This window comes from Tachypleus tridentatus, chromosome 6 (genome assembly GCF_004210375.1).
Source record: "Tachypleus tridentatus isolate NWPU-2018 chromosome 6, ASM421037v1, whole genome shotgun sequence".
Taxonomy (NCBI): Eukaryota; Metazoa; Arthropoda; class Merostomata; order Xiphosura; family Limulidae; genus Tachypleus; species Tachypleus tridentatus.
In genome coordinates this window covers 51,665,759-51,768,566 of record NC_134830.1, presented here as the reverse complement: position 1 = coordinate 51,768,566, position 102,808 = coordinate 51,665,759, and the positions used below count along the sequence as shown (strand labels likewise).

The 102,808-nt window shown below is 31.8% G+C and overlaps 1 protein-coding gene and 1 non-coding gene across 8 annotated transcripts; one reads left to right on the top strand and one right to left on the bottom strand.

The window, feature by feature from the left end:
- The first annotated feature begins 384 nt into the window (after positions 1-384).
- Positions 385-457, top strand: TRNAV-UAC (transfer RNA valine (anticodon UAC)). The gene has a single exon. It is a non-coding gene; the product is annotated as a tRNA-Val (tRNA).
- A 4,844-nt stretch (positions 458-5,301) lies between these two features.
- Ubr3 (Ubr3 ubiquitin ligase) lies at positions 5,302-99,990 on the bottom strand. Of its 7 annotated transcripts, none has more exons than XM_076504706.1 (36): positions 99,732-99,990; positions 83,495-83,708; positions 81,262-81,401; positions 79,250-79,390; positions 75,692-75,805; positions 72,095-72,228; positions 71,209-71,437; positions 69,458-69,637; positions 68,916-69,049; positions 66,799-66,891; positions 64,352-64,507; positions 63,790-63,971; positions 57,674-57,807; positions 57,031-57,176; positions 55,341-55,507; positions 54,657-54,804; positions 51,520-51,618; positions 47,902-48,127; positions 47,263-47,415; positions 45,545-46,199; positions 44,866-44,954; positions 40,090-40,242; positions 39,028-39,170; positions 37,774-37,884; positions 37,222-37,413; positions 30,622-30,752; positions 29,627-29,703; positions 20,071-20,179; positions 19,281-19,378; positions 17,620-17,744; positions 16,938-17,036; positions 14,056-14,178; positions 13,612-13,782; positions 13,106-13,315; positions 12,326-12,465; positions 5,302-7,209 (listed from the first exon to the last, which is right to left on the bottom strand). In XM_076504706.1, exons 1-36 carry the CDS (start codon positions 99,949-99,951, stop codon positions 7,092-7,094), a joined length of 5,754 nt encoding a protein of 1,917 aa, XP_076360821.1. In that variant the 5' UTR covers positions 99,952-99,990; the 3' UTR covers positions 5,302-7,091. The 7 variants fall into 7 exon arrangements, 6 of the variants coding, with proteins under 6 accessions (XP_076360821.1, XP_076360826.1, XP_076360820.1 ...); XM_076504711.1 differs by having other exon boundaries at positions 47,263-47,364; XM_076504705.1 differs by having other exon boundaries at positions 37,222-37,416; positions 99,732-99,989.
- Between the last annotated feature and the right edge of the window lie 2,818 nt (positions 99,991-102,808).

Genomic DNA, 102,808 nt, shown 5'->3' with positions numbered 1-102,808 from the left:
TAAAAGAAAACACACACACACTCAATTAAGACGCGACTAGTGACACATTACACCTCCACCCCCACAACTTTTATTGAGATATAACCTAATAATAAATAGATGGATAAATTTTAGCTCTAACAGTAAGACAACATTTAATGTGTCAACTACAAATCTGACGAGCTTAGCGATTTAGTAAACTATGGGATAACGATTATTCTTTCATCTAGCGATAAGCGAATACAAAATATTATTGTTATCATATACAAAGATTGTTGGTATTACTGCTTATGTGAATATTATTATATAATAAACATAATCAATAATAATCCACTAGAAAACATAAATAGGATACGAACCTCTTAAAATATTAGAAATAAAAAGGTATAAGAAATTAACTAACGTGGTTCCGTAGTGTAGTGGTTATCACGTTTGCTTTACACGCAAAAGGTCCCCGGTTCGATCCCGGGCGGAACCAACTTTTTTTTTTTTTTCCTTATAAAAATGTTTCATTAATCTATAACTTCAGGATTAGAACCTCCTTATTCAGAAGCACTTTATTAATTCACTGCTTGTCTCATTTACATGTTTATAACCGTAGTTGTTTTTCACAAGTTATTCAAAGCTTTCCGATTGCTTGCGTCGTCTTTAGGTTCCTATTGCAAAGAGCTAAATTAAATCATTAAAATAACTTACAACAACACTAATTACATAAGTCAACTGCTGTTTTTAATGACAGTATTTCAACCATCTAATCGTTATGCGTGTTTTGAAATGTTAATGTGTTGATGCAAGGATGACACAGAAGTTTAATTGTCCTGCCAACTTCCGTTACTAGCAGGTTATACGACGTGAATTAACAATATATGGGATAGTTTATTATTGTTATTTAACTACAATTAACAGTTTCATTTTGTCAGTATCCTCGTGTGTTTTTCGCACCTTAATATAAACATGCTAAATCAACTGATTATAAAGTCTGATGTTTCGTGTTTTCTAATCTAGAATATCTTGAATTCGTTGTGGTCAGTTCACATCAGGCCAACTAAAAATGACAGCAACTCATTCACGTGTAATTAGTGCGTGCATGTACACGTTCAAACACAAACAGACAGTATGACTACAAATCACTATGATCATTCAATTATCAATAACCCTAGTGAAGTTAAACCAGTTAGACAGAGTGATCCAGTATCTCCAAAACTGTTTACAGCAACTTTGTTTACAGAAATATATCAGACAAACCGAGTTAGAGAATGTAGGTATAAAAATATAAGGTGAAACATTAACAAATCTAAGGTTTACAAGTTCAACAAAACAGATGGAAGCCATATCAAATAATTTGAATGCCAGTAGTAAGAAAGCAGGATTAAAAATACATGACCAACTATCATGACACACGTGTCATCAAAATTGAGAATGAAGAAATGGAGGTAGTGTCAGAGTACAAACATTTAAGAGGAAACCTTAAAATGGAAAGCACAACAAGGAAAGAAATTTTGGTAAGAATAAAGACAACATGGCGATGTTTTGGAAGGTATAAATAATTTATAGAGGATCAATATATTTACATTATTTTGAAGTAAAAGATCATGGATCGCTGTGTACTGCCATCTTTAACATATTGTGGCCAAATATGGGCACTAACAAAAGAGTTAAGAAGGAAAAAGACAAAAACCACACAAAGAGTCATGAAGGGAGAAATACTTCATATAACACTAGACGACAGATGAAGAAATGACAGAATAAGAAAAACAACAAATATAATAGATGCAGTAAGGCTCATTCTAAGAACTAAGTGAAAATTATTTGGGCATGTATCAATGTATTTCGACAATAGGGGGACGTTAAGAACAATGGAATGACAATTTAGAATAAGGAAAAAACCTAAGGGAAGGCAAAAGAGAAAATAAAAGGACAGTAGAGTGCGTGTTTTATTACAGCAAAGTAAAGTTCAGCGCTGGGAATCGAACCGCTGATTTAAGTGTTGTAAATCCGTAGATTTACCGTAGTACCAGGGGAAACGGGTATAGTATAGCGGTGGAAGCAGACATAATATGGACACAGTATAACAATAACGGGACATACTGGAACGGTTTCACAGAGGACAACATCCAAAGAGGGATGGCTGCAACAAATACAAATAGTTACACATTATTACTTTTTAAAATAATATTCTTCTAAAGTTTTAGGCGTCATAGTGATTGTGGGTCCACGACGTTGTTAGTTACGAGACACCTCGGTAATAATACACGAGTTACAAAAAACAAAGCTAAAGTTAAATATCAGCGACGTCTGTTAATATTGCCTGTTATTATGGCTGTCAAAAACTTTCAACACGTCAGAAAATACCGTAAAATTTACAATTTCAACAGAATAGAGCAAGCAGGTCAGCCCTAAGGCCCCCCCCAAACTTTCTGCATGTGGTTAACATATTCCCAACTTTGAGAGAGAGACTTACTATGTTGCAAATAAATATGCAAAAAGAAATTAAGTTATGCTTCCCCCACAGTTACAAGCACTCCCCTAAAATACATATCATCATATAATTTGTAACGCAAATAAAAGCACACAGAACAACCACATAGCGGGCCGAGCATAGCCAGGTGGTTAAGGCACTCGACTTCAAGGGTTGCGGGTTCGAACCTCCATCGCACCCAACATGCTTGCTCTTTCAGCCGTGGCAGGACAGCTATATTAATGTCATTTTTAACTCAGATTACATTCTGAACATTTTAAAATTTCATTCATTACAGTCCAAATACCATCTCCCTCCTTCACTGCTGGATGAAAGACCACTGTTTCTGTTATTTACTACAAGCTTATAATGCCAGACTTTTCTCTTATCCTTTGGGAACAGCAAGAATTATCTGATACAGGAAGCAACAAAGCAAATTCATCCAGATGACAATCAAGATGAAAATAAAAACGATTTATTGGAGCTTTGATCAATAAAAGCATCATACTGAACTACATACATTAAGAACTTTTGTGCAAGTTTTATTTTGAGGTTTGGTTTGTCTTGAATTTCGCGCAAAGCTACACGAGGGCTGTCTGCACTAGCCGTCCCTAATTTAGCAGTGTAAGACTAGAGGGAAGGCAGCTGGTCATCACCACCCACCGTCAACTCTTTAACCAATGAACAGTGGGATTGACCGTTACATTATGACGCCCCCACGGCTGAAAGGGCGAACATGTTTGGAATGACAGGGATTCGAATCCGTGACCCTAGGATTACGAGTCGAGCGCCTCAAAAGCAGGGCCCGGCATGGTCAGGTGGTTGAAGTAGAATCAAACAAACAAACTATTATGATGCTAATCGTTTGTGTGTATGTGGACAACGTGGAATCTTCAATGATCGCAGCACTTAAAATTATTTTAAGCAGAATTAGAGTAAATGAATTTACGAGACCATTTTCACCAGCTATATTTTTGGGCGGTAGCAATACCAAGCGTAGAGAGCTCGCATACCTGATTCGATTTCATAACTCATCAGGATCTCTACCAACCTACCCTCAAATTAAAATTCCTTAAGGCACGATTAGAGTAAATAAATATATTATATCTTTGGCGTGATTAAATACATAAATCAAAAGGGATTGACCTCCTAAGACCAAAACTATAATTTGATTTCAAATCGGTCAACAGATGAAGCTGTGAACTAATAGTTTGACTCTAAATTTTTCAAGAACATGTCGCAGTTAAAAACCACTGTGTAAACATCTTTCTACGCGTTTGTAAGTGGAAGGAGTAAAAACTGCTACAAGTGGTATTCCAATGGCAGTTTCTTTAAATAACGCCATCTGGTGGCTGTTAGACATTGTTTACCAAGGTATCTCTCGACTTGTATTCAAGAGAATGTCTGAAAGTACTTAAATCAACCCTCAAAACACGTTTTGCTAAAATACTTAGAGGGTTGCAGGAAAATATTCCTATTTGTTCTAAATTGAAATTTTTAAATTTAAGGATAAGATTTTTGAACAATTTCTTAAGTGGTTTTGGAGTCTCAGTAGATCTGGTTGTGCTGCATTTGAAGAACAGCCATCTCGACAATAGCTCTGCTGTGCTCCCACAGCAAAAAGTCATGAACAAAGCATATCACTCCTCTTTGAATGCTTTGCAGAATCCAACTTGTGTATCAGGACGACGGTTTTCAGTCTGTTTCAATGGTCTAATTACACATATACCAGGGTCTATGGATTTATTGTTGATTGAAATAACAAACTCTTCACTCTTCTACTACCACTTGAGGTATGACTGGAAACCTAACCTCGATGAACCCATATCATGTTGATTCTGTTTCTGTACAAATCAAGTGAACATGTAGCAGAAAGGGTCCAAAACACTGATCTTAATCGGAGTTCCCCCTTGACCTTTGTGTATAGATTCCTAAATTGCCGCTAGCACAGAAACAAATTCCTTTGAAAATGTTTTATGACATGATGTGCTACAGTTATCAAAGAATACATATAACCATTGTCAAATATTACCAGATATTGCCATTTCTCCCAGGCTAGCCACAGTTCATACAATTTTCTGGGGTTAGTCTTCCTTTCTTGGGAATGTTATGGAAGGAAATACTTTGTGTTGAATTCTGTTGCCTAAAGTGTGCAAATAACTTTAGCCACTGATCTTTGTATTTGTGTGTGTTTTCTTATAGCAAAGCCACTTTGGGGGCTATCTGCTGATCCCACCTTGTGTTTTTGAGTTCTCAACTGTTACAAAAAGCTAGTATTTGCTTATCACAGGTCTTGTTACGGACAGTCCTGGTTCTTCAAGATGATCTACATTTTGTTTTCCAATGTCATTAAGCACGAGAGATATCATTGTCTTAGATTTAACTTTAAATTCCCAATATGAATACATCTGTATGATCTGAGTATATACGCATTTTGTATTGGAATGAAATGTTACATGCTCATCCCAAAAGTGGTCATTATTTGGTGGAATTATATTAACTACAAAATACTAAACAATACCAAATCATAGTTCTGATATATGCCATTCCACCACAAATTTATATAGCTATGGTTGTTATGTGACTTACTGACTTGCATATTCTAAATTGTACTCACCACTCTATTTATTATGTATTCTTACAAATTTCTTTCTTTCAGTGTCTTAAATTGACTTCATCTTATATTAACTTCCTCGTGATAAATTTAGGTTTTTACAATTCAGACAGGTCTTATAATCTACAAACTAACAGTTGTAGATCTGTAAAAATAAAATAAAAAATATATTGTTCCCTGGTGAATAAAAATGCTGATATTTTTAGTATACATTATTGAAGAAATATCAAACACCAGAGGAAGGGACATATTTTCAATTTCTTTATTCCTTATTACTAAGCAAAATTATTAAAACTCATCAGTAACCGAGCTGCTTAGCGTTAATGTTTTTGCATTTTTTTCCGAAACATTCATACACAGTATTATTAAATCACTAGCTCTTCAAAAGGTCAAGTCTGTAGGTAAAAAGAACATTCCTGAACTTTAGATAAGAAACTTTAAGTAAATGAATCTTGTCTTCTGTTAAATGCACTGAAACTTCAAGACAGAAGAGCTTATGAAATAGAGTAACTTGCTGAAAAGAAACCGATATATTTATCAGTGCAACTGAAGCAGTCAGATGAAAACAATATGAACAAAAACCACAAGTTTACCATTTTTTGAAAACCATTCGAAAAAGTTATATTTCTTCATCACAAAACAGTATAAAGTTTTTTAAAAAGACAAAATGTATTATGTATGTAACCTCGATAAAAAAAAGTGTTGATACAACCAGTCGTCAACAGCATAATAATGTTTTTTTGCTAATATTGTTATGGTCAGACATCAGAATTTCACCTATGGTCATATGTACATTTCTAACTGAAAACAAACTCAGAGATTTTTAATGACGTTAAATATTTATTCTTGCTACGTTAATATTGATTTTGAAAAACAAAACCAATGAGTTTCTAATCTCATTTATAAATTCAAATAAAATAAACATTCCCTAAACTGAGAATGCATACCTGTTACTGAAATTACAACAGTTTTTTAAATGCAATAGAATGCACAATCATCAGAATACACACATTCTCTTAAATAACAGTGCAAGCAATTTAAACAATACTTGTTGTAACAACATATATAATAATGTATACGTGATTTTTTTTTTACCAGTATAAAACTGCACGTAAAACATTCCCATAATTAGCATGGCATAAGGATAGCCATGATCAGAGACGTACAGAGAAATGAGAAAAAACATGGTAACAAGATAAGAGAATAGCTATAATTAAAGAAAAAGAGATAGAAAAAAAACAACAAAAACAACTAACATGGTAAAATGACTTGGGGATAGCTATGGTTGAAGAGAGAATTAACTGCCTTATTTGAAAGAAAAAATATAGGGAACCATAATCGTTAAAAATGATGGTTGTGACTGTTTACATAATTTATTTGGTCTGCCATCTAGTGCTAAGAATCTCAATTATTATTATTTTCAGATCACTGCTTTAAAAGAAATTAACTGAACAAAGACAATTCCAAATGAATTAACCAGTGCTTGAGAATCTTTGTGTCTTTTAACTATACCAATATATACTTTACAATACAATTCATAGAGAGTGGGTAAACTAGTTTAACAAATCAATTTATTTATTTTTCTTTAATTCAATAAGAAACAAAAAAGAATGTTACATTAATGCCTGCCTTTTATTTCTAATAGTTATTACTGTGGTGTCTTTTTAATACTTTATATAATAGTTAACTTTCTGTACAAATTCTAGTTCTTTACACAGAAGTCCATGAAATATCTCATTACTTCTTATTACACACTACAATCAGCCATTATCTTTAAGGCTTTGCTTCATTTATTTATATATTTGTCACCTGTTAATATTAAAATTTTGAAAGATATGTTACATCATCATAACAGAATATTTTTATATACAGAAGCAAAATTCATAAATAAAATCATTTTAAAAACTGGGAAAGGCACCCTCTCAACTGAAATACCATCATCCCCAAGCCTTACTTCTCTTTGTCTACACTTCCATGTTAAATGTCCTTTCACTGAGAACTTGACTACCCAATGATATAAGATTTATAACATAGGTGACATCAAAGATTGTCTTTGTGCCAAACCCATCGTTTGTTGGTGTGGTCAAACCGATGGCCGAGCCACTGCTTCTGAAGCAAGTTATACCTTTCCTGACTCAGGAACAATGGTTTGCCCCGTCTATGTAAGAAACAAAATAAATTTTTATTGTTACTTTTACATGTGTAGGAAAATCTTATTTTTAGAGTACAAATACAAGTCAATATTTTTACTGTTATAAAATAACATGTAAACACAAAACCTCAATAAAAATATTATACACTAGTTTTCTGACACCCGATTAAAAATTCTTCTAGTATGGATGAAAAACAACAAATAGTCCTTTTCTAAGATATGACATAAAATACTATAACCTTAGTATCTAAGTACTATAACCTTTGTCTAAACACCATAAACTTAATTTCTAAATACCATAACCTCAATGAGTCATTCCATGTCAAATCATCCAGGGGACTGCAGGTGACTCCCATAGAATGCCTTGAAAAAATTCACATGTGCTCATCTACTCATATAATGAAAAATTGCCAAAGATTAGATTAATATCTTTAATAGTTTCTGATTTACAGCCCTGTAAAATTTAGTTCATTTTTTTTTATTTTTGGAGAATTAATTTTCAGGCAACTTTGGCTGCTTAAAGCTGCAAGAGTAATGGTGGTAGAAGGCTGAAATCTGCTACACGACTGAATTAATCTCACAGAATTTAAAAATGGTCTCAAACCAAGTTTATCTCTCTTACGATTTTCATAGTGAGGCTGTAAAATCACCTGAAAACCAAAAATTGTATAAAACATTGGTTTATGTAATAATCCCATAGATCTAAGACTTAATATGATACAAAGCTGATTTTTTTTCTTCTAATATCCTATAACATATCAGTTGATAAATAAGCAATTGTTGTAATTAAAAATCTATTAGATCTCCTGTAAAAATATTTAGTTGCATGCAATTTTTTTATGATTTAGCTAAAAATAGCCCTACTTCAGGCCACAGTTTGACCATGTCACTAATTATTCAGCCTTTTCAGGTTTTTACCATATATTCCTAAATCTCTGAGTATGATCCACAAAAAAATCAGTATGGTGTTCAACCTACATTTAAAGTTATAATTTTTTAAAGTATCCTATGACCATACTTTGTTTACTTGACAAAAAAAAACTTCAATTCAGATGTGTTACTATGTGCAAATATATCCATACAATTTTGAAAAATACCTGTCAGAATATTATGAAAGTCACTAAAATATTCTAACCAGCCTTTCACAATGTTAAATAATGAAGTTGTAAGAAACAAGAAAGAATTAATTCATTTCTGAACAAGTTTATTGGCATAACTAGTTAGATCACATGGCAATGCAAATATATTGTGTATGCATTACAGTTATGCAGATATGGCTGAGTTTAAGATTCATAATATAATAAATACAAAGGTAAATCAGACACAAAAAGCACAGTGCTACAACAGGGGATAACTGAAAAAGATTATAGTCACACCAAACTGCAATAATCGTGACAATGAAATGTTTCAAAAACTGCTTTGGTGATAAATTAGCCTCAACAACATCAAATAAACATTGCTTTGTTCAGACAGCTTGAATAAATTTCTGAAATTTGAGTTTGATTATGTTGAAATCACTTTGACTTGGAACATAGTGGCGAGCACTACCGCCTTGCACAGTAGGTGCACTTAAAGAATATGTTGGAAAGGAATCCAGCTTTCATCTTTACATGACCTTGCAGGCCATGAGAACAGTTCGTTTCTTGATTTCTTCATGAATGACACCAACACATCGAAATGTTCATCTGATCTATCTTTTATGTTTCCCACATACCATTCATGATTGTATAAGCATGCCACATATTTCCCTGGCTGATAATTGTCAGTGTTATCATTAGACCCTATTTGAGCTGCTGCAGCATCACTTTCACTGCTACTACCAACAGTTACAACTGTGTACACATCATCATTTGATAGCCTTCTCATATACAATTTGTTGGTAGAATAAAGTTATGATGTGACCTAATACCTGCCACAGTTTTGCATTTTCTGTAGCGCTCAAGTAGATCAAACTTTACACAATTCTGAAAGACTTATTCCTGATTGACAAGAAAGAACTGAATACCCTGAATGTGGTCCTTTGCCCAATGGTACATATCAGAGACACTTAAAATTTGATAATTTATTATTTTTCACAACTTTGATTTCTTAAGATCATGTTCAGAGATGTAAGAATATATGGTAAAAATCTGAAAAGGCTGAATAACTGGTGACATGGTCAAACTGTGGCCTGAAGTAGGGCTATTTTTAGTTAAATCATAAAAAGTTGCATGCAACTACATTTTTTTTACAGGAGATCTAATAGATTTTTAATTACAACAATTGCTGATTTATCAACTGATATGTTATAGGATATTAAAAAAAAATCAGCTTTGTATCATATTAAGTCTTAGAGCTATGGCTTATTACATAAACCAATGTTTTATGCAATTTTGGGTTTTCAGGTGATTTTACAGCCTCACTATGCAAATCCTAAGAGAGATAAACTTGATTTGAGACCATTTTTTAATTCTGTGAGATTAATTCAGTTGTGTAGCAAATTTCAGCCTTCTACCACCATTACTCTTGCAGCTTTAAGCAGCCAAAGTTGCCCGAAAATGAATTTGCAAAAAAAACCAAAAAAAAACTAAATTTTACAGGGCTGTAAATCAGAAACTTTTAGAGATATTGATGTAATCTTTGGCAATTTTTCGTATATGGGTAGATGAGCACATGTGAATGTTTTCAAGGCATTCTGAGGGGGTCACCTAGGAAATTTTCCAAAATCTGGATGATTTGACATGGAATGACCCTAATGTATCCACACTATAACCTTGATGTATTAATACCAAAACTTTTATGTATTAATACTATAACCTTAATGTATTAAGGTTACTTGGTTTGCAGACTTGTAAACTTGCAAATATATTGTTGTGCCATTGGAGGGTTAACCTTAATGTTTAGAGTTGTTGCATAACCACATGACGTTCTGGAATCAGTGAAAAATATCTTTTTTTTTTGTTTTAAACCAAAAGTCACATTGGATTATCTGCTATGTCCACCACAGAGAACTAAACCTTGGATAACAGACTTATTGCTCTGGCCCAGTGGGAGATATCAATAAGAGAATAATAAAATCAAATAAAAGCTCTTTAAAAGTACAATTTAAAATAAATACAAAACGTTTTCAAGGTAAATCATTATTTCTAAGAAAGAGAAAGAAATTATTTATCTCTAAATATACAATTACATTTTTAACCCAAATGTTAGATTTAAAATTGAATTTCTTGAGCCGAATGTAAGCTATGCTAATTGAGCAACTGCACAGAAAGTGCCATCTAAGACTAATCTAAGGCTTCTTCATACAAAGCAGTAACAGAGATTGTTACAATGTGATATAAATCTGGCACCAGGTTCTCACATGACAGCTTGAAGTTTATATTTAAAAAATATTGTACAAAACTTGAAAATGTTTGTTTTTCACAAAACTAATTTCACTTTTTGTTAGACAATTATAAGTATTATATACTGATGGTGCATCTCTTTGTAATTTATACTGAATGAAGTTTGAATAATAAAAAAATGTAATTAAATATACAAAAAAGATGGTCTGTATATTATAGACACTTGAATTTAAATGATTTGAAAATGATGACATTCAAAATAATTTAAATTTGAAAAATAAAAAACAATAACAAAAATCTATTGAAAAATGAAACAATGGATTTAGCAATTTTTAAATAATCTCTTACAAGATTAACTTTTTCTTTTTTTCTTTTTACTTACATAAGAGTAACTTATTTCTTGGAGCTCAAAAATTTAAATTACCTCCCAAAGTGGTACATAGAAAGATTAAACAACTGAGTAACATATAGTAAGTACCATTAATGTTCAGCAACTTTATAGTACCACAGAGTATATGGGAACAGGCTATCAACAATAACGCTTGATATGTAGGGTTAGGCTGAGAAAAAAAAAATTCTGTTTACAGTCTATTACTCTATGATACTTATACATAACTGCTAAAGTTGAGTTACAGCCTTATCTGAGAACCAAGTTGCTACAATTGAGTGTTTGAAAGCTTGTATAGCAGTTATATTATTCTGTTCTTCTACCACATGTATTTTTGTATATAAGTAATAAAAAAGGAATACTACTACTTAGCAGTGATTTCAGTTTATAAGCATATGTTATTTCCATGTTTCATAAACAGCTTTAATGTTTAGTCGTTAGATGGCAGCACAATGTTCTTATATAACCATTTATGACTTTTCATTCCACAAACATAACATGTGCCAAAACAATGTCAGTAAAAATAAATAAATATGGAATAATCTAAATGAATATTCAAGGTATAAAGAAGACTAAATGTTTATGCAACTGAAAAAATTGTTTGAATGTTATTTGTGTGTGAATTCATAAACGTCATTTTCTTAACTTTCAAAACAGTATAACTATGTGTGCATTTGAGTGGTGTCATAATTCGTAACCTGGGATCTGTATGACACCCCATTGATCAACATTATCCTAGCATGTGGTGGAGTCGAATATATGCACACACAGTGAATTGGTGTGAAGTTAGAGGGTGTGGGTTCTGTAAATATCCCTTTAACATTAATCTAGCATTCTGGTATACTTGTACCACCCTGAAGGAATTATTTCAGCTTCACTGACAAAATGGATATGATGTGAACAATATATATTAACACTGAATTATAGAAACTATATAAGCGTTCACTTATTAACCTTTTTCAATGAAACTGTTAAAAACAAAAAAAGAGAAAACATGTAATAACATAAGTAGCCAGTAATTACTGAGTCAATCACACAAGTTTAAGAGCACTGGATACTGTCAGACTTCATAGAACTATTTAGTTTAAAAGCTTTTATTGAAACCTGAATTCATGCAAATGAAAAGAAGTTAACAGTTGCAGATAATTTTCTATTGGAAATATTTGGCTAGTACATAGATTTCTCTATGGTTTTGTGTATTAATTCCTATCTTGTCTCTGAGGTTTAGCAATACGAACCACACATTATACTGAATTTAATTTTAAGAGAAAAAATTATATACTTGTTATACATTTGGATACCATAGATGTTCACCAAGTTAGTAACACATGTGAAGGTTACCATCAACGTTCATCAAGATATTGTGCTACACACCAAATACGGTTACGATTCAGTTTCGTGAACAACTCACTTTAGGTCTCGGTCTTCTTCCCCATAGCTATCAAGGTAGACAGAACCCCATAAACATGCTCTTTTTCCTCTAATAACGATGATCAGAGAAGAACTAACTGCTAAGTACATAGCTGTCCCTGCACCACAGCTGATAGAATGCTGGAGAAACAGAGAGAGAAAAATAATAGTGGGGATGTTTCACAACATTTAACATTCCTAATGCATAGCAAAGAAAACATTTATGAATCTAACAATGTAACCGTGATATGTTACTATATGGTATGCTAAGAAACAAAATGCATCTAGACGAGATGATTTTATGAAGCGCAACCAGAAGATGAAATATACAAACTAAATTCATTTTGTTTGTTTTTCATATAATTTTAATGTTTTCTTTTACAGAAAATAATAATAACAAAAAAATGTTTGACCCCATGATAACAATGCTCAATTATTCTCGAAATGTTACAGGAGAAATGCTGATTTTTGTCTGCATTATATTTATTTTCAGTATAACAATTTGAGACACAGAAAGTTCATATTGAAATACAACAAAGATATTAATAAAAAAGATTAAAAGTTTTCATATTTTGTGTGAATTACTTTATAATACTAAGTAATTCTAGGAAACAATAACTGTAAAACTCATCTACAATCTGCCAATTTTAATATCATTACTTTATTTCTTTACAATATTATGTACTTTAACTGGTCACTCTGCTAAGTCAGTTTTACTTGTTTAATTCTAAGTGTAGTTAAACACTATCCATGTGCAGTGTACAACACTGTATAGCCTTACACTGCTAGCTTCACAAAGAGACTGTTTCTGGCAGCAGTTTCCTCTCAGACACACTAAACTTCCACACACTAGACACAAAGATGGATCTTTAGGGACACTGTGACAAACAGAACAAGCCCTCTGGTGGTAGAACTGGAAGATTCTGGAGTACTCATAAGGAAGTTGAAGAAGAGCAGGCTGATGCCAAATAAGGGGCTGGTCCAGCAAATTCTGCAAGAAAGAAATAAAATCAAATACAAGAATATGAAAGGTCTAAACTATTTATTTAGAAGACATCATTTAAAAATAAAATCTAATCAAGTTTAAGCTTTGAACTTTCAAGACTTTTGGACTTTTTGTTATAACATAATTTTAAAAACCTTAGTCTAAAACCAAAAGTACAAAAAATATCTCATGAACAGAAATTTGTTTTGATCTGATAAGAAAATTCATATAAGTGTAAACTTCTCCAAGACAAATCTATAGTGATTCATTTAATGTGATAATGAAAAATCAATGTGACTTACCCTTGCAGAAATTACAGCTTTGTTTACAAAGTTAATGTATTCTTGACACCAGGTCCTGATGAGAACCAAAGGTTCTGGAGTAGCCCAATTTAAACACTGAACACTGGACAATGGACTAGAGGAAAAGAGCCCCAAATAAGAGCACAAGGAGGAAAATTCCTGACCACTATTCTGTATAGCAATAAACAAGGACAGATATCAGAAGTTTCAAACAAACATATATATATGGATTCATAGTTCAAGTTACATAACCTATTAATGTTATATATCAAAATATTAGTCCTTTATTAAATTACTATAATTAGTTTTCTACAGAGAAATGTACCTCTTACTTTTTCAGTTTAGGATCCTGTAAATGTTTAAATAATTATTTTTACAATAGTTATATAGCACAGAATTTCATATTGGTTTTTATAATTATTTAAAGACACCTGTAAAACCAACCTGTATTTCTGGCAAGTTTTCATTGTAAAGGTGGTGTTGGAGTAATGATGCAATTTGAACGTAGGGAAGACACAGCTGTGTAACATGAGATTCTATATCCTGAAGACTCCAGTCTGTGAACCTCTGTAACAGAATTTCATTTTGTAAAACCTTGGATTCAATGATGCTTCTAAAGAAAGTTCATCAAATATCACAAAGAAACCACAAACTGGGAATCTAAATAAAACTGAAATAACCTTTGGTTACAATTATTATTGAATCAACTATTTACTGGTCAAATCTTTGCACAAACTGTAGATTTTCTTTATCTGATTAAAAAAAACTTTACAAATGTCCAATCCCTATAGCAAAAAAAGGGCAATCATATGATTTATCTAATAATAGTTGGTTAGGTGAATGGAAACAGACATGCAACTTCACTGACCTAGGCTCTAAGCTTATGGAACAAGAAACATTACATAAAAGAGTTGGATTATTTTAAATTCAGCTACCTTTACAAGACCATGATGGTAGAAGCTCTAACACTGAAGAAAGAATTGGTTGATAACACACTTGACAAACACAGCTCTGATGGTCACATTGTCTAGTCTTGATGTTGGATAACAAACTATTAAGGTGTATTTCAGAATTCTAACACAGGACAAATCAATTATTATGAAAACAACCAATAGATCAACCTAAAAAATACAAAGTGACATGTCTTGCAACAACTGGGCATCCCTGGAACAAGATCCACCTGAGTGCAGATGTATACACAAAGCAACATCATCATAACAACTGGAAGTTCTTAGTCCAAGATCCACTTGAGTGCGGGTGTATACACAAAGTAACATCCTCACAACTGGAAGTTTCTGGTCCAAGATCCACCTGAGTGCAGGTGTGTATCTTTAAATAGAATCACAATTGTTGAAAGAATATTCATCCAGGAAATTTTCAAAGTGGTAAGTTCTCACAGATCAAACTTACCCATCTGGATCAGTTTGTCATGAAAGTAATTGCACCTTCCAATTCCATCTTGAACTATTTAAGCATTACAGAATCAAATACAAATAATCAGTGACTTCTTTTACTATGACAACATGCATCTATTTCACCATTGTCATTTGGAAACATCGTATTCATCATAAAAGCTACAACATCACAGAAAAGTTTCAACAGATTAATTACTTTATACATTTATTTTATCTTTGAATAAAATTTCATAATAAATAAAAACCCTCTGAATAATTGATTTGAGGGTTCCGAACTACTTAGGACCCAGAGGCTGGAGAACTACAAATATTCATCTTTCTTGAGATGCATCCATGGATCCAAAGTCTGAATTACATGTTTAAGGTAATGAAGCATGAATGACAAACCCTTAACATCACAGTCCAGATGTACAAACACTAGGTAACACCCAGATAAAAAAAATTATCATAACTTCTTTAAGATTAAAAGTTTGTTTCTTTTAATGTTCAAGCATTATAAATTATAAGTACTTCCTTCAAACAGCTTCAGGTGATTATCTGTAACATCTTTGTTAACATCATTTATTTCACTCTTACCTCAGTGGTCAATATCATCAAATTTTGACTTCGTAACCTCGTGTGCAACTTGGTAACCGTGTTTATGATGCACTGACTTGACATGACAACTATATATATGGCTTTATTACCTTGTATATGACATGGTAACTGGACTTGGAAACCATTTTATAGCATAATAGCTTTGTGACATGGTTATATTATGTATGACTTAATAACTTGGCACATAACTTATTAACCTTGTATTTGACATGGTGATTTGACTTGGTAACCACATATATGGTTTGGTAATCTTGTATACGATGTGATAACTTGCATGGTGCAAACCAGGCACCACAAACATTAAAACATTTATGTAAATAGTGATAAATTAACTAGATGTTGTAAAACTAACAGTTGTTATTGCAGATAAACTGTTCTAATCAAATCATGTCCTCAATTTTCCTAATGTACAAAATCATTGTTTTTCAGCTGTGTTTGTTTCTTAATGCCCTTAGCAACCACATGGAATTTAAACAAAACAAACATTTTTCACCAGGTTTAAAATGACCTTAAATAATGTCCTAGTGACCTCACCAAAAAACAATAAATGTATAGATTTTCTAAAAATTCTTATCCATGAAAAACTTTGGCCACTATCTCGAAACTGACAAAGCCTTAGCTACGCTTATATTAAAAGTCTGTCATAAAAAAACTAATGAAATAATGAGTGTTTATTATATATATAAACAAAGGTTAAAAGCAGTAAAAACTTAGGTAAACAGCCTCCATTCTAGTGTCATTACAACAATATTTTGAAGTTCTGACCTTGTAAAAAACACTGAATTAAAAAATTGAACATTCTACCTACATCTACAGTCAAACATATTTAAAGATATAAAAAATAGTGTTTACCTAAGAACATTAAACCTGTCACTGAACAACAAAAATCTTATTTTCAGTTGCAAAAATAAAAGCCGATAATGATTTTTTTATTGAGCATCAAAAAAACAAATCAAAATTTAAGATTCTGAAATTAATTTCTTTTGAGTTGTAAAAAAAAGTAACAGAATTTTTTTATTGTACGCTAACCAAAAACTGCAGGGTTCTGAAACATTACAAACCTGTAGAATGGATGGCAACTGACTGTTGTGGAGACACAAGCGTAGAGGACAACGTTTTGAAAGTCTTCCGCCTGAAGACGAAAGGCAGAAGACTTTCGAAACGTCATCCTCTACACTTGTGTCTCCACGACAGGCAGTTACCATTCATTCTACAAAGTTTCATCATGTACCCAGTTTAAAAATCCATCAGCCGGAAAGAATAAAACTATAATAACGTATAAGAATAATTATAAACATTAATATAACTACTTACCATTGCAACATCCATATCTTCATCATCTATATAAAGAGGACTATGCTCTAGGTGATCTATTACTAGTCCTAAGATTGAACCAAGGCTGTTAAGACAACCCTGAAAAATTCAGCGAGAAAATACTGTACATATTTTGTTGCTACAGAAACATTCCATAATAATCAAGAAACAATTGTTGATGGGAAAAAAAAAGATAAACACCTTTAATTTGTTTTTTTGAGAATCAGCTATTGTTTTTATCATTTGTTTCTGAAGAAAGCTTAAAACTATGGCATACTGTAGTTTAAAGTCAATGATAAAAAAATTACAGTCTCTGACTGAACATTTTTCTCTGACACAAGTTAAAATATGTTCACTTTCACCTCATATTCAAACTAGTGCATAAAAGGTAGTTGTAAGATGCATGTTATGGGACTTGCAGTTTAAACTGTAACAAACATATCTGCTCTAATAAGTAATTCCTGTTAAAGTAGCTTCTCAGGTGAAATGCTAGTGCATGGGAGGTAACTATGAGCTGCATGTCATGGGTCTCACAGCCTAACTTTACACTTCCACCTCATGTTACATACTAGTGCTTGGGAGATAACCATGAATTACATGTCAGGGGTCTCATATGTTGCTTCAAACAGACACTTTGTTTTTTCATTTCTAAATATACAAGAAGAAATAACCTTAAATGTACCTGAGATTCTGCATACTTCTGTTTCCACCTTCTTCTTTGTTCTTGTGTTAGATAACAAGACACCTGTGCAAGACCTCGAACAAAAGTCAAGTTATAGAGCCCTTGAACCACACATCCATAGTATGCTGAAAACAAAATGTTAAACTCTTTAGTACCATCTAAGGTAGACCATAAAACAGCAGTTACCTTGCTTTAACTTCTGTAGTATGTTGTTAAAGGGATAACTGCTGCTGTTGGTAACATCTGAGGTAGAAACTGTCACCAGTTTCAACGGCAGTACACTGTAACAGAATTATCTGCTGTTGTTAGTTACATCTCTTATAGTAACCATTACAGTTTAAACTGTAGTACATTGTAACAAACATATGTTTTTATTAGTAGTTTCTGTTATAGTAACTGTTACAGTATACAACATTTGAAACACTGACAGAGATAGCTGCACTTTAGTTACATCTAAGTTATAAACTAAAAAAGCAAAACATTATAAGTAACTTGAAAACAAAATATTATTATGAATATTTCTATTGTTCCACCTGAACACGTAATACTGACAATAACTGATCAAGAGCTACAAATAAAGATCTTTATAAATTATAATATCCAATGTAACGATGGGAGAAATAACACATTTGACTGGATATGGGAGTTTGAATATCCGATTCCTTGCATCTGGTTAGAATTTGGTATTTTTGGACTGGCTATACAAAATAAAAATTCATTGGAACTTTGAGTTTTAATATAGTATAACAGTGTTAATTACTTACTTTTCTTAGTTTTTTCCAAAAAGTGAATAATGATATTTTATATGAATGTACAATTCCATATAAACAAGAACATGGCACACAGTGACATGAGAATGCTACACATCCCCAATCCCCCAGCTGAAATTATTTGTTGGTTTGTGCTTGGTATTCTTTTCATTTTCACTCTTGCAGAGGTGACTACCTGCAACATACAGTGGGGATGGTGTTTGTTTAAACTACAGAGGACCGTTTGCATTACAACTGGTACGAATACCAGTGCTCCCATTCTTTAATAATAGAAAAAATTTTATTACTTTTAAAAATTAGTAGAAAGCACAGTGGGATACATGATGCAATATCCATTTTGTGTAACACTCATACAAGTAGTAACATGTGTGTCTTTCAATATATATATTGAAAGAAATACTATCTTGTTTGATTAATCACAAAATGAGTATCCAATTGGCTCAGATTTTATCAGATTTAGTAATATCAGACCCAATTACAAATCTTGTTCATCCCTAATATGTAGCTAATAAACAACCTGCATGACACAGTGTGTTATTAACAGGAGTTACAGTTTAGTAATTTTTTATATTTGTAGTTCAGACTGTGGTAACCCAAAGTACCACACATTTTCAGTGGATGTTTTCTACTGGACACCTATTTCACACATTAAATTTCAAAGCAATTCATTAAGAAATAAGAGATATAAGATATCTAATTTTGATTGGAGTATAACTGTTTATGGGAGAAAGTAATGTAGATATTCAAAATCTATTAAAAAAGAAAAAAAGGGCAAAAATATACTACAGCTTTTCATCAGTATTATCACTTGGAGAATGAAAGTTTCTACTACATATTCCATTCTGCCTTAATAGATACCTAACACTAGCTATGAAAAACAGAACTACTCACCTTTGTCCACATTAACAGGTAAAGTAAGAATAACATGTAGAAGAATAGCAGTAGTATCTCTGAAGAACAAAGGAACTTCCCTTTCCATGGGGGCAAGACTAGAAGAGAAGCTAATATTAAAAACTGTTCAATGCTGAATCACTGATGGCAAACAAGGAATATGGTACAGTACCAAAGTAACTAATAATGTATTACCTAACACTCACAGTTCCATTATACTACAGTACATGTCCACATACAAAAAATTACTTTACATTAGTGGATATTAATTCTAGGCAAAGTGGTTATTAACTTCTAACTAAAACAACTACTTGAACTGATTAGAACAAAACTAAAAATTAAAAAGTATGGCAAACTGAATACTCTTCATACATGTTTTATTTATAAAAAATAGAATGTATTGTTTAATCAGTTGCATACGCTCTCCGTTAATGGTATTTTTGGCTGTATGTTAGTCACAGTTAACTGAAGAAGTATCATAAAAAAAAACCAAGTTAATGTTTTCGTCTGACAGTGTTACATACTTTCACAAGGTGTTAACCTTTAAGTAATAATATCAAAGATAGAGAAGTGTCACAATTCAACACCTCAGATTATCATTTTGTTAATACTTCTTGTGTCATTCAGTCACTGGCCTTCAATGTATGGTTTTCATGTTGCAACATGAACATTTTTGATATTACAGTACAAAAATAAGTAGTTTTATGTTACAATAGGAAGTAAAAACAAATTTACGTCTGTTTATTGCAACAAAAATGTCTAACTCATGAGTTTTCACAGCTGCAATTACCTTGAAAAATGATCCTCAATTGACAACCCTGTCACTTGCGACCACACCTGGGCATATGGCAGTGGAGTAGACATTTTGGCATTAAGGGCCAGCACATGGAAAAGAGGAACTGCAACCAAAACACAAAATATTTAATGTCTATTTAGTTCAAATAGGCTTGTCTTGTGTCTGTACTTTAATAAGGAATTACCAAGAACACAAGACTATAGAACATGATAACAGGGTGTCTGTAAAATTTGTATACTTACAAAATATGGTTAAAGTTAGGAAAGTATCATTGGTCCATAGAGAACTTAACTTTCACACAAATTTAATATTTGTTCATATATTTATGATGCTGTTGTATGAATTTTTGTTTAGAATTAAGCACAAAGCTACACAATGGGCTATCTGTGCTCTGCCAGCTACAAGTATTGAAACCAGGGATCTGGTACGAAACTAAACAATATATATTGATACATATTACTGAATACAGGAAATAATTACAGATACAAAACATACTGACAGATATAAAAAATTTCTAAGCTCATAAGTGTTAAAAACCAGTAACACTTAAGCAGTATTAGTTATCATTACAATAGGTGCCAACACTATGTATGCAGAACTATTGAGAAAATATGTAAATTAATAACACATTTTTAATATTACAACTTTAAAACAAAGTTTGAAATTTTCACAGAGAGATATATTGAATGCAAACCTGGATACACACAGACAATTTGAAAGGTAGTAGAAGTCATCTAACAATATCTGAGAAAGTACAAAGAATGGTAACTGTTATCTGTTAATTCATACACACTACAAGCTCAGTTAATTCAACCCAAACATTTATCTTTAGAGTTTCCACAGTATAACTTCCAATATGTTTCATGTGTCTTCATAAAACTTTGAAAGCTGTCAGCAAACATTAAAAATCATTTGTAGACAAAAACAAACATTTTTAATTGAGTACTTTCACTAAAGATTTATCCACAAATATATGGAGTCAGTGTTCACAGCTACAAGGGAGAAGTAAATTTTGTATTAAGGTTAAAAATACTTTACTGCACCTGAAAAATCTGAAACTTCATTTTTGTTTTCCCTAAAATCTCTTAAATAAATTCCAATATTTTTTATTAACTTTATATTGTATCTGCTATTTTCTTGACTAAGTCTAAATTATACTTTTTTCATTGAAAAATGACTTCAAATTATAAAATGAAACCAATCAGTTTATCCTAAATAGCTTTAAACTTAAAGCAGTATACATCTATTTATACTTAAAATTTATTAATTTACTGGTCTTTGAACTCTGTTCCATCTACTATTTATAGCATAAAACTTACAAATCAATTGGCAATGTGTAGCTCACCTTACCTCCCAAATTACAACACATGGGCTAATGGTGAGCATACCTTGTGAAAGTTATTATTTTATCTGATTAATCTAACAAACAAATTCTTATTTTTACATTTTACTTACCTTTATAATAATAAGTAAAGAATACACATGACAAACAAGAAATACAGTACTTCCCCCCTTTTTCCTTTTTGCTGTTGACTTTTGATGAAATTTAACCCTACTTTTTTATACTAGTGGTATTACTGTACTAAATAATTAAACAACACAAAATATTAAATATACAAAAAGCAGACAATGTTCTATAAATATCACAGTTTTTCTAGTTTTCTAATTACCTGACAACAGACATTTAATATTCACCTAAATTCACTGATGTGTTCCAATGGGAATAAAGTTTGAACTGGAAGCAAAATGGATATTCTTTGAACAAAAAAAAAAAAGTAATATGATAATAATTTGATAGACTTTTCTATTAATTATAAATAAATGCCAGAGAGAATGTGAAAGATGGGCCTGATTTTCTTTTTAATGGCTTTGTAACCAAATAAGACTGAAGACTGTAAAAATTATGCTTTGTCCATTATAATGAATAATTTACCTTACATATTGTACTTCCAGGACAGGTGGTAAATAAAGTAGAGAAAAGTTAATACCTAAAGAGCAAAATGTTACAATTCTCTCACTATGGCAAATTTAGAAATTTTCTAAAATAATGTTTCATAAAAATAACACTTAAATTTATATAGCATTAAAACTGTGATTATTAGCCATGTTTTCATTCCAAGTTTACTTGTATACCATATTAAGAAAGTACTGAGTTACATTCAAAATGTAATTAAACTAAAACCTTGTAACATTCACAAGAAAGGATATCTGTAGTAGGTAGGTTAAACTTAATAACAACAGATATGTTGAAAGCATAAAACTCCTTAGTAACCACTGGAATTTACTTGATAAATTAAGAGAGCTTATGAAAGAAAAGTTAACTTGGAAACTCTCATAACTAAATAACATGGAAAAAATAATTAAATAGTATATACTTGTATTGCTAATGTTTAACTGTTGGTTCTTACATAAGATATTATAAATAAACCCTGGACTTAATATTCTACTTAGTAATGTTTAACTCTTGTTTTAGAAATAATATTTGTAATATAGACTACTTCACAAAATCATATAGATGTTTTTATGTAGTTTACACAACTGTAGTTCTTAGTTTAATTCTCATTTTTTAATCCACTTCACATAGTCATGTATGTCCTTGTAACTGATATTCAGCTCTTGTTTTGTCCATGTAGCACAACAGTACAAGTCCATGTAGTTCATTTTCAACTCTGTGGTTGATGGTTAGGTCTTAGTTTTACCCATGACACACAATCACACTTACTACTGCCTGAGAAGGTACTGAACAAAGGTTTTACACATGCATACAAATCACAATATCAAAACACTAGAAAAGCAACCATTTTCATGTCAAGAAAACCTTGAACATAAAAATTGTCAAAAAATTCATCTGAAGTGTTCTATTTTACTTACAAAATCAATCCCACCCAATATCCTAGTTAGCTGGTTACTGTTTAATGTCACTATCATATTTTTTTGTAAATTAATTCTTTCAAACAGCCTAACTCAGTTAATTACTGTTTAATGTCACTATCATATATTCTGTTCATAAATTAATTCTTCCAAACCGCCTTAGTTAAAACCAATTTTTACATCTAGTCTACAGCAGTAAGAGAAAAACTACGGTAATTCAAGTTGTAAAGGACTTTCTGTAGCATAATTGTAATTATCATAACCCACAAGGAAAACTAACAGGTAAGTTCAAAAACCACCGTTAGTCACCTAATGACTCTTAGGCTATTCTAATCCCAGTTCTGAGCTACTTGATGCTATGAAAGTAAAGAAATAAAAGCTCTGAAAACCTTGTAGCACAATTTTAATTACAACTCGCCAGAATGACTAATGGGTAATTCAAACAGCAGCGTTAGTCACCTGATGTTGACCTTTCCAGTTCTGGTTCCAAGTTATTTGATGTTACAGCCATTTTCTAATTTCAAATCTAACCAGATGTACTTGGATTCTTAAAAGGGAGTCACATTAAGAAAGGTCTAATATATAAATTTAAAAACTTAAATAGCATTTAAAAGATTAATGGTCTTTGAAAAACTAAATATATTTCCAAGGTGCACAGCATCACCATCACCAATAACATTGTCTAATATTGTGGACAAACCTTGGGACAGAACATATTTAAAATGGTGCCATCCTTGAGAGTCATAATGGCAGTAAGACAGTAAAATCTGACTTATTGTGATCTGAGTGTTACACAGATAATACACTGGTGCATCAGTCCCAAGTAAAAGAAAACAAAGAGTTAAAAAACTGTGACCAATGAGTAGTCTAGTTAGAACACCTTCCTCTTTCATATCCTTATGGTAGAGCTTGACAGCCAAAGTCCAATACAGGGCTTTATTTGGAAAAGCTTTTTTTCACGTTGCTCACTCCAAGTCAACTGCCAACTGGCACAGAGCTAAGCCTTGAATACAAGACCATAGTCTATGTATGGAACAGTCACAGCAGTGATAGTGCCAGAGCAGATAGATTTAGCTGTGGTGTCGGTGAGCTCGTTCCCATGAATACCAACGTGGCCTAGTATCCAGAACACTGGATAGAAGTAGACGTTAAAGAAAAATAGGCCAGACAGTTTTGAATATCAGTGAAAATGGGGTGTGAACTAACAGGAAGTGATTCCAGGGCCAGTAGAGAATTAAGCAAGTTTGTATAAATAGTGCAATTTGAGTACTGCTTAGCTTCTATGTGATCCAGGACAAGAGAAAGTGTGTACAGTTCAGCAGTGAACACAGAAGCTGTCAATGGGATTCTGTGCGTAACCACCAATCCACAACAAACCATGGCAGAGCCCACACAGTCACTTGATTTTGAACCATCCGTATAAATAGGAATAGAAGGATGGTTCTAAAGATGTTCAGCAAATAATAGACAGTATTTCCAATTGGGAGTGTCTGCTTTTCAGAGATTATCTAAAGAAAGGTCAAATTTGGGGACTGTGAGAAGCCATGGTGGGATAGGCTAACCAGTGGATACGGCAATGTTATCCAAGGATGCACAGACCCAATTCATCCAACTGCACCTGGATGCAAAGGCCAAAAGAGACAATGGCAGACTGTCTGTTCTGAAAACATATGGGCCACTGAGGAAGGAATACACAATCCCAGGTGAAATGCTTTGGTAAGGAATGATGTTTCAAAGCATATAATAAAGACAGTTACAAATGGCAGAGATACAAAGAAGGTTCATGAGACTATGTATAAGCTCTGAACTGGGGAAGTGTGGAAAGCCCAAGTTCAGAGCCAAAGTCCTTGATAATGAATGAAGTACATCATCTTTAAGTCCAAGGTCCTGGCAGAGCCATATACCAGTGATACATAGTCAAATTTCAATCTAACAAGAGCACAGTATATCTTCAGCATAGAACACTGACCTGCTCCCCAAGTGGTGGGAAAGGACACAGAGGATGTTCAGTGCTCTTGTACATTTGACCCATAGCTGCTTGATGTGTGGTATAAAGGTCAGCTTACAGTCAAAGATAAGCCCCAAGAACTTTGTCTCGGGAACCACAGGCAGCACAACTTCACCAATATGTAGCTCAGGATCAAGGTGAATACCTTGTTGACAGCAAAATGCATGAAAATGGTTTTAGAGGGAAAGAAGTTAAAAGTCATTTGCTGTGGTCCACTTCAGTAAATGATTGATTGCAGTCTGTAGGTGCCACTCAACATACCTCATTTTCGGCAATTGACATGAAATGTGAAAGTCATCGACATGGAGCCCGTTTGCAACAGTAAGAGGGAGTTGTTCAGTTATGGCATTAATCTTTATACTGAAGAGTGTGACACTCAAGACACAGCCCTGAGGGATTCCAAGTTCCTGTAAAATAGAATGGCAAAGTGTCGAACCCACACAAACTTGGAATTGCCTGTCCATTAAAAAAGTTTTAATAAAAATGAGCAAACAGCCATGTAACCCATATATAGAGGTCTCGCAAAATGCTATACCTCCATGTTAAATCATAAGCCTTCTCAATCTCAAAGAATATTGATACAAGATATTGTCATTTGAGAAAGACTTCTCTGACTGACATTTCAAATCAAATCAGATGGTCCATGGTGGAGTGCTGTTGTTGGTACCCACACTGGGTGGGCGAGAGGAGGTTATTTCATTTGAGGAACCAAACAAGATGAGCATAAACCATCCTCTCCAAGGTCTTAGAGAGACAAATTGTCAAAGCAATTGGATGGTAGTTTCAAGGAATCTTGGGATCCTTCCAAGGCTTAGAGAAGGTAAGACAACAGCCTAGCACCAGGCATCAGAAAAACATTCTCCTGCCAGATCCAATTAAAAACAATCAGAAGATCAGCAAGAAAAGCAGGAGATAGATGGTGCAGCCTTTCATAATGCACATTATCAGGTCCAACCAATGTACTGCCAGACCAATAAAGGGCCAGTTTGAGTTCCACTAGTGCTAAGTGACGATTATAGTCACAGAGACAATCAGCTCAAAATGAAAGAGATGATCACTCTGCCCGAGTCTTGATGGCCAAGATGGTGAAGGAAGAAGCAGAAGTGTTAGATACCCAGCAAAAGCTTTCACCTAGAGTATTGGCGATGCACCGGGTATCAGCTACTTTCTGACCAGAGAGCAAGATCAAGAGGGGGACAGAATTATATTGCTCACTGACCTTTCATATCCTGTCTCATATGACTTTGGAACTGGTAGTAGAAGATATGTTTGTTGTGAACTTAATCCAAGATTCCTTCTGGCTTTGACGTCTTACCTACAGAGCATGTACCTGCTGGAAAGCGATGTAGTGTGAGAGTGTGGGATTACTTAAAAAGTATCCCAGGCCCATTTTTGAGCCTTCCATGCCATGTGGCAGGCAGGATTCCACCATGGATGAGGATATCATGGAAAATGTGTCGAGGTTGTAGGAATACATTGAGCAGCTGCCTGTATAATACAGTCAGTTACTGCTGCCACACAGTTGCCTATTAATGGCTTCCAGACGATGGCAGGATAAAGTTCTATGAGAGAAGTAAAAGAGGACCAGTTTGCTTGATACAGTTTCCATGGAGGGCACACAGGTCGGGGGGCATCAACCATGGCCAGTCTCTCTTAAAATTATAGTTAAATTATCACTGCCTTGTGGATCATCATCAACCCTCCATGAAAAGTGGGAGAATAGTGAAGGGGAGCAAATTGAGAGATCAACAGCGGTAAAGGACTGACTTGGTGCATGAAAATAAATATACATTAGGGACAGAGATGGGTGTTAAATGATTCATCAACTTTTTTTAACCATAGAGGTCAAAAGACTTTTCATTTGGTTTGAGAATGATTCTTTTGGAGGCACAGAAAGATCTGTCTGCACTCCCACTGTAATAGTGGAATAAAGTGCAGCAGCATATATTCAAGATGTAGTGGTGGACAGCAACTTTTGAACCTCAGGGTAAGTAGTGTTTTGAATCGTTTTCAAACACTGCACCTCTATTTCTTCCAATCATTTAAGGCAAAAATGAAAGTAGGACAGGTGACAGCCATTGCAATTGATGCTAGAAGGGTCTGTTTCACACTCATAGGCATCATGGTCCTTGCCACCGCCAACGAGCACGACATAATGTCTTTGAGTGACAAAACTGTTGACACAAGAAACATCTGAGAGGATTTGGAATGAATGGCTGTACCCTGCAATTAAGATAACCTGCCTTCAAGATGGCAGGTGGACATAGTGATGTAAATGTCAGAATAAGGACATTGGTTGGCATCATAATTCCACCTTTGCGAGTGGAAATATGTCTCACTGCAGAAACTCCTTCAGTGGAGAAACCAGAGAGAATCTCTGACTCTAGGATGTTCTTCAAATCCCTCTCAACAATAACACTTCATGATGAATTTAAAGTAGCATGACTTGTAACCTCAATAGGTATATCCCCAATTGCCTTTGAATGCAAGAGGAGTTCTATGTGTTGATATGTGGATGTTTCCACCAACATGTCACCAGAGCGAAACTTCTTTACTGACTTTGGAGAGCCAGCAAGTCCCTCAAGTCCCTTCTGAATGAAAAAGGGAGACATCTGCCCTAAAGGTTTTTTCTGAAAGAGAATGTAGTATAAGAAAATGAGGTACATCAGGTGTTACAGATATTGAAGATTGCTGCTCAGAATCTTCAAGAGGTGGTCGTTCACCTATGGACTGATTTTTCATTATTTTATTTAAGTTTTTACTTGAAGGATCCATAATAAAAAAAAAGGAATATTCTGGTGCCCACTGACCTCACCCACCATCATTAAGCCCTACAAGAGAACACACTACAATGCCAAACATGGACATTGCAGCAATGCCAGGGTTTCATGAGTACTATACCCAAACACCAGCATCAGATACAATGTCCACAGCACCTGCTGAGAATATTCAACACTGGTACTTGGTTGACCTTAGCCCAAGTGGACCAGCCGATTGACCCAAGGGGGGCCACCCCAAGGCCAACCGTCTACATGAATTCAAGGCCAAAGTGGTGTATCAGGGTTGGACCCCTCAACTACCAGGATCCTCTCCTCCCCTTCACGAGTCACCATGCACGGCAAACATGTGGATGGATGTTCAGATCCCAGAGGCGGTAAGCTGAAAGAACAGAACCTTCCCTGGGAGGTCCCCTCACCATGTACAGGAATCCACACCAAGGGGTACTGTTTAATGTTGCTATCATACATTCTGTTCATAAATTAATACTTTCAAAGAGCCTAACTTAGTTAATTACTGTTTAATGTCATATACTCTGTTCATAAATTAATTCTTTCAAACAGCCTACCTTAGTTAATTACTGTTTAATGTTGCTATCATATATTTCGTTCATAAATTAATTCTTTCAAACAGTCTAACTTAGTTAATTACTACTCAATGTCACAATCTTGTATTCCATTTATAAACCAATCTTATCAAACAGCCTATCATGTTTCTGTTTATTTAATTAACACTGTAAAATAACATAATGGATAGTTAATGGCATGCTACAATAGTCAATAAAGCAATTTCCAGAAACAAGTGCTCAAATACAATTAATATGCAATAGATAATTTTAAAACTCTTTTTCAAGACAGTAAAGTATGGTCAGTCTGAAAGACAAAGTTCTAACATTAATTAAGCACAAATTCAAAACATTTCCTATCACAGTGAAATGGTATGGTAGTCATATGCCAGCAGTAAAATGCATTGTGAGTCGTTTACTATGGCACTAAAATGTTACGGCACTTGTATGTCAGCAGTAAAATGCATTGTGAGTCATTTACTATGGCACTAAAATGTTACGGCACTTGTATGTTAGCAGTAAAATGCATTGTGAGTCATTTACTATGGCACTAAAATGTTACAGAACTCATATGTCAGCAGTAAAATGCATCGGGAGACATTTAGTATGGTAGTAAAATGTCACAGCAGTCACACATCAGCAGTAAACTGTCGTGATATTCTTAGCCTCATGGACGAGGTTAAAACCTTGGTTTTATTTACAGTTGCAACTACAAACACTTCTGTAGAAGTTTAACTTTTTTGCTTTAGTTGTTTCATACAATTATATACACTTTTTGTTGACATTAAGCTACACAAGTAATATATAATCTTGTTCTTCATCCATTACTAAATGAAAACAAATGAATGCATTTTTACAATATTACAGTGGTGAAGACAATAGTTGATCTTATTAGATATTCACATAAAAGCTACAAAAGGACTATCTGCACTAGTCATCCTTGACTTAAAATGGTACAGTTGAGGGAAGGTAGCTAGTTAACAGCACCTACAACCATCGCTTTACTAATTAAATGATGACATTTGATAGTAACTCATAATCACAAACTCAGCTTATGTATTGCGATTTTGCAGTAATGGGACAGTAACAGTGAATCCACAGATTGTTAAACTAATTTCTAGTTTATACTTAGTGAAATATTAAATATTAGGTAAAAACAGCAAAATCAAATTGATCAGTTACAAAATTTGAGTCATCACAAATGATAAGTGTAATAGCAGTTCTTATTTGCTGACTGTTTACAGCAACAGCAGTTTTAACTTTGTTTTTAATGCTGAGGAATAATACATTATATTTAGTTGAGCACATCTACATGGTGTGAAACTCACCAAAACACGATTTTTTTGGAGGCTGAATGGATGACAGAGTACCTCCTCGGTAAACCAGTTCACATTCAAGATTGGTTCTGCAATAAAAATAACATTGCACAAAATTAATACAAAAGGTGGAAGGTCAAAGATAATTAGTTGTTTAATAAATAACAAAATAAATAATCTCAGATAGAGCAGAAACACTAAGTTTAAATGTTCCCAATGGTGAACTAATGAGATCTTGAAAAACATTGTAAAAGGTTGTAGTCTAAAACTAATAACTGTCAGAAAAGATAGAAATATAAAGTAACATTCTGTAATTGATCCCACAACAGCATGTGTGTGAACATCAGTTATGTTTTTAAGGTGATAAGCTGTGATAACAGAGCCACCTGATGTCAGTTTAAGTACCTCTTCACCAGTTAAGAGTCTGTGTAGCTTTTAATAATGTTCCAGTCATTCTCAATAATACTTTCTTTAATAAACAGTTTTTGTAACAAATTTATCTCAACTACAAATACTGATGGCAACATACAATAGCTGTCACCATCTTGAAAAGCAGGGCCACTAATAAATCAGATTATGGTTAAATGAACCTCATAAAGAAGTACTAAAATAAACTTAACGATGAATATGAAAGAAAAGAAAATTGACTGGACATATAAGATGGAACTTTCTAATCAGTAATAAATAAAATAAAAAAAGAAGAAACTAAAATAAAAGCATCTTCATTTCTTTGAATCATTATTCCACAATAAATAATACAATTTTATAAATTTCACAACCTATTTAAATAAATATTAAATAAAAATTGATTACATTTTTCATGCTGAAACTAGGCTCTATTTAGCTTATTGATTGTAGCTGCCTTAAACACGAGTAAATTTTTTTTTCAAGTCATACAATGTATACAGCACATGCATTCAACTGTTTGTTCAAAGTTGTTTGCAACTTTTAGTATTTCCACTGCATCATAATTTTCAATGGATAAGACAAATATAAAGGTAACTTACCGAGCAATAGAGCAAATAAACAGGAAGAGGCTATGCGAGTTAGGAGAAGAATATTTGGATCTAAATTGTGCATACGTGCTGTTTGTTAGGTCTTCCACAATATTGGCCATTGCTTTCCTAATAGATGAAACCTGTGGAAAGAGCATGTGAGACATTAGTTTCTCAGAAAAAATTCAGGGGCTTACCCAAATAAATTAACTTATCCAGGAAAATGTCACATTATAACTTGATTAGAGGAAATGGCAAGGCATAAAAATAACAGTAAATTAACTGCTGTGAATTGAGCCTTTTCTTTTGAATGAACACTAACTTGTTATCACTCAAGTATTAGTGTGACTAAAAGACAGTTATTTTTTCTTAGTAATTTACTATTATAATGTGATTTACCTTAATAAAACTATAATCTGAAATCAAGTTAAAACTGTGATAAAAATAACTATAAATGTTGGCAGTTAAGATATTTTGACCAATCAAAACCTTGCAACACATTCATCCTGTTAGTAAGTTTGAAAATACATACAGTAATAATGTGCAGTCTTAATAAACAATCACTTGGAAGGAAGATGTTCACATAGGATAATGAAATTTTTAACTCCACAACTCAGTTGCTAAAGTTCAAGTTTTATTTTACCTCTGAATCAGCAACTTTATCCACAAAGTTAAATTCTTAACTGCCACTATTATTAACTGGATATCTGAATAAATAGTAAATGTCTAAGAAATCCACAACATTATTTATTTATCCATACACAAATTAAGGAGTTCAGTTGACTAGCATACTGCATAAACTATTTTGTTTGAAGCAGTCAATTAGTGATATTTGCTATTTTCAATTAAATAGCTCCATTAATTGATTAGTAGTGCTTCTCCAATGTTACGTATAAGAAAAGCAAATCAAGAGGCAATATTTAGTTTACTGTTACAGTAGCTGAAAGCAGTAACAGGAAACACTGATTTCAATTAATCTTTATCACAGCACACAGATAACTTATTGAATTGCCCTGATCAATCTATAACGTTTTATTGTTGAAGTCTTTCGTAAGTCCAATAGTGTTATCTTGCATACCTGATAGCTGTCCATTTCATTAGAAAATAAAGACAGCAGAAATATGTGTTTGTGTTGCTAGTTACAGCTCCTGAGTAAGAATGTAAACCAAGCAAATGTCGTAACAGAAGTTCCATTTATTCACCCATACCATCTAATCTCCACATGTTTAATACATTATTATAACATAATCCTCCTCCATAACCAACAGACAAAGCAGAAAATCTGATTCCAAACAACTTATGAATAGATACTTCAGAGCAAAAACAGTATTTTGGACTTGTATCTCTTGTTCAGATACTAAGCACCTGCTTCCCACAAAATAGCATCAATAAGAATGTAAATGCATCTACCATTGTCAGAGCAGATCTGTAAACAATCCATGTTTGTGAACAACATAATTTAATATTGTGATCTTTGTAAGATAACTCTCTTTACCCTAAAATATGCTTACGTTTAACTGTTTTAGCAAGATATGTTACCACTTCGATTAGTCATAAAAGTAAACTTCACACACATACAACTACTTAGCATCTATCATCAAAATTTCTCCTACGATGCTTAGTTTCTCTACCTGGAAGAAAGTGTGACATTAATTTAATAACAAAGAAAAAGGCTGTTCTAGTCATCAAAAATTAGCCTGGCAGAGAACAGTAAATTTCATTAAAATCTTACACTTATTAGCATCACAAGTTTCTAGTATACAAACTTCTAGATATTTTTTTTGTGCCTCCTTTGATAGGAACAAAGAACATTAGTAACTGTCAATCCCTTGTGTTCAGAGCTCTTTAATCCTGTCACAATATTCAAAAGTATAATTCTAAGAACCTCCATGGAAGGTCTTAGAAAAGAAAAAGTCATTAGAAACATAATGCAATAATTTACAAATATCTTTAATGACTTAATGTATGACCTTGTCAGCACTCTTCAACTATATCAACACAGAATAAAAAATATGTTTCACAATATTGTGATATGAAAAAAAAAATTGCTTAATTTTCTTAAGATTTCTTTACGTTGTTAATTTTTTTTTCTCTAATAGCCAAACCTGGTCAAATTTATTCATTACTGTATGTGTATTTTCAACACTCAACTTTGTTATGTTTTTCTAGTATGATCCCCCAATAAAATGATTGATATAACTTATGGTTTTCACTGGCAAAATAAAGTAATTGAATAATGATAATTAAAATCCAAACAGAAGTACACAAATACCACAAAGCAACAAGTTGTAGTTGTTTAAAATAAAATACATTTCCCTTTCAACATGTGTGCATTTGAACTAACAAATGTAAACACAGGTCTTATACTTTAAAATAGCATTCAGTACCTCAGTCACTGGCAACAAGAACGAAACTCTGACGGAGAAACTTGCTATTAGATTAAAATGTCTGTTCTGGACTTTTCCAAGTTCTGAAAATCTTCCATAACACTCTTTTTCCATTGGCTGTTGGAATACTTTAGTGGTACTATTCATGAAAAAGTAAATATAAGTATTGTAGGGATATACAATACTTAATTTTAAGATTGTTTGGTATTTGTGCCAGACCTCAAGTAGTTTGAAATATTTATATTGCATTATTTTTAACAAAAAATCCCACAAAAACGTCACACCATTATCTTTACAGAAGACTTCATATTTGTAAGACAAATATAATAAGTTTTCCTACCGATATCTATAGGTACAACTAGTTGTCGCCACATGAATATAATACTCAAATAAAGCCAAAATTGAGCTCTAAGCTATTCAATGACCCAGTAGTAATGTAACTACACACATTTCTACAACAAGTAAGACTATTAATGAATGTTATATTGAATAATTGTCTTCAATGAAACACAGACACATTAAACTTGAGAGGTATCATCAAACTATTTGGTTCCCATATCATACTTCAGCTGTCTGACGACTGATTCTTTAACTACAATGTTTAACCTTATGCACGTGGGAATTTTTAAAGTGCATGTGTCACAACCTTTGGACGGAGTAACTTACATTCAAAATTCAACTACACTAATGCATCATCAAGGTACATTGATACATGTGGCATCAAAATGTAATATTAAAATTTATATTTTCACAGTACCTAAGTTTTAATACTTTGATTTCAAAAGAATATACCTAAATAAATTTTCAACATGTGCCTTCAGGCTACAGTGGCACCCAGAATTCGTATTTATAGATTTTTTTGCTATTTCTTTAAAAGGAATTTAGATTGTTCAACCAAGTAGGAACATATAGATGCTGACATGCTAAAATACAAAATTTCAATCTCTTATATTATTGTTTTACCTAGATATCACTATATTTGCTCAACCCACACGACAGGTCCCTCCTGTATACTCAATTTTGTTAAATTACTATAATTTTCTCTCACACTACTAGTGAACATATTTATAACTTATGGAAATAACTTCTTCTGAGTCACATAAATCATATGATATCTGTAAAATCTTATCTGTAAAAGTCAACAGAATGTAAGGAGAAATTGTTGCAGTTAGGCTAAAAATTCTGCTGTGAGCAGTAACAGCATTTTAAACCTGTTTATAGGTTAAGTAAAAAGCCAAATATTTGTAGTAGTTTTGGTACTTTGTAATCTAGTGCCTTAAACATTTTGTGTTTTAAAGTAGATATCTGAAAGTTACATAAGTTATATTTGGATAACAAATACAGTGAGAAAAAAACAGGTTTTCTCAACCAAGTACTCTACAACAAAAGGCTTAAGGATAAACCAAATATTAAATTCCTGGTTTTTCATCTGTTATTTTTTTATTATTAAATATGTTTTAACAAATTAATTAAAATGTAAAACTTTGACACCTGTTATTTCTTATAAAAACTTAAAATTAAAAAAAATATTCTTACAACCTCTCTTCAAGGAATGGATGCAGCCTGATGTCTTGTATTACACATATCTTGATAGTTAAGCTTGCACCAGCTAATTTAAAGCTTTGTTATGCTAGATATAAGTGGTTCAAGAAACAATAACACAAGGAAATTAAATAAAAGCAGCTGTAAAAAGGTTAGAAGCCTAACAAGTCAAAACAGATAACTGTGACAAAACATCAGAATCTGCAGCCATTCTACTAAAAGAAAGAAAATGAAATGTATCAATTTTTCCTTCACTGTACATTGACAATATTGCTATAGTCATTGTTAGGATAAATAAAATAATAAAGTTTTACTGAAAAAAAATTAATATTCACTTAGGAAAGTCTAGAAGTTATACAAATGAAATATGAAAAAATTAAGATGAAAATAAATATTCTAATTCTTAGCATTAAAATCACCTTTAGCTCACAATAAGTTAACAAAGGCCTTCTCTCTCTCCCTCTCTCTCATACAAATATATATATATTAGACTTGTAAAGTTTATTAAACTCTTGCAAATTTCATGAAGATGGAAATAGTACACCCACACTTATATGGACAATTTCAGAATCATATGGTTGTTACAAGATTGGTCAAACTGTCAAAGCCTATCTATATCTATAGTTAAAGATGTTGAATATAACACTAGTACTGATAAAAATAATCACACAATGTCACAGAACTTTGTAACCTACCTGATAGTATGTTCACATGACACCAACACACACTACATTAGACCATGATGGTGTTGTTGTTAGTGTATTTAGGTAAAGAAACCTGACCAGTTGTCACTTTAATTCTTTCAGGATAATATACTATTTAAACTCCTTTCTACTCACATTACTGAGTAGCATTCAAAATTTAATTACACCACTTTGTTATCTATCTATTTTAATGAAAATATTATTATAATGCATGTTATAATTGAAGGTTTTATATAATCTAACTTTCTAGTCCTTTTATTTAGAAAAACACCTTTAAAACAATAGCTATAACTTCAGTTTTGTTGACATGTGACATGATGCTCACAGTTAAAAATACCTTCTATTTCAACTCTACTGTGCCTTAGTACAGGCTCTGTCAAAAAGCTAAAGTTATAGAAATAAACTGCATGTTTGCCTCTAATTAGCTTGAATTCAAAGAATGACAATGTAAATGTTCTCCCCCCACCAGTAGAAGCCACACCCATTTCAAAATTAAAAAGGGTTTTCACTTAAGACTTGAATGAAAAAGAAAAAGCAGATTTTACAGTTTCTTTCCCATATATTATTTATAACTTAACACAATCTAACAACTGTCTACAATGGCATATAACTGCTGAGAACATTACTTGAAATCATTATCCCTAACACATGGCTATTTTTTCTCACCTTATAAATATTAGTTTGATAGACATATAAATCACATTTACATTTTACAGTTTCATCACATATGTATTATTTGTTTTAAAATTCATATTTTGAAGGTTTAATTAATAATATTTATAAAATAAAGCAAAGTTCTGCCTTGGTCAACAAGGTTTACAATTCTAACCACATGGAAAAATGTTCATTGAAGGCTACAAGATCTCTACCAATGATAATGTAATACAGCACGCAGACACCTATTGATGTGTGTTGATATAAATAATCATCAATAATGAACAGCAACATTAAAAATAAATTTAAGTGAAAAGATGAAGACATGAACTCATGCATACGGCCCAAAGAAGATAGTTCAAGATTATTTAATAAGGAGTTAAAAGGTATTACACATTTTTATTTGTTAATTTTAAACATTTCACTGGACTGTACGTTGATGATAACAGCTACAGTTAGTGATATGGTAAAGAAAATATAAATATTTAACTTAAAAACTTTTCATTTAGAAGGTTCTAGAGGTTATGCAAAAAAAATCTGAAAACTGTAAGATAAAAATAGTTTTTGTTTTATACTGAACATGAAAATCAACTTGCAGGTGAACTATTCAGAGTCCGAATCAAATAATGACAACAAATATTGATTTTATTAATAAAAAAAATCAAAATCTAACATCTTACTTTTTTGAAACTACATTCTTTTAGAAAAGTTCTTGTGAAATTTCAAACAGTTTCATTCACTAGTTTCATTTTTGAAGAAAATTTTACAAGAGTTACATAACTTTCCTATAATGGACATAGATCATTTTAATAGGGTTATTAAAAATTAATAACTGTAATATATTTTTTGGTAGTGGATAGTGGTTTTACCAATACATTTTACTAACAACATCTGAAGATATGCACAGATGCAAATCTCATCATTATAAAACAAATCAATGCCATGTGGGTACCACCATAAACTCACTAAAGTCAAACAAAGTCCAATTACTAAACTGTTATTATATTACAGCTGTTTTCCAATACTATAAACCAACTATTTATTAATTAAGTAAATAATACAACTATATCATAATTATTGTAAAACATTATGAATTATGTAACTGGTTATTTTCCAGATTTGACCAAATTTTTTATTGTCACATAACATACTGCACAATGGCCAAAACTGCATCAATTTATGACATGCAAATAGTTTTAATTAAACTTAGAAAAGGCTATTATAGTTATAACTATATACAAGTGTATAAAATACACAAAGTTCCTACAATGTACATTTATGCATGTCGTGTTTTAAGCTGTAGTTAAGCTTAGTAGAGAACTTACAGGGGTTGGGACAGTTGCCATAAGTTGGGACAGTTCCTGTGCAACAGCTGATAAGTTGTTTGGTGGACATCTGACTACTGCAACAGTCTCTCCCATGTCAGGATATATGGGAAGAACCGAGTTAGCCAGCTGACGACAGAGTGGACATGAATACTCTCCTTGTTCAACAGCAAGGTTCTGATGTCTCTGGCTCTGCTACAATAAGAATATTACATCTTGATACCTCCAAAACTGTAACAACCACTGTATATGTGCTTACAAATCATTGTGTCTTATATACGTGTGTGTGTGTGTGTGTACACCATGACAGAAAATAGTTGATAAATAACACATATAAAACTTATATATCACAATTTAAGCTAACTGTTGTAATAAAGAATTAGTATGCAATACCTGAGCTGGAGTTCATAGCAAGAAAGTCACCTGGTTAAAGATGTCTAAGAAAAAAAAATAATTAAGGATTCTTATACCACAAAGGGGAACAGAATGCTATTCATCTCTTGAAGTTTGTTTCCTAAACTACTGGAAAACAAACAAAGAAATCAAAGTTACCCTGAGTGATTCGGTGTAGGACTGATGACAGACAATATGCAAGTAATGTCCACAAGACTGGACATGAACTCCACCTTCCCATCCGATGTTCACTGAAGCCTGCCATGATTTCTACAGAAACGCACAAAAAAAGTAACTTCAAACATTTCTCACCAAATAACAGCTTCAACTTCTTTTGATCTAATTATCAGATGAAAAAAATTAATAAGCATGTTAAATGTTCAAATCTTGATAATCTAGTAAAAAAATACATAAACCACTTTCAATTTTTTCTTCAATTGCCAGTGATCACTTTTTGTTTTTAACAAACAGGCACCCACTGCTTATTATTGCTATTTTTTCTTTAATTAAATAGTTGTAACCCTATTTATATTTGCTATTCTTTCCTTAATTAAACAGCTGCAACTCTCAACCCACACAAAGTTTTAATACTCTCCATGTTCATTATTAGATTTGATGCCACTTGCTATCTTTGATAAAGAAAGAGGGTTAATAACAGTTTATAAAAACATGAATATAATTTTGATTGCAAGACTAGACCAGAAAGTTATAAACATTTTTTTCTCCCTTTATTTATACATCAAGAGCAAGTGTCTAGTCTTCTTAACGTCTTGTTGATTTATCAGAATATTTGGGGTAATTCTAAGTTGTTTTTTTTAACAAACAATTCTGTTCTCACCTTATAAAATAATGTTCAAAATAAGAATGCTAATAACAGCACAAAGAACAATCATTCTGCTTAGAATCCTGGTACTATCACTAAAGACATCAATTCTAGCCTGTAATCCTGGTATTGCAGCTAAAGACACTGGTTCTACTTAAAATCATGATCCATCATAAATTCTAGCCTAGAATCCTGGCACTGCTACTAAGGGCAATGATTTCACCCTAGAAGCCTGGTACCACTGAGATCATTGGTTCTACTCTGGAATCTTGATATTGATACTTAGGGCACTTATTCTACCTTATAATCCTGGTACTCTTATCAAGGACAGTGGTTCTACCTTATAATCCTGGTACTACTATCAAAGACACTGGTTCTATCGTATAATCTTGGTACTACTATCTAGGACACTGGTTCTACCTCATAATCCTGGTACAATTATCTAGGACATTAGTTCTACCTCATAATCCTGGTACTATTATCTAGGACACTGGTTCTACTTCATAATCCTGGTACTATTATCTAGGACACTGGTTCTACTCTGGAATTATCAATGCCAATATCTCAGAGTTAGTTAAACAAACACTTACATTATCAAAATGGTGGTCCAGCTGGTCTATCCTCTGTCCCATGTATGCAGCTCTTGTCTGATCCCTTCCTAATGTCAAACGATCTTCATCAGAACAAGGCAGTCTGTGACACTTCGGGTCATCCTGACGACTATGTCCCAAAACTGAAATTTATTCGATATCTCTTAAGGCCTACACAGAACCTTCAGAAAATTAAGGTATTAAAAATCTAGGTACTTTAAAGAATATTTGTTAATTTGCTTCAGATAGTTGTATAAAACTAGTTGCTCTTATTTCTGAAGTAACAGAGTAAAGAGAAGGCAGCTAGTAATCACCACCCACTGCCAACTCTTGGGCTACTCTTTTACCAATGAACAGTGGGATTGACTGTAATATTATAATACCCACACAGCTGAAAGGGCGAGCATGTTCAGTGTGACGGTGATTTGAACCCACGACCCTCAGATTACAAGTTGAGTGCCTTAACCACCTGGCCATGCTGGGCCAGGCAGCTAGTTAACATCACTGACCATCTATTTGTGGGATATTTTAATTGAATAGTAGGATATAAAAATCAGTGTTATACAGCAGACATGGCTCCTCAGATACACGGGCTGGCACCCTAGACCAGAGTTGATCCTTATATGTAAATAGGTTTTTTAAAAAAGCTTGAACAAATTGGTTAATCAAGAATTTAAGTACTTAGAAATGACCTACATATAAGGTAATGCGAGTTAACACTAAGAAAGTAAATAATTTCAAAATTGAAAACCAAATACTTTAAATGTTGATAGAATATCAACAAAAAGTAATACATTTTCAATGATGCATATGTTAAAGCACCTCTATCTATTATTTAGTACGTTTTTATTAACTAGACAATAAATTATTAATTATACACAACAGAATCATTCCATAATATTATTATCACTCTAATTATACATCATTTACCACCTTCCAAATTCCTGTATACTAGAAAATATTACCAACAATTTACTAAAAAATAAAAATAAAATTACTTTATTACTGACTGAAATAGTTTCAAAAATCTTAAGACTCTACATATAACAAAAGTACACTTGCCACTTGTTGCTTGCAAAAGAACAACCATTCCAATTGGTCGTTCCTCAGTTGAGGGTGCTGTCTGACCACAGATCACACATTCATACTCTTGTACAACATTCACAATAACTTCTTTCATTCTTTCACCACAGTCTCCGAGATCAGAGTCTAACTCTGTAAAAGTGACAAAGATACTATTAGAAAACAATATTAAGAAATCTGTTACCTCAACATTGAGAAAAAAATAATAGTAATACCTTTTAATCTGAATACATTTTAAACATATTTATCTTGTAACTTTAAATATTTTTAGGCATTTTAATGAGTGACAGTTTTTGTAATTGAAATCTAATACACTGTGATTAGGGCAGTGAGCTGTCTGACAATATTTCAGTTAAACACTTTGAAACTAGTTAACAGCTCTCAAATTATACTGCTTGGAAGAAACGTCTAGAGAAATTAAGTTACTTAAAAAGAAAAAAGAGCAAAATCTTACTGAAATTGTTGAAAATGTCTTTTGAATTTTGAGCTCCAGCTAAAATATGTCACTTGTCAATAAAATTACAAAACTTTCATTGTTTATTGCCATGTGTTACTAGAAAAAGGTTTGATGAGGTACAAAAGGACCCTTAACATTTATAACCAATAGAAAAATCTTTAATTAGCTGAGCGCTAATTATATAACAATGAAATTTGAAGGTATAACTTTAATCAACCATAATAACAAATTAAAATATCACAAATAGTCTGATTACAAGTAAAATAATTTATATATTTATCATTGAATGTAGCTATAACAAAATTCATGTGTTCAATTCATTCAAAAATACTAGGAAAACTTGAAGTACAAAATAAAACATCTATGATGAAGTGATAAACCATTCAATTACCACTGAAGTAAATACTGTTTTTATGATGGTCAACAGTCACACTGTACCATGTAACTGGCAAATGTATTTAAAAATATGTACGAATAGTTATATTGTAATTGGATTAAGGAACTTACTGTCACATCTTTCAGAAAATTGGTTTTTGTTCTTACCAACTATTTTGTAGAACTGTGATATAACAGCATCTTCACATTCACAAAACTTGAGCAATCATACAATCATTCAATTAACAGTGTTCTACAGTGTCTGTTTGAATGAACTGGGCTCTACTGAAAAGGCAAGTCAGTATATAGATAAACAGTTTAAATTTACTATTATGAAACCACAAGCCAATAATTTATTTCTTGAACAAAGTGGCTAATCTTATGAAGTAAACAATGCAGAGTTGTGACTTTTGTTTGTTTGCAGTTGAAAGCAAAGTTAGACAATGTGCTTTCTGTGCTGTGTACAATACAGGCAACAAAATTTGGCTTGTGACAATAATTTTTGTGACAATAAATCACATGAAGGTCATTGTGAGTATTCCTGGAAAATAATTTTCTTGCATCACATTGAAAAAATATTCTCATACCAAATCTAAGATAATTCACTGTTCTCATTATAAGATCTATCAATCTTTGGGGAGTATTAAAAGCACACAACACAAATTTGGCAACAGACCTTGCTGAAAATTAACATAGTACAATGTTTATAGACAACAAGGGATCTGTTGGTCCATTCCAACTGTCCCATTCTCTAAATTAAACTATTGAATAGATAAATATTAAAAAAACAACTTAAAGCTAGCCCTTATCATTCATACCAATCAAGTTTTATTCTTAAATTCATTTAAATTTACTGTATCTATAAACATCTGAAGGCAACCCATTTCACAGGACAGCTACTCTGTTAACAAAATAAAATTGTCTTAACTGAAAGTGGCTCCCTCTTTACTAAAGTTTATATCTGTATCATCTATCAATTCCCTTTACAAACTTAAACATCTCAATCAGAACTCCTCTAACATAAGATAAAATAAGTTGAGAGATTTCAGCCACTCCATCTTAGGCACCAATGCTAGTAACCCTTCTCTGAACCCTTTCCAGCAATTCAATGTCTTTCCTAATGTAAGGAACCCAAGACTAGACACAATATCAAAAATGTGGCCTAACTAGTGAGCTGTACAATAGAATTATAACATATTTAAAGTTGTATTCAATATTTCTGTAGTTACAACCTAAAACCCTAGTTGCCTTATCACTAGCAACAGCACACTGTTTGAATGGTTTAACTCTTATTACCACCAGGCATCCTTTACTGAGCATGACACAGTTTTAGTGTCTCATATTCAATGTTATTACTACTTTTTGTTTGTGTTATACAATTATAATAGCATAAAATCCTAGCTAAAAATCAATATTTTAATATTATGTAAGTGTAAGTTAAGTTCTTAACTCTATGAGACAATATTTAAACAAATCCCGAATTTGCCCCAGTGTGACACATGACAGTTTCTCTTAGCGTATCACCTTCCCTATTTTATCCACCACCCCTCAAAAGAGAAAGAAATTAAACATAAATTATCCTCAATAAAGTCATCATTGCTCAGACAAATCAGTTATTAAAGCCTTCAATTTTGTCTGGTTACAAAGCTATTAAATAGAAAATCATACTCCTCCTGCCACACCTACCTGTCACATCCTCTCTTTCCTCGGTCCTCCTGCCACACCTACCTGTCACATCCTCTCTTTCCTCGGTCCTCCTGCCACACCTACCTGTCACATCCTCTCTTTCCTCGGTCCTCCTGCCACACCTACCTGTCACATCCTCTCTTTCCTCGGTCCTCCTGCCACACCTACCTGTCACATCCTCTCTTTCCTCGGTCCTCCTGCCACACCTACCTGTCACATCCTCTCTTTCCTCGGTTCAATTATATATTATTTATAACCAATAAAAAGTCAAGGTTTCATCTATCAAGTGACATATTGTACAACACAATGTTCTGAATAGTTAAATGCCAATTTCACTCATAATCCCAACATCATTCATGTTGGAAACTTAACAACTAGCTTGGATGAACATGCAACAACTCTTGTCACAGAGTTAGAAAGCCAGAAAAGTTTCAAGAGGTAAGGAAATTTGTTTACTTTTTGCATGTTATTAATCTATGTTTGTTTGATGCATTATTTAATTAAATAAAAATTACTGTGTGTAATACTATGATTAGTATAAAAAATTATGGTTGGAACTCTTCAACAATCAGCAGCAAGAAAAAAAGTTTGGTTTAAGTATTTTAGTTCTTGTTTTTCGTGTTTATTCTTCTTGCATAATTATAAAGGTAATTAAAATGTAAAAATAGGAATCTTTTTAGGTTATTTAATAGTAGATTAGGTAAAATAAGTGACAAGTAATAATAATAATAATAATAATAATATAATAAAAATGTTTCACAATACATGCATGCAAGCACCTTGTAATAGCACATAGGTAATGTAATTATTACAATAGCACAATGTGAGTTGCCCATTTCCCAAAAGATTTACAACTTAACTTGGCACAGATAGTAGTTAAACATAATTCAAAGGGCAATAAAAAGGACAATAAGACAAAAAAGGACAAAATTTAATTATTAAAAAATGTATACTGTAACAAACTTAGAGCTGTTTAGGATAAACAAATGTAGTTCTGTTACAATTTGAGTCATTCCAGAAAAAAAAAATGTAATTTAAATTTATTTTGGTGGTCACAAGGTCAGTCAAATTGACTGATTCCTTCTGAAATAGGATAAAGAAAATAACACATAAATGATAGTTTTACTAAAAAACGTTTGAAATGTATTTAAGAAGTTTTAGGGATTACATAAAGGAAATTTAAAATTTTTGAGATAAGCAAGTTTTTAATTTTCACATGAAAATTACTTTGCACACAGACTATTAAAAACAAACACTCAATATGTTCATGGACAAATCTTTATTTTATTAAATAAAAAAAATTATCTAAAAATATGATTTTTTGTGTGGCAGACTTATAATATTAACTGAAAGAATGACAAATTTTGTGAATATATTGAAAGTTAGCAGTATTAAATCTCTAAAGACTAAACAAGTATAAAGAGTTAACATTGTTGGTCAAACAGACTGAGGCCATATAGAAAGTAAGAATACTGATCAATCATGATACCAAGATCACTTTTGTAAATCAGCAGCATCCTCTTCACAGCTAGCAACACCCAAGACCTTAATATCATCAGCAAATTTAAGCACATTAATAAGAATTCCTTCACCTCTGTCATTGACGTAAATTAAAAAAAAGAGATGATCCCAAGACAAAGCCCTGAGGCACCCATCTTGTGACATTAATCCAGTTTTATTGCACTATTCTGTTTCCATTCTACTACTCTTCTATGCAATTTGCTAACTTATCCTCCACACCTAATTATATCTCTTTTACAAGCCTTTTCTGTGGCAACTTATCAAAAGTTTTCTGAAAATCTAGATATTAAGCAACAACCTTTTCAAAGAACATTGAAATATTTGAAAGACAAAATTTTTTCCTTAGTGAAACCATGTTGACTATACAATGAATTTCTAAATTTTGTTAAGACTTTGCAAAGCATATTTTATTGACCTTTCCAAAACATTTCCCATGACTGATGTGATGTTAATAATTCTATAAATAGTGGTACAATTTTTGATATCTTCCTTGTAACATTGTTTTGTTTTTGGTACAGGATATTTAAATGTTATTTTCATACAAAATATAGGCCACAGTTTAGTGTGCAGTTAAAGTCATGATACAGTGTAACAAAGAATTACATGTTAAAATAAAATCACTATTGTCACACAGAATTAGTTAAACTAGATACAGTGAGGAAGCTAATATGTTACACAATAGATTTTATTAAATTTCTGCATTTTCACCAACTTACCTGTTTCCATTGTCTGTTGCATAAAAGCCTTTTGTCTAGAGGCAAACTCAGCCATCAGCTTCTGTTGTCTTTCTTTTGCTCTTCTCTTTCTATAATAAACACCACAAAATAAGGATAACTCAAAAACACCTAATAAGATGAAATACACCAGAGATTACTAAATAAAGACAGATGTATCAGTTGTATTAATAAAGGGTTTTTGTATGCATTAAATTATCATTACATTATGATTTTTCCCACTTTTCCCACTCACATCTAACAAGGTACCACTGACGAAACTAAAAATGCAATCAATCAAAATCTAAAAACTTCTGATAAATAACCAATTTGTTGTTTTTTTGCAAAAATAAATACTTTAAATCATATTTCAAAGTACTAAATTTATATAATTGATGTTACAATATTATGACTTAGTAGTTTAAGCCTAAAAACTAGATTTTTGCAAGGAAGAATTACTTTACCAGTGATCCAGCTTCAAAATTGTTCTTTAAAAGTATTATGCTTATGGACTAAGTTTAGTATCTCTCAAAATGACTTTATAAGCTTTCTAAAAGTAAATAAATAGGTCACTAAGGTTAGTTAGGTCCATCAACTTTTCTCCCTCAAGAAAAGATGTTTCTACAAATTGTAAATCTAGTCTCACATCAACAATAGAAATGCTTATCATTACAATACACACCTTTCTTCCTTATCTAAAGCATCTTTTGCTGAACCTCCTTTCTTTACCTCTTCCTTTTTTGGCCACAAACGTTGCCTAATGTCTTGGACTGGCTGCTCACCACTTGATACATTTAACTGTACAAATCTGTCTAACACTTGACCAATAAAAAATGGTCCATCTCCAATTCTTGACTCATTTATAGCATCATCTGACAAAATTTCCATTCTTTCTGTGGGTGGCCGGTAAGAGTCCTTTACGCCTGAAAGTTTGGAATGTAACCTAAGTAACAATGACAAGATGCTTTCATTTATATCCACGACTGAATTACAACTAGGAGGCAATTCTTTTAGAGACTCTTGATGATAGCGTGTGGAGGAGCTCTCTCCAGATCCAACAGACTGTAAACTTTGCTTGTTCGAGAGCACCCTGTTCCGACCAGGAAATCTTCTCCACTTGAAGATGCGTGGGTGAATTGAAGCTAGCCCTACTGAGCTGGGAACCATGGCCAGACTTGATCCTCCACTACTGAGAGCTCCTGGAGGGAGAGGTGGAGGCAGGGGAGGTGGTAGTACAATATTGGGAGACACAGAATCAGTGTCTGAGTAGCTATGTGGATGTTGAGCAACTACAGAAACTGTTGAAGTACTGCCTGATGTCTGATTGATCAAATTTCCTGATAAAAAAAATGTTTTTAGGCTTTTTTTTCAGATATTTTATCTCTACATATAGACAAACACAGTACAATCTCTTCATTTATTAATTAGTAATATGTCATAATGACTGATAGTTGTGTAAAAAATTGTCTAATGTTGTGGAAATGAAACATTTTAAGCCCTAACCCTTAAATAAAATTAAAGATTTCAAAAAGTAGACCCTTTTCTATGACCAAATATGACAGAAAGTAAGTTAAAAGGGTTTAAATTTAGATTTTAAATTTAAAAAATTGTTAAATAGCAGAACATGAAGTGTGACACAATATGAATTATAATGGTATAAATTTAGATTTTACATTTAACAAAAAGGTTAAATTGCATAGAAGATGAAAATATACATAAATACAAAAGTTAAATATTTATATAAAAAATCATAACAACTAAACATAAGTATTTATGTTCATAAAATTGTAAACAACAATGTAATGAATGGGCTTCATAGACCTTTTGTGTGTTTATTAGCTATAAAAGTTTATGATTTTTTACCACAAGTTCCAAGTTTCTTTGCTATAGTTATTTTTTCCCTTTAAATTATAAGTAATGTATATGCCATTCAGTCATATTTCAATAACATATATAATAAAATTATCGATTGTGACACCTTTTTACCCACAATAGTGGTTCTCTGCTATAAAGTTCTATTCCAATATCCCTCCAATGGTTATATATACCAAACACACTTCCCACTTATGAACACACTTCACACACATACAAACATACTTACCACTTATGGCAGTTTCTATTGTTTGCTGGTTTGTTATAAAAATAAGAATAAAACTAAATAAGCAAACTGTCATATGGGAACTCTTGTTTTGGAAAATTATTTGTCCAAGTAATGACACTTTCAAGGAATAAGTACAAAATTTCACACTACACTTAACTACAACTTGGTTTTAGCATAAAGCTTTAAAATGGCTGTTACAAATTCTGTTAACCATAGGGAATTGAGCCTCTGATCTTAATGTTGGTTATTCATAAGCTTACCATTCACCCACGGGGAAATATTACGTCATCACACCCTACCTGACAAGGGCACTAAAGCATCCGTTGTAGATACAGTGGCTGGTAAAGCTAAGTGTACACTAGATGGTGGTAGTGACGGATGATGACTTTGGGAACTGAATCCTTCTGGTGAAACATGGCAGAAATTATTATCCGACACAAAGAACATTGGTGCTGTATTGTTAAAAGATTAAATCAGATTTTGAAAAATATGACATGTAATTTTAAAGAATTCTTCTTTTGTTTTAATATTTATATTCTTATACTGTCATCAATTCTTTACTTATATTGATTTCATTATATCTATGGCAAGCTTCATCATCAAGTTTTATTAAGGTATATAAAAAACAATGTTTCCATTACACAAACAGTAATCAGTTTTCTAAACAAGTCAGTGTTACTTATTTTGTTAAACTTCAAAAAATCCCACTTATATCACAGTTAAAGGTCACATCATCTGGCTTTAACACATCAATTACACAGAACACAACTGATTTTTGCCTATTTTATACAATCCCTAAATCATTATATCCTAAAGGATCAAGTGACTTTAATTTGAACAACATATCCCTACTTTAAAACTTCAAGTGTTAAGAAGTGCAACAGTAATTTTCCTAAAATCTCAGAAACTTCTAAATCTACAGTATCAAATCAACATGCCTTCTTCAACTGTGGGACTCTGCACAAGATACGTAGCTCCCTCTGATGGTCCATCTACCTCCTCATCTACATCCATTTCTTCAACAACTCCCTCCATAATTTCAGCCTGCTCCATGACAACAACTCTTTGGATGGTCAACACCATGTTGTGAAGTGTCCAGTCTGTGGGAAACCAGTGAACAAAATCCAGGTTGGGGACTTCTTCTTTCATTGGAGACACCATTTCCTTCATATTAACAAAGAGATGCATTAAGAATTGGTTAATAAGAAGTCATTGAATGAGAAAGCAGTCCTCTTGAAACTGGTCTTGAACAATAATTATTTGTTACAGTAATTATCAGAATAATAGATTACTGTAATTGTTGTAATTTCAATGAGCAATAAATTATCTTTTTTTAAAGACAAATAAACATATAATAATGAATGCTGTTTATGACTTCAATAAATAAATTGCCCAAAAAATGACTTCATCCTAAATGTTGGTAATAATTAAAAACTATTCAAATGTGTAGAGTGACCCAAGAAATTAATAGTATTATAAATGTTAGTGTTTACTGAAACTTCTAAAGACAAAGGTTGATAATGACTGAATTTGAACACCAAAAATAGACAAAGCACCTAAAAACTATTTTAGAAGCTAAAAGTGGTTGAAGTTTGTTACTACAGACAATATAAAATCACATTACAAATGAATGTACTGAAATATGTTACACTATTTAAAAAAATGACCACAAAATTAAGCAGCAGACAACTGGAAGCACATTCTACACTCACAAATCATGGTACAAGGCATCGTGGTGAGAATGTTCAACGTTTTACTTCAGTAAAATAATGTTATCAATTTTTTGAGGTCCTACAATATATATTTTATGTTGCTATGTTTCATAAGTTACATCTATTATATCCAGGCCTTACAAGTCCTCATACTGGGTGAAAAGCCTTATCACTGCTGGATATGACAGAAAAACTGTGGTGGATAAATTATTTATTACCACCATAAGTTCTTATAAGTATCCTAGGGTACTGAAGTCCTCTGTAGAATTCTGCACACATTACTCCTATTATGTTCCTTAAGCTAGATAATCAAGTCTAAATCTACTGTTGTTTGTCCTCTTGGGTTACTAAGTACAATTTGGAAACCACAACTTACATATTTTGAAGAAATGAATGACATTACTTAGGGTTCTTTGTAATGTATTCTTTGTATAATCAACTCTTAAAAATAACAGAAAAAAAACAAACTGATCTTTTCTACCACAAGATGAATTTATAAAACTGGGGTAGAAAAGATTCATGGTTCTTAACTTTTCCTTCTGCCTTAAGTTTGACTGTAAGAAAACCATGATATTCTAAGTATTTTTTGCACAAGAAAAATAAGATACATAGGTAATGGCTTGAAATTTCTTTTAGCCAACTGATGCAAATTTCTATGTTTCTCTCTTTGTTGTAAAAAAACAACACAATAACACTAGAACTCAGGCATTTAGTAAAAGTTACTAATTGATTAAATGCCAAGTTCACCGATATATGTAACATTCAACTAATAGGTAATTCTTACACAAGACTTGAAATAATCACAGAAACAATTGTAAATACTAATTTCAATTAAATCATTACTTTTATAAGGCATGACACTAATTGGTAAAGCTGAACAATCAACCTTGAATTAATTAGAAATAATAATGGCAATATTTTAATTACTTAGTTGGAATAATAAAAAATACTAATTTAATAGTCAATTATTTTTCAGTTTTTAACTATAGTTAATTGAGCTTAAGAACACAGAATTAATTGAAAATAATGATGAGGAATCATAATGGTAATAGTTTTATTACTTAGATCATTGAAATGCTTGTGAATATTCATTTCAATTCTTGCTTGTTTTTAAGATATTAAATGATTAAACATAATTCTGATTAATCAGCAGTTGAAGACAATACTTTATGTCATTTAATCAATCAGTTGTAATGGCAATTAGTACATATGTAATTTGTGCTTTATCTACTTTTGTATCTTTCCTATCAGTTTTAAGTAAATTTTCAGTAGCATATTCTACTTTGTTTTAAATTCCTATATTTATATTCATACAATAATGTAAAGCTATAAAAACTTTATCATAAATAACATCCTATTAACCTCACAACTACATAAATACATGATGCAAGTATACTTTTACAGTTTAACTCTATGACAGTTATCTACTTACACTGTAAGTAGGTTACATAACTCAGATGAAAGTTCTTTACAAAAATAAAACTACTGATAAAATTGTTTGAAATTTGACAAAAATGGTTTTAAAAGTATTTTGTTTCGTAAAAAAATATTTTTTTATTTTTGTACCATTCCCAATAAAAATTCATTGTTTTATGTAGTTATTTGCACCTGTACTCTGAACAGTTCATCTTTTTATCTTAAAATCTTCACATTTCATTTGATTAATCTGTGGAATATCCTAGAGTTTTTTTAAGGTAAATATTTATATTTTCCATTTTCTATAGCATATCACTAACTATCTGTTATCATCAATATACACTGAAATAAAATATTCAAATTTAACAAATGAAAATATGTATAAAGCTTTTGATTCTTCATAGAAATTCATGAGAATAGTTTTCTTGGCCTTCTATGCATTATTTCATGTCTTTATCTTTTCACATAAAGTTTATTTTTAATTTTCTTTTTCATATTATTCATTTTTTTTATTTCTGCCAATACATCACTTAGGTATGTGGACCTTTATAAATATATTATTCTGGCAACTCTGGGCACAGATGTGGAATGGGTAAACAAGATGGTACCTACTCACACCAAATGTCTACACACACTCTGAGAATCTGTATGAGAAAAAGTTAAATTTATAAAAAACATTAAACCATTCAAATATTCATTTTAAAATATAAATAATACACAAGTAAATAAAATATAAAAGCAAAACCTAAATGCAATTGAACTGTCTGACAAACTAATATATACAAGGTGAGAAAATACAGCCAAATGCAAGGGAACCTGCTTTTGACAATTGGCAAAGCTTCTCCTAATGTGATATTTAGAAATGTATATAATGTTACTGTTTATTGGTCTATTTAGCTAAACAAAGGTAAATCTGTCTTTATTTGCTGTAAGCATGCCAGTAAAATTCAAATTGTTGCAAAGCAACACAGGTCTGACTTTGCAAGTGGGCATGGCTGCCTTTAAATTAAGAAAAACAGTTACAGCTGTTCAGGATGGAAAGAAATCCTTGGGATATTTGCAGATGGTAATGGAACACACTTGTTGTGTTTCCTGTATAATAGCTCTTAAAAGTTGAGAATTGTAATGCGACAGCAAAAATTACATTTTTAATTGCTATTTTCGATGTTTCTTTTTAAAATAAAGAAATAATACTTAGATAATAAAAAAAAACTTTAAATTATTTTGTACCTGATAACAATAAGTTCATTGAAACACATTTAATTAAAGTGGTTTAATTAAATTTTGAGTGCAACTCAGTAATGTGCACACAGAAGGGGGTTTAAAGATGACACTGTTGCTATAGTTAACCTCTTTTTAATCTATTTAGACAAAAACAAAACTATAATTATGGTAATGAATTCAACTTTAAGACTGAACTAAACTTACATGGGCTGAACAAGAAAGTGGAGGAAACCTGAGGGCCATGTCAAGTAAATAAACAGACAGGGCTACAACTTGCTCAGGAATATCAGGATCATCCCAAGCCTGTAAGGAGAGTATGATATGTTAAACATCACCAGTTATAACTAAGGAATTCAGAAAACAAACAAAATAGCATGCTGCTATCATATTAAATTTGAACTCTTCTAACAATTTATTTCAATGACTGTCTTTAAACTGTAAAAATCATACCAGAAGCAATAGTACTAGATATTGTCAAAATAACCTTTATTTTCAACTATAAATTAATCCACTAATCCATATTTCATAACTTACTTAATTTCAACTCTTTAATTCATAAAGAGTCGTAACCTTTTTGAAAAGTACACAACAAAAATTTGTTTTTTAAATACTAGGATAAGTTTGTACTGTACATTAAATGTCATGATTGTGTTAATAAAAACAATAACAAAAAAACTATCTGGCACACTGTTAAGTTCTGACAAGCAAGAAGATTGGTGCTATATTGAACATTCAACAAGCCACATATAAATACACAATATTGGAAGTAATTATAAAAAAGTGAAAAAATGCAAGTATGAAAAGTAAATATTGTGAATTATTGCTCCCCTCTATTGTATGAAAATGAGATGCTTTAGTGTACAGTCACATGTTGGTAGCTTACGCTATGAAAAAGCTGCCTTCCAGCTGATCAGTGTCACCCTGGAATGATATCCATAAGTCTACATAAACATATTATTTACATGATGTGGGACCAATGCATAGTAATACCACATGGTAAACATGCAAAAAGTTACAATATTTCTAGTGAAGACAACTCCAAGAAAAATTTTTATTTCAGTGAGAACTGCATCTTACAATATCATTTAAAACTATTAGTGTTTATAGTTATAGTGGGCAAACCAGATGGCAATGTAGTCAATGACTTGACTATAAGCACAGGTGTGAATGTCACCTCTATATCAAAACAATATACCTTAACACAAAGTGTCCTCAATGGACATGAAGCCACTGAAAGATTAGACCTTATGAAAGAGAAATAAACCAAATGTCTGAAATGGGCAATATATTTCAAACAATGGGATGAATGTAAAAATAAAGGAGTTCTTTATGGATGAATTCAACTGAAGTTTTTTGCAATTATCGATGACAGTTTTTTAGAGGTAGAAGGGATAATAGTATCATGATAAACATACAACATGAGAGGCTAATACAAGGGTGAGATGCATCTAAGTCAGTTGTATGGGAGATGTAGACAAAATTGATGGCACTCTGACTGCTGACAGGTATAAGTAAATTCTTATTCATCATATCATTCCCTCATGAACAAGACTGTTATACAGGAATTCAACTTCTAGAAAACGTGTGTTCACAAGTATGCAATATATGTAGAAGTTGTAACATGCTGTATGGAAGAAGTAAAAATAAATAAAAAAGCTTTTACAACCATGATTCAAGCTGTACAAAAATCAAGATATGAATATAATTAAGGTTTTATGGACTTTGCATACAGAAACTGAGAAAATCAAATGATAGCCAAACAACTTAGTTGAATTGTGAAGATTAATCATTATTTAGAATAACATTTCACAATCATATGTTGATAAACTTATGGTAGCATAGCAACAATTTGTACTATTCTGTTCACAGAAAAAGCAAAATACCACTGCACTGTACAACTTACCTATCCTTCATCTGTGTTTTCTGTAATACATACTACATAACTGTATGCTGACCACTTAATTGAAATTATTCCTTGTTTGTAACACTCACATGACTATCACCAAATATTCCTTTAATTATTTCCAATAATCCAAGTATACATTTAATTATTTTTTTCACTGCAATTTCAAATGGTACAACTTGTTTTCAAATAAAACTAAACCTAACTTTAAATTACAAAGTCTAACAGTCTGCTTCAGAAACACTTATGGATCAACATAGTCTACTGAATACTTTTGGAAACTCCCCCTGCACATGGAACAGTATGTGACTTTATAATAAATAATGTAGATATCACCAGCCAATATTCCTTCTCATTCTCACTTACACATCAATATTTCTTTTAAATTACAGTTTTTTGCTGGCGTTTGATTAACCATTTTCTCCTGTATTACTTTCAATATTTTCTAAATTTTCACTTGTACTTATAAACATTTTTAAGTAATGAAAAAATGGCTTCTTTCTGAAAATACTTTAGAAATTACGTTTATTTCATTTGTTATGTTCCACAAACTCATTCAAGAATTACAAAATATCTGCTTTTAGGAAATTTGATCTTGCACTATGTTTAAAATTAATAGCAACTAATTCAAAGACTAGCATTTAATGATCATAAAAATTATGAAATTATTTCACTAAATATAAAATTTTTATCTTTCTATAATATCAATAACTATCATGAAAAGAACACTGCTTGTTCATAAGTTTTATGTTTTTTAGTACAATAATATTTATTACCATTATTTTCCTGATTATTATCATTTAAATAATTATAACCTAAATATCAGAGCAAGTAAAGATTTAAGGTAGAGGACTGGGGGTTACTTTAGAATTAAAGAAAAATATTAACAAATTCAACTTCAAACTATCTTTTGAACTAACATTTCACTTAATTAATTACTTTAAAGACAAGTATTTTTAAAATGCAACATTTGCCATCTATAAATTTGTGTCCATAAATTAGCCAGCACATGTAAAAACTTCAGGTGAACAGCCAACTATTATTCAACAATGTTTAAAAGATTGTGACTTTCATTTTACTGCCCAAAATATCAGTATTCTAGGAAACATTTCAAGTGAAAAAAGAAGTTGAACCTGTTGATTTGTATTGGTGTCTTGAAATAAGAAATTTGTAAAACTTGAAGTCCAGAAACACATATATTGTAATTATAACATTAACATGTATTAGGCATAACATTAAAATGCTATAAAAGACAAAATAAAACTGTTTATACATTATATTCCTTATTATGCAATACCATATTTCCGACTGCTTGTACAAGTTTTCTCTTAATAATAGGTGAGCTACAATGTTGTTCCTATACTAAAACCTTGGATCTGTCAATGCATCAAGCCTATGTAATAACACACAAGAACAGAAACCTCTCTCTCTTCCTTACTCGATAAAGTACTGTAAATATGATAGCATGCATCGTTCTGGAATGAAGAAGTTTTCGTGGATCAGGAAACTGAGGACTGACAGCTTTGGGAATTCTATACGGCAGCCAAGGAGGACTGGAGCTTTTATACTTTCCACTTTGTCTTACACTGTAAGCATAATTTATGTTTAATAAATTTAAATTTAGGAAACCTAAGAATTTATAATATCTAAATACAACATATGTTTTAATTACTAGAATACTTCCCAAGCTTATTTTAGTACAGAAACAGCAATGGTTATAATGCAGAGTTCATTAATAATTAAAAAAAGACATATATATTTTTTTTTATTCAACATATAGTTAAACAATAGGTTGTTTCCCACCACAGGTATTAAAACTTGATTTTTAACATCACAAGTCCAGAGACTTTAGTTTATTAAATAGTTTAACTTAAGCATGCCAGCTGCTTCTTCAAGAGTAGGCTTAGAGTTAGCTTATCTACCAATCTATAATATTATTAGCTGATGTTATGAAAATCAAATTCATGTGCATTAATAATTAAAAGTTTTCATTTATTAAAAAAACTGTTTAATGCTCGATTAATTTTTTAATTAATTTCTAACTACCGTTATATAATTGGAAAATAAAATAGCTGTGCCAAATATATAATAATGTTCTACGATTATTAAGGTTTCATCTTACTGCTGAGTATAGCGATCAACGGAAGACTGAAAGTCCCTCCTGTGTACTGCTCGTAGCAAAACATGGATGGGATCATATTCTTGTTCCCAGATTTCAGGTTTAGGAACATACATTCCTTGCAACATTGTTCCACCAGCTTCAAAATTTGGGGCACGATAATCAGCTACCTGTAAATGAATCAGTTACTTTTTTCTTTATCATGTCAGTATAAATTAATGTTTTTCTACAAGTTTTTAGATAATAGCACTGAATACAGAGGCTAAAAAAAATGAGCAACCTGGATATAAGTGGTCTGAAAAGTTGTATTAAAAAAACAACTAATGACAATTAAAAGACAGCTTTAAATCTCTAAATACAGGTTCAGTTGGTTTGAATGACCTCATGACCTCTTTGTATTCATTTAAAGTCCATTTAGGTTTAATACCTCTAAGTTTTAATACGACATGTGTGTATATATAATACACACAAAATTTGTCAGTCTTTCAGTTAATACTACAAGTCGGTCACATACTAAAACCATATTTTTAAAGAATTTTTTTATTTAATAAATAAATATTTGTCCATGAATATACTATTTGTTTCGAATAATTTCTGTGTAAAGTAATTTTTATGTTAAAATTAAAAACATTTTTTCCTCACCTCAAATATTTCATATTTCCTTTGTGTAATCCCCAAAACCTCCTAAACATATTTCAAACGTTTTTTGTTTGTTCTTTACAGTAAATCTTTATAGCTTATTTGTCATTTTCTCTATCCTATCTCAAAAGTTGACTGACCTCATAACAACTCAATAAACAATATGAAATAAATCTAAATTATCTCTTTTTCTTTCTAGAATAACTTCAAACTGTAACACGAAACTACATTCTTTTTTCTCCTAAGTAGCTCTAGGTTCATAACAGTATACATCTATTTATAATTATATTTATAATTACATATTATTTACTGCCTTTTTAACCATGTCTAACTACCATAACTAACCACTGAAAGCTGTAAGTCATTCAGGAAACATGCAACTCATATTATACTAACAAATTACATTACCAGCCAAGCAATTATGAGCTGCTCACGTGTGTGACTCGCGAAACATTATTAGTATAACAACATTATCATTTACCTAATGTATATTTACATTACATTTACAAACTAAAGTACTTAAACCAAAATTCTTTTTTCTTGCTGCTAATTGTTGAAGAGACTTAACCCTAATTTCATGTACTAATGACAATAATGCACTTAATTTTAATATACGTAAATAATGCACCAAGCAGTATAGACTAATAACATGCAAAAAATAGACAAATTTCTTTACCTCTTAATATTTTTATGGCTTTCTAACTATGTGACAAAAGCTGTTACAAATTTATCCGAGCTAGTGATTAACCTCCTCACGGAAATGATGTTAGTACTCTGAGTGAAATTGACATTTCACTTATTTAGAACAAAATATTATACAATATGTCATTTGACAGATGAAAACCTGTATTCTAGTGTTGTAAGTCTGCAGGTATAATGCTGTGCAACTGGAGGCACTTTATAAAGAAAGAAGGCAACCATAAATTCAACACATTTTAAAATATACAACTTTAGAAACAATTTTTTAAAAATGACAAAAGTAACTTATAATTTCACCATCACATTTTATAAAAACTATTACTTTTAACAGAAGTGATTTAAGTATTATTCTTACTTTTGTTAAAATACTTTCAAAATCTTTGTTTTGTGAGGCAGTGCCACACTTTTCTGGAAGTAAATCCATCAGCTGAGAATGTGTTCTATCATTCATAGTTAACAATGATATCATTTCTTGTCTGGTGACCTCTTCTTCATTCATTCCTGATTAAAAAAAATTGTTAGTAGATCAAAAACAGAAAGGAAGGTTTACCTGGGATAAATTGCATTACATTTAAAAAAGCACACAATTACTGAATAGTTTAACAAAACACATGGTTTATGGCATTATATATTTTTGTTAGTCAGATAGATTTTAATATGTAAAAAACAGCATATAAATCTCCAATTAAAACTACCATATATCATATCTATAAAAATGTACACAAGTTCTTCCTAATCCAAAATATAGAATATCTTCAAACTCCATAAAATAATCTCAACACAAATTTATTAAGTTAATTTAATAAAAAGAACAAATGTACATCACAAAAGAAAGAGAAAAAAAAGAAAACAAGAAAGAACAACAACCGTAAAAACTGCACCACAAAAAGTTCTGAGAGATTACAATTCTATGTGGATCTATATACTCTGATATGATAGATTTAAATATAAGTTTTTTTTAAACTAATAATTTAAAGTTACTATTAAAATGGAATTACCAAGCTTTGCATGAAAGGTCATCAATGTTGCCAAGAAGTTCAAAGCTCCTTCCAACATCGGCATGACCTTGTCAGCATCAAGATAAGTTAACTTGCAAAAGGAATGGAATGAAAACCAGTCAAACACGTGAAACCTGAAAATACAAAGCACATTCATTGTTTTATGGTTTCAAACCAAACCAGTAAAGATATTTTTACCAATAATCTATATCTTCTGAGCCAACATCACCATCTAAAAATGAAATATTAATGGTATGTACTTCACCACAATAAAAAAATGTTGCATTTTATTCAGTATTAAAATGTTTGTTATAAAAAGCGAAGATCTATCATCACTCACTGAATATTTGTCTCCTTTTATTGATTTTTGTGCAAAGGTACTCAAAGTTTATCTGCTCTAGCTGTTTCTGATTTTGAAGTGACAAACGAAAGGTAAGACAGCTAGCCAACACACCTACCATCACCCTCTTGAGCTAGATTTTTACCAATGAATAGGTGGACTGACAATCATTAAATAATGCCCTTACAGTGGAAATAAGTATGTTCACTGATGGATTTCAATCCTAAAGGCCATGGAGACCAGTTAGTCATGGAAATAGTTGATATGAAATGTAGGTTGGTCAGTCTTTTATGATGAGCTATTAAACGTACAAAGGTAACCTGTTGTCTGATGTTTGAATAAACCAGTTCTACAAATTACATGATTCTCTTAGATACTGGCCAGGTTTAAACTTAAGTATCCAGAGATGAAAGAACATTATAACATTTCTGTTCTAAACATTGCTCAACCTAATAGTTGCAATGCAGCCAACTTCAACATTTAATTAATTCATAAATTAAAAGTCCATTTAATTTGTATTCATTAATGTATATTTGTGTATGGATACACACAGTACATAAAACTGTTTCTTCTTCCTTTAAGTTTGTAATTAATTTTTAACTAGCAATATATTTAAATTCTTTATTTGCATTTGTTTTTTTTCTTGTTTTTTTTACATATTATGTTTTCCTCTAATTTTTAATTTCTGTTTTTGTTTATATTTTCCTAAACTGAAAATGCATTTCCAATAATACTTACTTCCTGTGATGGTTTACTGTTATATATTTAATACATTTGTTTCTGCTTATTCACTAACTTTGGAATTGTGAACATCCATTCTCACACCCCAACCTGGTGGTCAAGGAGTATTCTGCTTGCTCCTGTAATTATGGAGAAGATATGAAACTTGCTCTTAACCAAGTACCTAGGATGGGACCACATTGCACTTAGAATTATGAGATAGTGTACCACCTTCTATGAACAATATACTAAACTGACATTGATCAAAGAGAATGGCCATACACTTCATGTCAAACAGCTTCATGTCAAATAGGAACAAGAATTACGAGTAGGCTCCCAGGAGGCTGGTGCCACTTCTACTGACATCTGAGAAAAACATCCAGGGACCTTAGTTGGAGGAACTCCAATTTTACTCTCTTTTTCAAGAATGGAGAAACATGCTTGAACACACTGAAGGAAAAGCTTCTGTTCACCATCCCAGCAATTAGAAACTTGGGGTAGTAAGGACTTCTGAGCTGCAATAGTAGAGTCTGGGGGTAATAAATGCTGAGGAATCCTGAGTGCTCTGGAAACTGCACTATAGGTAAACCCTGTTCCCTACATTTTTAAAAGCAAACCAATTCAAGTTTATTTAACCTGAAGATCAGCAGAGATGGGCAGGATTCATGATTATCTAGAAGGTGCCTGGATAGTCTTATGGAACACCCCATTTTGACAGAGCTTGTTGCAACATGTAGTAATTATTGTAAAAGTGGTTGCTAGTGCAGAATTGAGAAGAAAAATTACACTTGCTTGGGAAACACTTCCAAATCGAATAGCTTCATGTCAAATGTGAATGATGGAAACACTCGCAACAGACAGAGATCCAGTGAAAAGTAAAGGGACCCTGGAAATAAGGGCATATGATTGAGGAAAATACATTTGTTTAAAGCCTAACAGCAGTGGTCAAAATAGCTACAGGAACTAGTTGAAAAACCTCAAGAGAAAAAACTGCCAGAACACGAGTAATGAGATAAGAAACTTAAGAATAGTTCACATACCAGCCCACACAATCCCTTCTAGAGGGGAGGGCAATTCAACTGGGCAGCTAATGACAAAGATATGACAAATCTGGTGAGATGTGAGTAGCAAAAGATTCCTCTCCTGTAACCATAATCCATTAAAGACCATGTCAATCAATTTGCAAAGGCATCTTGTTTGGGTAATGGGAAATAAATCACACAAAATAGAAGGATCCCAATAAGTGACCAATCAGTTACAAGTACCTCGAAATAAGTTAGTACAAGCTACATAACATCTAAGAACCCTGACAGAATATAACAGATTATCACAATTGGTGATATAGGTCATACAGGTGAAAAATGGCTGGTAAATGGATTAATAAAAAGGATCTTTCACCTTACCTGACTTCCAGTCTTGGGGAAAAGACCTATCAGGGTAAAGCAGAACAAATGTGGAATGATCAAAGAATCCTATACAAATGGATTGCAAATATCTCCAATCAATGATATCCACAGGCAAACAACAACAAAAAAATTATGTTATTTAAAAGAAAGATGAAATAAAGAACATGAAGCTAATGGGCTCAAAAGGAGTATGAGACAACACATGTAAAACAACTGTAAAATCATAATTCATTAACAGAAAACAAAAGAAAATAATACAAAAGAATTTCAGCAGACCTGATAGAAATGAGGATTCAATAACCTTCTGATATTTAGAATATCTAAAAACAGTGGGTAAGACTACTTTATATAAAGCCACTGTAGACAAAGCAAGGCCCTTATCAAAAACCCAAATTAGAAAATGGGATATGATAGATACTTTTAGATGAAGAGGGTTTAACTTCCTTTGAATACACCACTGATGATAAATATTTTATTTTCATTGATAAATGATTGTGGTTGGCCTAGAGATTTAGTTAAGCACAGAGAAATCTTAGGCATTAAACTCTTATGTTGAGCAAAGAACCACATAACTTCCAACCATGAAAATTGAGTTTCCAAACATTTGGGTGGAGAGTGTCTGGTCAAGATTGTCTCAATAAAGACTTCTAACATAGAAGAGGTACACGTGGATATTCCTGCAGATACTGAAGAAGCAGAAATCATGCTTAAACTAACCAATAAGGTGCAACCACACAAACTTAACAGGAAGTATGATTAACCATAGCCAGAACTGGGGCAATAGCTGAATCAGGAGAAAAGCATACAGACGTAAACCTGTCCAATCCTGACTGAGAGCATTTACTGCCAAAGCTAGAGGATGAAGTATTGGAAACTAAAACAACTGCACATAAGAACTCCAATAAATCACAAAGGCATCAACTGTTGGAGACCTGAACTGAGAGCAACTCCACTGAAGAACCGAGATGTGGCATTCATTCTGTCATAAGAATCTGATGGGTCGAGACAAATGATTTGCAATTAAAGTCGTCACTCTTGAACATGACATGCTAAAAAACTGATATGATGGGAATGAGCCCAGTAGACAAGATCTAAGGTACAAAAATAAAGATCTCAAAAATGTGTGCCTCTTTGAAGAGAAATCCGAGATACAACCAAGGCATTATTGGAATGTATTATAATAAATTTTCTCTCAAGAGAGACAGACCTCAATCCATTGCTCATGTACTGTTCAAGAACTTTTTCAAGAACATATTGGCAAACAAGGTGGACTCATCTTCTGTCCATGTACTCTGGAGCTCACGGTTTTGAAAATAAGCTCCCCATCCCTGAAGAAATGGATCTTGGGAGGAGGTGTTGGAATGGGTACCCCAATAGAAGTGTTGCTTGAATCCAACAATCATTTGCAATCACTGATGTTGCTTCTGATTAATGAGACAGGATGATTGAAAGGATTGGAATGCATGACAACTGAAGAGACCTCAAATACATTTGTCTCAGAGGTATGAGAAGCTTGAAAGAAAGAGAACAATCTGCACAGTGGGAGGAGACAGAAGTAAAAGCTTGATGGCTCTTTCCATGTGTGGTTCTTGAAGCCTGAGAGGGGTTGGTTGTGTGTGATTTAAGTATTTAAAAACATACCAAAGTGTACAAGATATCACATCAGTGATAAGGAAGCCTGCTTTATGGCTTCTGAAAGGAAAATCTGAAAGTGTTGTTCTACTAATTGACAGAATGAAGCCAGAAGGAACAAGTCATCCATATAACTGTGTGCACAGCTCAAGAAATACAAGACAAAAAAAAAACTTTGAATAACTCTGCAAAAGACAAAACATATTGACAAAAATCCAAATGGAAGATCTTAGAACTTTCACACATAATCCTTTTGTACAAACCTGAGAAATCTCCCATAAAGAGCAGCAATACCAAGAGGAGATAAAACCAAGTAGTCACTTGCTTTCCTTTCTGCTAATAAGGAAAGAGTCAAGTTAAATGCAACAGGAAAGACTCCCAAAAACCTCACAAGCCCAAATAACCAACTGAAGAAAACAAGTTGGAGATGGCTGATCAAATTTATCCTTTGTTGAGGCTCACCTGTGATCTCATAAAAGAAGGAATCTTAATTTTTTGCCAGTCGTTTTCCAATCATTTGAAAAAAACCACCTCAAAACCACTAAAAGAGACACCCTGTGCTTTTGTTTCTCCACCTCACAACAGATCATATCACAGACATCTTCAACTGATAGGGATCCTCCCATGGCTATTAACAAACAGCAGAGGTAGAAGAGAAGAGGCCCAGTTTACCCCTGTAGCAGAAACATTAATTTGAGAATTAATACCCATGGGTAAGGATTTTTTTCTTAAGTAATGTATAAATATAAACAGAGTACCAATGTTCAAAATCACAAGGTAAATAATAAAGAATCATAACACTCCTGTGATAGAAAACTACTCCAAATGCTTTGTTGAGAAAAAGTGATTACATTAGCAGAATGAAGTGCTTAGAAACAGTCCCTAGACAGGGAGGTGCATTAATGTTGAAAGAGCAATTTGAAAATTGAAATTTACCTGAGGCATTTGAGTGGGGTATAAAAGACTGAAGCAAACATTTTCAATGGGCAAAGAGTGGAAGCCCTGGAGATCAGCAGCTGGTCAGTAAATTTCTGAATGTTAGTTATCATAACCTTTTCTATGGCCCTCTCCCCTTCCTCCTTCATCCAGTGTTTCCTCACAAGAAATTCAGTGTCACACCTACAACACCAATTGAACTCATTTTTTATCACTGTGGCTGGTTGTGTGTGTGTGTGTTTTCTTACAGCAAAGCCAATGAGCTATCTGCTGAGTCCACCGAGGGGAAATGAACTCCCGATTTTAGCATTGTAAATCTGTAGACTTACCACTGTACCAGTAGGGGATGGCTGGTTGTGTCTAAATTCTTGTTTTTAAAATTCCTTCATGTAATGTTGTCTATTTACATTCCATTGTACAATGCCAAACAGTAAGTGAATTATTTCTGCCTTTTATGCATTAGTTTCTCTCAAGACATTAAAGAGAACTGCATGACAATATCTTGCTACTGTGCTATCAAAGGTTGAGATTATTTTATGGATTTACCAGATAGCACTGATTCTACTGAGTTAATGCAGTGAACATAAAATCATTTAGAGGCCATACAGATATTAGGCTGCAGGGAATGAGTTAAAAAAACACCCTCTGAGTCCCCTTTCATCCAATACACCCTTACATGAAAATCAATAAACATCTTCAACAGTCTTTTAAAAGGCATCTTAAGAGATTGTGTTGCCAAGAAGGGTTACTGATAACTGCATAACCAATTTTCAAATTTTACAGGTTCTAGTCATTATAGAAGAAGGAAGGTTAACCTTTTGAAAGTTTTTCTGAACTATGATTTCTGTATACTGTTTAAACATTTTGAACAATATTTGTACCAAAACTGAATCAATAGTCAGTTATTCATTTAGTAATTTTCTACATATTTTGTCCATGTTCTTCTAAAATATAAAATAACAAAAACTAATTTAATCAAATCAAAAATATTTGTTGCATACATTTTAAGGAAAAGAAAATATCTTCTACAAAAGATAAAACTAATATGTTTATACTTCAGTTTTAACAACTGAATCCATTACCTCTGTAATACGGTTTGTAGGAACCAGTCAGGGTCCAAGTGAGTGGCACAAACTTGCAGAAGAAACAGATCAGCATCAACCATGGAGTTACAGAAATGACACTGGATGTATGTCATAGCCTGCCCTTTAATTTGTAGCCCATTACGAACCCACGTTCCACATAAAATTTCATGGAATGCAACCTGAGTTAGAGAAGTTAATTTCTATAGTGGTGGTATACATATAATTATTTTCTAATTCCACAACAGGTATGTTTATAATGCACAACAACCTCAAAAGCTTAGATAAACTTCACACACTGAACTGTTGTCTTAAAATAAAGCAGTAACAAAATCCATTTGAATGTAAAATTAGTGTAGATAGGAACAGACAGATTTGTAACTCCTTAAAATATAAACAAATTGTAGGAACACGTGTCTTCACAAGGTTTAAGGATATAGAAATTAATATAAATACTCATAGAAATAAAACTAAGATTAATATATTGTATTAATTACACCCAGAAATTATCCCTAGTCTTAGCAAACCTTTAAAACTCCTATTATTATAATGTAGAACATACTATTGCCTGAAGAGGGTGAAACATAAGCTGCTGTAAAAGCTCCTTTCGGGGAAGAAGTTCAGTCATTGTTGCCCCCTGGTTACTAACAGCTTGACATAAAAATGAGGAATAATACCGATGGAGAGGCAAATGAAAGGATACTTGGTCTGGAACAGCCTAAAAAAAAGAAAAATCTTGAAACTCAACAAAAATAGTGACATACTTTAACAGTTTCAATATAGACTCAGCCCCTGGGACCAACTTGGTAACCATTTTATAATTGTTATAATTTTCATACTATTACTCTTAAATTAGTAAGCATATATTCAGAAACTTTAGCAGATTATTAATAAACATTACAAGGCTTTCATAAGCAAAATATCACTTTTTTGTTTGTCAAGTCTTAAGGTTTGTTAAACAATGTTTTTATCAAGCTTTTTCTATTTTTGCATGTTAACTACCCAAAAGCAAATTAATTTTCATTTTAAGATAAAAAAATACTTTTATGCATATGAACATTTTCAAATTTGATGTGTGAAGTCCTTGTAATATCCAAATACTTTTATAAACATTTCTTAAAAAATACTCCACTAACAAATCTCTATACTGGTTCAGTCAATTTGACCAATCTTGTAACCACCATATAAAATTAGGAAATTAATATTAATTATGCCTTTTTCATTCTAAAATGACTACAGATTATAAAACGAAAACACAAATATTTATTCCAAATAAATGTCATAACTTTATACATTTATATATATTTATCATATTTATTATATCCACCTTCCAGTTGTGTCTGGCTAACATTACAAAAATTGCAATAATGTAGTGCATGTACACTCATGTTACCCTATCCAATAACATAAAACTGACCTTCAGATTTTACAAAGTGACCTATCATGGGCATGTTTTAGTGGACTAGTATTTCGTAAAATACAATCACATTTCAATTATTATATATTGTATATGTATATATACACTATTACTATTTAAAATAATTATTCAATTTCAGTTATTCTTCTTCAAACATAGAACAATAAATAAATAATTACATAAAATAATTATCTTTTCTAGTCATGAACTTGAACTTGTTTGTTGCTTATCATAGGTCATGCATAGGTCTTGTCATATTCTGTACATGAAGCACGTGAAACAATACATTTTTTCAGGTTTTATGTATACATTTGAAATAATAAGAAATAATAAATTACTATGCTAATACCATAGAATTCCACTACAATTTATCAAACTTCATAACTATGCTGTATTTGGTTCTAAAAAAATACGAAAATTTTAAACTTACTAAAATCTTACCTTTATCTTTGAAATCATCAATGAAATGAATGAGTTTGATGCATAAATACTTTATCAAGACTCAGACGTTTTGGGCTATCAATTGATTATTTACACATCATAGACAGAAACAGGTGTATGTAACCAAGTACTTTCAAAAATGGAAAAAGGCAAGCAAGACAACTGTGTTTGATTCAGTACATTTAGCAAGAAGAGACAGGAGGTTCTTATTGTAGATTCTAGCTTTTCAATATTGGTAACTTAAGTTCCTAATTCATAAGAAATTATAGACTTTGTATTTTGATATCTCAAGCACCTAATTTGAACCACTGCTGCATTCAACATACTACGTGACACACAAAAATCAATATTTACTTTTAAATTGAGAAATGAACTAATGAATCATATTAAAATTTGAACTGTAGTTCTACATTTTGATACCAAACTTACTGACATGTATTCATAAGTAGTTGTTCAGTAGAATGTTGAATGTGGATGAACAAATGCAATATGACATGGCCTTTGACAATAAGGTTGTGTAGTCACACACAACATTCTATCCCTAGTATTTCAAGTAACTGTCATAACCTGCTCCAGATATCAAACGTTTTTAAGGTGACAAGAGTAAAAATTATAAATACGTATTGGCTTAACATTAAAGCATAATGACAAAGGAACTACAAAAAATCGTTTTCAGTGAACTGCAATGTTAAAGTAATTCAGATTTATTCTTTAATATCAAGTGCTAAAAGAAACATATCAACAAGGAAAGCTGCATCTCTACTATGTAGCACTTATAAATTCAATCATCAGTTCAACATCTCAGTTACTAGGGTAGTTATTTTGATTAAAAAAAACAGATATTAAAGGAAGAATATTTATTTCTCTCTCTCTTCCTCTAGATAAACATATGTAGCAATGTAAACCAATTCTGATAATGTTTTACATCAAATATGAAATCAAGGTTGTTTTGTGTGTAAATATAATTTAACAAATTAAACTGTCTTAAGGTATCAGGATTAGATAAAAGTCTGTTTTCTCTTTTAGAAAAAAAGATTTGATAACCAACTTACAATATTAAAAATAAATACAATTAGATCCACAATTTAAGTTTTTTTTCAAAAACGTCATTCATTCTAGGTAATAAAAATCTTTGCATCTTCCATCCTCACCTGATCAGATAAAGAGAAACCAATTGCATCAAACCAGTATTCAAGAGCAGAAAGACAACATGAGAGAACTTGCTTACTGGTGTCTAGAGATTCCTAATGGGAAAAAACAAACATATATGAGAAGTACATACAAACTTCTAGCAATCCTAACCATCAATACTACTCCTATTTCTTCCATTATTTTATGTATCAGAAGTATGTTTATGTTAGTGGTAAGCATGCCAGGATGAAAAAATACTGTTAGGTGCCCTTCATCCCAAACACAATGTACTAGAGAGCAGCTGTGAAAATGGTGTAGCACAACAAATTAAGAAGTAAAATAAATTTTCTTCATAAAGGGCTGGGTGTGTTGGTTTGTTTTTTTGTTTTGTGTCCAACAGCACAATTTCAAAGTGTGGTTTTATTTTGATATAAATAAAAGTTAGAGGCAGATTTAAAATAAATATCTCTATTTATGGATAATTCACAACTTTCACCAGGAGAAGTTTCTGTATGTTTTTCTATAAATGTTGAGAGAATTTAATTTCCTCATAATAAATTATTTGTACATGCAATGACAAAGAGAAAAATTTGTCAGTTTTTGTGGACTCAAACACTTGTTTTCAGTTTCCCATTTTATATGGACGTTTTCCAAGTTGCTTATGGAGAGGTTATCATTCTTTCCATTTTATCTGGCTATTTCTTCCATTTCATTATAGACTGTAAATTTTAACACTATGATAATGGTTTACTGGTCACATTAACAACTGAATGAAACAGGATCAGAATACTCATTCTTCAGAATTCCCATACACCTGTACCAAGAGCATGTCATAAGGGTTCTCTTTGAATGAACATATTAATCAAATTTAAATTGATCCAAAATAACTCTCATGGTACCTCATGCAGGGTATTAACCATATAGGAAGTTAATGCATACTACCAATACAAAATAGAATAAATAAATGTAATAGCATTTCACAAATAAACCTTGATAAAAATAGTGTTCAACATTTTGTTTCCATGCCATAAGCCTAAGACAGTGTATACGATTGTCAATAGGGCACATGCTTTGCATAAAAGCTTTACATAATGCTGGTTGGATTCTTGACTTGAAATGCTAATCAAATACTGTCAAGTACACCCTAAATTGAGAGACTGAGACTGGTAAATTTGAAAATAGGAAAGGAGGAAGCAGTTAAGTATCTTTGTTTATGCAGCCTTCAGGACAGAAAGAAGACTGCCACTGATCTAAAGCATGAGATAAACGACCATGTAACAAATGACAGAAAAGCTTTCAGATCTACAGTATGAAGAAGACTCAACAAGAATGAAATATTTGGTCATGTAGCAGTTTAAAAACCTTCATAAAATCTCCAAATATTGTGAAGATACTGAAACTTGCTAAAAAATACAAAAACTAAACTACTGAGAACTTCAAAAGGGTGTTAAGAACAGATGAATTTAGGTCTGAAATATATGGTTCAAAGCGTAGGTTGTATGTCCAACAGAAGAAAAATGAAGGCCTCAGTATATAAAATGAAAGTCATTTCCTTTTCTTTCAACAGGCAATTATAGTTTATTGAAATTCCCAAACCTTTCAGAATTATAGTTATTTTATCAAGGTGCTATATACCAGGTGTTAACTCTAATAATGCACTTTCCTACACAAGTATAGAATATCTTCCAAGCAAATTTTATTATCTACAACTGTTAACAGGAATTACCATCAAAGTGTCAATATGTGTAACTGAAGAGTTAACAGTTTGGTGGACATTACGTATTCCATAGATTAATGTAAAGCTTCAAGAGTAACCAATTTGAGTATGCTTGTAACATGTACATCATGTTTTATGCTTTCAAATTAAGAAGTTGATTTAGCATAATTGACACAGTACGACTATCCCTTTTGTAGCTTTGTAGATAAAAAACAAACTTCAGAATTACTTAACATATTTTACTAAGTTTATCATCATTACCTTAAAATATATTTTACTTCTCAGTCATACAATCACATCATAGTGAGTTAAGCCAACATCAGTTCATCTAGTTACAAGAAACATCAATCCACAAGTATTTATATCCACTAGTAATATAATAATGGAACATTTTTAGAGGGTTTAGGAAAAGCTTCTCACATAATTTTCGAGATGAGAAATTAATGCCCACATTGCTGTTGCTGATGCCTCCAATTCTGCAGAAAAAGCAGCATAGTAGGTATTGGGTTCAAACTCAACATGAGCTGTAACTTCTCGATGATTAACGTTCATACCTTCAATAGAATAAAAAAAACTTGTATCACTTAATATAAGAGAATTTCTCAACAATACAAAAGCCATAAAGAAATGAAAAGTTCACAAAGCTTTTTCTTCTCAATTGAAGTCTTGTTTTTTCATTTTAATAACTAATTTATTAATTGTAATTTAAGATAAAATTTCAGTAATAGGATTAAATAAAATCATTCAACAGGTTTTGTCTCAATGCAAGTTTAAGTTATAAAATAATTTATCTCAGATATACGATTAACACGATTTATCTTTATCATAGCACTCATTAATGCTTAATTAATAATGGAACACCTTTTATCAACCAAAATTTTCATTAAATATTCATAATTTATAAATATTTTATACCAAACTTTCACTGTCCATCAGATGTTTCATTGTTTAAAGTTACTTACCCTGAAACATTGATAAAAAAGAAAACCAAATCTCTAGTAACGACTGATCTTTCAAAAACTCCAAGGCCACTGGACGGTGAGTCAGCACGTTGTTCAAGTCACTGACCACAGGCCAATAACAATGATCTTTCATAACTCGATTGCCACAGTTAACAACAAAATGAACATTTTTTTCTGTATCTGAAAAGATTTGAAGAGGTATATCTTATTATGTATCTTATTAAATTTGATACAGGAAGGTGGTTACAGACTAATGACCAAATTGACATTACACATCTCAACACTATTCTTAATTAAACTTTAACAATATGTTATACAATTATTTTTTTATAATACTTTCTACTACATTTGACCCATAAATAAAGAGTCACCTTCTATAATTTAAGACTACATTTCATATACAAATAAACAAAACATGTTAAAAGTGAATATCTTCTTGTATTTCATCTTCTTTTTTTAAGTATCCGTTCTAAACCTAATTTCAGTATGTGCATAACTCATGTTTTTCTAAGTCTGATTCTTTCCTGTGATTTGTTTTGAGAGTTTCTGCTCATGTCTGTAGATGACTAAATGTCTGATTACTTGGTTAGTTTGAAGAAGCAAATGACTATAATAAATAAAGTAATGACTGTGATTTTGCAAACAATTATAACTCTTAATAAATGAGAATAAATCCATCCTTTAAATATTTTTGAATTATTCATTATACTTACAAGCTACTTTAGCACCAGGTCTGTATTTTGTAAATGGTAATTTGGTGCTGTAGGGTCAGGTCCATATCTTGTAAATGGTAATTTGGTGCTGTAGGGTTAGGTCCATATCTTGTAAATGGTAATTTGGTACTTTAGGGTCAGGTCCATATTTTATAAATGGTAATTTGGCATTTTAGGGTCAAGTCCATATTTTATAAATGGTAATTTGGTACTTTAGGGTGAGGTCCATATTTTGTAAATGGTAATTTGGTAAATAATGAAGCACTTTCATTTTAAAAGAACAATTGAGTTAAATTTGTGAAACTGATCATATTCATGAGAATAACATCCATTGGTTTTTGTTGTTGCTTGTAAAAACTATATAAATCATTAATATACAAATTGCCACCATAGTGGGTAATACATTCAGAAATCTGAAGAAAAATTTGCAAGCAGTGTTAAGATCCCTCCAATGTATCATATAAACTTAACTTCAAATAAAGTTCAGAGGTATCCACATTTATTGCATGAATCATGAGTGATTTTTACTCTTTGAATGTTTGTAAAGTTTTCTACAGTGCATCTAAGTGTATAATCCCATAACATAATGCATAGATCTCAACTGTGAAACAGGAAATCTTATATAGCTTCTCACATTACCAACTATCCAACTGACAATTTAAAGTTTTGACTAGATAATGTATGTATTTTAAAATTTAAATTTCTATGAAGCTTCCTTACAAGGTAATGTAAAAATGATGTTCTTTGATATTAAATAATTATTTTAATTGCATTTATTAGAGTCTTTGTAAAATGCTAATTAAAATGAAAAGTTCTGCTGAGAAGACAACTGGCTTATGGTAAATATGATTATAAATAAATACAAACTATCTTCTCTACAATTTGGAATATGAAAGCTAACATCATTTTCAGAGCCAAGGTGTTAATTACATGACATCAAATATAAAATTTGTGCAAAAATGTACACCAATACTCAATTAACCTGAATGTATATTTCTTTATATAAATAAAACAATAAGTAACAGATTCTAAACAAACCTTGTAAGGTATTCTGGATCAAAATTTTCATCATCATAGCCTTTAAGCTAATCACCATTACATGAAGTAACTTGAAGTTTTTTGTCATTCGAAATGCCAGAGCTTCGTTGCTAAACAGCTGAACGCTAACATGTACAACCCTATTAGATAAGGTATCAGAATCTGAGGAATGAGCCAACATCACACTAATACGACTGTAATGGTGAACAAAAGTTTGAGTAAATGCCTCCTGAAAAATGTAAAAGAAATAAACTGTAGAGCAATTGAACAAAAAAAAAAGTTTCACTTTAATTCCAAGTAATGCAGCACTGCCTTATAAATAAAATTGTGCTTTACTTTAAAAAAGAAACAAACTTATTCAAATATGATAAATAATACTAAAGTTATTTCAAAACTCAATAACAGAAACTACAGAATTGTATTTCCATAATAATGAAGGAAACTGTAACTAACACAAATTTATGTTTAAATTTCAACATAGGAAGTACACAGAAGAAGTTTGTAATTTGTTACTACTTTCATGCAGGTTAAGTTAAAATCTACTGTCTAATCTCATGCTGCAGATTACATTTGTCATTTGATATCTGGAATTTAAGCAAAGTTATTCTTCTATAAAGAATTCACTCATTCAAGTTAAATTTCAATTCATAATAAGGTTAAAAAAATACAAAGAAACAAACAAAAGGTTGTACAGCACTAGGATCAGGAAGCTGTAGACAATTCCTGTCATTATAATAAATAATGAACAGAAAACAAAAGTAGTAATACATATGGCTGTCAAAATGTTCCACTGAGTATGGTTATTACCTAAAATTATTTTAATGATACACTACTAAGATGAATTGGTGAGGATTTAAAAGGAAAAGGTTGAATAACAAACACAAACCTTGTAATCATGGTCAGGAAGCATGTTCAGTAAGAAACAGATGAGTTTCTGAGGAAATTCAAACTTGACTGTCCAAAAGACCAGTTCCTCAAGAAAAGTGCTGTGCTTCAAATCAGGATGGAAGGATGGAATAGCTGCAAATAAGATAATAAATCCTGCTAAAAACCTTTCTAAATTTCTAAAATAGAAATTATAAAAACATTCTAGTCCAATGAATTAGATATCATAAAATAATATATGGTCCAAAAAAGAATGTTCAATGTCTCTTTAGAGATCAGATGGAAGGAACTCATGGACTTTTCTTGTTTGGTCAAACAGTAGAATGTGATTGTCATTCTAAAAATTTGCCAGGAGCTTCAAGTATGAAGCACATTTTAGCAGCAATAAGACACAAACTGTGAATCCTCAGTCCCATAATCCAAGTATACCAACCACTAGGGCAGTGTGAAAAGTAAAACAATATACATCACCTGATTTTAATAGTTGTCCAAGATTACTAAAAACATCCTAGGACAATCAACTTGACTACAGCAGCAAAACTTTGAAGGTTGGTCTATTTCCTTTGATTTTGACTTAGAAGTTTTGACAACATACCTTGGACCCACAGTTTGTAAACCTTTACAAAATTGTGCTTAGGATTATGTGGAGAACACTGAGGTTTTATCAATGGTGAACTATGGATTTCTAAAAAATTATCAAACAAACCTATTAATAACTCCAGACTTGTTTGGGAAATAAAAAGAATGAGTCTTCCTGGTGTGTAAAATAATGATACTGGATAAAGTTGGTAAAAGTGAAAACAGACTTCAACAATTGACAAACAAAAAGAAAATGCAGCTCGTGTTATTGAATACATAAAAATACAGTTGTTTCTCTTAGGCCTTCATATTCTCTCCAGATTGATTTCTGAAGAACTTAACATGGTGAAATTCATGTAAATTTGTATTAAACAATCTTCTACTAGAACTAGATCAAAATGCATGGCTGAATTCACCACGTAAGCTCATGTTTTTTACGTCCATTCATCAACACCTCCTTTGACCTTTGTCTTCTCACAGTAATGATTGCCTGTCACATTTATTCATTATTAATTTGGCCAGTAAAGTACATTACAGAGCTATTAATTTCAACCTGGCTGCTATATATTATTACAATATCTTCTACTTCAGAATAAACATTGTCTACTATACAGAACAAAGAAACAGAGTAACCTCAACGATGTTTTGGCGTTTAAAGCTGAAACTGCAAACAAATTAAAATAAAGAAAATTATTTTTATTCCTATATCACAATAAAAGGTACATATGATATACATACCACACATCTGTTTGATGCATCATAAAAGTGTGAGAAAAAAACTAACTCAATTCAGCAATCTTAACAGATGTTCTTGATAAATCAATATTGAAAAACTACTAATTAGATACAGTAATTTTTTGTGATTTCTACTGGAAATGGTTGCAAGTCATCAGACATATTGCAACCAAAGTGTAAAAATTCCCTCCAGTGTACAGATCTTCCACAATGATGAAACATTTTAACAGAGGATAAAATAACCAAAGCATGAGGAAATTGAAGTGTTTAATTAAATATGCTGCAATAAGTGACTATAATTAAATCACAAAGTTCTTAACTAGTCCATTAACCCTTCTGCAACAGGCTAAGTATAAATTACACCAGTTCTTACACACATTTGCACATGTTAAGTATTCATACATCAACTTTTAATGCTGTATATGTATCTAAACAAAGTTTGGTAGACTTTTAGTAAATATTCTAAGTCTTTTGATATTTTAATGAAGTATTTTTACTAAAGATTTGTTTGTGAAAATATGGAGTCTGTTTTATTACTAGTTCATGTGCAAAGTGATTTTTATGTCATGATAAAAACATATTTGTCCCAAATCTTAAGTATCATTTGTGTAATCTCTAAAACCTGCTAAATGCATTTCAAATGTTTGTTTGCAGTAAAACTTTATATTTTGTGTTATTTTCTCTAACCTAACCTAACTGTTAATTTGACCAGCCTTGTAACCACCATAAAAATAAAAGGAAATAAAGATAAATTATGTTTTTTCATTCTAGAATTACTAGAAATTATAACATGAAAACAAAAATGTTCAGTCTCAGTAGTTTAAATCTCATAACATTTTTATACATTTATATAAATGTACTATTTATAATCTATTCACCTTCCAGCCATGCCTGGCTACCAATACAGAAATTACAATGAGAGTATCAGGACTGTAAGTGACATTTTTTTATTTTATTTTTTACACTTTTAGTCATTATCTCATTAATGACTGGTATAAACAGTACTTCAACTAACTTGAATGTAATGATCTCTGTTTCTTGAACCCCCACCATAGTTAAGTTTAGTTATAAATGGTACTTTTTTAAAAAGAACTGATCATCAAAAACAAAGATAATTTAGTTAATAACTGAATAATATTATATACAGCCAAAAATAATATAAATTCAGCCTCAATGAGCTTGTACACTCACTCTGAACCTCAGATTTTAAGCTTTTAGTTTTAAAACTTAAGGACATTTTAATGAAGAAGATGTTGACATTTTTAACACATGGCTAATCACAATACTTTTATTTTTTGCCCTTAGTGTTTTAATTTAATGTTTAAAACACTGAATGGATCACTACTGCCATCCTTGAAAGTGACTGCACACGCAATAAACTACAAATCATAACAAGTAAAGAACTTGATAAATAATCAACCTATAAAGACAATGACATGATATTGAAGCCAAATATAATAATCACTGTATCAATAAAATGACAAATGTATTATTAAAAGATAAAGCTTACATATGAAATTTCATAATTTTGTTTTCTCTTTACAAAATTTTTTCTAAATTTTATTGGATACTTGTTCTTCAGAATGAAGAATAGTTGGAAAACCAAAAGTAAAACTGATTATCCTTGAAAAGAAGTTGAAAAACCAAAAGCAAAATTAATTATCCTTGAAGAAGAGTTGCAAAACCAAAAGGAAAAATCACAGTGTCCAAAAACTCTAAAGCCACAAGTGTAAATCAACTTTTCTTAGTTTCAGTTATGTAACTGATTATGGTACTGTCAAAACATGAGAAAGTAGTGTTGGTCCTGCTGTTAATTCAAACATGTTTTGAATTACAGAGAGATCATGTGGAACACATTCTATGAAAGTTGTAGAAATGCTTACAATTCCAGAATTTTCAAACACTCTGTATTACCTTTGAAAAAAATTGAAAAACCAAAAGAAAACTATCCTCTACTTTATTCATTTTATTAAATTATTCAGAAAGTGAAAGAATATTTTAATAATATAATAGCATGAAGAATACATCCAAGCAAAATATCCAAATTACAAGCGTGTCCAAAGGTAAGAAAAAAATACCTTACTGTTTTATTTTCAGCTATTTTTTGGTTGCAAATACATAATTACATAAACTAAGCACATATACAAAAACATAAACATATTTAAAACAATAAAGTTTACATTATTTGAACAGAAATCTTTAGCTTTATTCTTATAGGCTTAAACACAAAACAAGCATTATTCTCTCACAATTTAAAATGAATAAACAATATATAGATCCTTACTTTCCTGATATTCTACTGGACAATCACAGTTATAGAGAGTTTTCTTGGCTTCTTCATATAACTGCTGGCTTCTCCTTAGGTACCCAAGTCTTTCAGGATAATGCTGATCACAGTCTGGAAGAGCAAAACAAATATATCATCCTAAGAGTTGACTACTTACATATCTCCTAGATAAGCAACCCCAACACCAAATATTCCTGTAAGAATGCAAACAATGCATGTACACATCTTCCAGGTAAATAAATTCAACACAAACTATCATATGTACTCTCTCCAGTCAAAAATACCTTATGTTACAATTTTGCTTTCCCTGAAAGCACATGTAAGTTTTATACAGAATATTGTTAAGCTTATTTACTATGAAGGTAATCTTCCCAGACAAGTAACTCTCATATAAACAACTTGAACAAAAAATATCAATGTCTTAAGTTATTAAATATAGTACAAAATGTTTCTATATACACAGTAAACATCCTTGGCACAGAATACCACTATACAAATTTAACACCATATCATGAAGTACCAAAGCTAGTGAGACCATAAGTCTTATTTCAGAACCTTAAAACGTGATTAAAATTTTTTTACCTGTAAATGTCACCTCACTCATAATGTTCTAACTTAAATCTCTCTCTACAGGTTCTGGTGATTCAAATAAGTATGTGAACCCAAGCTAATCTTTACAGTTTTTGTACAACAATGCTTAATATGTTTTGTGTATCTTCCAAAATTTTGCAAACTTTCAGTAATCATTAAGTGTAATTTGTCAAAAGAAAATCGGAATTTTTAATGATGTATTTTCACTGAACATTTCTACATGAATGAGTGAAATTATTGACTGCTCAAAGTGCAAAATGATTTTCATATTTAACATGAAAGACATTTTTCTTCATCTCAAAAGTCTCAAATTTCATTTGCTTAATCTCCAAAACTTTCTGAATATAGTTCAAATGTTTGTTTTTGGAAACACTATGGTTTCTCTTATTTTCTCTATCCTAACTACATACAAAGTTGCTCAATTTGATTGACCTCATAATCATCAGTTAAAAAAATCAAAACAAATCTAAATTACCTATTTTTCTTTATAGAATAACTTGTAATTGTAACATAAAACTTCATTTAAATATTGTAAACAGTATGAATTTGCTTGTATTTAAATTCTATTGCTTTAACTGTTAATCACTTGGTGAATGTGGAGTTCATATTATATTACTGAATTACATAATACATGGGCTTCTTGCAAGCTGCTCGCAAGCATACATCATGAAAAATTATTCATTTTACAAAATCTTACCTTATAAGCTTCTAATTTTTACATTTTAGTTACATTTATAATAATAAATAAATAATGCACAAGAAAAACAAGAAACCAAGTACTTACCTGTGTCATTGTCTTTTTTTTTGTCTTTTTTCTGTTGACTGTCTATAACACTTAACCCTATGTTTTCTATATTAATAGTACTACTGCACTAAATAATTAAGCAATGCACCGAATAAAAGAATAATAATATACAAAATGCAGGCAATGTCACATAACTATCACAATTTTTGGACTTTGTAACAAATATAGAATCATTACAAATTCAACTAAGCTGGTGAATGTGTTTGCTGTAGGAATACATTTTCAATTGCAAGTAAAATAGACAATTATCTATAAAGAAAACAATGTAACTTGACAAGTAATTTGATAACTTAAAACTCTGACTTCCTATTGGTTATAAATAATATAGTATTAAGCTACTGAAAATTTCTGAAAGTGGCAAGATGGGTCTGATTTTTTATTTTGTGGCACTGTAACCAAACAGCATTGAAGGTTATAAACTTTATGCTTTGCATGAGTAATGACCACATTATAATAAGTTAATTCATTCTTCATGGCTATATACATATAGCCTTATAAAAATAAGAATTTAAATTTTATACAATATTAACAATCTATATTATTAGCTATGTTTTTATGCCAAATTCATTTGTATACCACAACATGAAAATAGTTTTAATTTTGAATGTAGCTCACAAAAAAAACTGCCCATAGTAAAAGAGTTAAGCCTATATAGGTTCTCACTCACAAGCATTTAAAAATAATTTCATATTTAACTTTTGTCCACCCCAAATCACTGTGCAGGGGATCTTTCACTACCATAAAGCACAGCTTTGAAGATGCCTAACATGTACTATACAGTTAATGAATGAAGTGTGTAATCTGATAAGTTGTATTTCACTTAATTCTTTGCTAAAAGTAAAGTAAAACTAGAGAGAAAATTTCATAAAGACACTTGACCCCATTTTCATAGTTCTGCAACTTTCTGAAGCTGATATAGCAGAAGAGTGAATAACATTCAACAAAATGTAATCAAGTGATGTATATCATTATATTCAGCCTTCAATGTTACATTTCCACCCTGATGAAAGAGGACTTTTCAAAGAAACCACTACATTTGTACAATCTGAAACTTGGTCAAAAAACATGTTAATAGCTTTGACAGCTTTGAGATAAGTTTGAACATTACAATAATCACTATGATCAATTGCACAGATATTATAAATCTATTCTATCTAAGGAGATTGTGCATATAAGAAATTGATTCTACAATAAAAAAACATATGCAGACCTCTATGCAGGGTTAGACAAAAATGGAATCACACAGCTTGCTGATGTCTGGTTCCATTTGGGGCTGTAAGAAATACTTCAATTCCACAGTTTGGAAACTGTAAGTTCTTGAAAGGTATGCTGAGGAATTAAGTTCCATTTCTCAAGAATGCAACTTCATGTAAAGCACAGTAGACTTGTACCCTCATGATGGTTTTTCAAACAATATCAAATAATTACACAAAACATTCTTGCTGTATTTATATTTAATACTCTCCTTCATTCAGTGCCAAACAGTTGTGAAGTTTGGGTTACTAAAACACCTATTCTAATTGGGCTCCTTTAACCTAGAATTTTTAGAAATCAGTTAAGTCACACTTCTTTCTCATGGAATAGTTTACCAAGTTACAGGTCACCTGTCTGAGAATTCATTGAAATAACAGATTAATCATCAGCCAAGAACCTAGTTCATTAACATTTGGGGAATAATACATCTTTAAACAGCTGTTGTTGTCTTAACCTTGCAGATATTAATGAAAAATATACTATATCATCAGTTTATAATAACATAAAATTTGGTACTGAAAAACAAACAGATACATGCATGTTCTTATATGAAAACCCATGACATTTAAAATTTGCTAACTAACATTCATGTATTATGGTTTATGAGTTTAAAGTTCAGTTATTATAAATATTTTATGTAAAAATGTTAAGTGTGATAATTCTAAAGCTATACAACCATATTTTTAATTTCCAGCCATCTGACTCAAGTTAAGGTTCAAATGTTACAATCACATTTCAACTCAACATGACATACACTGTATACCTCTTTCATGCTCTAGATGAAGAACAATGAGCATTGAAAATGGCATTTTTAAGACACTTTTTCTGGACTTTTATCTTCAGTTGTAAAAAACCTTAAATATAATAACAGTAAAAATGTTGTAAATATTTTTTAAAGCACATACCTTCAACAAGACAGCTACATGAATAAGTTCTTGGATTTGTCAATGCTCTTGTCATCACCATTCTCATAGCTCCCCCCATTTCACTCAGGTGATGTAGCATTGAAAGGAACCCATCTGCTTCGCTAATAACACTCAAGTCTCCTACACCAAGCCAACAAATCAAGTTTCAAGTACAGAATACATAACAATAAAATCACAAGTTTATAATAACTTTGTGGTCAGTCCTGTTAGTGCTATTATGAGCTATGGCCACTAACTGTAAAACCATTCTTTCAGATGGTAAAAAAAACAAAAAGAAACAAAGGCAAAATATAGATTATGAAAAGAAATCCCTAAAATATAAATATTATGTAGACAAATAATCCTGAATATAACAAAATTACCTGGAGTTTCAACTCTGTATTAGTTCATGTTTTATTCCTCATTTACCAGTATCTGTAATGACAGTATTAAGTAACTGACAGCATCATTGAAGTAGCTGTATTTAATCTTTCTTTCATAGCATTCCATGCATTACTCAACTTATGTATCTCTGGTTTATCGCTAGTCAGATTTAAAAATTCAGATTTCTGTGCTGTTTGGAATTGTCAACAAAAACTTTTAATTTTTATTTTCTATCATAAAAATAAACACAGACACAAAATAGTTTCATTTTGAGATTACTTATTTTATTAAAATTGACAGCTTTGAAAGTAAGCAAGATTAGTTTTAGAACAGGTAAAACATTTCAATCACTGGTGAGATTATTATCGAGTGATTGAAACAATATTTGTTACTTTCATATTCCTTAAGTTAAAACTCAATTCTTTTTGCCATTGAATTTAACTGGAACTGACTAAATAAAAGAACTTCAAAATGTTTCTTGTTATTGAATCAACCAAGACAGATCTGCTGATATTTACATAACTTTGATCAGTAAGATCATCTTTTAAATTAGCAAGTTTGTTATACATAGTCATGATTGATCATTTTTATTCTGAATAATCCAAACCCAACTTTAAAATGTTTTCAAAGTATCAAAAAATTGTTTTATGAATTTTAGTTAATTGTTCATTCTTGTAATTAACAAGATTCTTCATAAAATTTTATTACATAAACTACATGAAGTGTTTAACTGAAGGATACTGCTAACAAACAAGTAAAACATGGCTGTATATATGATTTTATGACAAACTGACAGTCCATTCTCAGAAATTAACCAATAAACAACAACAAAATTCAACAACAATTAATATCATATTCAGGGGAAGCTAACTACTAATACAAAAATTACAAATCATCCTGGTGATAAATAGAGTGATAGAAATAATGAAATAAAAGTACATTCTCTTGAGGGAGAGCTGTCAGAAAGTTTACATTTCCTCATGTAAAGCTTCATTTACTCATAAACTGTTTGTTTTTTTAAGTTTAATCTATGCAATATATTCATTTTCATTAGTCATAACTAAATAAATACAGATGAACCATGCATTCCCAACTGGAAAAGTCAACTAAAATGATGAAACTCCTCGGGAGTGCAGGACTGTAATATGTTAATCTGTAAAGTACAGCTAATTCAATATGTTGGTATTCTGTAATTACTTTAAAGATTAGAATGCACCATTTCATCCATTAGGCAATAAAACAGATAAATTCCAGTGAAAAAAAAAATTCAAGTTTCTAAAGAATTGCTTGATCATAAATTAATATCAAATTACACTTATTTAGCACACAAACCAGTAATACATCTTGTTTGCTTCAAAGAAAGCTGCTCCATCATAATAAGGTGTATTTCTACCAAAATTATTTCTCTTTATCAGATTTTATATTTAAAAGTACTCTGATGTCTTATACTTGATAGAAGGGGTTTACTTAGATGTTCAAGTCAAAAAAACAACTGTAGTTGCATCAGCTTGAAGGTAGCAGACAAGCATTTATACTTTGTTTTTTTAGATTAAGAAATATATTAATTCACACCAGACATACATCAAAATGTTAGATCTTGTTAACAGCTATTTAAGACTGGTAAGTACCTGAGTTGGCACTGTGTTCTCGTAGATACTGAATAAGTCTGAGAATTATTCGGGGCATCATAGCTTCAGCAACACATAACAAGTCTGGAGGTGCCAAGGTTTTGTTTAGTTGGGCTTTAGGTCCATGCCGATTGCAGAACCTTAATGAAAGATTAATTCTAACTACAGTAATTTACACAGTACATAAATTAATACTCTAATTCAAAACTAAACAGGACACTACCAATCTATTATTAGTTTTATTACCTCAAAACACCTGCACCTTAATTAATTAAAGGAGATTTTGACACTTGAATGATATTTTAAAAAATAATAGAACATTCAAAAGACAAATTAAAAACATGGCTTACATATCTAACATTTCAAACTGATTAATACCTACACAAAAAAAGTTATTTTACTAAAGATAACTCTCTCTCACTGAAAGTAGCATGGAACATGTAGAAAATTAAAATGAATGTATTTAACAGCATGAATATGACAATTTTGAGATATAATAAGTTATTTCTTATAGTCTTATCATGCTTCTAGTTGAGAGTGAGTAGTTATCAGTTAACCCTGCTTGTTTACTTCTATGGCATTTTATGCACAACAGAAATTCTAAAAAAAGCAAAATACCTGTTAATAAAACTGAAACTCCACATCAGATTACTGTTATCCACATAGTAATAAATAAATACAGATTCTTATATCAAAAGTACAAAATGAAACCTCAATCTTTTACACTTGTCACCTTAAAAATTTTGTTTACTAAAGTTTTCACACTTGCACACACTCAAAAGGAAAATATTCCTATATTTCAATATTGTGTGTTTTCAGTTAACACGAGTACTAAGTTACTCTGACTGTTATGAACTATCTTGGAAACCCATTCTCCTTCTCTTCATTAGAATAAAATGATAACATAGCTGTAAACATTTATATTTTGTCTATACAAGGCTGCACTATTTTAAATACTTCTAATTTTCTTCCATAAAATTATACCATATCTATAACATATTTTTGACAAAATATTCAAAGAGTGTAAACAGAAACAACCTACAAAACTGGTTTTCTGCCAGTAAGTCTTTTCTAATAATATGAAACAACAAAGAGCTTGTTTTACATGCTACTTTAAAACAAAAAGAGATGTTATGTATTTGATAACTATTTTATATCTAAATTTTAAACACTTGTTGACAGATGTGTCTACAATGTATAAAATTACTACGTGCCCAATGCAAAATGCTCCTAAAAATCACATTAGGTATATAAAAAGAAAAAAATATATGCATAATAGGCATAAAAATATTACATCAGTTGTTTCAGACTAAGTAAAACAGTTTCATGGGAAACTGTACCTTGAATGAAAATCACGAAAAGTTTCAGACCACAAATTTCTGATCATGTGGCCTAAACCAATTGTAAAATTACAGGGTTTCTCTTCCTTACAATAAAATTTACAAATAATTTGTATAATTTATACTAATTTACCAAACAAACTAATATTTGACAAAGTTTTGAGTTAATGGTGGGCATATACAAGAAATGTTAATGTAATTTACCAGCCAGTGGTGTGCTAAATAACCAGTATTTATCAATGTTAGTTACTAAACTCATGCAGGGGCCTATACAGGTTGAAACAAAACTTATGTCTCGTATATTGATAGATGTAATCAGTTGTGTTACACATGTTGCTTTTAAGCCTAGATAAATCTTTACATATATAGATGGTTTGCTTAATACCATATCTAGACCTACACCTAGACTACTATTACTAGCAATAAAACAATGCAGGATGTCCTAGCTTCATATTACTATTTACTTCTACGGATTTATGTATTCCCTGCACTAGATTTGGCCTTACCTAAAAATAAGCAATAACTTATCCACACAAAACCCTGATTTGATATTTATGCTTGTAGCCAGTTAGATCCAAATCTAGACCTACCTACAGCAAGACTATCCTACCAAGCTTAGGTTATAGCCACATGGCAGTATTTGCTTTAAACAGGAAAGTCTTAAAACATGAACCTAGCTGTAATAACAGTGGGTGTTGGCTGTGAATGCTCATGTATTTGAAGGGAAAAAACAACAATTTAGCAATATATGAGCACTTACAATTTTGTTAGGGGGGAGAGAGGAGGTGAATATTTTTTTCACACCCACAAACACTCTTCTGACACCAGATGACTGTGGTACTTAAATATAAGGTTAATTTCATGTTCTATATCTACTTATATAAACACACTACCCTGACTCTTTCATGACGCTTGTGTCTCCACAATCACATGCTCCTCCTGCCTGACTGCGGAACATGTTAAAGTCATGCCCTTCGTGATCACCATGTTGAAAGCAGTCAGCACACAGAGACATACATGGGGAGATACCACATGTCCGACATCTATACGCCACAAAATTTGCTGTCCACACCAAACCACAGGTTGTAGCATTGTCATATCTACGAACTGTAAAACAATAAATTTCACTATGGCTTCATAAAAGCAACTACCAATTTCTTAAACTAAATTACAATCAACCACAACAAGTGCTTTACAATTTGCACAATTGAAATTTCACAATTTTAGGGTGTTAAACATAATAAATATAATTCTGAAACATGCATGTTAAACATGTATTATATAATTTGAAGTTAAACTGTGACTTGGGTTTTTTGTACCTCCAAAATTCAGTTCAAATTTCTTTGGTAACGTTTGTTGCTATTTTCATTATTCAGTTGAAACAGCTTTTAAATAGTTATTGGGGAAAATTTGAACCACAGTAAATTATGTTTAACCATTGCTCTCAGTAGCCCTTTTCACTCTGGTTGTGCATGAAGTAACATGTTTCTGTATCTTTCATACTATGAATCATTTAGCAAGAAAAACATAACTCCTGCATATAGAGCAAATGTGAATTTTAAAACTGTTGAAGAAAGCTAAATCTCTACAGTTAAACACCTTTCACTGTTTAATTATAATAGCTTAGTAAGTTATACAGTTAGATGTAAAAGATCTCTTGATAATTTGAAAAGGTGAGGAGCTCTTTGTCAACTTAAATTTTATGACAATATATATTATTCCACCTGTTTTTTGGCATACTTTTTGTTTTGAATACATATGGATTTACTGAATAGAAAGTGCTTAAGTTCTCCTTCACGGTACCTATATGACCATGAAGTGATGGGAACCATGCTTTAACAGTTAAGAAATTTTCTCTTTTGATCTTTTATAATCACTTTTTGTAATAACTTAGATTTCTTGATAATGATCACATGAAGAAATTTTATCATTCAAATAATTTATCTGTAAAAATTTTGGAACCTTACAAGTTAAACACAACATTTAGCTTTACCATGTGACAGTCTACTACACATTCATTACAAACAGAACTAGCAAGTCAAGTCTGACAAAACACTGGCTTTAATCATAGGTTAAAGCCTCAAATACAAACAGTAATTGTGTATAAGAGATTGAGATAAAAAAATTAGATAAATACACTTAAAAACTATGAACTGTATGCTCTGTTAATCAGTATTCTGTATTAATTTTGTCACTTCACCAAAATTGTTGACCTATAAACAACAATGTTGAATATAAATCCACAGGTACCAAGTTGTATTAATGTTGGATTACTGAAACAGAATTGCAGGAAGATGGAAAAAATGTGGGCCAATGGAAGTTAGCTTTATTTTTGAATGATTGTTCCAATACAAATATTGGCTTTATTTTGTAGCATTGCATTATCAGGTAAGTGTTTACAACACAGACATAATGTTACTTTATAATTTTTAATCATTTTCCACATTCAATAGCACACATACTACTTGATCAAAAACTTAAAAGAAAAAAAAAATTGTGTTGGGCCAAAGTGAAAAAGACTGCATTTAATCCAAAGTTCTAGAAAACTAGAAAAGGTTGAAAGCCATTTATTTTATTCTGTCTGTTTTTATTTTAACAAATAATGAACACACAGCAGAAAAAATACCAAACAGTACACTCTAGTCACAGCTTATAAAATAATAATAATAACGAGGCAGAAACTCCAAACCAAGTGTGGGTGGACATAAGTTGTTTTTTTTAAGTTGGCCATAAGTAAGTCAAGCCCTCTAGAGGCTTCAGAAAGAACTGCTCTACAGTCTTTCACTGTTCTATCACAATAATTAACAGGATAAGTTAAATGTCTATTACTTCCCATTCTTTAATTGACGTACAAGTCTAAATAATTATTTGGATAAGCTTTAGTTTTAATTTGTTGTAAATGATTTACATATAGTTTCTTCTTCCCTGGCCTTTAATTTCCTTTCTTTATTGTACATCCTTCCAGAGTAAAAAATTCTTGAATGTAACTGGTTAAAGTAGTTCCAATATTCACAAAAACAGTTTCTAAGATGTTGAACTTAAAAGAAAAAAAATCAAAACAAAGTTGTAGTTAATATAAAAAACAATTTTATAAGATTAATAGTATTTTTGCATTCTTAAATAATGAATTACTATAAATCTAAATATTCAAATGCTTATTTTCCCAACCTTTCATCCCTGCATTTTTTTCTGAAAACACTAAAATATATTAACAAAATGCCAGAAAAATAAAATTTCCTTGAAATTTCATGGAAACATGCATAAGTTGACAAAATTCTAACCAACAGTATCATCAGTAATAGGGATTTTTTGGCCAGTTAATACAATCTTAGCATCTTTCTATACTTTCCCTTTTAAAGACTGCTATAAGGTCATGTTTGTCTTCTGTAAATTATGCCAATAATATCATAAAGTAAATGCCATCTAACTTGCAAGATTGCAATGAAGAATATTTTGTTACCAAATTTCAGATATTTTTTAAATAGAATTCCTCCAAAATGCCTGCTTGAACCATATGGTTTTGCCTGTTTTTCAGGGAAGCTCGAACCAAATTATGTTCATTTTTGTCTACCTCATGCAAGTGAGGTGACATGGTAAAATTTAACCCTTAATCACACATGTATAGCCTCTTGAGCAAATTTTGCCAGTTAAATGATAAAGTGACAAGTTATCAAAATATCACAATAAATCAAAAAATACAAACTGCACATTCAAAGTTTCTCACTCAATAAGACAAACAATGAATTTCAACTTAGATTACACGTAAGGTGTGTGTGTGTCTGCAATTTACCTCAAAAAAAAATACTAAATTAAGTTTTTATATTCATAATTTTCATACAAAGTGACTCAACACAACATTCCATAAGTTCATAGCTTCAAAAATCAGGGGTGCACATCTCTACTAGAGCCTAGGAGAAATCTTCCTCATATTTTCATGTGTACCCTCATAAATCTTAGAGTAAGTCACCCAACATGCTTGAAGATATTGTAAAGTATCTATATATAATGTAGTCCATAAATCAAATTTAATTTTTTCAGGTTAAATTCTATCTGTATTATGTTATCACTGAATATAAACCAAAATTAAATTTTTTGCAGATAATACGCTGCTGGTGTGTTGTGACTCCCAAACTCCCAAGTGACACTTTCCACCAATGTAACTCTACACTAATGCATGCCACAAGTGATACTAATTATTTTGAAGTCTTAAACCTCCAAACAATTATCAGACAACTTCCAGCAAATCAAAAATGCTATTGTTTAATTATTGGGTAATTCCATGCCAACTCACCCAGAAAAAGAACAATTTTTTCCAGTTTATCATTTTTGTAGAGAAAATGAAAAATACACAGGTCATAAAACAGAACAAGAGGTGCATCATTTGTAACAGTAACCCACTGTGAATAGCTTTATCTAATAACCTTCTATAAACCAACTAATTCTGTATCCACTTAATAATTTATTTTCTGTTATAAATATATCAAATTCACTGGATCATTTTTAGCTCTACTCCTTCTAAATCCATGCTGGTTATCTGTAATGACATGTGTCTTTCTAAATCCATGCTGTTAATCTGTAATGATATGGCATTTGTCTTTCTAAATCCATGCTGGTTATTTGTAATAACATGACACTTGTTTTACAAATCCATGCTGGTTATCTGAACAATATGGCACTCCTTTCTTCTAAATCCATGCTGGTTACCTAATAATGTGACACTTGTCTTTCTAAATCCATGCTTATCTGTAATATGACACCTTTTCTAATCCATGCTGGTTATATGTAATAATGTGACACTTGTCTTTCTAAATCCCTGCTGGTTATTGGTAATAATATGGCACTTGCCTTTCTAAATCCATGCTTATCTGTAATATGACACCTTTCCAACTACATGCTGGTTATATGTAATAATATGGCACTTGCCTTTCTAAATCCATGCTTATCTGTAATATGACACCTTTCCAAATCCATGCTGGTTATATGTAATAATATGAAACTTGCCTTTCTAGATCCATGCTAATTGTCTGCAATAATGACACTTGCCTTTCCAAATCCATGCTGGTTATTTGTAATAATATGACACATGCCTTTCCAAGTTGGCTGATTTGGTGTTTTATGGCACAAAGCAACTAGGTTATTTGCACCAAATATCTGTTAAAAAGTTAAAATTAAAGTAGACTTAGAAAGTTCATGAAAGGAAAGTAAAGTAAACCAAAACAAAGTTTAAAAAAAAAACATAAATAGCATAAAACCAATGTTTACATCTAGTCTACAATGTTAAAGAGAAAACTACAGTAATACAAGTTGTAAAGGACTTTCTGTAATTATCATAACTTGCCAGGAAGACTAACAGTTAAGTACAAAAACCACCATCAGTCACCTGAAGCTGGCCTTTCCAGTCCTGGTTCCATGTTACTTGACATCATGGCCATTTTCAAAAAGTAATAAAAATTTAAAAGACTTGTAGCAAAATTTTAATAATAACTCACCAGGATAACTAATGGGTAGTTCAAACAACAGCATTAGTCACATGAAGTTGGCCTTTCCAGTCCTGGTTTCGAGTTATTTGATGTTATGGCCATTTCCTAATTCCAAATCAAACTAGATGGACTGTGATTCTTAAAAGGGAATCACATTAAAAAAGGTCTAATGTGTAAATTAAAAACTTAAATGGCATTAAAAAGATTAATGGCCTTTAAAAAACTAAACTCTTTATCAAGATGGACAGTGTCACCATCACCAATAACACTGTCTAACTTAAGGGACAAACTTTGGGACAGAACATGTTTAATATGGTGTCGTCATTGAGAGTCAGAACAACTGCAAGAAAGTAAAATGTGGCTTATTGTGATCTGAGTGTTACACAGACTACACACTGGTGCATCAGTTACAGATAAAAGAAAACGATCAGTTAAAAATCTGTGACCAATGCATAGTCTAGTTAGAACAACTTCCTCTTTCCGATCCTTATGGCAGCAAGACAGCTAAAGTCCAACAGAGGGTTTTATTTGGAAAAGCTTGTTTTCACGTTGCTCACTCCAAGTCAACTGCCAACTGGCACAGAGCTGAGCCCTGAATACAAGACCATAGTCCATATATGGAACACACACAGCAGTGATAGTGCCAGAGCAGATAGATTTAGCTGCAGTGTTGGCAAGCTCATTCCCATGAATACCACCGTGGCCAGGTATCCAGAAAAACTGGATAGAAGTAGATGTTAAAGAGAAATAGGCCAGTCAGTTTTGAATATCAGTGAGGAGAAAGTGTGAACTAATGTGAAGCAATTACAGGGCCAGTAAGGAACTAAGCGAGTCAGTATAAGTAGTGCAGTTTGAATACTGCTTAGCTTCTATGTAATCCAGGGCAAGAGAAATGGCATACAGTTCAGCAGTGAACACAGAAGCTGCAGAGGGAATTCTGCACACAACCACCAAACCACAACAACCCATGGCAGAGCTCACACAGTTACCTGATTTCAAACGATCTATAAAAATAGGAATGGAAAAATGGTTCAAAAGATGTTCAACAAATAACAGACAGTATTTCCAATTGGGAGTGTCTGCTTTTCTCAGATGATTTAAAGAAAGGTCACATTTGGAGACTGTAAGGAGCCATGGTGGGATGGGCTGACCAGTGGATACAGCAATGTTATCCAAGGACAGACCAAATTTATCCAACTGCACCTGAATACAAAGGCCAAAAAGAGCAATGGTAGATCATCTGTTCTGAAAAAGTATGGCCTGCTGAGGAAGGAAAACACAATCCCAGGTGGGATGTTGCTTTGGTAAGGAACGATGTTTTGAAGAATATAGTAAAGACAGTTGCAAATGGTGGAGGTGCAAAGAAGGTTCATGAGACTATGTATAAGCTCTGAACTGAGAAAATGGAGAAAACCCTGGTGCATGCAGAGCAGAAGTCCTTGATGATGAATGGGGTTCAGCATTTTTAAGGCTGAAGTTCTGGCAGAGCCATAAGCCAGTGATCCATAGTCAGGTTTCAATCAAATAAGAGCACAATACATCTTTAACATGTAACATCAATCCACTCCCCAAGTGGTGGAAGAGAGGACACGGCTGATGTTCAATGCTCTTGTACATTTGACCTGTAGCTGCTCAATGTGTGGTATAAAGGTCAGCTTACGGTCAAAGATAAGCCCCAAGAACTTTGTCTCACGGATCACAAGCAGCACAACTTCACTGATACACAGTTCAGGATCAGGGTGATTATCCCATTGGCAGCAAAAGTGCATGCAAACAGTTTTAGAGAGAGAAAAGTTAAAGCCATTTGCAGTGGTTCACTTCAGTAAAAAATTGAGGGCAGTCTGTAGCTGCCACTCAATACACCTCATGTTTGACGACTGACATGAGATGTGAAAGTCGTCAACAAAGAGCCCATTTTCAACAGTGAGAGGGAGTTATTCAGTAATGGTATTAATCTTTATACTGAAAAGTGTGATAGTCAAAACACAGCCCTGAGGAATTCCAAGATCCTGTAGAAAAGAACAAAAAAGTGTCAAACCCACACAAACTTGGAATCTCCTGTCCATGAAAAACATTTTAATAAAAATGGGCAAATGGCCATGTAACCCATATATATATATATATATATATATATATATATAGGTCTCTCAAAATGCCATACCTCCATGTTGTATCATAAGCATTCTCAATGTCAAAGAATACTGATACAAGATGTTGTCTTTTGAGAAAGGTTCTCTGATTGATGTTTCAAGTCAAATCAGGTGGTCTGTGTGGAGTGCTGTCATTGGAACCCACACTGGGTGGTTGCCTTTCCAAATCCATGCTGGTTATCTGTGAAAATATGACACTTGCCTTTCTAAATCCATGCTTGTTATCTGCAATAATGTGAAACTTGCCTTTCCAAATCCATGCTGGTTATATGAAATAACATTACACTTGTATTTCCAAATCCATGCCAGTTGTATGTTATAACGTTACACTTGTATTTCCAAATCCATGCCAGTTGTATGTTATAACGTTACACTTGTATCTCCAAATCAATGCCAGTTGTATGTAATAACGTTATACTTGTATTTTCAAATCCATGCTGGTTATATGCAATAATGTGACACTTGCCTTTCTAAATCCTTGCTGGTTATCTGTAATAATGTGACACCTGCCTTTCCAAATCCATGCTGGTTATCTGTATAATATGGCACTTGCCTTTCCATATCCATGATGGTTATATGCAATAATATGACACTTGTATTTCCAAATCCATATTGGTTATCTGTATAATACGGCATTCATTTTTTCTAAATCCATGCTTATGTGTAATATGACATCTGCCTTTCCAAATCCATGGTGATTATCTATAATAATGCAACACTTGCCTTTCCAAATCCATGCTGGTTATCTGTAATAACACGACACTTGTTTTCCAAATCCATACTAGTTATACGTAATAACATGACAATTGTTTTTCTAAATCCATACTGGTTATCTGCAATAATGTGACACTTGCCTTTCCAAATCCATGCTGGTTATCTGCAATAATATGACACTTATTTTTCCAAATCCATGCTGGTTATCTGTAAGAACGAGACATTTGCCTAAATATTCCTTTAGAAATTATTTAATTATATATGCTCTTAAGCTCCCAACCACTGAAGTAAGACTAACTTGCAACAGTCATAAGGAATTCATTTCCTCTCCTTGAACACTGGCATAATAAATGCTAATATCCAATCTTCCGGCACCTGTACATTTGTAACTCTCTATAAATTGGTTAGGTTAAACTGCGTATTTTACAACCTTTTATGGAGTTATATTTAAAATTAAGTTTAGCAAATTTATTACTAATTTATAGCAATAAACTTTGCATCATAATGTAACTTATAATTCAAGTATTAATACAAGTTTTGATTTTAATTTTAAAAGGAAATATTTAAATGTATTTTCAATCATTAGGTTTGTGTATCATGTGACTTCTTTGCTCCCTAAGTATTGGTGAAAAACATTTTTGTAACAACATACCAGTCTTTGTATCCCATCAGTTTCACACCATTTCAGAATGTGTTTATCATGTGACTACCCTCCACCAATCATACTGCACCATCTCTACTAGAGCAGCTAACTCCCTCTATAGAACAATCCTTACTTTTAAGAATTTGCAGATACAAACCAGAGATGGCAGCATATCAGTGGAGAGGAAGGGTAGGAAATTCATTTTCAGTGCAAGAAAATGTTAACTTCTGAAACAGTCTCATCCAAAACTAGAATTCCATATTGCAAAGGTGTAAGGCATGGTGAAGGCACATCAATATCCAATTAAATAGAAGGTAACTGAACTGGAAGAGCAGATGTGCAGGAACATGAAAGGAAAACATGTCTGTGGGATACACACTACTACTTCTGGAATGGCATGTTCTACACTCAATAATTAACACAGTTACACAGAAATGGCAAAACTGAACCGGCATGCAGCAGTGCACTCAGTAACAAGATGTACAACATAAAATAAGTAGAGAAGTGCTGTATAACTGAATTGAAACAGCACAGTACTAACAAATATGGAAGTCTAAAGTGTAAGTGACAACAGGCATGTATAAGGATGTACAAAAGGTGATGCCTTGGGTATGTCAAGTGAGGTTCATACATGCAAAACATTCAGTAGAAATGCCATGTATAAGATATTGTGATCAACAAGTGCAGTACTTCCAGGCAAAAACAATCCAGGTGAAGTGTCTTGAATACCCATGAAAAATAAAATTACATGTATGAATGTGATTGTTAGGGTTTTCATAGCTAGCATGTTTTCAAAATATCTGTCCTACTTCATTCACATGTGTAGCAAAATGTAGTACCAAACATAGCAATAATAAGACATAGTATGCTACCCGAGAAAAACAAAACTATACATAACTAGGACTGAAGGACCATAAATTGTATACAAACACCCATGATAACAAGAAAATCCACTTGTAGAGAAAATTATATATTTAAAAATAGGTGGTATGGGTAGAGAAAGCACTAGCAAAGAAGCAAACATTTCAACCTTCTTTGGGCATCATCAGGTTCACAAAGAAAGAAAGGGTTACTGACCAGTAGCTGACCACATGTTTGAAGGTGGTTGTGTAATTGAGTGTAGGAATGTAGAGGGTTCGCTCTTCTACTGGTGCTTTCTCCACCCATACTAGCCATTTTTAAATATATAATGTATATGAACACACCAAGTGCTGTCTACCCAGACAATAAACACCTGAGTATGTAAAGGCTAGTCCACTGTTGTCAAATCTTTTTTAGCAATGCTCAGAGGGTAAGCTAGGATTGAGATAGCTATGGGTGAGAGGTGATAAGACTATTTCTGAAGACTGTTGCTGTGCAACATATTTCTGTTGTGCAATATGACAGGAAATGTGATTTATAGAGATTAGGTTTTGTATTTAAAAAAAATATGTTAACGGAAAACTAATCTCAATCCTGATAAAGTAAAATAAAGATGAGATACAAAGACTCATTAACAAAAAATGTTAAGTACATCAAACTACAAAATGAAAAATACATGCAAAATATTATAATAAGAATTAAGAAAGATTAGACGTAAAGTTAATTAATTCATACCATACATCAGAAAGAAAAAATCAAACTATTTATCAGACAGAGAACTAATTAATGGTTGAAAAGATCACCATTTCCAGGATCTAAATTTATTCAAAGAAGTTAAAATTGACAATTCAATAGGTTACTTCCATTTTTCTATCAGGTTTAGTCTTGAAACTGTTTATGTTGTCTATTAGAATCATATTATTATTACAACAACTGGGTGAAGTGATGGACAACATGCAAGTTTTCTTTGTATTAATTTTTTTGCAATGGGTTAGGGTTCAAAGGCCATGTCATTGCATTTGTTGACTTGAATTCTAAATTTTATTGAACTACTATTTAATGAATTTATTTCAATAAGTTTGGAATCAAACTGTGGATCATAACTCAAACTTTAACATTATATACAAGTTAATTTCTTTATTTAAAAATATATATTAAAAAAAGCATTTAAATATAAATATTAGTGAATCATGTGGTATGTTGAATGTAATGTTTAAAATTAGATGTTTGTGATGTCAAAATACCAAGTCTATAGTTCATACAAATCAGGAACTCAAATTACAAATATTATGAAGCTATAATATAAAATTAAAATCTCGTATCTTTTTATTTTGCCAAAATATGGCTTATGTACTGAATCATACATGGTGGCCCCATTCAGTTCTTTCAAGTTTTTGAAATGGTCCCTTATATACACTTACTTCAACATATGACATGTGAATAACCAACCACAGCTTAGAATGTCCCCAGAGTAGTTTTCCCACCATTTTAATCTTTGAAAATGCTATAATGTTCTTTCGATCCAAGGTTTCATATTTTTTTAAATCTAAATAAATCTTAGTTACTAAGCTTAAAAATTATAGTGGAATTCTATAGTATCAGTGTAGTTATGATTTTTTAGTTATTGAAGCGTATATATGTAAAAAAACTTTTTTTTACATCCTCCCTTTGCAAAATTTTAAAAAAGCCTAGCAACCTATGTCCAGCAACAACCTAGTAAGATCTTAGCAAGAAGAGAATTATTTCCTTTACCTCTTGACTTATTCTATATTTTGAGAAAAATGAGTTTAATAATAATCTATATACATAATGCATAATTGAAATGTGACTGTATATTACAAAATATTAATCCACTAAAACACAGCCAAGACAAGGAAGACTAAAGGTCAGTATTATATTTCTGGATACTGACCTGAGTGCACATGCACCATGTCAAATCAAGCTATGTAATGTTAGCTAGACATGACTAGAAGGTTAATGTAATGAAAAAAATAAGGTATTTTCATATATAGTGTTATAAAAGTTACTTAAAACTAAACATTTGCATTTTTGTGTTATAATATCTAGTCATTCTAGCATGAAAAAAGAAAAAGAAATATAAATTATGCAATTTTTATGACGGATACAAGGTTGGTCAAGTAACAGACCCCACATAGGTAGAATATAGAAAATAAAAAAATATAAAGTCTCACTGAAGACAAATGTTTTAAATGTATTTAGGAGGTTTTACAGATTACACAAATAATATTCAAGTTTTTTGAAATGAAAAATCGTTTTCTAATAATTTCTAATCATAACATGAGATCACACTCAGACTTGTAACAAAACACTATTTTCATAAATAAAATCTTTGGTAAAAATATTTCGTTAAAATATCTGATCTTTGTGTACAAAATACTTGTTATTTTTTACCAAAAATCTACCAAATTTTGTGAAGATTCACATGCTGTATCAAAAGTTACAGTGCAAATACTTAACATGTACAAATGTCTATACAAACTCATGTATATTGCACTAAGTCTGTTGTGAAAGGGTTAACAGAAGAGTTATAGTTGTTGAAATACACTAAGAGTTGTTTGGGTCTATCCTACATACTGGTTATTCTTTTTTTTTTTAAGACTATATTAGATAAATGATGTACTACATATAAGTACTTTCTTTAATAAATTTGAAATATTTTGGGTCATTATTTGTTGGACAAAGAGTTGTTATTCTGTGGCAAGGTGTAATTGACTTTGCATAAATAAAGCTATTCTTCTGGAAGGAAATGACGAGAACTTCTGAAGAAAAATTGTATCACAGCCAAATAATATTCTTTGCTTTCACTCATAAGGTCCTACAATGTATTCCATAAAATCCTTCTCTTTCCTACAAGGTGTTCAGAAAGTCACTGTGCAGTTTTGAAAGCAGCAATAACAGCATTCATTCAGTCTATTTCAAGCCAGTAACTGATAGCTGTGTTTAGAAACAAAATAAGAAGGATCCAAGCCTGTATTGATGCCAACGTGAGTCACTTTCAACATTGTTTATAATTGTCATTCATATTTACCTCCTGTATTATATATTGAAACATGTCTGTCAATAAATATATGTGCACAGTGACTTTCCAAACACCCTGTAGAAACAAATGCATTAATTTCACATACTCTCCACAAAATAACACTATTTACAACCTATATTTATTTTTATAAATCTACTCACACAATTAAATCTCGATAATAATCCTAACAAAATCAAAATATGAACATATGTTTTAATGTCCAAAATTTCCCTTTTAATGTTCAATAATCTCCATACTTTCAAAGTAGCTTATCTGGACTTGTTCTCCCTGAATCATTATCTCCAACATGCACTACAAAAATAATCTTTACATCTCAACCATAATACTGACTCCAGCTTTTGCATATTACAATGAAGTTCCTTTCTCTGTGTTTACTCTACATATTACTCTTAACTCAAAATTCTGTTGACAAACATTTGAACAAATGTAACCTAGCAGATAGTCATCAAATTATTTAGTAATCTGCTTCATAAGATAGCTCCCATGGTTGATAACTTTCACTAAAATAAAATACAAATTAAGACTTCTGTATTCTCAAGACAAAGATTAACCTGAAAATGACCTAACAAGGTCAAAACATTGTTCTGTACTTTCTTTGTATTAAAATTTTAATACCCATACCAGCCATCTTGAGAATACATTTTTTACTTCAAGTGAGTTTCTCATCTTGAAAAATTAGACTTTTCTGTCAGTGGAGGCTAGCTAATCTTCAGCCTTCACTGTATACATGTGCAACACTAACTAATTGGGTTAACAATGTTAAGTATACAAAGAACTGGCTTAGTGACAGAAAGCAAACAGTGATAATCAACAGCATTGGGAGAATATGCATAGCACATCCTTTAGTGGTCAAGTTTTGGAGCTTTTTTTCTTTATCAAAGTAATTTTATCAGCTTGATAGACATTAATATTACAGATGTTGTTGGTGTTTTTAAACAGCTCTTCGACAACCTCAGCCAGGATGAAGAAAGTTTTATTACTGTTATAATTTAAATGAGAATACATTAAGAACAATGTTTGAACAAAAAGATGTTGATGTTGTGATAAAACATCACTTCAGTCATCTAAATAGTGTATTGTAGCAAGCAATAAGAGTAATGAGATTTTGGATAGAATCTACAGAAGCAGTGAATACAAGACAAGGAATATTCTTTCATAGTACAGATCACTTTTAAAATCTCATTTAAGGTAGTGTGTGCAGTTTTAGCTCTCTTCCCCAAGAAGGACATTGAACTGTTGGAGAAGGTTCAGAGAAGAGCTACTAGGATGATATCTGGAATGAGGAGAATAAGAACAGAATCAACTGTGATGTTTTATGGTTAAGGATATTGATAATATAAGTACATCAAACTTTGTGTTTAGCAGTGAAAACAACAAGACAAGGGCCCATAAGTTCAAATTTTAGCAGTGTAGAAGTCTTCTGCAATTTAGACAGTATTACTTTTCAAACAGGGTGGTTGGGTTTTGAAAATAGCTGCCTTCAATGATGGTGGAGGCAGAAAATTTAACCAAGTCCAAGAAAAGATTGGATGAATACATGAGTAATAATTAGTAACTATGGCTATACAGAAGAAAACAGAACAAATTTGTTCTTACTAATTTAATTCTTTACTTTTTGTAAAGGTAAAACTCAATGTTTTTAATCTCTTAAAACATGTTTTTCATTTGTCTTAGTTGTTTTTTAAAATGTTAATTTGTTTAACCAGAAAGTTGTAAAATTGGACATGGTTAATTTTTAAACTGGTTAAGACTTGAAGAATCTCCTCCAATGTACTCACTTTAATACAGTTTCTCTTGTCACCCATTGCACATTGTTTGAAGATAAATCCATTTTTTTCATGAGAAAGCCTACCTTTCCAATCCTCCTCCAAGAACGTACATTGTTATAGATTTTTACAAAAGTTACTTAGTTAAACACAGCTGTATTATCCACTATGATTTTTATTCCTTAGTTACAAAGAAGTAACCTCAACTCACGTCCATCAAAATGGTTGGTTTAGGACCATCGGGGTAAACACCGACATTGAAAGTGTCTGCATCCATTTAAGTAGATGTTTGTAACATATCACAGAATTCTTCCATTTCTAATTCAAATACTGAAACATCTGATGTAGAAATTTCATCCCTTATCAGAGCAGGTTTTATGTTGACAGAGATGAAATATTGGTCCTGCCCACCCTTAACTGTTTGGTTTCTTTCAATGTAACTATTATGTCAGACATGCTTTTCTTACTTCATTAATCTTTTATATACCATTTCTGAAGATACATAGTTGACTATGAATGAATCACAGGTAAACCTCATTCAATGGGTAATTGAAGAATTGTTGGAGTGTTCTTAGGGCTTTCCTTTTAATAAAAAGATTTAAGACACTCCAAGAGTTTCATCAAACTTTCTAAAGTTAGAAAGAGCAAAACCTAATGTGTTTTATTAGAGTTGAGACAAAACAGTGTGGAATTGGACATCAACTAAATATCAGAACACCTTCAGTTTTTCTGTTCTGACAGTGTCAGTAAAGTGAAGACTTTTCACAGTTATTTCCTCTATGTCACAAAACAGTCTACCAGTTACAGTGTGAATACAGTTTGCATCATGGGAGCAGGGCAGTTGAAACTACATACTTTGATTTAATCTTTTTTCATTTTAATGAAAATGACTTATTTCCCTTCTCTGTTCACTCCTATAAAGTTGGTAATTGTAATATCTGCAAAAAATGCTAAGCAAAGCATTTTATTGAGGAAAGAATGTTTAAATGTAGTCAACTGGTCAGTTTATTAGTAAGCTAACTTCACCAAAGCCAATATCAGCTCGAGATTTAGCAAAGATGTTAATATTGCATCCTTCCTTAGCTTGAAGTTTTCAAGATTCAAAAATCTTCACCAATTGTCTCATTTTGAGTCTAAATATCACTACAAAATATGTTAAAATTAACTGCCCAAATCTTGTTAATACTGCAGAAAATTTGCAAAGTTTTTAACATAATTCAGGGTATGAGGGTGTTCTCACAGAGCATGTGCATCAATTTCACATTTTTATCATTCTTAAGTTATGGTATTAAAACTCTTTATGTTAACTGTTTCTTTATCCCAGCCATTTTACTTAAATATTCAGATGACAAAGTATACTTTCAGATATTGCAACATTATACTTTTGCTCTGTGCTTACCTTGAAAGATATATGAAGTCTTTTAACAGTTTCCTCACCATGTAAATCTGCTCAGTGTTACTTCAAAAAATCCTTTTTTCTTCACTGATTAACTTCATACAATCAATATCTGTATGTTTAAAATTTAAGTATCTTATAATCAATATGTTATTACCCCAACCAGTAAAAACCTTGTTCTCAGAATACAATTTCCCAACTGTTTGATCCCATTGTCTCTAACAGAAGCAATTAAAACCTTCCTATACACAAAACCCCTGATTGTAACCCATACAGATTCCATCTCTTAACCATAATATTGTTTTCAGTTCTACCAGTTTGCAGATAACTTTATACAGATCCACTCCACTTTTTACAAAGTTCGTCACCATTAGATAACCTACAACCTAGAATTTGAAAATAATGCCCATTATCAACCTTTTCCAACTCTAACCAAGTTTCTATAATTCTCATTATATGTATCCTTTATTTCAGGTTAAACTAAACCATTTGTTCCTAACCTCAAAATAACAACAAATGAGCTTATCCATAAATCTGGCATTTATCTCTTAAAACGGGTACTTATCTTCATAAACTATTATGTGACTTATTCTCCTAAGCTATCCTACTCCTAGAATTTAAAAAGTTCCTCAGACTTTAGTACTATGATTCATATGAAGTACAATCAAGCACATATTAAAAAGAGAGCAAGATTAATTAAAATCAAACTACATTCAGTTACTGTAACTACACAAAAGATTTAGTTCTGTAAAGTACACTCCAGAATTCTTATGATAAACTGCTACCTTACCTATATACCAAACATCATCGTATGATAAACCACTACTATTAGTACTATTACTAATGTTACTTTTAGGGTAAATGGTAGTAGTATTACTATAAAAACTAGTACTAGTAGTATTGGGATTGTGTAATAAATACTGTAAAGGATACCACACAATTCTTAAGATAGCTACTACGTTATCTTTACACATGTTTCATGTGCACAAGCTGATGACGTTAGAGTCAGACGAATTTGATAGGTGAATTATTATTATTATACGATTAAGCTTAAGCTACCTGTCTGTGAATACTCGTCAGGGGTCTTTCCGCCTGCCATCAACCATCGACACCAGTCGATTGTTTCCCAGTCATCAATTGGTTTTGAAGGGTCTATTATGATATCAAGTAAATCATGTAGAGATCTTGGATTGTTTGTTCTTTGGCATTCTGCTTGAAAATAAGAAGCTGCCCCTCTTTTACCTTTTTTAATCAGCGATGTCACATCGACATCAGCCATTTTCTCTCGTTGACTGCTATGTACGAAAGCTTAACTACTGATTCCAAGATAGCGTCATCTATACTAATTTTAAACATACTACGAGGAAAACGGTGGGATACTAGAAAGTAATGACTCGAACTTGTTTCTAAAATCTATTATATGATTTTTTTTCTTTAGTAGCTGCATAATTTAAAAACAACTTTTGTACATTTTTATTTTTACCCAACTACTACAATATGGAATTCGCATTGCCAGTAGAAAGTAACAGTTTTGTTCAAACACATAAATTATTGTTATGTTTATGCAGAAATAGCTCTTACTTTATTTTGTGACGTGCTGTATCTATATAAATAAAATAGCAGTGCATGTTGCATGTCCATGTAACTACTTCGCAGGGCGTAGATTGATATTCACCAAAATTGGTTTGGAGATTCATTAGGATGCGGGGATACATATAGACTTTGTGTTTTGTGGTTTTTATGTGCGTTTTTCCGTATTTTATCACTACTTTGCCCCTGTAGACGGATCATTAACCAAATATAGTACGAAGGTTCGTGGAAAGATACTATAAAGTTTCAGTTTTGCAGTTTTGATGGGCTTTTTTGTGTTTTTGAGTTTTTTGCCACTACATGAAGATTTGTTGGGTCCATGTGAAGATACATGCAAATTTGTGGTTTTACATTTTGTGTTTTGCCATTTTTATTGGCGTTTTTGTTGTTGTTGTTTTTTTATATAATAACGTATCAAGAAAGCAAATTTTCATGTCTTAAGATTTCATTATCCATAAGTTTACATAATTTCCATCTAGGAGGTGGGTACTACAGCTAGTTATAAATATTTGTTAATCATTCATGTAATCACACTCTACTGTAATTATATGTTAAGTAAGATGATAAAACAACTATTAAACACATTTAAGTTTATCACATATTTCTTTCAGAAACTTAAGAGTAATCTAAGGGTATTATGTGTTTTGTTCATATTTTGTTACATACATGACAGAATTTTTGTATCGTTTTGTTCTCTTATTAGGGCAAAACAGATTACGATAAAAAGTTACCACAGGGGTATACCAGGTATAGTTCGAAATAATTTTCAAGATGAATGAATGAAGCAGTGAAGAGTGTGTTTTTCTTATAGCAAAGCCACATCGGGCTATCTGCTCAGCCCACCGAGGGGAATCGAACCCCTGATTTTAGCGTTGTAAATCCGGAGACATACCGCTGTACTAGCGGGGGGCGAAGCAGTGAAGAAAAACAACGATATCTCGTTAGAGGAGGCCAGATCTGTAAAATAACTTAAATAATGTAGTAAACTATATTGTTAATGTTTTAACTTAAATGTTAGCTGGATGACGTACGAGGTTACAATCTAGAAAAGTTATAGCCTAGATGGGTAAATTAACTATAAATACGAGTAAACAATTTATAGCGAGTCAGTAATTTTTTCAGTTATTAGAGTGCCAATTATTCAGTAAATTGTTTTATCACTGTTAGTTATTGTATATATTCAGTTACTCGATTGATTAAAAGAGAAAGTGTACAAGTAAGTTTATTTGTACGTTAGATGTAGCGCTATTAGTGAGTTATTTCCGTTGGAACATCACTTCTAAATTTAGATATACAGGTTAAAACAGTGTAGTAGAAGTGGAGGTAGTCTACAGAAATAAACTGATTTGTTACGGTTACGTAGCTTGGACATGGTCTTATTTTGACATATCAATTTTTAAAAATTAATGAAACAACAATATTACAACACAAACAAGCGATGCACAAATTGTTTAAAATTTATTATCTTATGCATTCAGTAATATAGCTTAAAATTAGCAAATTAAGTACATTAAAAATAGCTTTCAGATTCGCGTACTTTTAAATAGATTCGAATTCCCATTCATAATAGTTCTAATGGAGTGGAAGACATCCTGTGTTTCGCATTTATTGGTAAAACATACCAGGTGTGAAACATTAGTAATACATTGTAAAAGGTAGAAAGAATTTTAATGCATTAAATACGTATAGATATTTACATAACTATTTTTTAATTTCGTTTAGTTCTTCTGTGATGACGGTAAAATGCTTTTCTGACTTTTAGCACTTTTAACGTAGTGGTCTTCGTAAGGCTTAAAAGAATGAGATGCAACTTCAAAAGCTGGAGTTTGTATTATTCATCTTTAGGTGGATGAAAATCGTTTAATGCAGTTCTTTGAATAGTCTAAAGTTGAAGTTGACAGCATTTGAGATGAGAACTTGCAAAGACACAACATTTGCATCATCGATTAGCAATATATCTTATATATTTTGTTATTTTCAGTTCTGGACCTAGCTTTGACTCTAAATTATCTAAAATTATTATTATTTATTGCATAAAAATCTTAAACCGAGAATAAAACAATAGCCATGATTTTCAAAGTCGGAAGGATTCGTTTACACAACTAAAATGTTTAATAAGAGATTTTTGACGTAAGAAAGGTAGTATAGACCACGTAGATACAGCGAACGTTCGAACTGCAGTTATTATATTCATATGTGTACATTATAACATAGCGTGAGTGGTGCATTAAAAATCGGCTATAATTATGCTTTATAACAAATAAATGGTCATATCTTTGTTCATGAAACTATTACTCAATGATAACCGGTGTCTGTAACGTATGAACAGAAATGATACTGCACTGCTCTCAGAACTGTGCTGCAAAGGGCGGATGTAAGCAAACATGGTTGAAAACGATAAAATACGCTAGGAAAAGTGTAGTTGTTTTTTTCTACAGTTACAGTCCCTTCTGAGGAAAATATTTGCTACACTTAGATGATGTAGGTGATTCACATCACGAAGCAAATGCGGAAACAAAGAACAGACAAAAATAAAGAAGAGAAAG

Excerpts from the sequence above, each read along its gene's own strand:
- Ubr3 (XM_076504705.1), bottom strand. The coding sequence starts at position 99,951 with ATGGCTGATGTCGATGTGACATCGCTGATTAAAAAAGGTAAAAGAGGG. Across the intron at positions 69,638-71,208 it reads GATCCAGAATACCTTACAAG|ATACAGAAAAAAATGTTCAT; the intron begins GTTTGTTTAGAA and ends AAATCTTTTCAG. Across the intron at positions 64,508-66,798 it reads GTTTCTCTTTATCTGATCAG|GCTGTTCCAGACCAAGTATC; the intron begins GTGAGGATGGAA and ends TCTTTTTTTTAG.